The sequence below is a fragment of the Tasmannia lanceolata genome, unplaced genomic scaffold (assembly GCF_043159265.1).
Source record: "Tasmannia lanceolata isolate RefF3 unplaced genomic scaffold, GAP_Taslan_0.1 ptg000029l, whole genome shotgun sequence".
NCBI lineage: Eukaryota > Viridiplantae > Streptophyta > Magnoliopsida > Canellales > Winteraceae > Tasmannia > Tasmannia lanceolata.
The window spans coordinates 10,678,369-10,800,264 of record NW_027518706.1 but is presented as its reverse complement, the minus strand read 5'-3'; the positions used below and the strand labels follow the sequence as shown (position 1 = coordinate 10,800,264).

The following is a 121,896-nucleotide window of genomic DNA, read 5'->3' as shown; positions in this document are numbered from 1 at the left end:
TATTGAGACTAATCCCAGCCCTTTGCAAAAGAGAGAATGACTTATTCTGGGTGACAACACTGTCGCAACAGAGGTGAAAGTTGTCGGGGATTCTGATTTTCAAAACAAAGGAGTCTTGAACATGATTTTTTGAAAATAAAAAATTAGTATTTTTGAAAGATTTTTAAAAGGGCTTAGTAGAAGACTAAAAATTTGGTCCAATATTAGGAAGTTAGAAGAGTTGAAAGGGGTTGATGAATGATGAGTATCTATACACCGTCCACACATGCGCGCTGTGTGTGGGCAATGAGCTATAGGTTACTAGTGATATTTTTTCGGTGCACTTTGCATTTCACAGATACGCATCATCGCAATGAGCAATTGCGATATAGGCCACAGGATCACGCCTAGGTGTGTTCCCACATTCAAATTCGAAGAAGTGTGATACATATCGTAGGATTGTGTGGTAATGATTGAAAGTTGATTAAGTGTGATCTCTGGACTACGAGATTTCTACGAGTCACGTACCAACAATTGGAATCGATCGAGTGTGATCTGGACTGTAGGATTGCAAAAAATGATCGATTTTTTTTTTTTTTTTGAAAATTAACGAAGAATTTTATTAAATCAGAAGGAGGGACAAGATGTCCCACTACAAAAGCAAAAAAAAAGAGATCTGACAGTACAGTGCCTATAAAGACCCTAGATTTTCAATACAAATGACATTTGTTCCCATCACATATACCCCATCTTTGGCTAGAGTGTCCGCCATTGAATTGGCCGTCCTTCTCCTGTGAACAAGCTGTGGTCTTAGACATCTAACCAAATCTTGTATCTCGTCGATAATGTTCGGTAGTCTCCAAGGCCCTTCGCCTTGATTGGTAGCCCAAGCTATCACATTGGTGGAGTCCCCCTCCACAATCAGAGGGCCCAAATTGTTGGTAGAATACCACCGTAATCCAAATAGCAATTCCCTCGCCTCGGCTTCATTAGCTTCACATGTTCCAGTTGATCTGGAGTATGAAATTAAAGTTCTGCCGGTATGATCGCGAAGCAACCCACCAAAACCAGCAGGCCCTGGATTACTCAATGAACTGCTATCGAAGTTGAGTTTTAACCATCCCACCTCTGGAGCTCTCCATTGTGGCGATATTGAGGCCCGAGTCTTCCTTTCACGTAGCCATGGTTTTAAATTTCGGCCGAAACGTTTCGTTTCGGCCGAAATATTTCGGTTTCGGTGGAAAATGAAACGAAATTCACAGTGAGTCGGAAAAGTACCAAACTTCGCCGAAACGTTTAGGAAATTTCGGCCGAAACGTTTCGGTAAAATTTCGGTGAAACGTTTCGGAAATTTCGGTGAAACGTTTCGGTGAAGTACAAAATTTCACCCGAAATTTCGGTGAAACGTTTCGGAAATTTTCGAAATTTCACCGAAATTTCGTTGAAATTTTTACAAGATTTCGTACCGAAACCGAGATTTAAAACCTTGCACGTAGCACCACGTTCCATTTGCATAGGGCAACCCCAGTGGAGTAAGGGAGTTTCCTTTTTGCCCTTGCCCACGTGATCAGGGATAGCTTTATATCCAGAGCTATGTACCTCCAATTCTTAGCCTTCTCTGAAAATATTCTGTTATTCCATTCCTTCCAGATGTGCCAAATTATCGCAACCGGTAGGGGTTTCCACAAAGCCTCACCCAAACATTCATGGAATGCCGTGTTCCAGTTGAGTATAATGTTAGATATTTCTCCCTACATTACCCATTGTACCCCGAATGACCGAAACATGGCTTTCCATATACAGTTTGTAAACGAGCAATGTATGAATAAATGATCAATGGTCTCCTCCGCATCATGGCACAGGGAACACCTACTTGCCAGGTGAAAACTGCGCTGTTTTAAACGGTCAAGAGTGTTGATGCATTTGTGAGATACCGTCCAAGCGAAAGCAATAATCCGCGGCGGAATAGGTAGGCGACATATATTTTCCCATCGAGAGTCAGCAGCTTCTTCATTATTTAATTGCTTAAAGAATGAACGAACCGAGAAAACTCCATCTGATTCAGGTTGCCACAGGATACTATCTTCCACTTGAGATGATAGATAACAATCTCCCAATAGTTGGAGGAGGGCTGCAAAGTTAGTAATTTCGTCATCTTTTAGATTCCTTCTCAAATGGATATCCCAAACCATATTTCTAGCTCCAGCCCTTCGATTAATGTTAACAGCCACCGATGCTTGTTGGTTACGTGCCAATCGAAAAATATCCGGGAACCTCTCACTGAGTTTTTGTGGCCCTAGCTAGATATCCAACCAAAATCGGACATTCTCTCCCTTCCCGGCTTTAAATCGGACTTTAGGTAGGAACAATTCACGAACTAAACATATAGATTTCCAGGCCCCTGACCCTTTGCCGCAGGGTAGTTCCCGGCTTACCCAGTCTCCCCAACAACCCCCATATTTCCTCCCTATAATATTCCTCCACAGAGCATTCTTTTCTGACCCAAATCTCCATAGCCATTTTCCGAGGAGGGATTTATTTCTTAGCTTTAGCATACCTATCCCAATCACAATTTCTTTTTGACTTACATACCTTCTCCCATTTGAGCAAATGTTTCAATTTTTTACCGTCCTCCGTACCTTCCCATAAGAAGTTTCTTTGCAGCTTCTCTATCCTCTTCGCCTCCGCTACCGGTATTTTAAATAGTGACATGAAATAAACGGGCATATTTGCCAAGGCAGCTTTTATTAAAGTGATTCTTCCACCAAAAGATAAGTATTTTTTCTTCCACGAAGTCAGCTTCCTTTCAACTCTTTCACAACCGGATCCCATTGAGTTTTCGATGGTACCCCAAATCCCAGTGGAAGCCCGAGGTGTGAAATGGGAAGTGTAGTTGCCACGCACCCCATTACGTCAGCATGGCCCGAGAGGTGGTTAGGGTCCATGTTGATACCCGTAATCACACCTTTGAACATATTGATTTTTAAACCAGTACAAATTTCAAACCATTTGAAGAGGTTCTTTAGATTATATACCTGCTTGGCACAATTCTTCAGGAATACGAGGGTGTCATCGGCAAACTGCAGATGAGTGACAGCCGATGAATTCTTGGATACCCTCAGACCTTTGTTATACGCCAACTCAGCTTTTGAGAGCAAATTGCTCAGGACTTCGGCAACCAATATAAATAGGTACAGCGATAGGGGGTCCCCTTGACGAATTCCCCTCAATGGTCCCAAAAAACCTTCAGGTGAGCTGTTGATGAGGATGGAGAACGAAGCCGAAGAAATGCAAGCCATCATCCAACCTCTCCATTTGATTCCAAATCCCATACGGACCATGATATACTCGAGTACTTTCCAATCGACGTGGTCATACGCCTTCTAGATATCCACCTTGATGATGATCCCACTCCTCCCTCCACGCTTTGTAGAGTCCAAAATTTCATTGGCAATGAGTACCCCATCCAGAATTTGCCGATTATTGACAAAGGTCCCCTGAAAATTTGATACTACCTCTCCCATTACTGTTTTTAATCGATCAGCGAGACTTTTGCAAGAATCTTATAAACCCCGTGCACAAGACTTATTGGCCTGTAGTCGTTGATCTCCACCGCACCGTTTAGTTTCGGGATTAAGGAAATGAATGTTGCATTGATAGCTCTGTTGAGAATTCCCCTTTCATGGAACTCAAGGAAGAATGCAAGGGTATCTGTTTTGAGAGTTACCCAATGCAGATCATAGAATGCCATCGGGAAACAGTTGGGACCCGGTGCCTTATCCTTCCTTGAGGATTGGATGGCCGCTTCAATCTCCTCCAAAGTGAAAGGCCTTTCCAGCCACTTGGCTCGACCTTCGGATTTTTTTTGAAACCAAGGCCAGCAAATTTTGGTCGCCAATTGTGCTGAGCAGTATACAGCTTCTTGTAGCAACTCAGTATTTCATTCCGGATTGCCTCTCTCTCCTCTATTAAGCTCCCGCCCACCGATAAGCAGTTGATTGCATTGACCCTCCTTCGAGAATTAGCCATCCGATGGAAGAATCTTGTGTTCATATCCCCCTCTTTAAGCCATGTCACTCGAAACTTTTGCCTCCAACTGATTTCCTCCTTCCGGATAATATCCTCATACTCTGTAATCAACTCTACCCTCAATTGCCGGTCCGATTCCCCCAAAATTGCTTCAGTCTCTTGTTTCCAACACTCCCAGCTTCATCAAGACTTCATCCTTCCTGAAATCTTTAGCTGCTTTTGCTTGCTTTGCCCATTCTCTAATTTTCTGCTTTATGGACTTCAGCTTTCTACAGACCACAAAGCCTTTCCACCCCACCATCGATTCTGCATTCCACCATCCCTGTATTTTCGAGTTATGCTCCTCCACATTACACAAACCCATGTCAAATCTGAAAGGCCTTAGACCACCATTGAAATCAGACAGCAGGATCATCACAGGGTTGTGATCGGAAAGCGGCCTAGGTAGTGCGCGTTGACAAATCAATTGAAATGCCTCCTCCAATAATCCATGGCCCCTGCCAGTGCTCTCTAATTTTGGTCGCCAATTGTGTTTTTGAAATCCCCTCCAACTAATGATCGAATCTTGATCTGGAGTAGGGATGCAACTTGGGTTGGGTCGGATTGAGATTTTGCTAAAAAAATGAATTGGAATCAACCCAAACCCGACCTGATTTTAAGGTAATCTCAACCTGAATTCTGAAAAATTGACCCGAGTTGCACCCCAATCTGGAGTGATTCAGACCAAAGGTTGGCGATCAGTCACGTTCAAACAGTGTAGATGGAGTTTTACACTAGCCAACTGTCATGATTAAGAGTCAATTTGAATAGTAGAATCACAATCGAGCGTAATCTAACGGTCATATTAACAACCTGTATTGATCATATGCGATCAAGAAGTGCAATATAAAGTGAAAATGCACTAGAAGGTATTACTAATCAGTAAGTCTACTAATCAGTTATGGACTCACAATCAGTTCTCAGAATCCAAAACAAATTGGACCTAAATGTAATTTCAAAATTAAACCCAATTTTGAATCCAATAATCTATCTTTGGACTAAAAATCAATCCTCAAAATTTGAAATAAATAGGGCCTTATCTCCTCTTGTTGGAATATAAACAATGACTACTATATCAAATGCCTAGAAGGATTCGCCCTCATGGATTTGATCACGTAAGTTGGGACCCGAGTAGAATTCATCCTTAAAAGCTAGCCTTAAAGAAGTGGAGTGGGGTGGCTGCCCAAGCCCTTATAACCCGTCTACATCTTCTTACTTTTCCTTTAAGGGTAAGTTCTACCCGGGCCCCAACAAGTGGTAGCAGATAGGGGTGGCCAACCGGTTCGGTTCTCGGTTCTCGGTTCATTTTTTTTTTCGGTTCTCGGTTCTCGGTTCCATGAACTGTAAGAACCGAACCGAACCGTACTACACAGTAGGACCGAACCGAACATAATCGGTTCGGTCCGGTTCGGTTCTTCGGTTCTAATGGGTAATTATTAATTATTAATTATAATTTATAAAAACTTTTAATTAAAGTTATAATATAAGTTACTTTCTTATTATAAGAATAGTATTAACTATTACTTATTAATATTAAAAGTAATTTATATTATTAAGTATATGTATAATAGAAATATAAAAATATTATATATATATATATATATATATATATATATATATATATATATATATATATATATATATATATATATATATTCAAAGTTCGGTTCTTCGGTTCCGGAACCAAACCGAGAACAATAGACCCGGAACCGAACCGAAATTTTTCGGTTCTTCATCAGTGGAACCGAACCGGACCAAAAATATTTTTTTACAGTTCGGTTCCGGTTCGGTTCTGGCCACTCCTAGTAGCAGAGCCGGGGTGTGGCAACCGCAGCACGTGGAGGGGTGAGATTGTCCACACAAATTTTACATGGTGGGGGAGATTGTTGGGGGTTCCATGTAAAAGCAAAATATCCCACATTGGAAAAGGTAAGGAGATGTGGATGAGCTTATAATTATAGGGTTTTGTTAACGAAAAAGTAAGGAGGCTGTCTCTACATTTACCGGATCATATCGTCCTGCCTCCAGTCGCTTGGATGCGGACGACTTACTGAGAGTTGCCGCGAGGGAGTACATTTCACGAGTGATTGTTGGGGGCACTCGTTAACAAAAACCCATAATTATAATGGCTCGGGCACCCTCCCCTTGAAGGCTAGCTTTTAGAGATGAGTTCTAGGTCCCAACAATGGATAGTACACGTGCCATGTGGCATATGTGGGGCCCAAAAAGTGGTAGTTAGAAAAAAGCCCAACGGCCACCTTCTTACTCGCAGTTTCCCACTAAAAACAATGTAAAATGCATATATTCTACTAACCTGGTCGACCCACCGAGTCTCCCACCATGTTGACTCGACCCAGAGATAGAGAGAGAGAGACTCAAAAACTCAATTCTCACGTACCTGCTTGTGGCCTGCCACTTTTCCCCCAATCGCTAAATTCCAATCCAAGCCCTCCCCCAATTCCCTCCTAAGGGTTTTCCTGCTCTCATCTCTCTCAAAAACAAAACCCTAATAATCTCTGATCAAACCTCCCCTTTTACCTTCCTCTTTTCTCTCAATGAAGAACAAATCTCTGGAATTTCATGAGATTCACATACCCAACTCATGCCGGCAACCCAGAAGCCATGGGCCTCGACGCCGCACTGATTTCTCTGATTTCATCTCTTCTTCTCGTCAAGGTTAATCTTTTTCTCTTCCATTGCCTTTTTTTCATCTGAATTTTGTTTAATTTAGCTTCTCACATTGTAAATAATTTGGGTTTTATGTTAGGTTTGCGCTTATCATGTTGTTGGTAGATTTCTGTTAGATGTTTTCTGCAGCAATCTTTAAGTAATTGATTGGATTAAAGTCACACCAGAAACACAGAGTTTATATTTGTATGTTTGCACTTAATAAGACTACCCTATTTCTTCATCTTCTATGATGTTTGTTTAGGAATTCCTGCCTCTTTGTCATTAGACAATGTGGGTAATTCAATTGGTGCCCTTACTTGAAGATCAGATCAAACCGAACTCTTCTAAGACATTGTTTGCACTAGAAGGAAAAAAGAAAACTTTTTAGTTTATTAGTTGAGTGGATATAATTAGACAATTGTGGTACTTGTGGTTTGTGGGGGATGGCGTACCTATCTGGCACATAGCAAGCTCAAAACTTGACTAAAGATTACCAAGGTCCTTCCTTTGCAACTGGGGCTTTTTATTTGAAGAATGTCTGCTAAATCACTAATTATATTAGAATTCATCTATGTACATAAAGAAGCAACACTAACAGCATTCATCAATTAGACTAATTCTGTGGGCTCAATAAGAAACACAGGTTAACAGACCGGAGATCTACAACTAGTTATTGTAGTTGGCGGTAACATGATATCTTGGAGAAGTAAGAAGCAAGACATTGTGTTCAAATCCAGGGTAGAAGCAGAGTAGACCTGATTTGGTTACACTCCTTTCTCTCCAAGATTGGATTCTAATCTTCAGAGCTAGCACGGTTTTACTGTAATAACAAGTCTGCGATTCATATTGCTTGCAACCCTGTCTTTCATGAGCGAACCAAGCACATTGAGGTAGATTTTCATTTCATTCGTCAGAGAATTCAAACAGGCGACATATGCACTATGTTCACTCGATCAGCAGAACAACTTGCAGATGTGTTCACTAAACTATTAGGGCCAAGGTTACCTGGAACGCGGTTCGTCACGGTACGCGGTACGGGAACGGGGTACGATGGTAGCCCGGTACGCGGTACGAAGAGGGTAGGCTAAGTTGGTTCGCTATATGGGGTCGCGAGTCGATTTGGAGCCCTAATTCGGGTCATTTATCGCTCTGATGCTCTCTCTAGTTTAAATGTTACGCCAAGAGATGCTAATGCATTGTTAGGCCTTATCCTAAATATAATGGCCAAGCATTTCAACTGGTGATTGCTGACAATTTTTGGGAAAGATAATCATATTTTGACAGCTATTTAAAACAAAGAATAAAACGTGTAGTGCCAATATCAGTTTTTGGGAAAGGTAATAACATTTGAAAACTCTTTAAAAAAGAGGTTAAAACTTGTAGTACCAATATCAGTAGGCTTGTGGTTGAATTTTTTGTTTTTGGTTTTTAAGTGGCCGCATGCCTTCCACGGTTTCCATTTCCCCTCCTCTCCTATGCCATTTACAGTCCCCCCCCCCCCTCTTTCTCTCTCTCTCTGCTAAAGCAAGGAAGTAGGGAAAGGGGTTTTATAATACTGTACATGGATTGTATTACAATTGGCGATCTTCAGTGGAAGTTTATGTCGGAACAACATCTGTTTCAGCTTAGTCTCTTTACCTCTTCTTGGTTTCTTCTTCTTCTTTTTCTGCCTCCAATGAGGTATGATTAGATTAAAGCTGAAAATGAGAGGTTTTTTTTTTTTTTTTTGTTCTCTTCCCCTCTTCTTCCTTCTCTCTAAGCATCTCTCCCTTTTTCTGCGGATCGTCCGGATTGCCATGTTTGGTGATCCGGGTCGAAAACGATCCATGTTTGGGGTCTGCTACCCCGGATCGCAGGTCGGAGGGTGATCCCGGTAACATTGATTAGGGCCTGCCAGATTAAAGGATGCTTGTAAAAAGCTAGGAATATATGAGGGGGAGTGTTAAATGTATTGACGACACTTAAATGGCCATTTAGCCTTTTGTATTATATTAATATATAAGTGTGTGTGTGTATTGAATTGTGGGAGGTGCGTGCGCAAGTCAGTGTGCGCAACTCTCTCACGCATTCTCTTCTCTCACTTCTCTCTCTCTCTCTCTCTCTCTCTCTCTCTCTCTCTACACCATGTAGCCACATAGCAAGCACTCTTCCTGATTTTGACTGCCTCTCTAATTTACTTGAGAATAAGACTATAATTTGGGTAAATGAACAAACTTGAAGGTACTGTTTATCCAGAGCTTATTCCGTACTCAGTAGTTCTCTAGGCCTTATGACCATATACATCCAATAAAAGCGCCGTGTAATCCGTGTGGTTTGTTATCTTTGCCTAGTTCCCAGGCATGAATTATGTTTTTAGACTTGCCTCTTTGTGTATGCCCTGGTTTCATTTCCGGTTCTCATGTTAAAGTTCTGAAAATAGTCCCGAATGATTTTGTTCTCAATGAATTTACTTTTTGTCGGTGCTATGTTGAACCATGATATATTTTCATTTCATTCAGAAATTGTTCTTTATCATATATTTTTTCTTTCTAACCTTGGACATTCAAATCTTTGACGTGCTGACTACGTAGAACTGACAATTTTGCAACTCTCCATCATCTCCATTTATAGTTCCCGAGAATTGTAGTTTAACTAACCTTGTACACTTGAAGCTTTTCTTTTCTTTTACCTGTGAAATAGTTACTGAAAACACGGTGCATTTTGAGAAGGGAAATTTGTTAATATGTCACCAATATCTCCGATATTTTCAAAATATCTCGTTTTTATCCCAACATTTTGATAAAACAACAAAATCCCGAAATTCTAAAAATGTAGCGTTATTTTCACTTTGATCGTAAAATATCACGATATTATCCCGATATTTTTATTTTATAGATTTTCTTAAATTGTATATATTTATATTTTTTTTTAAATAATTTTTTTTAGCATTTTTCGGATATAAACCCGAAAGATAAAAAAAAAATATATCCTGAGATTTTCCCTTGCCGACCGATGCTGTATAAAACACATCTGGTTATTATATAAATTCTTGATGCTCTTTTGCATTCCTTCTCTGGCATAAAAATCATTCAGGAAACTAAAGGGTTTTATATTTTAAAACTCAATATAACAGGTTCTGTGATTGATTTCTCAAATTGCAAAGATGGTTCATCCGGCATTACAACTGCGAGTATGGATCAAGGTCACCATGCTCCTTTTTTTAGGCATAACAAAGAGAGGCCTAAGTTGCCACTGGTCAGGTGCATTATGTCTCAGGATGGAGGAAACAAAGCATTGTTCTTAAATTCTGTACAAGTACCACTTACTAAAGTTGAATTCATAGCCCAGAATGCATCTTTCGACACCTGCGATAATGGGTTTGTTTCATGCACCTCTAATCTCTTGTTGGGGTTACTTGTACTATATGCATCAATATCCCGTTTGTTCCTTTTAACACATTTTTTTGTATTCCTATAGTATTTGTACAACATTCTCAGTCATGTACGAGTATTACTTCACCTTTCTAATTAATAGTTTGGTATGCATCCTGAGTCGTGCACTGGGCCGCCCTTTTTATGCATCCTGAGTAATCATCATTTTGTTCATTTTCTACCTACTTGGAGCCTATGACTCTTTTGTTTCACATTCATTTGATATATTTTGCAATTTGTAGTTTGCTCAAACTGATTTGCACATATATTGTCTTAGTACTACAGAAGACTCCAAAATTCCTCTTCTTGATTGGCCATTCCTTTACAGAATTTGACAATTAGAATAACAGTTTCCACTGCAATTGAAGTGTTAGAACACCTTCAAGTGCGATTAGACATCCAGACACATGCTGTCAAGAATACAACTGTTTCTTATTAAGCAATGTATGCAAACAAGAAACATAAACTGAAAGCAGGCTTGGAAGATTGTATTTAGACCTCTGGAGAAAAATATAGTTAGCTGTGAGTGAGTTTACAAGCTCAAGCAAAAGGGGATGATATCATTGATAGGTACGAGATACATGTAGTGGCTAAAGGCCGTAATCAGCAACAAAGATTAGAACAGGAAAGATGCACTTAGTCTCTCTCTCTGAACAACATTTAGGCATTTAGTCTTGTTGTTAGAAATATCAGTTTTCGACTAATTATAGCTTTTGCTAATACTTTCAGGTTGTCCCTATCCTAGATGGACATAAAGATTTTTTTTTTTTTTTTTAACATGGTCATACAAGGCAATAAGTTTACATGGAACAGCCAAAAGAATATGAATCAGTAGACAATAGACTATTTGTGTACAAGCTAAAGAATTTCATATATGGATTGAAGAAAGCTCTCGGAACTTGGTTTGACAGACTATGATGCTCTAAGAAGACAAGTATCATTATTTGTGAGACACACTCGATCGGGTTTGGGTTCTCATTTTAGTCTATGCTGATGGCACAGTTATCAGTGAATTTGATGAAATAAGGAGATTGAAAGTGGGTCTTAAGCTTGACTTTGATATGAAGGATATTGGGGAATTAGACTACTTCCTAGGTATTGAAATTAAATGCACCACGGAGTGACTATGACCAAAAGAAAATAAATATGCTGTCAAAGTTTAAAAACAAAAGGGAAATAGGATATAATGAGAAAAAATAAAGGATCCTTCCATGTTTCTTCATAGTATGGTTGGAGCACTAAATACCTTACATTTACCAGACTTGAAATTACATATGTTGTAAATAAGTCCGCCATACATGATCCCATAGATGAACATTTATAGGCGTCTAAAAGAATTATGAGATTCATAAAGGGAACAATGGACTATGGGTTGTTCTATGAGAGACATCAAGGCCAATACATCACTGTGGAGGGGTATTCTGATGCAGATTAGGTCTTCACACTCTTTTTTGTGCTAATCAGATTTCCATTAAGATGTCACAAAATCTAGTTTTCCACGCAAAGACTAAGCATGTGGAAATCGAATTTCATTTCATTGGGTGATGAGCATTATTCCTGTACATGTTTCCAGTAGAGATCAGATTGCATATGTATTCACTGAGGGTCCATTTGGCTGCGCCAAAATGTGCAAAAATCATAGTTAAAAGATGGATTTTCCATTTCCTAGCATTGTTTGGTTGCCATTTACTATTGGTAGTCCTTGTGAGCTGTAAATTTTCCAAATGCAACCTGTTTTGCACTGTTGACTTCCCTCTAAAATCAGAAGAAAAAAGGAAAGTAAAGAAATGGGAATCTATATTCCTTTCCTTCTACTTGTATATCAAGTGCATCCAAACACAACCAAGGGTTTGACGAGAGAGCATCAGACACACTTGTTTAATGACCTGAATATGTGTGTCCATAGAAGCAGCCGGTTCAATTAAAAAAACATTTGTGCCAATTAGTTACGTCAAGGAAAACCTGTAATAGTGTAAGGGGGTAAATTTTGAATTGGAGTCTTCAACTTATTCTAAAGAACAAAAGAGAAAACAAAATACTACAAAAACACAACTATATCCCTGTCGGATTAAAAAAGTGACTGATTGAAACAATCCCCTTAAGATACACGAAGAAATAAAATCTAAAGGCTATTTTCTGGTATTTACCATATAATTGGCGCCAAAATTTAATTAAGAATCTCCATTAATCTTTCACATGACACCCCTATTATCCCAAGACATATTGCTGATATCGCAGCTGCCAATAGTGATGTCAGCAATATGACAACCCAGTAAAGCATTGCATCAATCAGTAGACTTTACTTATCTGAAGTTTCTTCCAAGGGATCTCGAATCTGTTAGTTTTAGATCCCCAATCATAGCCCTTGATCATTGGCTTTACTATGATAACTTGCAGAAAATATAAGAATTCATTACAACTTATTTTGATTCTATACACTGCACTAGATTTCCATTATGGCCCAAAATTGCGCATGTGGGTACTAATTACAAGAGTAATTATCCTAAAACTAGTTTTCGGTTATGTATAAATAATGAATAAACGACCTTATACTGAAGACACAAAACATGAAAACAATAAAAGAATAAAGGCAATATAACACAGTCTTGTACACATAACCAAAACAATATGGTGTAATAGGCAATTATGCCCGTGTAAGTTAGACGATGAACTCTTTCACGACCCTTTGGATTTTGAGGAACTCAGAGTATTATTTAAACAGTTGACTGAAAACTGACATGGTTGGGTGACTCAACTCGATACCTAGGCTATAAAATTATTTTGGATACTTAAATTGGCTCTTTTCAGTCTTTTCTTTTCTTGATTCATAACTGAAAACACTGTTATTGTCAAATGGCAACTTGTCATGCATATGTAGAACCATATTTGCTGCTCCTTCTCCTATGTATTGCTTGAAGACTAAATAAATCTCAACATTGTCATGCTGCAATAGACTCATTGGCCTTTGTGTTTCGTCGAGGTTGAATATTTATGATGATTATTTTGTCTTAGGGAGTTATTCTAGATTAGACTGAGTTGCATGTTTTTATGCAGGAATACTGGAGAACATAAAAATGATTGCGTTAGTACCCACTCTACTACTGAACCCCTGCCTTTTTCTCCAAATAAATCTACCTTTCAAGTTGCAGAAAATGGTGGTTCTTGGATAGCTCCAGGAAGTGTAGTATGGGCTAAAACTGATCACCGCGTGTGGTGGCCCGCAGAAGTGGGTTTTTGTTTACTTTCTCTTCGCATAGGCTTGTTCAACATGTTTTCTTCTGCATCTCCAGTTCTAATATTCCAAGCTATGTCACAAATATCATTCTTGGGAATTTCTCGGCAAGGGAAATTCTTGGGATATATTACTTTTAAAAAAAATATTTTTGGGTTTATATCAAGAAAAAAACGATTAAAATAAAATTATTTAAAAATATTTAAATATATGAAATTTAAGAAAAATATAAAATAAAAATATAGGGAAAATATCGTGATATTATCGCGATATTTTATGATAAAAATGAAAATATCACGATATTTTTTAAATCTCAGGATTTTGTCGTTTCATCAAAATGTTGCAATAAAACACGATATTTTGAAAATTTCTGAGATATTTGTGACATAGATTCCAAGCTGTTGAAGGTTCATAGTATTAGTTGTTTGATTTATCCTGCTAACTTATCATCTTTAGGTCATGGACGAAAGGGCAGCTCTATCTAGTACAAGTAGTCAAAGTGTTGATGGACTTGTTTTGGTGCAATTTTATGGGAACCACAAATAGTATGTCCCTGGTCATCTCCTTGTATCTTTGAATTCTCAAGTGCATAGATCTTTTTAGAGTCTGTGATCTTTTGTTGAAGAAGCTAAAGTTGTGGTGTTTGTTTTCAGCGCTTGGGTTGACCCAGTGGGAGATCTCTGTCATTTTGATGATGTGAGTATTAAGAGATCCATACAGTTTGTGGTTGAGTTACTTTTTAAATTTTATATTTCCGGCATTTTATAAACTCATATGATTTTCCGCTCACTATGTTTAAGCATGCATTTGGATTCCTTGAAGCTTGCAAGCCAGCATCATTGTCTATATTTTGTCAGACACGTGAAGGAGATGACAGAAAGACAGTGTATCACTGTTAATGGTGACAAATTGTTGACCATACATCTAAACACTTACAAGGGTGACAGGCTGGTCCCACCCATAATTAGCAAAACGCCATTTTAAACCGTGTTCTTTTTTAAAAGACTTGTTTTATTAGTGTGCCGTTTAATACTCCGTTAAAACTTTTACAGTGAAATGGAAATATTTCACATGCAATTCATATAAATATAAATACGTAACACATATTGTTATAGTATACCACTAAACGTACTTATGCTTTTGGTTTCGGTATACTTGTCGGTTTCAGTTTGGGAAATGGAAACATTTTGGTTGTTTTGGGTCAGTTTTCGGTTGAAATTTAAAACCATATGGTGAGTATAAAGTATTAAGACCCGCCAGAGTACTTCACAAATTGTCTCTGGGTGTCAAACGACTGTTTGATCAGGAACTTAATCGAAGATTATCATTTTTGGAAAATACATAACTTATGTCATCACTAAACAATTCGAATGGTTATTTGGATGCTATTGATATGTAGCCTAGTCACTTGCACATGGTGCCATGCAATCATCATCTGCTTGCAGAATTTATGCCTTTATACATATGAAAATCTAGACTTAATGCTTTTCTGTTGTGCAGTGCTTTGAAGAAAGGAGCTGTAATCGTATGAACGCGTTCCAAGATGCTCTGAAACAAGTATTTCTAATCTCCTTTCTGATCAAACAAATTGCTCTTTATAATCAATTTTGTTGTAATACTACGTAAACATGGATTCTGTTTTATTAATTTGATTCATTCCTCTGATTCCAGGCCTTACACAAAAAGGACCATATAAGTTCATGCAAAGAGTCGGATAAAAGCCCTGACTTGCTGAACAGCTCGTTTCCCCAATCACCTGGTATTTATTTTTTAACCATACCATATGGTTTTTTGGAACTTAACATCCAATCTAACTAATCTGGTCTTCTAATATCTATCTTCACTGAAAATTTCATGTTAGGTAGTGGGAGAATTGATTTGCATATGTAGTAATGGTTGCCTTTAATTTTATGGGACTCATTGAACCTCGATATTACTGCATCTCCACATCAAATTCCTTTTTTGCAGTCAAACTTCAATATTATATCTGATTTTTATTTTAGATAAATGTAATGCGTCAAGTTCAAGCAGAACAGAGGACGATTACCATGAGGAAGGTAGGGGCAAAAGGAAACGAACGCCAAAGGTTCATTTTGATGTGAGTTGTAATTTTCATTTCTGAATTCTGACTGCATCCTTTCATTTACCCTTTTTATATATTCTTTTTTGGTAGTTACCTTTTTTAAATACTCATTTCTCCTTTTGCAGGAGTTAACATTTCCGATGAAGTCAGTGAAAAAGGTGCGCCGATTGAGAATAATGCGTTACCTTGGCCTTAAAGCTCCTGCGGGGTCTCCCTTTTCTCTTTCTTCTCATGTAAGAACTGCTTACAAGTCCCGTATAGTTTTTCATGTCCAAGTTTCCCATCCATTTTTTGCCTTTCGTTCATTTTCATTCTATATGCCTATGACAAGATAACATGATTTGACAATGAGTTAATCTACAAGCAAGATGAATTATCCTGATGATGCCCAATAACATCTCCATCATGTAGGATTTAATCGGTTTCCTTCAGACCTAATACAGACTACCCATTTAGATGACCAACATATAGAATGAATGAAACCCAGTCTATGTTATATAGCTCCTTACGGTTGAAGTACCCGTGTTCAAGGATTTAAATTTCGGTTTTGTTTTAGGCATAGTTGTAAATTCCGTTTCGTTTCGTCCGGAATGGACGAAACGAACCGGTTTCGTTACAATTCCGGAACGAAATTCCAAAAATTTCGTTCCATTCCGGCCATTCCGGAAGAAATTTTCCGAAATCCGGAATTTCGTCCGGAATGGACGAAATTCTCCATTCCGGCCGGAATCGTGCATAACGGCTAGTTTGACTGGATTCCTGCTTAAGATTTACTACTATGCCTAAAACAAAACCGAAATACCCCCCTTTTGGATTTATTATTTTATTGTCCATTTACTTAAGATTTACATGTAAATAATGGAATACCCCCCTTTTGGATTTATTAAAAATAGTTTCAACACCCAAATCTAAAAGGAAAAAAAGTCAACTCTTCAGTTCTAGTACAAAATTCAAAGAAAAATGGTAGGGTCAAAATTTTAACTTTCTTAACTTCCAAACGGTGAGGTATTTTTCAAATTTTAAAAATTCATAAAATCTATTTTGTCCAAACATTATTAAATCCCAAAACTCTGGTAAAAAAAATCTCATAATTTGGTCTCTAAAAATTATTCATCTTGCAAGGCATTGGTCAACATATTGGTGACAGACTTTTTTTTCTAATGAATGATGTATTGATACCTCATGTTATGAAATATGGAACTTAATCACGTACCCACGTACCCGTGTCGTGTCGTACCCGCACCCTGACACATATTTTGGACTATTTATTAGTTTTTCATCTTTTTCTATTGACTTTTTATTTTTTTGGATTTTTCTCATATTTTTTAATATATTTTTGTGTAAACGAAAAGTTTCGACCGAAATGCACCGAAATGACCGAAATCCAACCGAAATTTCGTTTCGGTGGTCAAAACGAAATGGCGACCGAAATGGAATTTACAACTATGGTTTTAGGTTTCAATCCCCACGGAAACGGAAAGGTTTCGGTTTCGGTTGAAAATTTCATGAAAAACTTGTAAAATCACGGAAACATATGCAAATAATCGAATTTAAAGATGAAGCTTCAGGAAATGCTAGAAAAAGCACAATTGCACAGTTAGAAGCCATCACATAAGCAAGACAACATCCATAATGGGGCTTGAAAACATCGTGCACCTAGTGACATTTGCTGTTACATACCAAATTTCACGTGTAATTCATATAAATATTTTTACATAATACATGCATCACATTTCGCATGCAATTCATATAAATATGATTATGTAATACATACGAATATAGCATACACTATTACCCTTCCTATTTTGCTTGTTATGCAGTTCAGTCGTTTCGATTTCGGTTTTGACCGGGATGGAAACAGAAATATTTTGATCGTTTCGGGTCGGTTTTGGTGGAAATTCAAAACCATGCCCATGTTCGACACATGTCACATTGCGACACTCCATATATTCAAATGGATACCTTTAGATTTCTTTTATCTGCTTGTTCTAAAATCTATAAACACACATTTACATCTACAATAGGTTTTGAGTTTTCTCTATCCAGACAGTAATAAGATTTCAATATGAAAATAGAAAATTACATATACTATTAAAATTCCCAGTGTGTAAATTAACATCGTAATATGTTATTACTATATTATTACGGGAACTATATCTCCCCTTGTTTATTTTATTAATGCTACCGTATAATTTGTTAATCGCTTTTTTTTTATTGGCTATTGAATGCGTCTTGGGAATTGTAACAGCCTTTAAAAGCAAATTAGAAAAGTATAAAGTAAAGATTGCGGTGTCATTATTGAAACAAAGGAATGAAGTTATTAATTCTCAATTATTATGGAAAAGTATTAAATTATTAAATTCTCTATTATTATATAAGCACTAAATTCTTAAATTTAGTGCCATGATTGAAACAAGGGTTTGCAGTTCTATCTTCTTTCTAATGTAGTTTAGTCACAACTAGTAAAGAAGGGGTGACAGGTTGTAGATAGGGGGTTGATTTATGATCTCCCATTACATTAGTATAAAGTAAAGATTAGAATGCCATTATTCAAACAGGGGAGTACGCATATTGATTCCCTATTATTATGAAAAAAGTATTAAATAGATTCAATTCATTAGAATCTCTCTCTTTTGTTTTTGGAGGTTTGCCAAATTCGACTCTTAATTACCTGTTTTAGATTCCAACACTCAGCACCCATACCAATACAACATAGGAGCTAATGTATTGAATGAATTGTGGTGAACTTTCTAAATGAATGGTGGTGAAATTTCTATGTTGGGTTCCTTTGTAGTACACCATTTGATTCACATGTTGAATTTAAGCCTTTGATTCTTGCATCCTTGATGCTTGTGATGATGTGTGTGATTGAATGAATTGAACTTTTACTTGAAATCCCTTTTAAAATTCACTGCCTTTTTTATTCATAACAAAAAAACATATACATCATTAATTATTTTTTCACTCATTTGTCATTTAACCAGTCCCATTGCATGTGTTTACTCTTAAAGTCCTAATTCTTGAAATTTTAGTTCTTACCTTGCATCATCTTTATCTGCAGTAATTTATAGACGAAGCGCCTTCTTGTTGAGTAGCTTGCCCTGAATCTCTCCGGTGGCCTTGCCGGAGTCAGTCTCGGGAGATGAAGAGGATGAGAGCGGCGCCCTTGTCGGGCCTAAATAGCGGCTTCCTAATGGGCCTAGGCAGATGAAGGATTTGCGTCATCACTGTACAGGTGGCAATGCCTTTAATAAAGGGCCTGCTTGTATATAGATAAGATTATTTCGAATAAATTTTCTGTAATTTTTTTTTTCGAAAGGGGCTTTCTTAGACACTAAAAAAATTTCAGTAGTACTTATAGGCCTTGATTTGATTCTCCAATTAGCATCCGACCGTAGATGAATGGTTCTCATGGTGGCCCACAGGATGAATGGTTCCGATCACCCCAACACAAATGCAAAGTATATTGGCTGTCTCACTTCTTGGGATCATACTACTGAGACCAGTCTGGGCAACCTTTCACACCTTTGCTATTTTTCCCATGGTGATTTTGCAAAGGAAAATGATATAGTCGTCCCATTTTCTTACCCGGGCCACCCCCTCTAGTGTATTTATGGCTGCCCCTTTTAAACTACAAGGGGCGGAGAAGAAAAGGTGGTGAATATATCATTTCCCTTTTGAAAATCATAACTACCACCTCATATAAATCCTCCCTTGGTTTTATAAAAGGTTATAGCCCAAAAATCAAGAGGCAATATTTTCAAGTGAAATGATATTTACACCCTGAGTTTCTGTACCCGTTCTGTTGTCTTTTCCTGCAAATGACTACATTTCCTCCCCTTTTGTTTGGTAGGAAATGCCAAAACGGGTAGAAATCTATTTTTCCAAATAAACTACTTTTTGATCGATACACAATACCCGTGCTCTCTGTTTCGAATAATGATAATGGCACTCTGCTCTTTATTTTACATTTCTCTAATCAGCTGTTTAAGGTTGTTACAATTCCCCCTAAAGCTATCAGCAGCCAACAAATTGTTTAAAAAACTAAGGAGTGCTATTATAAAAATAAAAATAGAGGTATTCTAAACCGAAGGTCGCCCTCGCAGAGAATTGAAAAAAAAAAAAAAAAAAAAAAAAACCGAAGGGCGTCCTTCATATAACCATTATAAATGCCCTTTCACCCCATTTCTACAAGGTCGCCTTCAGTTTAGAAAACCTCTCTATAATTATTATCGGCATTGCTTTTGAACATTTTTATCTGCAGAGAATTGAAAAAAAGAAAAGAAAAGAATGGCATTCGCCAAATCAGACTGGTTCCGCGCATTCCGATTCTTGATTCCTAAAAAAATATCTTTTTTTTGCGTCCTATTAAGTTTAGTGCCATTTTTGAACCATTTCATCATCTCCATCCATACAGCCACAAGAAGCCCTCCCCAAGGGACGTGTTCCGCCCATAAAAACAAGTGTTTTTCACCCAAAACCCAGAATTTCATTCAATCCACTCTGAACAAGTGGGTCTCCCAGCTTTCAAAGGATAGCTTTGGAAGAGAATGCAGTGGGAATGGCGATGGCGGAAGATATGGACTTGAGAAGTAGGCTCACCACCATAGAAAAGCTTTTACCTGCTTGAGTCGATCCCAGAGAATGCATTTAGTTGAGAGCTTGGTGGAGGTTCCATTCCTTCACTATTGATGGCTTTTCGTTGGATCCATTAGCTGGGCCATTAGATACATTATTTCATTCGATCGAAAACCCACTAGTGCATCAGACCAACAAGCCCATTCATCCACTTCAATTAAAAGCTCCGCGGAAGGACATTTGCTAATGTTGCATAATATGGAAATCTGAAGCACTGATGACCAGTTATTTGCTTGATTTCCTGTGGAATGATGTAAATGGAACTACGCATCCAAGGTTGTGTGCTTAATTAATCTAGGCTTCCTTTTTAAGCCAGGGAAAAAAAACCTCTGAGAAATGTCCCCGGCACGACAATGAAATAATTCTGAACTTAAAGCATTTTATGACAAAAACAAAAAATAAAAAAAATCAAGAAAAGTTTATTTGAACTGAACTAAAAGCATCTGAAGATTTATCTCTTGGCACAAAATAAGTTAGAGAACATACAAGCACGCGGAGACAAAAAAGGAACAAAATGACAACAACAAGATGAAGAACATACAATGGCTAAGAAACTTTTGTTCATTGGAGACTCAGTAAACCAGCCTTAATCAACTCTATACTAATATAAAAGAGCCTCATTCCCTTTGTCATAAAACTACCTGCAAGACAACTCTTGACAAGCAACTCACCCTTCGGTCGAATGTAGCCTCCCTTTTTTTCCTTCTTGCTGCTACAATCTTCGACATTTCTGTAATTAATTTACTAGGAGATTTCTTAATGAACTCCTAAATTCATCAAATATGGAAAGCCCAGCATCCATAGAGAAATAGTAGTTGCGAGAAGGAAATGTTTACCAATCAAACATGTACTAAGTGTTCATCAAGTCTCAGAATTAAGAGAGACCTTGTGCAGAATCATAGCCTCTGCTGCATGGATTGCTGATTGTGAACCTGTGATCGTTACTTTCCTATGAAGTATTAAAAAACAAAAATTAGAAAATCCTCAGCCACTGAGCCAGACCAACTGTGGATTAGCATCTTTAAAAAAAATAAAAAAAATAAAAACTGTGGATTAGCATGTGGAAGAGCTTTTATACCTGTCAGATGTCCCCGACATGAAATCACCTCGATCTGATATCTTTATCCTGGCTCCACTAGCCTGCACAAAACAGTATTCTGGTAAGCACTTGGACAGAATGATTGAGAGAAAAAGGAAGATGAGGCAGTAGTTAATGAGAATTATTTAGGTGAAAGGTGGGTAGAGTCATAAGGAAGAAAGACGAGGGACGGTGTGTCTCTTCTGCATGACATGGGTTATATCCAAGGTTTTAGATTTTGGTTTGGTGTCAGGTTCGGCCACAATCGAAATTGAAATATTTTTTCGGTTTCGGAGGAAATTTTGGCCGACATCATGTAAAATTAGGTTAAAATTTCAGTATTTTTAAATTTGCGTGGAAATGTCTAAAATTTCGGGGGAAACTTCGGCAATTTTGGTGGACACTTGTAAATAAGGGTCAACGATATTTCGGTTGAAATTTCTGAGATAATCCTGTAAAATTCAGATTCAGGGTGTATTTCCTTTCGGCCTTTGCCGAAACCAAAATATTTTGGCAGAAATTTAGGAATTCGGCCGAAATGATAGTAGGAATAAGATTATTGATATGCAAACCTGACTAATTTCCATTATACTACTGTAAAATTCCGATTCATGGTGTATTTCCTTTCGGCCTTTGTTGAAACCAAAATATTTTGGCCGAAATTTAGGAATTTGGCCAAAATTTAAAATTATGGTTATATCGTCCCACATCTACAATTAGTAGGAGATTTCAGTTTTATAAAGCCTGTTAGTTTCAAAAAAGAAAAAAAGAAAAAGAACTATGGGGCAGGTGGATAGTAGGAATAAGATTATTGATATGCAAACCTGACTAATTTCCATTATACTCCTCCCACCACGACCGACAACAGCCCCGATATGCTCATCTGCAACACCAATTGTCATAGAATTTCCCCGATCTTCATGGGATTCACCAGACTGCCTTCTTGATGGCATCAGACCCTACACAGCGAAAAATAAGAAAATTGAATGCATATTACTTTCAACAGAACAGTATTTAAAAGAAGAGCAAAGTTGAGAATTTTTAGGTATCGCAACATCGTAGCTTCCTAACCAGCACAAACATTGATAAGATTCAGATGTGTTGAGTTCTGTCCAAAGATCACCCAATGAATTGCAGACTAACAAGAAAATAAAATAACACCGAAGATAAATGGGGTGCCTTTCTACACTCCAGGTCCGTCTTGTGAAAAATCGTAAAGTTCGTACTCTCATGATTAACAACTTTGGCCCAACCACCATACAACTGAACCAACCCACAGAACAGGTATACAGGTGAAATAATGTTCCCAGTTCTTTGTGCTGAACCCGATAAAGAGAAATAATCTAATATAAGGAGTTGAAAAGTTGGTTCATTTAATTATTCAATATACTTGTTCTTTTTTCTTTTCAAACAGATAATTGATTTGCAACTGAAAAATTCAGATTACAAAAGGACGGGTTGTCCTCCAGCAACAGTACGTTACACATGAAATTCGAAACAGAAAGACGAAGAAAACTACACTAGGATATACATTGCTGATAATAATGTCACTCTGTTCTGCACCTTGTTTAGCCAAATGGTGCAAACCTAGGGTTATCACATCGCCAAAACATCCGCCTCAAAGTTGGCTGACCTCCATTGATGTTGGAGATGCGGATTGATTAGTTTGCACAGATATGAAATTGCCAAGTTGATAGATGCAACTGGCCAGCAAACAGCCCCTAAAATGAGAAGACCAGCAAATAGCAATCTAGATTTCACCTCGTTTGAGTCGGTTACTCCGCATGGACCAAAGTAGCACTTAAAGAGTTTTTTCCTTCGTAATCCCTAAAGATTCCCCTCGGAAACCAGCTGGACAGGGATTCTCTTAACTCTTCATGATCCCTAAATATTCCCCCAAAACTCGCTGGAACAGGGTTCTCTTTAGAACTACCATCATAGTTTACTTTTATTACTTGGAGACGAGTACCATCTAGGGGAGATTTTTACTTCAATTTCTGTTATAGACCATTTTCCAGTTCTTAAAAGAAATGCTATAAGGAATTATACTATTGCCATCTTGTCGTTTGTCCATACAAGAAGGTCCGCTTCGTGATCATCTTACCAATAGATTTGCTTTTGCCTTCAAAAATATGTATGCTCCGTTCCGACTAAATATGTCACTGACCAAATATGCCACAACACCATGAATGGTACTAGTTGCCACAAGATTTTTCCATTACATCCAAATGGCCCGCTTTCCCATCCAAAGACGATTGCCTTAATGGAGTTTTGGAATGTCCAAGTCATAACAGAGAGAGAGAGAGAGAGAGAGAGAGAGAGAGAGAGAGAGAGAGAGAATTGCCACCCATATTTGAAAGGAAAATAGGCAATGGATGAAGAGATACCTGACAGACTCTTCAGCCTTTAAACAAAGTATTCATCTACTTACAAAATCAAAAGTACACCTATTGACTCGGTCACCAATATTAACTCTTCTTTTTACTGGTGTCCATATGAAGGGCAACTCTCCTAATGGGGCTCAAGATGACAAAATTTTGCACCAACCCATGGATCTAGAAGGGGTATCTAAAAAATACCCTCAGGGTCTGGAATCAAAATTCTTCTAACAGATTCTTGGTAAGGTAAATATACCTTCGCCACATTATGCCTAGATCTCGTGATCTTCTTGCATCAGGAGCCACCCAAACACAAATCCCTCCAGCCTTACGCAAGTGCGAGACAAGTCCACGCCCCACACAAATCCGCCAAAGTATCTCGACTCAGCTATTCATGACATAGACCCAAACTATGAACCAATATGCAGTACTAAAGGTCCATTAGTGCACCTAAAGCCAACAAAAGGTAAGGCCAGATCCAACCATGCTCTGCCCCACCATGTCCGATGACTCGAACACTCAAGGTACACAGCCGCACCACGAGCCAATGAGCAAGATTGCAGCATACACCTACACGTCCTGCTCGGATAATAAAAGCCCACCAAGGCATGAGGCACAGTTTGTACCATATCCCAATCCTCCTAGGCCTTTAGTTAGGTCATCCAAGGCGCAAAGGGTTGTCGAAGCTATCCTGGGATGCTCATGGTTAGTCGACTGACATAACCCACAAGATGTATCCAAGTGCCTATGGCCAATCCGGTGATTAGAGAGGAGACACCTGAAGGCAGACAACTGATCACCAAACACAAATTTAATAGAAGACAATGGAATCATTTCCCTTCTCAAAGAAAGGCTCACCACAGTGGCAGAGTTTAAGAGAGGAAGCAAAAGACTCCAATAGGAGTCAAAAGTGATATAAAAAAAAATCACTGAAGAAAGCTCAACCACCTGAATAAGAGAGGAGATTGTTCATCAGTATCCTCTAACAAACAAAGCCAAGATGCGAAACTTTGACCAGTGTCAAAATTAGAGGAAAATTTAAAAGATTTGGAGTTTTCCTTCACTCGGGGTCAGATTTTGGTTCCAAAAAAAGAAACATTATTTCACCATTGTTGTGGGAAAAGGTACAGATAAATGACCTAGTCATAGAAGGATCACCACTACATCTTTAGTGGATCGTTCTGAACATTCATCTCTCAAAGAGGGGAATGTGGCAATCTTTCGACATTTTAGTAATGAAGGGATTAATACAGCCATTACTCTTGGGAATGTCATTCCCATCATGATCTCTCCTTTTACTGTTGAAGATGATGTGTAACTGTGTTACATTGCTTCATGAGAAAAAAAAAGATATGCCTCAAGATTGTGATTCCTACAGAAAGCTCACGGATTAGCCCGCTGACCAAGATGGAGGAATCTGAAAGGGAGAGTATGGGAACTAATAGAATAATTCTGCAAATGAGACTTCATGAACAACTTATTAGCCCCAAATTAAGGCAAAGACCAAAGTTGATAAGGACTCTTTAGAGCTAACTGTCAGTTCCCCCAAACCAAAGGCATTTTGGGAAAGACACGTATCAGAAGTGGATCTCCCTTATCGACCCGACTTTTAAGGAAAGAGAAATCCCAACAAGATCAAAGACAATCCAATTGCCTGAACACCTGATAAAACTCAATCAAAAGGAGATTGAGGACTCCAATAAAAGCTAATCCAGTCTAGCAGGAGTCCCTAGTCATGCGCAGCTTTCTACATCAATAATCAAAACGAGGAAGAGTGAGGAACGCTACGACTTGTAGTCAATCATAAACCGCTAAGGACCTGTTCGGTTGGGATTGTGGATAATCGATTATGTTTCATAATCGATTCTACAATCGGTTATGCTTGAAAGGATGTTTGGTATGTTTATATAATAATCGCTCATTTTTCATAATCCGATTATTCGATTATAGTAAAATATAACTACAGTTATAATCACCCAATTTGGTGATTATAAACCAATTATGCATGATTTTCAAGCAGAGTTTTCTGAAATTTCGACATTTTCTTCAATAATGCCCTCACTTATTTTCAGAAATGATAACATTACCCATGATCAAAACATCCCCTTTCAAGAAAACATTCTCCCCTAATCTGTGAAACCCTCTCTCTCTCTCTCTCTCTCTCTCTCTCCAAACGCTAGACCTCACGAAACCCTAAGTCCATCATCCCTCTCTCCCTCTCCACAAACCCTACACCTCGCGGAACCCTAACTTCATCTCTTTGTCAACAAACCCTAACTCTATCTCTCTCTCAACTGTTGACGGTAAGATCCTAACATCACGCTCGTTGAGATTTTCTTCAAGTTTTTTGAGATTTTCTTCGAGTTTTTCTGAGAAATTGTACATCTTTCTAAAGCTTGTTATCCGAAACTTCTGATCTATGATTCTGAATTGATCTTTTTTTAATCAGAAACATTTAATAATCACTTATTAAATGTTACAGCAGAACATCATTTTTTCATAATAGATTATTTTTATAATAGGTAATTTTAATAATCAGTAGCTGCAATTGCAATTGCAATTGGTTGGTCCATAATCCCAACTGAATAGGACTTAAGTATGATGGAATAGGCCTCCCGTTTCTAACTGACAAACACTCCTTACAAAGATTGTTGGGTCAATTATCTATATTAAGTTTGAACTGAAGTTTGGATTCTGGCAAGCCCAAATTGGTGATGAGGATCAATACAAAATTAACTTCATTGAATCCATGGGGAGGTAGAGTATAGTGTTTTGCCACTTAGCTCGAAAAATGCACCTTTGGAGTTCAAAAGGATCATGGATCAGATCATCAGAAATTTGTTGGACTCTGCCATCAATTACAATGATGATGCCCTGATTTCATAACGGATCTCGACTATCATTTCAAGCACCCCCGAGGCATTCAGAAGAGCAATTGAAAGATATGGAATGGTACTATCAGCCAAAAAGATGCAACTTTGCCACAGGAAATTGAATTTATTGGACAATCCATTAAAGACGGCAAAAAACAAGTTCGTAATCACTCGATTGACTTTGCCAAGAATTTCCAGAACAAGATGACGGATTGAACTCAGTTACAGCGCTTTCTAAGCTGTCTAAACTACTTTTTTTTTTTTATTATTTTGAAATTAAGCTGTCTAAAATCTAAACTACCTGAAAGACTATTACAATTATCTGAACCCTGAATCAAAGACTTCTTTCAAATCGACTTTGGAAAAATTCTAAGAGTAGAGGTACAGGAACACTTATGCGGTCCAGCGAATAAAGTCAAAATAGTTCAGTTACCAATTGATGTAGAGCTAAGAGAGTGGGTTAGGTTTCTGTTGAAGTCCTTCCCTGAGAGATGGGGTGTTGAACGTGTCAACATCAGGAGCAGAAGAGATGGAAAGCCTTGTAGTAGGGTGGCCCTATTAAGGCAGAGGCCTAGAGGTGGCACTAGAGTATGCCTAATGATGAAAACCAGAGATGGAGGCATATTAGGTGGGCCAGATCTTGAAAGACAAAGCAGTGCACTGCCATATTGACACAGCACTCATGCCTAATTTTAACCAGTCCTCAACTCATGCAGAACAAGATTTAGATTGAGAAGAGAAGAGAAGAGATATTAGCACTGAATGCAAGTGATGTTTATTTTGGCGGTTTGCAGGATTGAATCTAATTTATAAATGGACAATCTACTGGTCAACAAATGAAGTCTGAATTGGATGACTATTTGGATGAACAATAAGAACACATATACTGCATGAACAATAAGAGCAAAAGTCAAATGGAATATTCTTATAGTAAAGCAATATAAAATGTACAAACGCAATATTTATGATGCATCTCTGCAGGGTCTGCATGCGATGGTAAATCCTGAAAAGTGTTCTGAATAACTGTTTAATAGTCATTGATCTAAAGCAATTTAAAATGTACAAATGCAATATTTATGATGCATCTCCGCAGGGCATGCATACGATGGCAAATCCAGAAAATCATTCTGAAATGGGTGCTTGACAGTCATTGATCTATATTAAATATTAAATATCATTAAAAAAACTAAGATATTAAATGCTAAAGACCATTAGCTTGCTAAAGATACAAAAGATAAATAATAGAACAAACCTTGTTATTCTGAAAATTTCCCCCTGTGCCATTTGGTCCGAAGTTTACCGCGTTGTATGCTACTGTTCCAACAGAAGGAAGCACATACCCAATTGGGATACCATGAAAACCGGAAAAATTAACACCTAAAAATTCAAATTGGTGGAAAATTACGAAGCATCGAACTTCACATTTATAATTTCCACATGAAACAATACCAGCAACCGTACAAAAGGATATGAAACATGAGGTTTCCATTTCCAAAGATCTACTGTCATGCCAAAATTTAGTAAAAAGAAATGTGGTGATGATTTACATTCCCAAACTTGTCTTTTCAAATTATCACCACTTCACCAATAGATTGGGACACTTCTACATGCAAATAATATGAGCAAAAGAATTGACGTAAAACCACCGAAGACAAACCTTGGGAAAGCCACCATTCGAGATGAAGCAAAGTATGAAGTGCCAAAATAATAAGGCACATATAACTTTCTCTTCTTCAATAAATGCCCAATGAGAAAATGACATGCAAACCACATCTAGTTAAAACAATGGATTCTGGCAAAAAAATATAACAGAAAAACCAATAAGCAAATTCAATAGCCAGACTTTCTCTTCGGACAAGAAAATTCAATAGCCAGACTTTTTCTTCAATAGCCAGGCTTTCTCTTTTCAATTTTTTTGGGAAAATTTTTTCTTCAGACAAGAAAATTCATTAACACTTTGGGGCTTTATGAATTTTCTGTTTTTATCTGTTGTATAAAGTTACTTTTACCAATCCAAAAAAAAAAATAGAAATTGAAAAATAAAAGTTAACCTTGATATGAAAGGAACAGCCAAAAAGTCCCCAACCATATGCCAAATGTGGTATGCCATATTATCATCAGCAGCTATTGGCCACCGGGAAGCTTCTCAGTTCAGCTCTAAGTAACTAAAGTGAAGAGAATTCACCAAAGAGAAAATGTGATGCTATGGATTCCAGCTTTTAGAAGAAACTTCAATATCTGGGAGCACGAGGACGTGGGTAGGCTATTGGATACTTTAGAAAGATGTTACATCAAATCATCGGATGCAGAAAAGAGAATTTGGATCTGGAACTCAGATGGGGAATACACATTCAAATCCTTCTACGACCAGCTAGCATCCTGTGGAATGGAGCATCCAAGCCCCACTTAGAGTCTAAGTGTGCTTTTTTGGTGGGCAGCGATCCTACAAAGAATTCAAACGATCGACTTCTTGAGAACCTGAGGCATATTGATAATGTATCATTGTGCCCTATGTGTAGAGGCGCGGGACTCAGTGAATCATATTCACAAGCATTGTAGAGTGGCCAGATAAGTATGGAATATAATTCTATCCAAGTTCGGAATAGTAGGGGTTTTCCTAGGGAATCTGCTAGATCTATTGGAGAGTTGTGCTTGGGCCCCATGGAAAAAAAAAGGTAAGATTTTGTGGAATGTCTTCCTTCTTGCAACTATCTGGGTGTGGTGGAAGGAGAGAAATGCTCGGGTACTTAGGATACTCAAAAAGGGCGCATTATCTTTTCAATAAGGTGATAGGCACTACTATTTCATGGGTAAGAATAATTCCATGTTTTAGATTTGTCTCTGCCTATGACTTACGGTATGGGTGGAAGGAGATAGTTTGTGCCTCGGATATCGGTCCTAAGACTATCCAAGCATAGGAACCTCCTGGTCAGGGTCTACTAAAGCTGAACTTTGATGGCTCCGGTGTGGGTAATCCAGGCCCTTCTGGGATTGGAGGAGTCCTAAGGGACTAATTTGGTCATGTTATATGGGCATTTGCAAGCCCGATCTGGGAGGCGGATGCTAATGAACCGGAAGTGCGTGCTATACACCAAGGAATCAAATTCTTAGCGCATGAAGACCTGGACAGAGTGGTGGTAGAAGGCGATTCACTAAATGTGATCAGGTGGCTCAAGGGTTCCCACCCTTATCCTTGGAGGTTTGCACCATATCTTGATAAGATACAGGACCTAATTGGGGATGCTCCAATCTTCTTCCAGCATGTGAGACGGTCAGCCAATGAAGTGGCTGATAAATTAGCAAGAGATGGGGTAGCCCAAGCAACCGTGGATTTATTCGACTTTCTTCCTCCATAATTCTCTCTCTTTGTTCTTGGTTTGGATCTTTTCTTCGCCCTCTCGAGCTGCTTCTTTTCTGTTTGATTGCATCTTGAGACCTCCTTGGTCTTCTCCTTCAATAAAAATTGCTTCCTATTCAAAAATAAATAAAAAATAGAAAAGAATTCACCCTCAGCAACAGCTGGAGCCAAAGAAACATAACCTTCACTAACAGAGGAGGCCCTGCATGAAGGTCAGCTTGATGAGCAAATCCATAATCCTTAAAGATCCCACATAAGCTGGAAGCACTTCAAGTCATCATGGAACACATTCCCACATCCACTATTGACTAGATACATAACCTATGATCAAATTTAGGATTTATGCATCCAGACTACAACAGCGCATCCAAACGAGAGAAATTTCAGAAGAAAAAAATGGAAGATCAAAGAAATACCAGGAAAAAAATGAATGATGCTCTTAGAAACATCCACGTATGAAAAGTGTCACCACTTCAGCAATTTCAGCTCATGTCCCTTCAAAATCCGGGAACTAAGCTCCAAGCAATTGTGAAATAAACACTAAGAAGTTAAGGGCCTTCAATGCGTCTTATAACTCTTGGTGCAATGAGAAAACCGCTCAAAAAACAATTGAGGCACCCAAGAATATTTTTCAAGCTTACCATTATGAAATTACTTTATAGCATACTTCGCCTCATACCAATAGGCAATTGCAGATCCCCTCACCACACAGAGGCAACCGCTTGCTTCACATACAGAGGCAACCGCTTCCTTTCCACATTGCCAAGATTTAACTCCTGGAATTTGTTTTAAAAATTCTCCCCCTTCATTCAATTTGCTTTGTTATGTAACCATATGCTATATAATTAGAACAATTATCACCATTCAAAAAATAATAATAATAGTCAGAACAATTATCAGCCGCAATTTCAAACACCTTTTTCATCCAATTTTGACAATGGTGGATGATATGAAATTTGCCACATAGTTGGCATCTTTCACCCTACCCATAGATTTTTTTTGTTTTTTGAATGGATTCCCATAGAAGATTGTGATTTTTAAGAGATAGTACCTTTTGAAGAAACAGCTAAAAGATTAATGAGTTCTAATACTTCCATTTTTCCAAATGTCTGACATAAATCTGAAACCATTCTTAGTCCACTGCATCAATATTTCTTCAACATACTCATCGCCGTGTTCCTTCAATGTTCCTAACAGTTATGCTCTTATTGTTACACTATTAGAAAGAATATAACAAAGATCAATGGATGAGCCTAGCCCTCCAACCTTTACAGGAACTGCAGATTTATGGAGATCTCTAAAGCTCGGAGGTTTGGGATCATCCTATAGAAATGATTTTGGGGGACCAACCTATTCACGTTGTGGGACAACAAATGGACAGTTTGTCGGTTTGGATCATCCTATGGTGTAAGCCACACAGTACTTTTTGAATAATATTGTACTTAGCAGGCTTACACCATATAAAATCCCTGATTTTTCAACCTTGGATTGTTGTTTTTGTTTCACCTTTCTCTTAATTTTTCTTCTCTCGTCTCCTTTTTTCTCTCTGTTTTTTTCTAATTCCTTTTCTTCTTCACTGCCTGTTATTTTTTCTCCTTTCCTCTCCACCTCTATTCCCTCTCTTTCAAGAATTGCATCAAATCTCCGTTTCGATTCTCACAGTTGTTATGTAGCCCCCATAACCATTCTTTCTCAAGATTCATGACTGTCATTCAGCCCCCAAAACCCCTTCTCTCACATTTTCCAACTTAAATGCAACCCCCAAACCTCTTCCTCATGAGTTGAATGCAGCCAATAGACCAAAAACCCATTTTCTCATGAATGTTCTGTTGCCCCAAAACAAAAACCCATATTCATAGTATGCTCAAGACGGTTATCCAACCCCCTTAAGGTTTGGTTTAAAAAAAAAAAACTTATATAATATAACGTAAGTAAAATTTATAACTTAATAACTATTCAAAAAAAATTAAAACATTATTAAATTACTTAAAAGTTATTAAACTAAAGCTATTATAAAGGTCATTATGTCGAATTTTAGTTCGACATAATGAGCTTCCTCCTTGATGGCTCCGCTTTGTTGTGTTTTAGTTATTTTATTTGGTCTTTTTTTCTCTCTCACCTTCCCTCTTTCTTTGATGTATTGACCATCTCGGTCGCTTTGCTTTTTCAATGAAATTTGGCTACCTTGATAAAAAAAACAATATACTTTATAAATCGCCGACATCAGCCTTGTTCAAAAAAATTATGTCGAATTTTACAAATATATGTAAATTAAGTACGTACCTGGCTGGTTGGATGTCAAGACTCGAGAGCAAAGGAGATTGGAACACGAGAATTGAGAGGCTAGTAGCAACGAGACGAGTCGAGTATGATAACATGGTTGTCGACAACTGTGGTGTTGTGTGGCGACGGCAGAGAGGTGGAAGGCGGGGGGGGGGGGGGGGATGGGATGGGGATGATGAAATGGTTGTAAACGAGTAGTGATGTTTATGATAACAATGTGAAGAAAACCATAGGGATAGAATAGTCAGAACGGAGGGCCGCAACCAAAAGTATCCACTGAAGGAGCCAATTTTTTATGAGAAAATCACTCTAGAGATATAGTAAATGGTGGAAGACGTTGATTACTCCATTCAAACAAAAGAATTCATCCTCAATCACAAAGTCATAACAGAAATTAAGATCCCTAGTTTACCATTCAAAAAAGACAAAAGAAAAAGAAATTAAAATCCCTAGTTCAAATGAAATTGCAAAGCCCAGTATCGATCACAACCCTACACAGTGTGGAACAAAAAACCTTTGTTGCAAAATATCTTTGCATCAGATTCATAATTAGAGTCTCTACCAACTAGTTCAACGTGAAACATTTTCCAATGCATCAATTCAAAGAGAATAGATCAACTGGACACTAAAGACAATTTCTACACAAATTTTTTTTGGAGCAATGGACACTATGGTCTGATCACTTCTGTGTTCAAAAATCACATTTTGTTGAGTGTAAGGACATGATCACACAATAATCTTCTTTCATGTCAATGTTAGTAGCTACATGAAAAACTTCCAGAAGCAACCAAAATGAAGTAGGATTCTAGATATATATCATGTGAATACTGAATAGCGAAAAACATATTGATCTCTAGGTCAGTATTCGGCAATTCTCACAGATTCAGCGAATAATATATGACTGCCTACGTTCACAGTGTTCGTTCGAAATTATATATTTTTTTTTGAACAGTTTCCCTAGAAATTATAAATACTTTATAAGTTTAAGATATGTACTGAAAACCATATTGAAATCCTAAAATCATGGCCAAGAATCCAAGGCGAAAGAAACATGCATCAATCAAAAGCTTTAGGAACATAAATGCAAAGGTCAAATATGAGGAATACAAAAATCAAGCCAACATAGAATGCTTAAATACATAGTGTGTACTCATGCATCTAGTAGCACCAACAAATGGATACATTCATGGGAGATACTGTATAAAGTCACACCTGAGTATGAAAATGGAGCATTTATTGATTGTGAGTAGTGAGTATCTTCTGTTAACTTTGACAAAATCAAAAAGATCGCTCGCATTTGTTCCTCTAAAGAACCTGTCAATGTCACAAGCCTATCATTCAAGCCAACATAATTATGATCCTGAGGGGATATCTTGATGCCAGCTTGAGAGTCCTCAATAAACGACCTGATCAAATGCATAACCTAGATATCATTAGTTGCCAAGAAAAAGCTCGATGTTATCACAAGCAAGGGAAAAAAAAAGAACTTCCAACTAGTCATTTATTAAAAAAAAAGTCATTTCTTATAAAGAAACAAGAAGTTCCAACTAGCCTGATCTTCCAAGAGTATAAATATCAAAATGGAAATCCATGCTAGATAAATTAATCTTTTTCTGGAATTCCTCACATGGAACGATAAACAGCGCAATCTTCTCACTGTTAAGGCCAATCATAATTTAAAATTGTGAATGTCATCATTGTGAAACTTTTGAAAATTGTGCAAATTGAAAGTTGCGGGTGCTAAAATAAGTCATATCTTGATAGACAAGATGCAGAAAGCTTATGCAAAATTGATGCTAAGATCAAATAACAGCTTTGTTCCGTATTTTTTATTTTATTTTTATAGGTAAAGATCTTTGTTGGTAAAGAAACAGAAGCAAGAACAAACAAAATAAAAGAGAGGCCAACAACTCTGTCCAAAACTAGAAAAAGGATACATCAAGGAGAAGGTTAGAACATTGGGATGGATGGTTGCATGATATTATTATAATATCATATAATAAGAAATTTTGCAATAAAAAACCAAGACGCCAATGTTTTACGATTTGCGTAGTTACATTTCAGGAATGGCAAAATCATTCACCGAAGTTACTATGCTCATACTGCTCTCGAGCCACTAGAAATGGCACGTGGTTGTGGTGACCAAGTGATAGAAATCAAAAGCTCCTAAAGGTGTACCAGAAAGGACACAGAGGACCCACCTCCAAAGCACCAATAATGATATGCTAGAGTACCGGGCAGTCAAATTTGCCAAGATGAAAATGGTTGGACATGCCAAGAAAATCAGCAACGCAAGGGAAACCACCCATTATTCACTGGGGCGAGATGAAGACATGCCTTGAAAGTAAGTACCTTCCACCAGATTTTTAAAATTAAATGTATGATCAAATGGTGACTTACAGACAAGGTAACATGTCAGTAGCTGAGTACATCCTCTGTTGTTAAAATCTTACGATTTACGATTTGAATCTTACGATTCAAATCGATTCGTGGGTTTTCGTGGGTTAAACGATTCAAATCGGACGAAGAATCTTTTTTCGTAAAAATCTTACGATTCAAGTACGATTCGACTTTGAATCGTGCGATTTTTACGATTTTTACGATTCTGTCTGTTTTGGATTTTGAGAACTGATTCAACTCAACAACTGAACTCAACAAAGCCTTTGTCCCAAGCTAGTTGGGGTCAGCTAAATGAAATAGAAGTGGCAAAGTTTTTCGGCCGGCTGCCAACATTTTGAGAACTGATTGTGATTTCAAAATGAAAATCATTTTAAAATGGTTTGTTTATGGCTGACATTTCTTTGTATGATGATTATTATAGATTTGAGTATGTGCTTTGTTTACTGTTGTGATTAATTATATAATGATTTATTATATAATGAATATAGTTTGTGCTTTGTTTAGTAATTTATTGTGAGATGAATATGATTTGTGCTTCGGACTACTTTTTTTCTTTTTTGGGAATTTTATATTTAATTTAATAGTTTCAAATGGAAAGATAGATAATTACTCATTTTATTCTTATTTTTTACCTTTTTATATTTTTTAATATTTTTTCTCATTTATACATATAAATCTGAAAAAATCTTACGATTTACGATCCGATTTATGATCCGATACGATTCGAACCTTGTTACGATTTACGATTCGATTTTGATTTTCAGAACCTTGAGTACATCCGCAAATTTGATGAATTAACCATTCGGTGCGAGACTTACGAAAATCCAGCGCAAGCCTTTCTTGCTACAAGATTGTATTGAGATCCAAGATTTAGAATCTACCATAATCAGATCCAACAAATGAAAGGAAAATGCAATAAGAATCTACCATAATCAGATCTAGTCATTCATTCATCTCCCTCCCTCCCTAGGTCGACTAAATCCCTAGGGAGGGAGACGGCTCTCTCTCTCTCTCTCTCTCGTCTTGCCCTCTCTCTCTGATCTCTCCCTCTCTCTAATCTCTCCCTCTCTCTATGGTCTCTCTCTGATCTCTCTCTCTCTCTCTCTCTCTCTCTTGATGGGCAAGGGAGAAGATGGTGGTCGGATGTTGCCCGGAAATGGTAGATCTCGCAAGAATTGCAGCAATGGTGGTTGGAGGGGCGGAATGGCCGGATCTGGGCTCGATAAGGCCGGATATAATGGTGAAAGTGCGTGGGGGAGTCGTCGGAGGTTGTGGAAGGGGCCGAAGTAAGGAAAAGGGTGGCCGGATTCAGGGGAAAAGGAGGAGGCGATGTGGAAGTGAGGGAGGTTGTGGACGGCGGCAATGAGACGCATTAGTAGCCATATAAGGTTAGGGTTTGGAGGAGGAGGGGAATATTATGGTTGTTAGGGTTAGGGTTGAAGGGGTATGGAGGAGGGGAGTATTATTGTCGTTAGGGTTACGGTTTGGAGATTAGGGTTTGAAGGGGGAAGGATGAGGGAGTATCATAGTCGTTAGGGTTAGGGTTTGGAGATTAGGGTTTGAAGGGGGAAGGATGGGATGAGTATTATAGTTGTTAGGGTTAGGGTTTGGAGATTAGAGTTTGAAGGAGGAAGGATGAGGGGAGTATTATAGTTGTTAGGGTTAGGGCTTGGAGTATACTTTCGAATGGGATCTGAATGAATTGATTCTAGTGGGGAGGAGGATTCTGATTTTTGGGTTAGTGGAAGTAGGTTTTGGAGAGGATGGTGGAAGGATTTGATATATTTTTAATGGGGAGCCGCCGGTGTTTGGTGGTGGTTCGAGGTGGAGGTCGCCGGAGATCGGATGATGATGTTGGGTGGTCAGCTATTGTGCATGGTTAGGTGCATGGTTAGGGGCGCACAATAGCTCTGGGCCTTCGAGCAGGATTTTTGAAAATCGAATTTGCTAGCTGGATTGCGGTGGAGAAATCGGTGTGACGCGGCGGGTCACGATCTTGACTTGGTGGGCCCCACAAATATGGCGCTTTTTGCTAGATTCGATTTAATTGAGGCTATTGGTATTGTAAGGGGTAATGGGTTTTTCTTTTGGGCCAAGGAGAATGCTCCTGGGCAATTCATACTATGTAAATCTGGTAGGACTATTGGTCCCCACTGTAAATTTTGCTGGTGTGAATATATTTGTCAATTTAAAAAAAAAATATTTCGAAACAAATGGCCACTCTGCGCGTTTACGATTTGGATGATGCTCTCCAAGTGGCTTTTTTTTTTTGAAAATCGAGAAATTTAGAGTCAGTCTACCATGAAAAGGTTCAACACTCGGGAAGAAACCACAACCAGAAAAGCCACAGATGTGGGGAGAACCCCCAAGCCACCATTCAATAATGCCTACAAATCCAAGTCTAATGGACCATGAACAGCGTTAGCAGCACAACCTACAGGAAAGGCATCGGTGAATGAAACAGCAAAGAAGAGCAGTGGTGAAAATAGCTGCTTTAAATGCATAGGCAAAGGCCATTGTGCCTTTTAATGCCCCTCAAAGAACTTGCATATTGATGTTGAAAAGGAAGTTGATGAGATAGTTGAAGAGGATCCTACTCTAAAGGCCGACGATTCATTGATGATGAAGAGCCTATGGACGATGCAGACGCTTCATTTGTGTGCATGGTAAGACGAATCTTGACTACAAGAAACTAAGGAGGATTGGCTTTGTATCACCATCTTTCATATTCTGATCAAGAGCACCATCTTTCACACTCTGATCAAGAGCATGGTTTAAAATTTTGGTTTCGGTACCAGTTTCGGACCCCTGAAATTTCAAAATTTCAACTGAAATTCTGAAATTTCAGTCGAAATTTGGTAACAATTAAAAAAGCTTATTTAATTCATTTCGAAATTTTGTAACATTTCTTTTTTTTTTAAAACGATTTCGGCCGAAATTTAAAACCATGATCAAGAGCAGGGATAACTTTCGCAAACTCGTCATCGATGGAGGCAGTAGCATGAATGTAAACTCAATGGCTACCATTGATCAAATGCTACTGATCGTGCAGCCTCATCTCCTTCCTTAAAAGATTGCATGGGGGTAATAAGAGACACCCACAATAACAAAAGAATACTTTAATTAATATTTCTTACGGCGCTTATAAGGATTCTGTTTGGTGTAATGTGATTCCTCCTTGGATGGCACTGGACATATGACCAAAATGTGTACTATTGTGGGAAAACAAACATTTTTATACACAAAGGAAAATGGGTTGTTTTGAGACCTATGTCAACCGAGGTTGTTAAGAACCATAGCAAAGACAAGTCTAAAGCTCCAACGCCAAGCAAGAATGCCTTGAACTTGCTCAATGAGACAGACAAGTCAACTCCAATGCCAACCAAGAATGTCTTGAACTTGCTCAATGAGACACCGTTCGAGGTTGAAAAGAAACAATGACACATCATCTATGTGGTGGAGACAAAAGAAGCCACAACACGAGCTAACTGCCACAAGAAATACTTAATGAAGCCAAGGAGCTATTGTCCAACTTCTAAGATGTATACCCGAAGGAACTTGCATATGAGTTACCTCCTATGATTCGTGTCGACATGCACTTGGACATGTTTCCTTCTTAGTTACACAACTGTGCATAAAGGGCAAAAGTTACCAAAAACTTGTCGCTTTCCCTTTTGTACTGTTTTGTTATAGAAAGAACACCAACACAGCACGTTTCTATCTCTAGCTTTCTTCCTTGGCTACGAAAGAATGTTTTTTTTTTTTTTGTTTAATTAAAGTCACATAGGGGACAGTTTCAATCGCAGACTGGGTTTCTTTTCCTTTTGACTGTTGTTACAGAAGCAGAATATACAAAGTAAGTTTCTAGCTTTTTTCCTCTTTTTCCTTTTGAGGTATTCCTCTTTTTCATATTTAAAGTTACAAAGCAGCCTAAAACAGTTAATTGTGACTTGTCCCTGGAGGGTTGCTTTGAGATTTGTCCTGCAACTGCAACTTCTGGAGGGACTGACGCCTGCAACTTTGACGGTTTGTAATATGCTCTACATCTTATGGTAATGTGCTTCCTCTTTCTTTCATCAATCTACTCCACTTTCTCTCTCCTCTTTTTCTTCTCATTCTCTTCTTTTTATTGTTGGCAACTTTTAATCTCATCCACACATGATGCAAAAAAGTAGATCAGACGCACAGAATTTTTCCATGTGGCCATTCTTGTGTCTGCTGGTGTGGACAGATATGTAGGCATGCAATGTGGCACTGTTGCAGGTTGCCTATGTTTTTAACTCTGAACAAACACATGCTCACACAAGAAACAGAGAGAAGCAGATGAACAAGTTAGTAGTCCACCGTGGTTAATCTACAAGTTTGCAGTGAAACTACAAACTGGTATAATTGGATAAGCACGGTGCCTATCCAATAATAGTGAAACCAATGTTCCACAATTAATGTTTTATAGGTATGTTCCCAGTAATAGACTAATGGAACGGCAATGGGTATTGTGCCGTCCAACATGAGTCAGCTCAACAAATTTGTAGTTTTAAGGGATTTTATGGAGAAAATAACTATTTATTAAGCCCACATTTTTTATTTTTTTTTGAAAGATGACAATTTTATTGAAACTATGGAAAATACATTAGGGACCCCAACTTGCAATACATAGAATCAATTAAGGATGGCCAGGAGCATACTCCTAGACCAGTTAAAAGCAACGAAGAAAATCTACTAATTCATCCACTACAGTGACTTTCCCCTGTCCAGGCACTACCTGCCTGCCAGATAACTATTTTACCTCCCTACTATCTAGAATCATAGACTTCACCACTCCCCCCAAACTCCAAAGCACTATCCCAACGCCCCCAACAGATCGAATCCAACAAAAAGTGTCATATTTGGGAGCCTCTCATGCAAGGCTTTCCTCAAAACAGATTTGTCATCACCATCTAGATAGTCATTTAGGATCTAGGTAAACCAACAAAACCGGAGGAGACTTGAACATGCCATGCTGAGTCAAAAACTGTAGCAGATATACAACCCCAGAGAATGGGATCAGGACTTCCTGAGGGTCACTGATCGCCAAAACTTCCTCCACTATTCGACAACCCACCGTCTTAAAGTGGAATAACTTTTATCTCCATAGAGAACAAGGTCCGGTCCTCGAATTCTTGGTGAAGTCCAAGAATGAGATAGAGAGGGAGAGCTGACAACTTGGGGAAGCTGGTCTTCCCGGATCCTCAAGGGAGGCCATTCCTACTTTGTTAAGGATCCTGCCTTCAAACTTAGATGGAGAGAGCCTTTTAATAGCAAAACCAAGGGCTGTAGAGCCATGAACCTTCCATTCCTAGGAAGGAGTGCTATGATTCTGACAATATGCCTCCCTAGCTATCTATGAAAATACAAAAAAAAGCCATCCGGCTACTTTTAATTGTCACAGTGTTTTTCATCCCCGGGAACCCCAGCTATAAGTCTAGTTATAGATGGGGCCAAACCTAGGAGGCCTGGATTTTAAGAGTCTAATCAATCTGCTAAGTTTCTTTTTTGCCCCCCAGTTTGGAACCCAAGATAGTGCTTATCTTATTCATGAAGAAATTATCTTGGGACCTTAAACCCCTGACTGGGAAGGTCAAATCTTTGTAAAAGGCGCCTTGGGCGCGATTGACGATGCTCTTCCTGACATATGAAACCCGCTTTCGTCTGGTGTAAGGGGTAGGTTTCTTGGGACTTACCAATGAACCCAAAAAGTCTTCCTTTCTCGGTTCAGGACCCATCAAACTTTGTTCTGGAATAGCCAACGGCTCTTTAGGCCTCCCAGCAAGGAATTTTGAATTTGAATTTGAAATCCCAAAAGGGCCCAACGGTTCACCTGACAATGGCTTTGAGGATGTCGTTGGCCGGTCCGCCGCTAAGGGTAAACCGGAATCCTGAATGGGAGATTCAGAGGATTCCTTTGAGAGTTCAACCCCAATGGGATAGAACTGATCAAGGATTTTCAATCTTACACCAGAATAAGGGAAAAGCCATCGAGGGGATAAAATCTTAGCTGAAACAAAGCTCATATAATTCTGATGGCTGCCCTCCATCTTGATTTCTACAACCTTGCCAAAGCGCCCCCATAAAGCCTCCACCATAGAGACAGCCTAGATATGCAAAGGGATGCCATAAAAACGAACCCAAAGCGCCTCCTCTCTTTGAATAAAATCTTTTTTTCATGGCGAGAGGGAGAGTAGGTGGTTGTCCAAGGCCGCAGATTCCTTAGCAATAATCTGTGAAGCCTGCAATTCTGAATCAAACATAAAAAGAAATCCATCATTTGCCAGAGAAGAGGGGCAAGGTACCGATGGGAGCTCCCAGGACACTCGTGCCCAATTCCACAGCTCCTGCAAAGACTCATTGTGGTGTTTCTTTTTCCCGATCAAGCAGGACCTGAGAGAACCTGATCGCACATCCACTTCCTGCCCTGAAATAGATAAGGTTGGAGGCGCGTAGTTTCTATTGCAACAAATTTTACCCGAGTTAGGCCAAAGGTTATCTTCAACATCCTTAGGTTTCACCCTGGGGGATCGAGGAATCCATTTTAATGATGTTCTAGTCGAATGACACTAGCGACATTCGACCCGCCATTTAAAGTTTAGGTATTAGCAAGGAGAACAAAACCATGCCCCAATCCTTTAATCTTGGACATGTTTGGACCTCCCTAGAGATACTCCTTCGCCACCCCCAGAAGGAAGAGTGGAGGGAATCAGTCTAGCCTGTGGGCATCTTCTACATCTAAACCGCCATCCAAAGTTACGATAGTGACATTCATGGCATTGCTAATCCTCTTCCCTAGGCATCCTTTGTCCTTTCAAATCATCTACTTTTGAATCTATTTATTAAACCTACATTGTATAACCCTTTAGTTCATCTGTTTATAACTAAAAGTAACAGTCCACAATAAGAACTGCATATAGATCACGAGATGTCCCCATTAAGTACCATTATATTCTATTGTATGAAACTCATATTAAATTTGCATACATCGTCTATGATATAGTTTATGACCCTCGTTCTTTCATTATGTGATTGCAAAGTCGGTTTTGTGATTGCAAAATCTATGATATAGTTGAATACTTTAATTATAAATCTTCTCTTCTAATTTATGAATTGATGGTTTACAGATAAATGATGCATTGTCTATTGACTTACTAGTTCTTATTGCACTGCTTTTCTTTTATATATTTATATATATGATATTCAACTGCAGCTTCATGGCATCTTCTAGAATTAATAAATTATACCAAGACAATCAAGATGAAGATTGGGAAACTCCATTATGGAAATTTGTTGAAAGATTAGAGATATTGAAAGGAGGTGGTGGTAACTGGAGATTTAGATGCGGTTTTTGCAAAGATACTATTAACGGTTTGCATACTAGAGTGAGAGCACATTTGCTTCAAATTCCTAGAGAAGCTATTCAAAAGTGCAATGCTATCAATGACAATGATACAAATGCCAATAAGGAGTTGCTGGATCAGGTAGAAAGTAGGAAAAAGTGTTACAGTGATCTAGTAGTATGACTCATATTCCCTTGCCTACATATAATATTGGACTAAAAAAGGAAGAAAAGAGGATAGAAAGATAAATCGATATTTTAATATTGTTGCACGTGATGAGTTAGATCATTTGCTTGCTTGATACTTCTATTAAGCTAGAATACCATTATCATGACTTATGAATCCGGTTGTTAGGCAAATGATGAAGCATGCATGTGAGCATAATTTGCAGGGCTACACGGTTTCTAGTTATGATAAAATTATGACTACTTTGATAACTCAAGAAAAGGCCAACATTGAGCAAATTATGAATTCAAATAAAGATAGTTGGCCTCGACGTAGTGTTTCTATCATTAGTGCAGGTGGACACACAATAATAGCCGTCCTTTGATAAAAAAATTTAGCTCCATCTTCTAATGAGCCTGTTTTTCTAAAAGCGATTGATGCTTCTAGAATTTACAAAGATAGAGTTTATAGGGCAAAAATTTTTATTGATGTGATTATTGAAGTAGGTCCACCAAATGTTGTGCAAGTTACCACAGATTATGCATCAGTATGTAAAAATACTGCAAATCAGGTTCAAGTGATGTGCCCACATATCTTTTGGACACCATGTGTTGTACACACTCTTAATTTGGCACTAAAAAAAAATTTGTGAACCCAATGAAAAAGAAAAGAGCCAAATTTCAACAACTTATTTGGATTACTTCTTTAATAGATGAAATAAAAATGTTATTTCATCTGCAACCATTCTCAAGCACGCACCATATTCAACAAATACTCACATTCGGCTTCCTAATGTAGAATAAACCTATTTTGCTTCAAGCATCATCATTTTATATCGAGTCAAAGAGGTTCGGCAGTATATCTCAGAGATGGTTTTCGATGAAGATTGAAAATTCCTTAGAGAGCAAGATATTGAGAAAGCACAATTGATCAAGAATGTCTGTTGATGATAGTTGGTGGGATAGATTACTTGTTATTTTTTATTGCACCTATTCTTGAGATTATGAAGATTGCGGATTCAAATAAATCATGTTTGTAGTTAATATATGATATGTAGGATAATATGATCGAAAGTACATGCAATTTTTACTCACGAAAAAAAAAATCCTCTTACAGAATTGATTTTTACACAGAGGTGCATGACATTTTAGTCAAACGTTGGAATAAAAGTAGCAACCCCCTTTATTGTTTGGCGCATTCTCTAGTGCATCAATTTTATAGTGATAAGTGGCTGGAGGAGGAAACTTCAGGCTTTAAGCGTGTACCTCCTAATCCTGATAAAGAAATTTCTAAATGTCGTAATAAGTGTTATGCCCGGTTATTTCCTTATAAAGAAATAAAGACAAAAGTTCATGAAGCGTATGGACAGTTTGCAAGATGTAGAGGCTCATTTTCTAGATGAGAATCTATGCGCGATAGATATTTTTCTAATTCGCGAACGTGATGGGCTAATTTTGGAGTAGGTACACCTATGCTTGCAACACTAGCTAACAAATCTAATAAATGAATTAATTATCTTTATTTAAAACATTACAAATGTAAATTATTTATTAATTTTATTTTCTCATGTTTGTAGGTTACTCAATCAACCAGCTTTGTCCTCTTGTTGCGAGAGAAATTAGAGTACATTTTCCTATATCTTAAATGTGAAACGCACCCAGTTGAAAGTGCATCATGCTGAAGATCTTGTGTATATTCACAATAACCAGAGGTTCCAGTCGAGAAGATTAGAGAGCTATAAAGAAGAGCCTTCTAAATGTTAGGATGTTACTGAGCGCTCAGACTTAGAATTACTTATAGATCTGGATATGAAAAATCTTTCTCTGAGTGGTCCAGTGCTTGAGCTAGACTAGGTGCCATAGGATGAAAATTTAGAAGTCAATAATGATGATTATATTGATTAGAAATTTGATTTGATTTTTCTAGCTTTTATTCCGTCGATATATTAGTTTTTAGCAGTTCTTATAATTAGATTACCTTCTATTTTGGATTTAGAAGTAAGGCCATATGTCCCCCTCTTGTATTTTTTTCATATATGAATAAAATTTAAGGTGCCTGCCCGAGTTCCTAGATAAATTTCCAGCCAAAAAATGCCTTTTTTTCAGATTACACGTGCATTTCATATTTTTTTGAATGACATGTGCATTGCATATTTAAAAGTTTAAATTCATAATATTCTAGTTGTTACGAATTTCTATTGTCTGCATATGTAGCCGTGTCCCCTTCTATTCTTCTTTTCCCCATTGGTAGTTGTGTCCCCGTTTTTACATTTTGGGAGGTCGCTGTGTCTGACACTCCATGTCCGTGTCCACCAATCACAAGTTACCTCCCATGAGAGAGGTCCAGGACACAATTGACTTTGTTCCAGGGTCGCAATTGCCAAAGCTCTCTGTTTATCGCATGAACCCAACAGATGATGATAAACTGAGGCGACAAGTGGATGAATAGCTCATTTCAACAAGGAGTTTGTCATCAAAAGTTCCTTGTCAAATGGAAAGATCGCCCATTATCATATTGCACTTGGATCAAGGCGAAAGAATTTCAACATCTCAACCCCAATCTCTATGACGAGTACCATACCTTTAACTCATTAGAGTCGAGTTCTTTTAATGACAAGAATAAAAAGCCCCTGAAGGTGAACCACATAGGACATAGAGGACCCCACCTCCAAAGCTTCAATACAAATGTCATAGGATGGAGGGCACACATGAGAGATTCCCTAGCCAATAGGGAATTGTCTTTCCTTTGTACGGGAAAATCACTCCTTACGATTTATTCCATTTAAGTCATTACAATAGGCAACAGGGACACGGCTACCTCCCAAAATGTAGAAACGGGGACACGGCTACCAATAGAGACAAGGCGAATAGAAGGGTACACGGCTACATATGCAGACATAATAAAAATCCGTAACAACATGAAGATTATGAATTTAAACTTTTAAATATGCGATGCACATGCCATTCAAAACAATATGAAATCTGCATGTGTAATACAATCTAATTATATTAATTGCTAGAAAAGTAATACATCCAAATCCAAAATAGAAGACAATATAATTATAAAAATCGCTAGAAAAGTAATCCATCGATAAAATAGAAGATAGAAAAAATCAAATCAAATTTCTAATCAAGACAATCATTATCGAATTCTAAATATTCATCTTGTGACACTAAGTCTTGATCAAGCACTGGATCATTGAGAGGAAGATTTTTCGGATCCATATCTATAAGTATTCCAAGTCTGAGTGCTCAGCAACAACCCAACCTTTAGAAGGCCCTGCTTTTTAGCTCTCTTCTTTTTTCAATAGTAGCCTCAGGTTACTATGAATATACACAAGATCTTCAGCGTAATGCGCTTTCAACCGATTGCATTTCACATTTAATATATAGGAAAATGTGCTCCAATTTCTCTTGCAACAAGAGGACGAAGCTGTTTTATTAAGTAACCAACAAACATGAGAAAATAAATTAATAAATAATTTAAATTTGCAATGTTCTAAATAAAAGAAGATAATTAATTCAATCAATTGTTTATTATACCAATCAGCTAATGCTGCAAGCATAGGTGCACATGCTCCAAAATCAGCCCACCACAATAACGGATCAAAAATATATGTATCGCGCATAGATTCCCATAAAAATATGAGCAACTACATCCTACACACTCTCAATAGTCTCCACGAACACTTGTTTTTATTTCGTAAGGAAATAACAGGTCAAAAAACTTATTACGGCCATTAGAAATTTCTTCAACACGATTAGAAAGTGCATGCTTCAAACCTGAATTTCCCTCTGCCAACCACTTATCACTATAAATCGAAGGACTATAGAATGCAAAGAATAATGCGCGTATGCGAAAACAGGGGTGTTATTTTTATTCCAACATTTGATTAAAATGTCATGCACCTTTATGTAAAAATCACTTGTATATGTAAGAAGATTCTTTTTATTAGTAAAAATTGCATATTGCACTTTTTTTATCATATTATCCCACATATCATATATTAAGTGCAAACATAGTTCATCAGAATCCGCAATCCTTATAATCTGAAGAATAGGTACAGCAACAATATCAGTTGTGCCTTCTCAATATCTTGTTCAGTAAGGAATTTCCAATCTTCATAAAAAACCATCTTTAAGAGATATTGTCTAAAGCTCTTTAACCCAGCCTAACATGATGATGCTTGAAGCAAAATGGGTTTCTTCTGCATTAAGAAGCCGAATGTGGGACGAGTATTTGTTGAATATGGTGGACACTTGAGAATGGTTGTAGATGAAAATTCGAAATATTTTTACTTCATCAATAAGAGAAATAATACAAATAAGTTGTTGAAATTGGCTTCTATCTTTTTCATCGGGTCCACAAATATTTTTCAGTGCCAAATTAAGTGTATACAACACATGGTTTCAGAAAGATATGTGCAAGCATCGCTTCAACTTGATGTCTAACATTTATACATCCTGGTGCATTATCTGTGATAACTTGCACAACATTTAATGGACCTACTTCAATAATCACATTAAGAAGAAGTTTTGCCATATAAACATTGTCTTTGTAAATTCTAGAAGCATCAATCGTTTACAGAAAAATAGGCCCACTAGAAAATAAAGCTAAAAAATTATCAAATAACAGCAATTATTCTCTGTCCACATGTCGCTAATGATAGAAACACCACGTTGAGGCCAATTATCCTTATTTAAACACATAATTTGCTCAATGTTAGCATTTTCCTAAGTCATCAAAACAAAACATGAGGTAAGCCAGCCCAAGGCACTGGTCTATTGGCGTTGAGTTGGCAGATACCTAAAAACTGGATTCATAACTCCTTATAATACAATTCCAGTTGAATAGAAGTATCGAGCAATCAAAGTATCTAACTCATCACATGCAGCAATAATAAAATATTGATTAATCTTTCTATCCCTTTTTCTTTTATTTTTAGTTCAATATCAGATGTAGGCAAGGGAATACGAGTCATACTGCCCGATGAGTAACAATTTTTTCATATTTCCTACCCAATCCATCAACTCATTAATGAAACTTATACCATCGTCATTGATAGCGTTGTACTTTCTAATTCTTTCTTTAAGAATTTAAAGTAAGTGTTTTAACTCGAGTATGCGAACCGTTAAAAGTATCATTGCAAAAACTGCATTTTAAACCCATACTCACACACCTAAACCGAAAGAGGCCGAACACTAGTCTTTATCTTTAACAAGTGTTCAGTTGCTAATGGGGGCATTATGTGGAGAGAGAGAGAGAGGTGTTTGGTAAAAAAAAAATTATGTGGAGAGAGAGAGGTGTTTGGTAAAAAAAATGCAGCTCAAAATTTCATTCTAGAAGCATATTTAGGTGATTTTTTTGGTAGGTAATATGGGATTGAACCCCCAACCTCTAGGTTAAGACCAATGTCTCGACCATTAAGCTAGAGGCTCAATACTCAACTCAACTAAGCCTTTGTCCCAAACTAGTTGGGGTCTGCTCCTTTAGAAAATTTTCATGAAGAAGCTAGAGGCTCAATCCCAAGATTCTCAATCATAGCCATTTTGTGTGGGAGAACCATCCATCCTGCATACCACAATTTCAAGATCTATGGCCACTAAAACATGAAGATTAGAGGAAGTCTAAACTGAAGGGTGCCCTCGCAAAAAAGAGTTGAAAGGGAGCCCTCATTGGCTGCACATCACCGTCACGTTTGACTTTTCAGCTATAATTAACACACGATGGTGATGTTCAGCCAATGGGGGAGTGATGATGCCGCAATCTGGCTGCACGATGTAGGGTGGCAGAGCTCCAATATGTATGAGATCTGCGCTCACAGAAAAAGCGTTAGGGGCCCCGGAGTTGTGGTTCCGAGGGACCACTCCAACGCTCAAGTCAGAAATCGGCAAACTAGAGGGAAATAGAAAGGCTAGAGGTAAAAGATGAGCGTTACCAGCTTGGTGTGCCATCGAGTGTGGGGGTTCTCTCATAGAGGAGTCCACAACTAGGTAGGAAACTTGCCTTCATAGGAGTCCTTCCTCATTGGGCGATTTCCTTAGAGATAAACACTGACTTCCCTTACAAGGAGTCGTTTTCAACTTTCTACCGTGGACAGATGACCTTTATGGAAGGTTTCCCTCCTCGAGTAGGACTCTCGGTGTGACTAACTTTCTTGTTCGGGGGTCGTTACCAATTTCCTGGGATGGGAGAATCCCTCTGGATCTTTCCTTCCGGCGGCTAGTTTGGTTTCTAATCCGAGAGGTGTGCCTAGTGTCAAGCATCAGAGGGGAGAGCGGATTTTATCCCTAACATATTGCCCACCACTTCCTCGAGCTGTCTTCGGGTCAGGGAAGTAGCTTTAGGCTTTGGGGTCTCTTAAGATCCCTTGGAACCTTTGATGAGGTGACTTTCGTATATCCCGTCGAGCTTACTGAAGTTCTTGGAAATACGGAGTATGTTCTTAGCGTACACGAATTTCTTGAAGGGATCGTCGTCTCTCGATGCAATGCAGACTCTAGGAGTCGAACGACACTTTTTAGGGTCTAGAGGATTGGCACGGACCTTTGCACTCTCTTGTCATGTTCTTCTGGGAATGATCGCGCCTTTCTCGAGAGCTATAGCGGTTGTTCGTGAATCGAGGCATTGTTTCTCATTAAACATGAAAATAAAAATTTCATCTCATTCTCGGCATTATTAGGGAGACACGTCTTGCAATCAAATTCAGTTGCATTGTTAAGAAGAATCCAGGTCATGTTATCAAATTTAGTTCCAAATGATGAAGTAACGATTTAGGAATTAGTGTTTCGTTTTTACCTCGACTCTTGGTGCGCTTGCGTTTCTTAGGATTAGAGCGCGGGTTTGTAACGTGTGAGCCGACTTCGATTTCCTCAGTGAACATTCTCAAAAACGCGTACAAATTTTCTAGGAAAGCGAGATTTGATGCAGCAAGAGAGAGCTCTGTCCTAGGGCTGGACATAAAACCTCTCTAAACCCTGTTAAAAATTTCGTCTGAGCAAACCGTAACACTAATTTATAGTTGAAATATGGCAATATATTCGTTATTATCTATAGGGATCGTTAATCTTGCGGCCCACTCTGATAATTTTCATGCATTTGTCAAATCAGAATAACAGATATCCTAAATCCATTGTTTTGATAATGGCACCTCTCTTCTCGTTTTACCCTTTCTTGATGAGACAGAACTAGTACGTGATCATGTAGACACCCCATTTTGATCGGACTAAAAAAATCCCAAAATCGATTAAAAACCAAATCCCGAAATCGAATAAAGTTCCCAACATTCGAGTCCTGGAATCGAATTCAGAATCTCCCAAAATCAAGTTTCAAGTTCCTGAAACTGATTCCCAAGTGTCCAAAAGAACTCGAAATTTCCAAAAACCGAACTTCAATTGCAAAGAGAACCGATTCGAGGCGAAAATTCCCTCATTGGCAAAACATTTTTGAAAATCCAGATAGCCCAGATGATCCCCCAGACCTCATTTGTACCCCTTATTTGAAAGCCCCAATCTCCCCTTGCATTTTCCCAAAATTTAGAAAATTTATGAAAATGCCCCTCGCATTTTGATATTTGCAACCCCCCCTATTTGAATCCCCAAATTCAATAATACTCGACCCCAACCTTATTTTGGTGTTTTCGCTAACCCATCTTGTCCGTTTGTGCGCAAAATGCTACCAAAAGGTAATTACCATCCCCAACAATGTTTGTGCAAAATTACACTGGAAACGGGTGAAAAGGGGAAGATAAGACGAGCTGAGTTTGTGCCATTGTCAAATCTGCGTATATTGATATCAGTCCTCAGATGCAAAGGAATAAAAGAAGATAAGACGATGAATTAGTGCAACTATCAGAAAATAGTTGAATTAATATCATTCCTCTTTGTTTGAAGTGAATTGGGGGGAATTAAGTGATTGGGGGGTGCCCAATGGAAAAACATGAGAAAAAATCATCACCACAATCTATAAATGGAGGTATGAGCTGGGGAGATGAGGGTTTTCTCCATTTTAGTGTTTTCTCCATTTAAGGAAAAACTAGAGATAGAGAGAGGGATTCTGGTTGCCTTCTCCGCCAACCTCGCCGGGATCCAACCACTCACTCCTCCATTGCCAACCCCTACAACCCCTAACATTCTTCATTAAACCCATTTTGCTCACCCATCATCTTCTCAAACCTCAAATCACCTCCCTGACTGAACCCATTTTCATCAAGCCATCTTCTCCGGCCAAACTTTCCCTACCGCCGAGGTCCTCCGATCACTTCCATTGCTCCGGCTGCCGATCTCCTCCATTCGGCAATCACCAGTGCACATCGCCTTCCTCTCTCTCACTCAGTTAGTGCTTTACAAAGAAAATACAGAGAAGGAGAAGCTTGGAGAAGAAGATCGGAGTTCTAACCATATTCCGGCGGTTTTCTCCGGCAAGCTCACCATTCTCTGAGCACCCCGTGCGGATCCGGCCATTCCCCCTTCTTATGACCACCATTTCCATCACTAGCCCATTGCTCCGCTTCCTTTTATTCCTTTTCCGGTCACTATCTCCGATCTCCGGCAAGCCTTTGCCATTTTCTTCGACCACCACCAACCCTAAGATCCCATTCTAGTTTCTTCTTCCCCAACCCATCAAACCCTCGGCCCTGCAAACTCGCCTTCTCCGCTACCATTTCCGGCAATACTCTTCAATTTCCAGCAATCCTGACGTTCTCCGATCTAAACTCTCCATCACCACCGCCATGAGACCCTTCACTCTCCCCCTAAGCCAACACCATCATTGATTCCATCCCTATCCCCATCCCTCCCTGATCTGACCATGTCTCTCTCAATTCTAGAGCAGAAACAAAAAAGGGGGCTGAGTATTTCATTTTGGGGCTAGAGTTTCAAGCTAGAAAGAAAGAAGAAAAAAGCCCACGAGCTGGTCCATTCGTTTGTGTTTGTCGTCGACGAAACCACGGCCGACTTTCCGATGACGAAAAATGCAAACTCCAATATTGCCTCGATCGACGTCACGCACCGCTTTGTCTCATCCTTCACCGACGGCTGCTAGCACACTGAGATCGTATTTGCCATCACCGGCTCTAGACCGTCGGTGGCTAACATTTTGACCAGCTCCGGCAACCCGAATTGGAGCTTGTCCGCGAGAATCCTTGGAAGGAAAGATCGCTCTGGCAACTTGTCCCTTATATCCGGCATCAGGATTCATTTTCCCTCCACAAGATTCCCCTGCCGGAAGAACGTCCCGACCTCCACCTGAAAGTGATTATGCCTGAATCCGGTAATATTTAACAGATTGCATCTCTTCCTGTAAAGATATGCGAACGCACCAATCTTGTTGTTTCAGAAATCTCTCATTCGCTGTCATTTCTACCAATCAATCAACTCATATTGCAGTCCATTTCCGTGTTTGATAATGTGGCGAGTGATGTTAGTAGGGGATTTGAGGGCGCAGAAAAGTTTTTCAGAGGAGCTGGAGTGGATGTGGGAAGAGAGGGTGTGGGAGTCTATGTAATGGGAGAAGAGGGCCAGTTGCGTGGCATTTAATGGCGAGGATTTGGCGAGGAGAATGTCGGGGATTTGATTGGAGGGGAAGAGACGGGCCTAGTGGTGGAGGGATGCTTTTGCGGGAGAAAGGGTTGAGGAAGGAGGAGGCGGAGGCGGAAGAGAAAGAAGCGGAGAAGAGACTCCATTTTTATTTTGCCACAAACTGTGGAATTTAGGGGCCTTAAATAGAAGCCCACAAGAGTCTGTTTCTACCATTCCTATCTTTTAGGCTCACCAAATTATCATTACCGCCTTTCTGCCCGTTTCTTTAGGCGTTAATGAGAAGTCATGCAGAACAAGCCCCGAGTTGGTTGAAGAGAAAAAGGAATGTCATGTGGGGCCCGCAACATACATTTCTCTCTTCAACCAACTCAGTGCGTGTTCGACATGACTTCTCATTAACATCACTAGCCACGTCATCAAATGCGGGAACGGACTGCAAGATGAGTTGACCGGTAGAAATGATAGTGAATGAGTGGATTTCATAAACAACAAGATTGGTGTGTTCGCATATCTTTACGGGAAGAGATCCAATCTATGAAGCATGGGTACGGGTACGGGGTGCGGGTACGACACGACACGGGTACGTGGGTACGTGATTTGCCAAAAAAACTGGGTGCGGGTACGTTCAAGTACGCCGAATATAATAATATATTTTAATATTTTATTATATATTTATAAAAATAAAAAAAAATAAAATTGTAGAGCAATCAAATAACAATAACATCACCAAAATGGAAAATTCTAATATTGCTCTTGATTTCATAAGTGATTAAGTTCCATATTTCAGAACATGAGGCATCAATACATCATTCATTAGAAAAAAAAGTCTGTCACCAGTGTGTTGACCAGTGCCTGACAAGATGAATAATTTTTAGAGACCAAATTATGAGATTATTTTTACCGGACTTTTGGGATTTAATAATGTTTGGACACGATAGATTTTATGAATTTTTAAAATTTGAAAAATACCCCACCGTTTGGAAGTTAAGAAAGTTAAAATTTTGACCCGACCCTTTTTCTTTGAATTTTGTACTAGAACTGGAGAGTTGACTTTTTTTCCTTTTAGATTTGGGTGTTGAAACTATTTTTAATAAATCCAAAAAGGGGTATTCCGTTATTTACATGTAAATCTTAAGTAAATGGATACCGAGTACAGGAAAGTAGAGAGAAGTACAGGAGAGGAAAGAGAAGCAACAGGAAGAAGCAGGACCTGTCGGGTACGCGTGGTGCGCACCCGACACGCACCCAACCACCAAAACTATTTCTTTTCTTTTTTTTTAAATGGGGTACGTACCCCGGACGTACCCGGGGCGTACCCGGACATACCCGCACCCCATACGTGTCGGGTGCGGGAGCCCCGAGAGAGTACCCGTGCTTCCTAGGATCCAATCCATTAAATATTACCGGATTCAGGCATAGTCACTTTGAGGTGGAGGCCGGGACGTTCTTCCAGCAGGGGGATCATGTAGAGGGAAAACGAATCCCAACACCGGATATAAGGGGGACAAGTTGCCGTAAGGATTCTTCCTTCTGAGGATTCTCGCGAACCAGCTCCAATTCATGTTGCCGGAGCTGGTCAAAATATTAGCCGCCAACGATTTAGAGTCGGTGATGGCGAATACGATCTCGGTGTGCGAGCAGCCGCCGGTGAAGGACGAGACGAAGCGGTGCGTGACGTCGATCGAGGCAATGTCGAAGTTTGCATTTTCCGTCATCGGAAAGTCGGCGACCACAAACGGATGGGGTCAGACTCTGGTCATCGGAAAAGGGGTGGCGAGGAATGTGACAAGATCGGTGGTGTCATGTCATGAGAGCTTCTTTCCGTATTTGGTATATTATTGTCATGAGTGATGGTGTATGACGTAGAATTATTGGAGGAGGAGAGCGAAAAGAAGGTGAACGACGAGGTGGGGATTTGTCATTTGGAAACGACCCAGTGGAGTGCCACGCACGCTGCTTTCATGGCATTGGGATCGGGGCCTTGAGATATCGAGGTCTACCACTGGATATTTGGGAATGATTTAATTTGGGTTGAAAGTCGGTAGGTTGTGGGCACGCTATTATTATGAATAAATGCAAGCTATTATTATGGATAAATGCAATCGATTTTTACGGGTTTGATCTAGCATTTATGATTAGGCTCTTTTTTAATCATGGATTTGCTAAGAAATTTCATAAAAAAGCATTTCGCATTGCACCACAAAAGTCACAAAGCCTCATTTTAAACAGAGTTGTCTTTTTAATTTAATTCTGGTGAGATGGTTGTCCTCTTCACATGCAAATGTATGTCCCGAAACACCTTTTATCGAAGTGGGGCCAACGTACTTACCTTTTCTTTTAAAGCTTTATTTGTTTCCATAAAGGTTGGACTGTTAATGGCGATTTTGTTTGTGAAATAGTCTCTGCAATTGATGAAACTTCTCTATGTGGTTTCTGTATTGTGGTTTGGCTATAAATGTGGTTTCTCTTAGCAAGCTGATATAAACCGAGAGCTCATGAGCATAATGAGTTGAACTATATTCACTCTTTTAAATTCGATGGTGGCTTATGTTTCATGAGTTGTTCTGAGATAACATAGGTTTACCTCCACTCCAACCATACTCTCCTACGTGTCTACTTAATTCTTACTTAGAAGACTTCCACAACCAGTCATAAGCTGAATGTTTTAAGATTTAATTCTCGACCCCGGTTGCCAATGGCTCACTTTAAGTGAATTGAGTGAGGACCATAAATGAGTTCTGAACAGTCTCCATGCAACTCCAAGCTGAAGAATATCTCTGAGTATAGTGTAAGGGCTCGTTTAAGAGACTTCCAATATGGGGCAAGTTTATCTTTCTGTTTGTTTGCTTTTATTGTTTGTTTCTCTCATGTACAGTTGGGAATGACCCCCTTGGTCATCTTTTATGAATGAAATCTGCTACCATTAAAAAAAAAGACTTCCAAATTGGTTAAAATTCAGAATTAGTAAGCATTTTCCACTGTCCCGTATTTGGCATATAATTGTGGCTCTCCATAGAAGTTACCTAGGGCGAATTTCTAGAGTTTCATTGCTTTTAGCCTTCAAATACTCGACCCATCTTCTTTGAATGGCTTACCAATATCATTCCAATTTACCAAGTGATATTTTCTACACTCTTTTTTCGTTCTATAAGAGGTTTCTTTAGAGCTGCTTGATTTATTTATTTATTTGAATGGCTACTTGATTTTGTTTAATAAAAACACTAGATGAAGGAAAAGCGATATATGATCATGGTTTTAAATTCATGCCAAAACGAAACGAAGCAGCCGAAAAATTTCGATTTCGGCTGCCACCGAAACGAAATCTTCTTGGATTCAGAAAATTACAACATTTTCGCATAAAATTTCAGGAGGAATTTTGCCTGAAATTTTGATACTTCGTTAATGTTTCGATCGAAATATGCGAAACATGCAACTTTTCATATATATGGGGGGGGGGAGCAAAGTTTATGTCGAAATGGCAACATTTCGACAAAAAACCTGACAGAAATCAACTCCACTGGTAGAGAAGAGAAGAAAAACAAGATACCTTTAAGATATTTCTAAAAAACAATAAAAAAAAACCAGTGGCAAAGAATCTTACTTGGATTTTGGCCATGATTTTATACCGAAATGTTTCCGTAATTTTACAAGATTTAGGCCAAATTTTAGTACTGAAACTAAAACCGAAATTTAAAACCTTGGTCCTATTATGCCTTAGTGGCTAACTGTCCCTCTTCCGGTCTTCCCCTTGTTTCTCAGTTATTTGGAAATACAACGTATCTGTGCACGCTATTGCTTTTCTTTAGTGCATGATGCATGATGAATGATACAATTCTTACCAGAAACCAGTTAGCCAAAAGGAATATTTGTGGCCAACTGGATTGTTACTTCTGCAACAATCCTGGAGAAACCCCCCGACCACATCGTAATTCATTGCCAAGTGGATTGTCACACATCTATAGATGCGGCATATCGAGGATATGTATCAGTTTTTCAAGTATCTAACATGATTTCCCTGGATACAATACCATGCAACAACCTCATCACCAGTAGGCAGTAAGAAACTTTGGCAATCAACAACCTAAGATATTATATATTCAACAATTGATTTAGTCTATCTTCCAAAGTGAAATACCATTCTTTGTAGTTGCACGTGTGTTCTCCTCACCAAAGCAAAGGGGTTTTAGGGTTTCAACTTTCAAGCATACAAAATCAGTTCCATATAACAGAAAACACGTGTTGGATGTTTTTCTTTTTCTTTTTCTTTTTTTTAATGGTAACACTTGTTGGTTGTTTATCCACCTTGCAATTAAAATTTAGCCTCTAAATCATTCACGAATCCCAATGGAACGATAAATAAGATAAAAACTATTCAGAGGATGACCAACAATGGAATTGGAATTTAGAACTCGCACAAACAATACCATGCAAGTTTTTAAAAGAGGATATCATTGGGCATTACTTAAAATGCCTAAAAGCAAATTTAATTCAAAAAATAATCCTAATGAAATCAGCATACCACCTCACCAAAATAAAACAATTGACACACCTATGGACTTTTAAAAACTCAATAATCCTATTGAAATGTCTAAATATATTTGCACCAGAACAGAAAGACCTGAAAAGTACAAAAACCAAAAGCTTTTGTATAATCAAAATAGTGTCAAGTCGGGATGGAAAAAAATGTACACCCTTCTAAATGTTTAAAAAATAAATGCAGTAAACAAACTTTAATTATATCATTCAAAAAAAAAAATTAAATTACTTTATGGTAGATCCTCCCTTCCCAATTATGCCTCCACAAGAGCTATTTGGAACAATGAGCCTCACTTTTGATGTAGCGTCAATATCATCACCATCTTCAACATGCACCTGCCAAATACAACAAATCAGCAGGGAATCTCATGCATATGGAAAAATAAAATATTCAGACAAAATAAAGAAATAAAGGCAAAATACAAAAACTACCTCACTAAACAATTTTTCAAGGATAATTTCGGTTGCCTTAATTATTTCATCGAATGCTCCAGTGATCATGATTATCCTATCAGATGTTCCTGGGAAAAATTCATGATTGCGTGACAATTGAATGCGAGCTCCAGAGCGCGACTGAAATTCAGTAATTGTCGAGCCACCTTTTCCAATGACAGACCCAGCTGCTGCATTTGATACAAGGAACCTAATGTACATAGACTTCTCCTTATCATCTGAATGAGCAGCCATAGATAAACTAGATTTAGCAAGAGAAAAACCAGCTGGCCTATATATTATACATATATATACATCTAGATATGTATACATATAGACATATATACATATACATACAGAGAGAAAGATTCGACAAAATATCAGGTGAGAATGGAATTGTTGGAGCAGCTCAAGAAAAGGAAAAAATCAAAAAGAGAAGGGCAATATGATTCAACGAGTACACCCACTTCAACAAATTACATATTAAACCAAGTCAATCTACCATATGAGAGAATTAAGGTTGACTGGTATAAAAATTTTGAATATCAAAACTAACTACTATTCAAAAGATTTAGACTAGTAGAGGCATTAAAACAACATATACATAATCCAGATATACTCAACTCAACTCAACTACGCCTTTGTCCCAAACTAGTTGGGGTCGGCTAATGAATCCTTTAGAAATTTTTCATGAAGAAGGTGAAAGGATCTACCCGGCTCAAAATGACTAAGTCTAATCCTGACACTAGTTGGGTTCGCCTACATGGATCATTTTCTTCCATTCAATCCTATCCAAGGTCATATTCTCTGTTATGTTCCTAGCCCTCAAGTCTTTCCTCACTGTTTCTACCCAAGTTGTTTTCGGTCTGCCCCTACCTCTTTTTACTCCATCAACTTGGCACGAGTCACTTCTTCTCACCGGAGCATCCAAAGGCCTACATTGGATATGCCCAAACCATCTTAAGCGGTGCTCTCTCATCTTCTTCTCAATTGGTGCCACCCCCACCCTTTTACGAATGTCTACATTTTTAATTCGATCTAACCTTGTGTGGCCGCACGTCGATCTAAGCATTCGCATTTCCGCTATACTCATCTTATGCACATGATGCTTCTTGGTGGCCCAACATTCTGAGCCGTACAGCATGGCTGGCCTCACAGCAATCTTATAAAACTTTCCCTTCAAGTTGGTAGGTGTTTTACGATCGCACAGAGCTCCTGAAGCATGCTTCCACTTCAACCAACTTGCTCTTATTCAATGGTTAACATCCTCTTCAATCTCTCCTTCCTTACGTAAGATTGAACCAAGATAGCAAAAGATATCCCTCTTAGATACCTCTTGTCGAGACATATTTACTACATCCTCACCCCTTCTCCTTACATTACTAAAGTTGCACTCCATATACTCTGACATAATCTAGATATAAAAAGGATAAATTATTAGTTCATCAAAACTAACTACTATCCAAAAGATTTAGGCTAGTAGGGGCATTAAAACAACATATACACAATCCAGATATAAAAAGGATAAATTATTAGTTCTATAAAATTATTTGCATTCTGCAAGAATGAGGGTGAACCAGCAGCTCAATGGAAGGTACTAAACACCGGAACAAGACACCAGAACATTGCCCAGCTTACTTGTGAAAATTAAAGTTACCAATAGAAACGCTCAACACAATGTACTCATTAAAAGAATTAAACTACAACAAATGTGGCTAGTATATTGGCCATTAAAGGAAGGAGGCCTACTCAAATTTTAGGTTTCCATAAAGGATTGGCGATGTGGGCAGTATCATATTGTGGTGGGACCTCAGGTGCCAAGAACAAATATTTACCTATGTTATCGATGTAGTGTAAAGAGGACACGCACAAAATGCGGAAGAAATGTCATTACCTATCACCAACTAAAATCTATCTTTATACACAAGTACTGTCATGCACCCAAAACCTATCTAGGGAACTACCTATAATCCCACCCACGGCCAACCCAACCCATATCTGTTACTACAAATTTTGCAGCAAAGGCATCACTTGAATATGAATGTAAGTTAACCCGAAGACTAGCGGGAGTAGCTACAATGAGGGTTATCCTCCCACCAAACGATTTAATAGCTCTTCGTCCACAAAGATAATCCCATTTTAAACTAAGTCACCAACCAAACTGAAGGCACTTTTGAAGGGATACCAATGGTTTTTGACATATAGCCTGATCTATCACAATGTATAATGAGAGGGGACTAATAATAGCACTCTTCTTCTTATTTTACACATTCTTTATTAGATGTTAAAGGCTATTAAAAATACTGGAAAGCTATCATCAGCCTGTAAGAAAAAATTGCAAACTCAAGAACCCTCTCCCCTTGCCTCCCTTATCTTCATTTCATGGGTTGGGTTGAGTTTGCTGGCTAATTGGTCTGTCAATTTTACATTGGGCTGGGTTTGGGAAGAGTTTCTTGAGCCCACCTTGTGTTGTGTTGGTTTCGGACCTTTGAGTTTAAATTTTTAGACTCGAGTACTCACGACCTGAGAAAACCCAGCCCAACTATCACCCTTTAATCCTTTATCACAAAAGGGGGTGATGGTATCATCTCCCATGGAGATAAGGCATTAATTTGATAAAAACGTCATTTATAGGCTTACTTATCACCAATATATTGTGATCTCTAGAATTTTCATGTCGTTTGATCAGTGAGATATTACCAATTTCAATATAAATTTATTTTACTTACAATTATTAATATATTATTAAGTTACTGGGATTTGCTAGGGAATTTCACAGAAAGGCATTTTGCGGCTAACTTTTGCATGAGAGAACAGCCACCTCATACGAATTAAAAGAATAAGACAAAATCTGCTGAAAGTGAGCCTGTGTGGCTGTTCTCTCATGCAAAAGTCAGCCTTGAAATGCCTTTCCGCAGAATTCCCTAGCAAATCGCTAAGTTAATATATTTATAAGTTTTAAGATATTGATTGCGGATATATTGGCAATATATGGATGATAAATCAACATATAGAGATACTATATGTAATTGATAAATTTATAATAAATTTTTGTGTGACTATGATGCCTACGACAAGAGGGAACCCATAGTATGTGATTGGGAGATGATCACCACCAGAAAAAAACTTCAAGTCTCATTTGCTACATTAACAACCACCGACAAACCTTTATCCAGGCTCCTTCTTAAACAAGAACCACTTCAAACCACCTTAAAATTGTTCACAAATCATGTTTATGCATTCCACTTCCGTTACCCCCCAGAAAAATCCATTAATTGCAAAAGAAAAAAAAACAATTGAAACCACCTTAAAATAACTAACAGATCTTGAATATGCTCTCCACTCTCGTTACCAAAAAATCATCCATTAATCGAAGATGAAAAAATATTAGGAACGGGACTATTCTCTTTGAACCCTTCAACTAAGCCCTTTTATTCCCAAGTAGGCAAGAAACCTAAATGTCTTAAACAACTAGAGCAAATAGAAAAAGAGAAAGAGGAAGCCCTCTCCTAATTCCCCTTGAACAATAGATGACACCCGACACAAGCTAATATCCACTTTCAACATCTTATACAAAAAAGCATATCATCATTCATCATAATATAGCCTGAATAAGGATACCTTGTCTAACTAATCGGATTATAGAACCAAGGTTTTAAATTTTGGCTTCGTTTTTTGTTTCGGTAGGAATGGAAATGGAAACAATTCGGTTTCGGTTAAAATGTCGGTGGAAAACTTGTAAAATTATGGAAACATATGCAAGTGATGGACATTTCATATAGAACTTCAGGAAGTGATAGCATGAGCACAAATACATACTCCAAAATCATCACATGAGCCAAAAAATCACCCATAATGTTTTAACAACAACAAAAAAAAAATCACCATCTTCATGAAGTTTTTCTAAAGGATTCATTTAGCCGGCCCCAACTAGTTTGGGACAAAGGCTTTGTTGAGTTGAGTTGAGTTGAGTTGAGTTGAGTTGAATTATCGTATGTCTGATGATTAAGCACATATCATGTTTCATATATAATTCATATAAATATATGTGCATAATAAATAAACCGCATATCAGATGCAACTTATAGAAATATAATTATGTAAATATAATTATATCCGACTTTCTCCCACCATGAGGGGGTCTTTGGGGAGTTCGCTGCTGTGGGGTACTCTTTGAGGGTCTTTGTCTTTGTATCTTTCTATTTTTGCTTCTTGAGTGATCTCGTTGTATGCCGCCTAGTGACCAACTCGGTCATCAAGCTTTTCATTAATAAAATCACTGTCCAAAAAAATTATGTACCACATATCGATATAGTCTACCACTAATACGTTTACGGTTTTGGTTTCAGTATGCACTTTGGTTTCAGTATGTGTTTCAATGGTGATGGAAACATAAAATATTCCAGTTGTTTCACGTCGATTTTGGTGGATAGTTAAAACTATTTCTAGAACCAATCCCCCCAACAGACACATACACACACAAATAAAATAAAATAAACAATGAAGGAAATTCATGCTATAGGATCTATAAAGTTCCAAAAAGTCACTTCAACCACATAAGCATCACAAGAAACTTGTCTCACTGTACCTGCATTCACTCGCTATATCACATGAATCAATATACATAAACAACGACATTCGTACACATGCCAGCAAAGTTGATCACTTACAGCAAGTGAATAAAAAAGTAAAGTAACATACCCACAGATACCCGTCTAAGCATGGCCTTAGCAACACAAAGCACAAGCCAACTTTTTTTTGCATCATGCTATAAAAATCTAAAGAGACCACACTACAAATTCACACAACTCCTTGACCATAGCCTCTGTTAGGTTGCCAGATGCCTGGCATCCTCAAGGATTTCTCAAGCAGAAAAAAATGCTCTTTTCTTCTACTTTATGGCATTTGGTTGCCAATTTAGCATCGAAATCCTTTGAGACTACCAAACAAGTTTCAGAAGTAATAATTGCATGTCCGGTGACGTGGCATCAATGTCCTCTCCTTATACTTTCCAAGCCACATTTTTCAAAAAAGGAATTTGGCTTGGAAAATTTTGTTTTTTCTATTTCTCTCTCTTCTCTTTCTATATTGGTAATGACACCCCCTCCCTCTACGAGGCTGGCAACCAAACACTACTTATCACTATTCTACAAGGTAAATTCTATAACTACTTATACCACTAATGTACAAGGTAACTACTTGTATCCAAACAGACCCTAAGCTAATCTCAGTTTGCCCTTTCTTGAAATTAAAACCCTAAATTTCCAATCCTTCATCCAAATCCCAGCAAATTTCAATAAATCAGATCAATAAACTAATGACTGAATTTTCTACAACTGTTACAAACCCAAATCGGTTTGCAACACGATTGATGACCCACTTTGAGGGAAGGGTCGTTCCTCCTTTCTGTGCAAAAAACACTATTTTGGGGTAAATTCTCATTGAACAAAGAAAGGATGCGTACAAGTTATTTATTAAAAATCCCTAATCTAGATAAGCCTTATCTCTAAGACTCCTAACTAACTAAATAACTACAAAGCAAATCTCAAAATAACAAATATCTCAACCAATTTATTTCAGCCAACGTGGGACCCAAATAAGCACGTAACAACAACCAAATCTCCAGATCAAGCGCTCCTATTCGCGAAAAATCAGAACAATTAAACAAGGTTTCTAGATACCAAATCAAAAGTAGGAGGATTGAGAAAACTATTTACAAACATTTGGTCAAAACAGAGAATAAAATAGTTAATTAGTGATTTGTGTTTAGGGCAAGATCTGAGTTTTTGATTTGTTCAAACCTGAGGTTGGAGATTTAGGGTTGCGCAGAGATGTTGATGAAGATCTCTTCGGAGCCATCTCCGGAGAAGACATGTATGACGAATCCGGCGATTCCATCTCTCTCTCTCTCTCTCTCTCTCTCTCTCTTAGGGCTTGCCGGGAAACGGCTTGTTTTGCGCTTTTATTCCTTTCTTATTTCTCATTTATTGGATATTAAGATTTGCACTACCATGTTTTGATAATGACACGAACTTACCTCGTCTTTTATTGTTTAAGCATCTATCAACAGATCTCAGCAGCCAATTAAAGAAGAAAAGACAAGGTGAGTTTGTGTCACTGGCAATATGGTAGTGCAAATATCAGTAGCCTATATCCCCACTGAAACAAAATAAATAGGATATGTGCACTACCATGTTTTGATAATGACACGAACTCACCATGTCTTTTCCTAGTTAATTGGTTGCAGTTGTAATAGCTTCTGATAGATGCTTAAATAATAAAAGACCAGTTGAGTTCGTTTCATTATCAAAACATGGTAGTGCAAATATCAGTACGCGGGAATGCGGGATATATAGTCCAAAGGGGATACGAGGATTGATGGTAGCTATCGGTATATACTCCGGATCGTCTAGTGGGTCCCACTATTTTCATGAGTCCCACGCTATGTAATGTAGGGAAATAGTATATTCACTCCCTTTTCTTCCCCGGCCACCCCTAGGAAAAAATATATCCACCACCTTTTCTTCCCTCACCACCCCTTGTTATGCAAAAAGAGTTAACATTATGTCAGTTTAAATCAACCTTTTTTTTTAGGTTTTTTGCAAAAGAAGTCCTCTACTTTGTTTTATTTACAAAAAGGGGGGAGTGATAGATCGACTCCCCATGTGTCTTTCTCTCTCCTCTGGGTTGGAGAGAGAAAGAGGAGAGAGATAGACACAGGGGGAGTCGATTTATCATTTTGGGGGGTCGATTTATCACTGCCCTTACAAAAAGAGTCTTCTTGTTTGACAATTTGCAAATAGAGTCGTAACGTTTGAGTGAATTTTGCAAATCAAGTCATGTCATTGGTTTGTGACCAAAATGCCCATGGTATATTTCTTTACTCATAAAAAGACCAAAATGCCCTTGTATTTAAAAAGACAAACTACCTTATAAAATGACCTAAATTCCTTCTGTATATGCTAGCATTCTTATTAGACCAGGCAAACGGGTGGGTCGGGCCGGGTCAACCCGCAGGTGATGCGGGTGCGGGTCACACAGGTCGGGTCAGGAGATGACCCGCATTTTTGCGGGTCAGAATTTTGGTGACCCGTGGGTCACCCGCAAATTCAAACAGTTGTTTATTTTGAAAAATGTTATCACTGGATTTTGATGAGGGGGGCATGGCCGGCACCGTGGGATGATCGAAACCGTCCATTAGATGGCCCACAGCCTAAATAGGTTGTGCCCAAAAAATCATTTCAATAGGTTGATCCTAACCCTCCGATCTATAGAGGGTTAGGATCAAGTGATCAACCCTCTAACATTCAAATCGGAGGGTTGGGATCAACCTATGGTGCTAGCCACAACCTATTTATATTCTATGGTGCCAGCCATAACCTATTTAAGCATCAAATCCTTAAAAAATAGATTAGCATGACAAAATCACCATCCTTTGCATTAGAAAAAAAAGTCATCTAACTAGATTAGCATAACAAAATCACCACCCTTAAAAAAGCCAAGTGACTTGCGGGTGCCCGCGGGTTGACCCGACCCGACCCGTGTTTTTGTGGGTTGGGTCACCTGCGGGTTAGTTTTGACGGGTCACTAAAACTCAGACCCGTGCCCGCAAATTTGCGGGTGGGTCGGGTCGACCCGCAGGCACGGGTCGCTTTTGCCGGGTCTAATTCTTATACATGAAAAGACAAAAATTATAGGGCCTACTCTATACATGGGCTCGTGTGGAGATTGTGGGACCTACCCAATCATAGCATTTTTTGCCTATGCTATGGACAAGTGTAAAAAAAATGAGCCCACCCTATCACAACATAATCTGTAAAATTGTGAACCCTACCCTATACATGGGCTCTACGCCTCTACCCCATTAAAACATAAGTCAACTTGGTGGGCCCGACCTGATGCATGGGCTTGACTTGACTTGGTGTGACCGGCATGCCCTATCAAAACATATCCGTGACCATAATGGGTATTTTGGTCTTTTTCAAAATATAAATTTCATCTTTTCATATGCAAAGACATTTTGGGCTTGCTAAGAATATAAAAAAAATTCCACGGTGGGTATTTTGGTCATAAACTGATGGCATGATCTGATTTGCAAAATCGACCCAAAAGTGATGACTCTATTTGCAAATTGTGGAGCTAGAAGACTCTTTTTGCAAATAAAGCAAAGTAGAAGACTTCATTTGCAAAAACAACCTTCTTTTTTTTGTGAAAAAGCCCATTTTATTGGTTCGACGTTTAATGCTCGTTTAAAACTTTTACAATTGAAGTGATATTTAAGCCCCTTCTCATCACCAGTGCCAGTGTACGTGGCAATCAAGGCCACTGGATTTTTCTAAAGTCAAGTACATTAGGCTCCCTTTAGTCATTGATACACTGGAGCTAGGTGTCCCTGGTGATGAAAATGGGCGTAAATATCACTTCCCTGTTTTTTAGGAAAATGTTATAAGCACTACTATATTTTGATGAGGCACTCCTCACTTTATTAAAAGTACAGTATGCACCATAGGATGATCCAAACCGTCAATTAGATGGGCCACAGCCTAAATTGGTTTGTGCCCCAAAAATTATTTCCATAGGTTGATCCTAACCCTCCGATCTATTGAGGGTTAGGATCAACCATCTAACGTTCAGATCGGAGGGTCAGGATCAACCTATGAAAATGATTTTTGAGGCGCGACCTATTTAGATGTTGGCCCATCTAATGGACGGTTTGGATCATCCTATGGTGCGGGTCATACCATACTTTTAATAAAGTGAGGAGTGCCCACATCAAAATACAGCAGTGCTGATAACATTTCCCTAAAAAAGGAGAGTGATAAATCGACTCCCTATGTGTCTTTCTCTCTAAATCGACTCAGAGGAGAGCGAAAGACACACGGGGTCGATTTATCATTGCCCTTAAAAAAAGGGAAATGAAATCAGCACTCCAATGCTTTCATATCCACGCTCAAGTTGCTTGTCTTTTAGTATTTAAAGGGTTACAATTCCCAAAAAAACCACACACCCTTTAAATACTAAAAGACAAGAAACTTGAGCTTCAATATAAATGCATTGGAGCGCTGATACCATTTCCCTGGAAAATAGGGCGACGACTTTTTCACCCTCAGTAAGATAATGTGCCCCTCACAGTTCACGTTAAAAGGGAGGCGCATTATCCTAGGGGCGAAAAAATCATCTCCCTAAAAAAATTGGAAGTAAAACGTTTAAAATGCCTTTAAAACTTGCTTAAAGCATTTTTGGCCAACTTTCTCCGTTTACCCTGCTATATTTCGTAAACTAGTGGGTAAGGGGAGGAAATGGAGTAATAGTTATAGATGAGAGTTAGAGAGGAAGGGATATAAAAAATGATCGAATAAGAAAGACTGAGAAATATAAAGTTGACTAATGTTAAGAATCATTAAAATGGTAGCAAGAGTAGAGAGTACATAGACTAAGAGGATGTTATGACAACACCAAACATTTGATAGTATAAACATCCATATTCCACATTCCATTGTCCTACACATTCATAAGCCAACTTTAATTACATTTTTCTGTTTAATGTCTATGAGAAAATGTACTATAGATGAGGCATTCATATTTAAATCTATCGCTAAAAGAGGAAAGTAACACTCTGGTCTATTTTCTTTACTTAATTTCCCATTTAGACACCATCAATTATAAAGTTAGGAATAAATACAACCAAGTTAGGATAAACATCAGTTATTTATCCAAGATTGCCTGACATTTCAACTTTTGCCTCTACAAATTATGTGTTCCTGTGATTTTGTTTTGAGTATTTTGTTTTGAGTTGGAAGGTTTAGAACTTCCTGCAATTCAAGGGCATTACACTGAAAAAAAGCCCGGAAAACGGCCATGATCCAATGCACTCATGGCACATTTTCTTGGTTATCAGTACTATTAGGACTGCTAATGTCTTGGCTGATTTGTTAGCCAAGAAGTTGTTTGTTTTTTTGTTTTTGGTTTGGGGCAATGTAGTTGGTTTTTTATCTTTAAGAAAGATTAACAGTAAGAAAAAAAAATATCACTAATAAGAAAATACATGTCATAGGGGACTATCAACATAGGAAACCAATGGCAAGTCGTTCCAAAGGAATAAAACTACCAACTGCAAAAACATAAGTTCATGTTCACACTGAAAAATTGGCAATAATTCATAATGTATATGGGATTGAAGACTCAAAAGCCAAGATTGGTCATAAATTCTTGTGATGCAACAGGGATAAATCTAAAAGCAAATAACAATACTAGTACAGAATAAACAAAAAGAAAATCTTAAAAAAGGATAAATCTCACCGTGTTGCTGCTTCATCGGAATGTCAAAAGATACTACTGCAAAGAGAATGATGATGAAAACCTAACAAAAGAGAGAAAGATGTACTGGAAGCATCGTATATAGAAGAGCAGAGATTGAAATCATGCTGCTAAGATAAGCCACAGAACAAATCCACCTCCTGATCTTTGAACAGGTGATGATCCTCACATGTGTCTCAATATCTTTTCCTTTGTACTTCTACCTATCACAACGCTGGCTGTGTCTCCCTAAGTATATTTAAGCAAATCAATACGCGTTTTAAGTGATAAGTTTGAAACAGTTTGCTAATTCCCAAAACTCTAAGGTTTGCTGATTTTTTGGGATTTCTTGCTGGTTTTTTTGAAACAATAATACGGGTTTTGCATTTTTAATGGACTATTATGCCACTGTCCACGTGAGCGTGAACAGTGAAACCCCCATCCTGCTATATTATTTATAATCATGGTTTGAAATTTCGACTAAAATCTGAATTTCGGATCTCGGTCAACACCGGTTTGGCAGGGCTAAACAATAATATCGGTTTAGCCCTAACAATCGGCGGTCGCAATAAGAAACGAACAGGGCATAAATTTGAGTCCAATAATCGGTTTGGCAGTCATAATCGGCTGTAATAATCCTAAACGAACAGGGCCTACAGGGCCTTATGATTTTGAGAACTGATTGTGACTCCCATAATCAATTTTAGACTCGCAATTAGATCTCAAAAATCAAGACAACTGGGCTTAAACGTAATTTTGAGTCCAATAATTAGTTTTGGACTCACACCCGGTTCTTAGGATCCCAAACAAATTGGGCTTAAGCATCGGTCAAGTGAATTGTTAAGCCTTATTTATTTTGCACTTTGAGGGTCGATTCTGAGTTTAAAACTGATTATTGAACTAAGAATTCAACGCAAATTTGTGCTCAATAATTAGTTTTGGGCTCAAAATCAGTTTCCAAAATCCAAAACTGCTCTTTTTTTATTCATCTCCTGCTGGATCATTGATTATGTGATTATATGGACCCTGATACTGACAAAATTCAAGCGCATTGAATGTCAATTATATGATAAAGAATTAGAGATTAGCGCTGTTTATTGACGCGAGGGACACTCTAATAAGGTGTGACCTCATTGAATGATTGATCACCGTTTAGGGGAGAAAATTCCCCATAGTGTGCGGGGTGGGGTTGGGGATTAGATTTCCCCCGCGGGAACGGGACAGGAATTCCCCGCCATCCCCGGAGTGGGGAAGGGGAATTTTTCTTGAGGCGGGGACGGGGAGTGCAACATCCAGCCCCGCTCCGCCCCGTTGCCACCACTATTGATAGGCAATTTGGCAGAAAGCCATTTCGGGGTTAGCTTTTGCATGTGAGAACAACCATACAGGTTGACTTTTTAACATTGTCTTATTCATTTAATTCATCTGAGGTGGCTATTCTCTCATTGAGAAGCCAGCTGTGAAATGGCTTTCCACGAAATTGCCTACCAACTTCCATGTTATATTTATTTATTATGTTTAAGATGTTATAATAAAATATCAGCTAAAGGTTTCTGAGCGATAGGGTAGGCAGCTATGTTGTTTGGGTTATGTTACATATTGATTCTATAGGACCTAATATAGATAGGGTGTTCCTAGCTAAGAAATGATCTCCATAGGATCATGGTAAGCGTTGATTTGTGGAGGTTTAAAATGAATGGCTAGAAAATGGGTCCATTTTCTGCTTCTACAGATCAAATGGTTAGGATGATTGTATGGAGATGGTTTGTTAGGAACACCCTATCTATGTGAAGTTCTATGGAATGAACGGGTTGGATGATTCAAACAACATGGGAGATGGTGTCTTTATAGCATGGTTTGAAATTTCGCCAAAATTCCAAAATTTCGGACCGAAATCGACCGAAACCAAAATTTGGCGAAATTTAATTTGGCGAAATTTCAAATTTATCGTATGCGGTGACTATTATGTTTCTTTAACTTTTATGATGGCATTTATTGACTACTGATCTCTCTTTATATTTATATTTATATTTATATTTATATTTATATTTATATTGAGGGATTTGCTAGGCAATTTTGTGGCTAGCTTTTGCAGGAGAAAACAACCACCACAGATGAATTAAATGAATTATATTTATATTTAGAGACTTGTTAGGCGATTTCGCGGCTCGTTTTTTAACAGATTTATTCTTACTCATTAAATTTAGGGTGATGATATTTTCATCCCCCCTGCAGTACTTGCACACCCCCCCTGATAACATGATTTGACATGAAGTGAGCCATGAAATTGCTTCCTATCAAATCCCCCTATATATGTAGGGTGATGATATTGTCACCCCCTGCAGTACGCATTCGCCCCCCTTTTAATGTGATTTGACGTCAAAAAGCGTCAAAAGTTGCCCACAGATCACGTTATAAGTGGGCAAATACGTACTGCAGGGGGTGAAAATATCATCTCCCTATATATATATATATATATATATATATATATATATATAATGTGTGTTTTTTAGACAAGTAATCCGATTGGACATCACTAATTGCATAGGTACCTGTAGCCCGAGAGCCCAATGGTTGGAGATTAATTCATGTTCGCGATCCATGAACCAAAGTTAAATCTTTCAAGAGTTGGTGGGGTCACAAGCACAAACCAAGCTAAGGTGTTCACAAGCATAAGTCAATATTCAAGAGAAGACAATCGAGGCCAAAGCAATCAGCGGAATATAGTGTTTTTACATTCTTAGATTGTATTCGACATCTTTCTTTTCAAAGAGTTTGCACATTTTAAATAATTTTGCACATTACAAATGGTTTTGCATTTCTCAGAGGAGTTTCAATTACACTTTTTCAAAACCATTTTGAAATCAATATGCTTTCAAATATTGGCAAAATAGGTCCCACAACATGTTTTAATTACCCAATTCCCACTCTTGGTTTGCCTTTGGGATTTCAAACTACCACTCATCAGCCTCTTTCACCACCTCTATTCAACCCAAATTTGTCTCATCCGATCACCAATCCTTTGCACCCATACGATTCCTTCTATTCTTGATCTACCCAAAAATCACACCTTCATCACCTATATTTCAGCCCTTCCAATCACCTATATTTCAGCCCTTCCAACCACCTAATTAGAAGCCCTTTAATCCTCCTAAATCATCACTTTTCTTCCTTACAAAACCACCCAATTTCTTTCTTTAAACTCAGCCCTCAGAGCCTTTGATTCTTTTAGCCAGTTAACACTCATTCTTAACCCAACAGAATTCCATTGTTTTAACCACCCACTTAACCTTCTCACCCCTCCCAAAAGAGCCACCAGTTTTCTTTTATTTCAGTCAACTAACAGGAAGAACTAAATTCATGTTTTGTCCTCCTTTCCTAATCCTCATCCCATCTACTAACTACCATATTTCACTTCTTTAAATTCTTTTCACCGCTATTTACCACAATTGACCACTTATTTTTCATTAATCTCCCAAAGAACAACCTAGTCACCCAAAACTTATAATCCACCATTCTTACTACTTACCTAACCAAGATTCTCCATCATTCTTTAAAACCAACAACCTTCTAATTTCCCTTTTAGCTTCCGCACCTCTATTCCGTTGTCGTTATACGCCCCCGCATCAATAAGGCACTCAAATGAGACACACATCTCGGAACTTTGAAGGAAAAGAAGATCACCTTCGTTACATGCATTGGGACGTAAAGACTTCGCCCTACACCTTTTGTTTCACTTTGTTTATTTCTCTCAATTTTTTTCCGATAATGGTAGCCAATTTTATTGGAAAAAAACTGTGGGCCCCGATCCGAAGAAGTAGTAGAGGTGAGGGAACTAGTCCCTACACCATCCTCTGGATCATCCATGTGAATGAAAGCTCTGCCAAGGAACTCTCGAAACGGATGCCACCCTCATAGCATAGCACGAGTGGCGATATAAAAAGAAAGAGATATGTCTTGATCCGGAACCGAGGTTCAAAACCGAGACATACCTAAAATAAACTCAGAGTCGCCATCCATGGATATGCCATGGAACCCTAAAATCAAATCCTCTGTGCAATGGATAACCAGAAATACGAATGGGGAATGTCTGAAGAGCACCCCCAATTCGTCCGAGTGCAAGCACTTGGTCTCTTATGCCATTTTTATTAACTCCAAAGAAGTTTGGGTAAAAATCATGTGAAATGGGAACAACCCTCAGGAATCGTCTACCTAAGCATGCATTTCCTGAAGATAGAGAAATAAGCATACATAAAATGAAATGAAAGATGTGTTATCTAAGCAAAGCTAGGATATAAGTGACATGCCTAATGGGTATCTAAGTTTCTGGTGGACACGGACATGCAAGCTACAGCTAAGGTATAGTATCAGTACAAGAAAGTAAGAAAACACATCAAAACACAAATCAATTCTATATATGATTGAACAAGACAAATCCTAAAACTCTAATGCAGGACTGGACTCGGACCAGAATGACCATCCACTCTAGCTGCGCTACGTATCCCGGCCTCGGGAAGAATCGGAGTCCACGTAGTTCGATGCCCTATTCTAAACTACGATGCCTAACCATCTAGAACCGCTATCCTAGACTCGATCCACTAGACTCGACTGATTTTTAAGAGCTTTTTGTATAATTGTTTAAATTCATGTGAATTGTAATTTTTAGAACTCTCTATATGCCCTAACTAATGCAAGTTGATTAGCCTTAAGCTAATGCAGGTGGATCCTACATCCTATGTGTAACTAGGCTGTGCAACCTAACGAAAACCATGGGCTGACTATATGCATAGTCTAGCCATCGGATCGACTAAATGTCTAACCGATCGACTCGAGGCCTTCTAACTCTATGGACACTCACACGACAGGACATACCATATCAATACAAATCAAGACAAACTCCTAACTCTAGAACATATCAAACAGCTAGGACAAACTCCTAACTCTAGAGGAAGATCTTTTTGAAAAGGTTTTGAAGAAATTTTATATTTTTTTGGAAGGTTTGAAATGTTTATTTTTAAAGGTTTGGCTGGACTTGGGATATGAATCCCAAGCTGCACTACGTACCTCATGAGAGAGGATCAAGCCAACGTAGTTCGGAACGAACTCTCTTAACTAAAACCTAACACTTCAAATGATTTAACGGTTTTAATGCTTTTCAAATATTTTTGATATTTTTGAGTTTCAAATTTCTAATGTTTTTGAGTTTCAAATGTATTCAATGTTTTTGAATTTTAAAACTAACTTTTTCCAATGTTTTTGAAGTTTAAAGAGTTTTCACCCTTTTGGTCAAAGACCGAAGGGAATACACAAAGCAACACTCTAGGGCCAAACCCTAGGGTCAACATAGGAGAAACTCCTAAACCAGGTAAACTAATGCCAAAGAAGAGGAAACGATCTAAGATCACAAATAAGAAAAAACTCTAATGACTGTGCTAGTCTCTAACAAAGAAGAACGACAACAACACTAAAGAGAAAATCCCAACTAAAAACACTGCCAAAAGCGAAGGTAAATGAGTCAAAGACTCTCGAATAACACTCCTAAAAGGACAAATGAGTCAATGACTCTCTAATAACACCACTAAAAAAGACAAATGAGCCAAAGGCTCTCTAATACTACAACTTAAAGGAGAAATGAGTCAAAGACTCTTTAAAAGGAGCCGCTCTAATATAAGGCTGGGTAAGCCTTCTAAAAAATGGAAACCCTCTAAATGAGACAAAGCTTGTCTCCAAATAGGGGCTCTACAAATGAGGCAAGGCATGCCTCCTACGAGAAAACTCCCTACCAAACTAAAGCGACCTCCCTAAGGGTAGGTCCAAAATGAGGCTTGTCTCCAAAAGAGAATTACCTCAATGAGACAGAGTGTGTCTCCTAGCATAACTCACTAATGAGACCACAATGGTCTCCTAGAGGAGGGGAGCTCTACTTGGACTGAGCAAGTCCCCTAAGGATGGGCTTTTCTAACGAGACATGGCTTGTCTCCAAAAGGGGAAAATCACTAACACTCGTGAGACAAAGTATGTCTCCTAGAAGAAGGGGAGACAAAGGGATGCTTGTGAGACTGGGCAAGTTTACTAAAAGAAGGGACATTTATGACCAATGAGAATTAAACGTTCAGATTGAAAGGGGAAATAACTACCAAACACTGACATTTATATATATATATATATATATATATATATATATATATATATATATATATATATATATATATATATATAGCATAATCCACCCTATACCTCAGCATCAACACAACTGTCTTGAACAAGATCTTTTATTTGCTCATGCATGAAATCATATTTCCTTCATCCCATAACACTCAGTGAGATCAAATAAAACTTGAAACCAAAAAATTATATACATATGCGACCACAAATTGCCTAACTTTCATATGGATAAGCTCTCTAAAAAAAAAACACCGACTGTAATCTAGAAGAGATCAACATGCTATGAGTTAGAACTTGATATAGTCATTGACTAATTTGGATAACTCATCAAACAAGATATTCTATCTGTAAAATCACATCAAAATCACATCATATGAATTATGCAGGAAATGGGGGCAATAAAACTACGACTACTAAAACATAATAATATCAGCATTAATGTCCACCAGTAAAAGATGATTGTTCATTTATGAGTCAACTTTATGATCAGAACATAATAACTTCTCAAAACTTAACAGGTTCAGTTGCCTTTGAACACCAAGGTAAGAGATGCTATGAACAATGGACAGTGAGCTACTTTCTTATTCTCAAATCCTACTAATAAAAAAAATAAAATAAAAAATGACTCCAGGCAAACACAATTAAGACTCAAAACTTCTCAATGATCCCCATCTTCATTAACCTATTGCAACTATTGCCTAACACAAATTAAGCACTCTACGTAGTATGCACCAAAGCCAACACCACAAAGAATCCCTGTACAAACTGCTGCCCATACCATGGATCATATGACAAAATTACTCATTTATACAAGGTAGGATTATATATATCATGTAAGGTTATATTTCCACCGAAACTCAACTACAACAGAAATATCCCAATCACCTTCCCTTATTTTCTCTGATGAAGCACGTACCCTACAACCGACCACTGCAATTTATTTTGAAATAACTGAAGCACAAACTCCCGCCCCTTAACCATTTGGGCAAAAGAAATGACTTAAGACCAAGAATTCCGCACAAAATTCAGATGCGCTCATTCACATCTTAGAGGTTTACATTCAAGCAAAACCTTTATTCGAAACACATCATAAACTAGTAAAACTTTTGAAGTGATCAGAGAAAATCACACAGATTCAACTTAGGAAATGTAAAACAACAAGTTCATCATTCAATTCAAAATAAATAAATAAAAAAAGTACTTACCTGAGGTACTGAAGAATGGAATTGCTAAATTTGCATCCTCTAGCAAGAATAAAAAAAAATCCAATTCACTACTTCCAGTTGATTGAATGCCACCGCCTTTGCTCGAATTTTCAAAAAGTCCGATCGGAGCGAAGAATGTGAGGATTAAGACTGTGATTGATCCTTCTCTTGTGGCTGGATTTACGATCAGGTATGGGGGTTCTGGATCGAAATTGATTGATATGAGTGTTAAGAAGCAGCTTGATGAGATCGCTGGACGGTTGGATTTTAGTGCTGTTTCCCTTGCTGTTTGAGATCTGTCCGGATCGAACGGTGAGGATTTCTTCGCTCTTTATCTCTGTAATTGTTCGAGGTTTTGTCAAATGGTAAGGGTTTGGAATGGAAGGGTGGGAAACTGAAACAAAAGCTCAAAAGAGATAGAAAAGAACAGATCTGAGTGGAGAAGAAGGATCGTTCGGAATTTTTTTGGCCGGAATCTCACCGGAAAAAATGGCGGAAAGGGCGTATCTGCTCGGGGTTAAGGTTTTGAACAGTTAACCGGAGTGGATGAGCAGATTTCGGCAAAAATTGTCGGAATCAAAGAGGATTTGGGACGGATCTGAGGAGAAAAGGGGTAGATCTAGAGTATCAAAAATAGATTGAAGCTCTTATGGCCGAAACTAGGGTTTGAGGAGAAAATAAGGTTGAAAACTGGGTAAAGGGAGGGGGTTATAGCTTCAACAGCTGCTGATTGGAAGCCATGGTCAAATTCCGGCCCGATTCCGACGGAACCTTGCCGGAGAAGATGGCCGGGGATAGGAATCTCTCTCTCTCTCTCTCTCTCTCTCTCTCTCTCTGTGGAATTCCTCGCGAGATTCCACCGGAATATGATCGGAACTTTGGGGAAGACGATCGGAAAATGAGGAATAAGGGTAAGGTTTTGAGATCTGGGTTTTTCCCTCCTCTCCTTCTCTCTGCGAAAAAAATCCAGAATCCCCTTTTTCTTTCGATTTTTTTTATATATACACATATGGAGGCAATTGATATTGGCACCCTTCTTTTTGATAGGCGCACGGAAAATGATGGGCGCGCCAATTGGGCTCAAGCTCGAACGGGATTATGCAACCCCCTTTTTACCTTATAACTATTTCTTACATGAATTTTGACCCCCCCCCATCTCAACTGGACAGCCACCTATTAGAATGTTCATGGTTAATTTCAAATCTACAAAGTGGTGGCCTCGAGTAGAAAACGGATATGGATATTACCCTCATTACAATCAGACATGGAATTGGTAATGACACACCTTTATTGCGATAACTCACTCTCCTTTCCAGATTTGAACTACACTTCTATCACAGCATTGCTCACTACCCAAACTAGCTCAAATTTTGACGAAATTTTAAGGGGAACCTTGTGGGACCCTAACCCATCTTAGGGTAGAATTTGGGATCTTAACTCATTGGTTGGATATGGTTTCGCTCAAACACCACGAACTTGGGTCCAGTCAAAATGGGGTGTCTACAAAAACAGACTGAGGTGGTCAAGATACAAAGCAGATAAGAATAAACAAAAATTAAAAACAAGAGAAAAAGAGAGCGCTAAGGGGGGAGTGAATCAAAAAGTGCTAGCTCATCCTTGGACACTCCACTTGGATAGCGGAGCGTCGAATTTGATGAAAGGACCAAGAAGATCTATCCATCCAATCAAACATCTTGTCGAAAAGGTGGTCAAAACGCCATGGAGGAGTTTGAGATTTCTTGAGCCACCTTATAACATTCAAAGAGTCTCCTTCGACATGTACATTATGCACTTGGTCTCTAGCTAACAACTTCAGCTCTTGATGAACCGTTTTCACTTCAGCCTCAGTGCCATCGGCAACTTCAATAGGTCCAGCAAAATACAACAATACCTCTTGATGGGGTGTAAAAAGAACCCTCCAATCGCCGATCGACATGTGGCATCGAGGCAAAGTGAAATTACACACTAAAACCAGGGGTAAACATGTAACAATACGCCCAAAGGAAAGCCTTAAAGTAATCTCTACCCAATCACAGGTTGACACCTGTCCAAGGGTGAAAAGGTAATCTAACACCTAGGCTCCCACTATAAATAGCCCTCATAAATCCAAAGATAGGGTTCCGAATCCCAAAATTTACTATTCATAGCTCTGCTTTCGTTATCTAATATGTCATACTGACTTAAGTATCAGAGGGCCTATCTAGAGCTACCACTCCGGGTTGGTCATTTGACCGGGCGCTACCTTATGCAAGTCACAGCCCAGAACTGAACTGACCTCCACATCCCTTCAGACCAACTTGCACACGTTCCTACGTAAGCCGGACCAGTTCATCCCTGACTACCACATCGTGCTACAAATTTTGACAGTAACACCTCTCCTCCACTGTCCCTTACCCCTCCTGTTCCGGCTAGGCCCGGGTTACCCAAACTCGATCCATCAAAGTTAAATTTCACAAAGTCCGGTGCCGAGGGAACCCGTTCTTGGATCGATTTTTGGATTAAGATCGCCGATCCACACATTATTCTCCATCCAGCCCATAGGTCATACGTAGAGACAAATCTGAAGGATGGGAGAATCTTCACCAAGGAGATCGCGAGGGCTAAGACCCTTATGAAAAGAGACTCCAAGTTTCGAGAAACACCTTTGAATACTCTTGCATTTCTTTCCTTCCATAGCACCCAGAAAAAGTAGGAACATGATAAATAAAGAGAAATGTTATCAGCACTATTGATGATCACACTCCTCACTTTATTAAAAGTAAAAGTACGGTATGGCCCGCACCATAGGATGATCTAAACCGTCCATTTGATGGCTGTAGACACCCCATTTTGACCGTGCCCTGCACCTCCATGTTTTGTGCTTAACTTTTTCAAATCAGTGTGTTAGGATCCCAAATCGCACATCTCCGGCCAGCCGCCCCTTTCAAACCCTTGAAGCCCTCTTCTCCATCCACCACCCACAGGCTGGCGACTTTGCTGGGGAGTTCTTGAAACATTGCCTAACTCTTTAAAAATGCCATTTTCACTAACTTTGGAGGAATTTGGGTTAAAATCATTTTAAATGGGAACCTTTTCGCTTAGAATCCAGGGGCACCAGATAGGTGCGTAATTAAAACAAAGGATTCACACACTGCACATCATGCATTGTCGTATTTTTTATTTCTTTCGTTGTTTTTCATTGTTTTTCATTATTGGCTCCACGGGATACATTCAATGCGTGCCTGACTGGGATGTTATTACATCCTGATGGTACTGTTGAATCTATTTCCAAGCTATGCGCCGGTGCTGCAGCCGTAAACACTAGGTGTACTTGTGTTTACAGCAGCCGATGAGCAATGAAGCATACTATGTATAACAATAGGTGTACTTGTGTTATACATATTAGGTATGTTTCATACGCATAGTACCCGATAGATTGAGTCCGGAGCCCTACTTTGTTTTATATATTATGTATATACGTTCTGACTTAGTGAAATCCAACTAGGGAGTACCCGTGTTTATATATGTATATTTTGCATTCATATGGGGTCGAACATGTGTTGCTCACACATGTGGAGCCTAGAGTTAGGAGCCTTGTCCCATTTGTAGATTTGGGTAGCTCACCTTGCGTGGCTACAGCGCGGTCATAGCACACTCATCAGTCTGTCTTGAGTCGAGACTTCCTTGACTCCGCTAGATTAGAATTAGGGCTGGTGCCTCTGGTTAGGATATATGTGTATGTATATATACTTATATATACTGATTATGTATATTAGGGTTCTCCTCTTAGTTAGAGTTCCTTATTCATTTCAATTGGTTATATTCATTTTATGTTCAGATCTAGATCTAGTCAGTGGCTTTGCTTGCCATTTCCTTGGCTGGGTTTTGTCCTTTGATCTGTTGATTATAGGATTTGACCCGTTGTCATATTTGTTCTCACCTTTGGTCGGTCCTTTATTTGGTCACCTTTCTCTGGTAACCATATTTTGAGCTTGTCTTACCACTATTATTCGTATATCTTTGATTGAGCCATGGGGATCCCTTTTATAGCTGTTATGCTGCTGGATTTTATCTAGAATATGTTGAGCATAACCGCTATTTCTTAGAGTTAGAAAAACCGTGAGTTTACCTTGGACTTTCTTGTCTAGCGTTGTTATGCTGCCGGATTTTATCCAGAATATTTTTGAGCATGACCGCTATCATTTAGAGTTAGTTAAACCATGAGTTTGCCTTACCTCGATCTTCTTGTATAGCCGTTATGCTGCCGGATTTTACCTGAAATATTTTGAGCATAACTGCTGTCCTTCAAAGTCAGGGATAGACCATGAGTTTGTTGTATCGTGATCTTTTTGTTTATTCCTATTTATCCATTTGTGGATTATCATCAGATTCTTGACTTTTGTCATAATCTTTTTTTTTTGATCTTTTGTGCATATAATTGATTCATATTTTTCGTCATGGATTTACCCTTCTTATACCATGATCGTTGATGGATTAGCTAAATCTTGCCTATCTGTCGCAAGTGCATGATTATTGCTGAGGTCTAAACTCATTTAGATTAGGGGTGTTTATCATTCTTAACTTTTTCATACCTCAAAAGAGAGCAGCCATATCTCAAAAAGACTTAAAGGGATAAATTGAAGATTCCTTAAGATCCTGTTGGTGTAGGTCATGTTATCAGTGCCTACCTTTCTTTGACCTTCATAGATTGACTTAGCTGTTCTGTAATTCAAACATGTTCAGGATTATTCTTGTCTCTATTTGTAGAGGATAGTTTATCCCCATTATCTTTCATTTAACCTAGTATTTTAACCTCAATTTCAGGATTCTTAAGGTGAGCAATTGTCGCTATCACCCTCAAAAGAGATAACTAATTGAAACCTGCTTGGTCTAGATCATCTTCGATATCTAGACTCAGTTGATCCTCCCATTACATCGAGAATACCTTTACTCTCTTTGTCTGAGCTGTCTGAATTACCAGAGGTTCATCCAATGGCTGACCCAGTTGATCCGATGATAGCCATTCAAGAGATGCTGAAAAATCTTACTCGCGACATGGCGAGCATGAAGGAGGAGATTACCTGTAACGCCCCGGATTTTTTTTGAAATACCAACTCGGTGCGTAGAAGAATATTACATCATCTTTTTCAAAAACTTTCATTATTCCCAAGATCTCAAATACAACAACTACGTTTAGAGGGTTTACAGAAATTAGGTATAACTTATTACATCTTAATTCAAGACATAGTTGATACATATTTAAAACATATTTGTCCTTTAGAACAGTTCTGGATTCAACTCTAGCATTCCTCATCTTTCATCTATACTTCACCTGGGGGTTGGAACAATAAGACAAGGAAAAAGGGGTGAGCTCAAATAGCCCAGTAGGGTATAAACAACAAGTGATGTAGAATTGTCAAGCTCATAAGAACATGATATTTTGCAGATAGGACATAAACATGGAAAGAAAGAATAAGCACAACATACTTTCCAAACGTATAGAGAAAACTTACAGAACTTGATATATATAGAATTATATATATAGACTTCATTAAGCATAGATGCTTTCATTCATAGCCATATCTCGGCCCATTCATAGCCATACCTCGGCTCATAATCCTCTAGATTTACACTCTCTAGAGTCGTCTTTACCCACGTGCACATGGAGGACTATAACGCGTCCACCCGTCATCATATCATAACTCAGTCCATATTCAGAATTAGGGTATCACAAGATAAACCCTAAATATAAACACATCTCACGGAAACAAGTTTCGAGGATACAAAATAGAATTATAGCTTTATCAGTAAAATCATTTATCTGAAAGGAATGAGGTCTAAAAGAAAGGATCCCCCTTGGATTCTCATCAGTTGTGGATCTCAGAATGATAGAAACTCTTATGGCAATTGCGTATAAAGAGAATCAAAGAATAGAAAATACTTTCATCCAGTATAGTAAAAGAGAATCAAAGGAAGAAACTCTTACATATAGCAAAAGAAAATCAATGGACGAAAACCCTTACATTTAGCTTTCTGATCACAGGTTTGTTTGAGCTTACACCTTGGAGTGGATAACCTGTAAATATATTCTAATTTTATCAAATTCATGTTTTAAGGCAGTGTCCTTTCTGTCCAGGTAATGTCCATCTATGTCCAAAATAATGTTCCCTGTGTTCAGTGTTCTTTCTATTAAATTTTTAAAATCATGGGGCCCAGCATGCACTATTCATATGGACCCCACATGTTACTATTCATGTGGACCCCATATGTTACTATTCATGTGGACCCCATAGGTTACTATTCATGTGGACCCCACAGGTTACTATGCTCAGCAGTTCACCATTCTTTGATTTAGTTTATTTCTTGGCTACTATGCTCAGCAGTTCGCCTTTCTTTGATTAAAGTTTACTTTACGGTTACTATGCTAACATTTCACCGTTCAAATAAGATGGGCTACTATGCTCAGCAGTTCGCCTTTCTTTGATTAAAGTTTACTTTACGGTTACTATGCTAGCATTTCACCGTTCAAATAAGATGATAAAACTTGCATAATCTATAGCGAGTTATCGCCTCTTATGCATGCTTTATCCTATTATTTACATAGGTGGTAGAACCAACCATATTAAATACTTTAACTATCTATATGAAAGACTTACAGAACCAACCATATTAAATACTTTAACTATCTATATGAAAGACTTACAGAACCAACCATATTAAATACTTTAACTATCTATATGAAAGACTTACCTTGGTAGTGATGAAGTGGATTTCCTTTTTCTTCTCCTCTCTCTCTTACTCTTTCTTCTTTCTCGTTCTCTTTTCTCTCTCTCTTTCCTTTTATTTTTCTTCTTCTTCTCTTCCTCTATTTATAGGTATTTTTTTCAACTACCGTCTTAAATTCACAATTACTCATTAATGATAGTGGTTGTGGAGTGACTCGCTTAATTAATGAGTTAATGAAAGTGGTTGCGGTGTGTCCTTCTGGTAGTGGTTCCCACTAGTGATGGGTCCCGCTGGCGTTGGGTCCCGCTATTTGTGGGCCCGCTGATGTGGGACCCGCTTGTGTGGGGCCCGCTGATGTGGGACCCGCTTGTGTGGGGCCCGCTGATGTGGGACCCGCTGTTGGTGGGACCCGCTTGTGAATAGTACTCGGTGGGTCCTACTGTGAATAGTAATTTTGAATAGTTTATCTCAATAGTGAACTTGCATAGTATTTCTGCATAGTAATCTTACGTAGTATTTCTGCATAGTAATCTTGCATAATGACTATTATGAATAGTAATTATGAATAGTGACTATTGGTAATTTTTTTATATGTGTAAGTATCTACTCATTTTTAGTTGACATCTGGGACGGTGGTTTAGTGGTAGGAAGCCGTTCAATCCTCGCTCAGCGTTGGGTTCGAATCGCGTACGCCCCATTATGCCAGATGTCCTCATGCCCGATTAACTCGGGGAAAAATGAGTAATGGCCAATGATTACCCACCTATGAGGCCATTTTTATTTATTTGTATATATATATATATATTTTTACCGGTTATTACATTCTACCCCCCTTAAAAAAATTTCGTCCTCGAAATTTTACGTACCTTAAGAAGTAAATAGATGAGGGTACTTTTGTTTCATCTCCTCCTCTGGTTCCCATGTTGCTTCCTCGGTGGCTTGGCTCCTCCACAGAATCTTCACCAGTGATATTCTCTTTGTCCGAAGAATTTGTTCCTTTCGATCAAGGATTTGTACTGGTTGCTCTTCATAAGACAAATCTTGTTCCAACTGCATTGGTTCTGTTTGCAGTACATGTGATGGGTCCGCCAAGTATTTCCTTAAAAGTGAGACGTGAAACACATTGTGAAAATGTGACAAGGCTGGTGGCAAAGCTACACGGTATGCTACTGGTCCAATTCGTTCAAGTATTTCGTATGGTCCAATATATCTGGGACTGAGCTTCCCTTTCTTTCCGAACCTTATCACACCCTTCCAAGGTGATACTTTTAAGAATACACGGTCACCCACTGCAAACTCCAGGTCTCGACGTCGATGATCGGCGTAGCTCTTCTGTCTGCTTTGAGCCGTCCTCATATGTTGTTGGATCATACGTACTTTGTCAGTAGTTTCTTGTACTAACTCTGGGCCTAGAAGTTTTCTTTCTCCGACCTCATCCCAACACGTCGGTGTTCTACACCTCTTACCATAGAGAGCTTCATAGGGTGCACTCTCTATACTAGAGTGATAACTGTTATTATAAGAAAATTCAACAAATGGTAAGTGTTGGTCCCAATTACCTTGGAAGTCTATTATACAAGCTCTAAGCATATCCTCCAGTGTCTGAATTGTCCGTTCGGATTGACCATCTGTTTGAGGATGAAAGGCAGTGCTGAAGTTCAACTTTGTCCCCCAATGCTTTTGTATACTCCTCCAAAAATTAGATGTGAAGCGCGGGTCACGATCAGACACAATGGATGCTGGTATGCCGTGTAACCTGACTACTTCTTTGATGTAGAGCTTCGCCAATTGATCTAAGGAAAAATTTTCTCGTATTGGGATAAAATGAGCTACTTTCGTCAGTCGATCAATGATGACCCATATTGCGTCATTTCCTTTCGTAGTCCTCGGTAGTCCCGTAACGAAATCCATTGCTATCATATCCCACTTCCATATAGGCACCTCTAGTGGTTGTAAGGCTCCCTTTGGGAGCTGTCGTTCTGCTTTAACTTGTTGGCAAACCAAGCATGTAGACACGAACTCAGCAATCTCTCTCTTCATATTATTCCACCAATAATGGGTTCGAAGATCTCGATACATCTTCGTACTCCCTGGGTGTATGGAGAATGCTGAACTATGTGCCTCAGTTAGCAACTTCCTTCTTAATTCTGGATCGGAGGGCACACACAGTCTTGTGTTGAATCTTAAGATGTCATCTTTATCAACATTGAATTCGGAAAGTTTACCTTTCCGAACTGCTTCGATCTTTCCTTGTAATTCAGGATCGTCGACTTGAGTGGCCTTGATTTTCTCCAATAGTGATGGTTGAGCAACCATCTGTGCTATGTAGCCCTTGGTTTGCGGTTCTACTATTTCCATATCCAGTTTTCTCAGATCTTGGAGTAAATGCTTTTGAGTGGTTAGCATTCTTGCCAAGGTTCCAGAAGTTTTTCTACTCAATGCATCTGCCACTACATTCGCCTTTCCAGGATGATAATGAATGGTGCAGTCATAATCCTTTAGTAACTCGAGCCACCTTCTTTGTCTCATATTCAGCTCCTTCTGGGAAAATATGTATTTGAGACTCTTGTGATCAGTATAAATTTCACACTTTTCCCCGTACAGATAATGTCGCCAGATCTTCAGTGCAAAGATTACTGCCGCCAATTCCATATCATGCGTGGGGTAGTTTTGCTCGTGGCATTTTAGTTGGCGTGATGCATAAGCTATAACTTTATCATTTTGCATTAATACGCAGCCGAGCCCTTCCTTTGATGCGTCACTGTAGATCACAAATCCTCCGGTTGGTGTTGGTAATGCTAGCACAGGTGCGCTGACGAGTCTCTTCTTTAACGTTTGGAAGCTTTCCTCGCATTCTTTGGTCCAGATAAACTTCGCGCCTTTCCGAGTTAATTTCGTTAATGGATTTGCTAATCGAGCGAAGTTTTCCACGAACCTTCTATAATAGCCGGCAAGTCCCAAGAAACTCCAAATTTCTGTTGCTGTTGTGGGTCTTTGCCATTCTTCAACGGCTTTAGTCTTTGCTGGATCCACAGAAATTCCTTCTCGGGTGACTATGTGACCCAAGAACGCCACTTGCTGCAACCAGAATTCACATTTACTGAATTTGGCATACAGCTTCTTCTGTCGAAGTGTTTGTAAAATAATCTCCAGATGTTCCTCATGTTCTTCGCGACTCTTAGAATAGACAAGAATGTCGTCGATAAACACCACGACAAACTTGTCAAGATAATCGTGAAATACTCTGTTCATTAGATCCATGAATACGGCTGGGGCATTCGTTAGTCCGAATGGCATGACAATGAACTCATAATGTCCGTATCGCGTGCGGAACGCCGTCTTTGGAACGTCTTCCTTCTTTACTTTCAGTTGGTGGTAACCAGATCTGAGATCGATCTTGGAGAAGTACATGGCACCTTGAAGTTGGTCGAACAAGTCGTCGATTCTGGGCAACGGGTACTTGTTCTTTATTGTGACATTGTTCAGTTCTCGATAATCAATGCACAACCTCATTGATCCATCTTTCTTCTTTACGAACAGGACGGGAGCTCCCCAGGGTGATACACTGGGCCGGATGAATCCTTTGTCTAATAGTTCTTGCAGTTGCTTCTTTAGTTCCTCCAATTCTATCGGCGCCATTCGATACGGTCTTTTAGATATTGGATTTGCTCCCGGTACTAGCTCGATAGAGAACTCCAGTTCTCGATTCGGTGGGGCTCCTGGTAGATCGTCAGGGAATACATCCACGTATTTTTGCACAATGGGCACGTCCTCCAATTTCGTCTTCTTTTTACTCGTGTCCACAACTTGAACTTGAGCGAGATATCCTTCACAGCCCTGTTTTAATAATCGTCTTGCCTGCAACGATGATATTAGTGCTGGAGTTTTGTTTCTGTCAAGGCTTTTATATACAAGTTGGGGTTGATCAGGAATAGTAAACCTGACTTCTTTCCTGTAACAGTCTATGTTAGCATGGTTTAAAGTCAACCAATCCATTCCTAATATAACATCGAATTCTAAAATAGGTAAGGAGATAAGATCTACCGATAAGTTTCTACCACAAATATCAACAGAGCATGCTCGATAAACTCCTGATGTAACTAGAGAATTTCCACCAGGCGTTTTAACAGAAAGTTCAAGATCTAACTTCTGAAGTGGTATGCTCAAATGCTTGGCAAACTTTGGTGAAACGAAAGAATGCGTAGAGCCAGAATCAAATAATATATGTGCATTCTTCGAACTTACAGACAAAGTACCTGTCACCACATCATTCGTTGCTTCCACTTCAGCAGTTGCGATAGCAAAAGTACGGGCCTGTCCCCTTGGCTGTTGTTGTTGTTGTCGACCTCCTCCTACTGCTCTAGGCTTAGTGCATTGATTTGAATAGTGTCCCATTTCGTTACAATTGAAACACTTGATGTCTGGGTGAGCATTCAGAGTCTGCTTGAGGGTTGGCTGACTGTTCCGAGTCAAAGTTGGATTTTGTTCCCGTTTTGGGACCGTCTTGCAGTCCTTTGCCACATGTCCTTCCATTCCGCATTGGAAGCATTTTCGTGTCCCCATGTAACAGACACCTCCATGTCTCTTTCCACATTTTGAGCAATGTTGCTGGTCTCCTGCTTCCTTGACATTAGGTCTCTTCGTTCCAGATCCTCCTGATTGGCTTTCATTCGTTCTCTTTACGCCAGTCAACTTGTTTTTGGACTGCTGAAAGTCCAAATGTTCAATTTCCACTTTCAAAGCACATCTCACCACGGCTTCGTAGCTTTGAAAATCTAAAGCTGCTAATGCTCGCCTGACACTAGGCTTTAATCCGTATTGGAATTTGTCCACCTTACTTTGAACGTCAGTCACTAGGTGGGTTGCATATCGAGCCAGTCTTGTGAATTTTGCTTCATATTGGGAGACTGTCTCTCCCTCTTCTTGCTTTAATGAAATAAATTCTCTCACTAGCTGAGCTTTTAGTGGTTGTGGGAAGTATTTTTCGAGGAAGATTCTTTTGAATTCATTCCAACACATTGCGTTCATTTCTTCTTCGGTTTTTGTATTTCGGATTAAATTCCACCACTGATCCGCGTCACCGTCCAATCTATACGTCGCCAATCTTACACGTTGTTGGCTGGTGCAGTCAATCACCGAAAAGATCTTTTCGATGGAGTGAATCCATCTTTCAGCTTCTAAGGGATCTGTAGTTCCCGAGAAGGCAGCAGGATGTTGCCTTATAAACTGTTCCAGTATAGCTCCTTCGTTTTGAAGTGGAGCAGATGGGGCTCGTTGTTGGTTCATGTTTGCTGTCATTGCTTGGGCTAGCTGTGCCAATGCAGTGGCAATGGCATCATTTCCTGCGTTGTTGTTTCTAGCGTTGGCTGTAGGTTGTTCGTTTCTTGCTTGCCTTTCTCTGCGTGGCCTGCCACGTCCCCTCCTTGTCTCAGCCTCGATTGCAATAATCTGTTCCTGATTCTCCGCCATCTTCATATCATAGTATCACGTTAGTAATCTAAATTATAACTCATATTTAAAAGCATTTATAGAAGTATCACAGAAGTTATAAATAGCACATAAGTTCTATATTAACCAACTACTAGCGGTATAGTTAACATATTCTAACTTAAGATAGGGTAAATTCTAATCCTATCTTTTTGAATCCTAATTTCCAAAACTGACTAAACTTCGCTTTGATACCAAATGTAACGCCCCGGATTTTTTTTGAAATACCAACTCGGTGCGTAGAAGAATATTACATCATCTTTTTCAAAAACTTTCATTATTCCCAAGATCTCAAATACAACAACTACGTTTAGAGGGTTTACAGAAATTAGGTATAACTTATTACATCTTAATTCAAGACATAGTTGATACATATTTAAAACATATTTGTCCTTTAGAACAGTTCTGGATTCAACTCTAGCATTCCTCATCTTTCATCTATACTTCACCTGGGGGTTGGAACAATAAGACAAGGAAAAAGGGGTGAGCTCAAATAGCCCAGTAGGGTATAAACAACAAGTGATGTAGAATTGTCAAGCTCATAAGAACATGATATTTTGCAGATAGGACATAAACATGGAAAGAAAGAATAAGCACAACATACTTTCCAAACGTATAGAGAAAACTTACAGAACTTGATATATATAGAATTATATATATAGACTTCATTAAGCATAGATGCTTTCATTCATAGCCATATCTCGGCCCATTCATAGCCATACCTCGGCTCATAATCCTCTAGATTTACACTCTCTAGAGTCGTCTTTACCCACGTGCACATGGAGGACTATAACGCGTCCACCCGTCATCATATCATAACTCAGTCCATATTCAGAATTAGGGTATCACAAGATAAACCCTAAACATAAACACATCTCACGGAAACAAGTTTCGAGGATACAAAATAGAATTATAGCTTTATCAGTAAAATCATTTATCTGAAAGGAATGGGGTCTAAAAGAAAGGATCCCCCTTGGATTCTCATCAGTTGTGGATCTCAGAATGATAGAAACTCTTATGGCAATTGCGTATAAAGAGAATCAAAGAATAGAAAATACTTTCATCCAGTATAGTAAAAGAGAATCAAAGGAAGAAAACTCTTACATATAGCAAAAGAAAATCAATGGACGAAAACCCTTACATTTAGCTTTCTGATCACAGGTTTGTTTGAGCTTACACCTTGGAGTGGATAACCTGTAAATATATTCTAATTTTATCAAATTCATGTTTTAAGGCAGTGTCCTTTCTGTCCAGGTAATGTCCATCTATGTCCAAAATAATGTTCCCTGTGTTCAGTGTTCTTTCTATTAAATTTTTAAAATCATGGGGCCCAGCATGCACTATTCATATGGACCCCACATGTTACTATTCATGTGGACCCCATATGTTACTATTCATGTGGACCCCATAGGTTACTATTCATGTGGACCCCACAGGTTACTATGCTCAGCAGTTCACCATTCTTTGATTTAGTTTATTTCTTGGCTACTATGCTCAGCAGTTCGCCTTTCTTTGATTAAAGTTTACTTTACGGTTACTATGCTAACATTTCACCGTTCAAATAAGATGGGCTACTATGCTCAGCAGTTCGCCTTTCTTTGATTAAAGTTTACTTTACGGTTACTATGCTAGCATTTCACCGTTCAAATAAGATGATAAAACTTGCATAATCTATAGCGAGTTATCGCCTCTTATGCATGCTTTATCCTATTATTTACATAGGTGGTAGAACCAACCATATTAAATACTTTAACTATCTATATGAAAGACTTACAGAACCAACCATATTAAATACTTTAACTATCTATATGAAAGACTTACAGAACCAACCATATTAAATACTTTAACTATCTATATGAAAGACTTACCTTGGTAGTGATGAAGTGGATTTCCTTTTTCTTCTCCTCTCTCTCTTACTCTTTCTTCTTTCTCGTTCTCTTTTCTCTCTCTCTTTCCTTTTATTTTTCTTCTTCTTCTCTTCCTCTATTTATAGGTATTTTTTTCAACTACCGTCTTAAATTCACAATTACTCATTAATGATAGTGGTTGTGGAGTGACCCGCTTAATTAATGAGTTAATGAAAGTGGTTGCGGTGTGTCCTTCTGGTAGTGGTTCCCACTAGTGATGGGTCCCGCTGGCGTTGGGTCCCGCTATTTGTGGGCCCGCTGATGTGGGACCCGCTTGTGTGGGGCCCGCTGATGTGGGACCCGCTGTTGGTGGGACCCGCTTGTGAATAGTACTCGGTGGGTCCTACTGTGAATAGTAATTTTGAATAGTTTATCTCAATAGTGAACTTGCATAGTATTTCTGCATAGTAATCTTACGTAGTATTTCTGCATAGTAATCTTGCATAGTGACTATTATGAATAGTAATTATGAATAGTGACTATTGGTAATTTTTTTATATGTGTAAGTATCTACTCATTTTTAGTTGACATCTGGGACGGTGGTTTAGTGGTAGGAAGCCGTTCAATCCTCGCTCAGCGTTGGGTTCGAATCGCGTACGCCCCATTATGCCAGATGTCCTCATGCCCGATTAACTCGGGGAAAAATGAGTAATGGCCAATGATTACCCACCTATGAGGCCATTTTTATTTATTTGTATATATATATATATATATATATATTTTTTACCGGTTATTACATTACCTATATGAAAATTCAGAATACTGACAAGGCCCCCAATTCTAGAGAGCCAATACCCTAATCTCCTCGAGTTGCGTCTCCAAATTCGAACAGACCAACTGTTTCGCCATTTGAAGTCAATTTAGAAGATGAGCAATATGCTGAAGAATATTGTGTACCTGTGGCCAGTAAAGAGAAAGAGATGTATGACAAGTTAGAGAAGGAGATGTACAACAAGTTCATAAAGTTGGCTCAAGATGTAGAGAATATGAAATCTCAGGGACAAAAGAAGTTCGATATTTCTGAGTTTATGATTCCTCCTGAGGCTATTCTGCCACCAAAATTCAAAACCCCTGACTATGATAAATATGATGGGACTGGGTGTCCTTGGGGTCATGTAGGATGGTTCATAAAGCTTTCCCAACAACATGGACTCAACCCCGAGCAGATGGCACAATTATTCCCTGTGTCCCTTGTGGGAGTTGCAAAACAGTGGTTCTTGCGCTTGAAACCCGAAGAAATCAGGACTATGGAGGCTATAGCAAACAAACTTGTCGAGCAATTTTCGATGGAGGACGGAATAGAGGTTACGAAGAGGGATTTGAAGCAGTTGAAACAAGGGCCGCAGGAGACCTTTACCTCTTTTATCCGGCGATGGAAAAGAATGTTAGCACAATTGAGTCAGACACTCTCAGAGGCAGATCAAATCAAGCTGGTAGTAAAGTGCCTATCCTCCGAATATTTTCATTTCATGGCACCTCAGCACTACCCAAGTTTTGGCCATCTGATAAAGACGGGAACTCAAATTGAAGATGCTTTGGTAAAAGGCCTGAGGTTCAAGACTTTATCTGATATCAAAGAAGGGAAAGGACCTATGGTCGAGCCAAATGAGGTACATAATGTCAATTCTGTTAGGACTCCAGTCAAAACAGTATTGGAAGGGGAACAGACAGCAGAAAAGAAAACAAGAAAATTTACTCCGCTCCCTTGCTCGTTATCCTACATTCTCAGGAGATTGATCAAGGACAACAAGATCGAATTGCCTAAACAAAGGGTCCTCCCTAATCCTCTGTCTAAGAATTGGAGAAAGGATTTATTTTGTGCATATCATCGTGGTTCGGGTCATACGACTGATAAATGTTATACTCTGAAGCATAAAGTGCAAGATATGATCGATGAAGATGAGCTCGCTATTGAAGAATCTGGTGATCCTCAAAAGCCTTTCGATACTCATGCTGTCCTGCCACCAGCTTCGATAAATGTCATTTCTACTGAAGGAGCAATCTTGGATCCTGCATCTCTCATACACCCTATTTCTGAGACCCAACTTGTCCCATCAAGCACCCGATCTGTAGAAGAATCTGTTGAGAAGACTACACTTGTCAGAATGGAAAACTGGATGGTCAAACTCTTTGGTCAGATGGCTATGCTAACTGAGGAAGTAAGAGAGATGAAAATTCAGATGCAGCACTTCTCCATTAAATGTGACTCTGTTCCAAAACAGCTTGTTGATATGGGTACTATGACAGAAGAGGCCTCTGTTCAGAGTTTAATCCTTGATAGATATGTTGATTTGCATAATGGAAAAAAGCCTTGCATTGCTCCAAGGGAAGTTAAAAGTGTTGGACCTTCTCGCCAACATCTTAAAAAGCCTCTCATTGCTCCAAGAGAGGTTAAGAATGTTGGACCTTCTCGCCAACCTTTAAAGAAGCCAGTGGTAGAGGAAGAAAAGATGGGTCAGAAATGGGAAAGAGAATTCACTCAAATGCCTTGTTCTCTTGTAGCCATCATGAAGAAATGGGTCAGTGAAGGTTGTTTGAGACTTCCAGATATTAAACCTGTGCCTGAACCATTCCCCAACAATTGGAGGATGGATCAATACTGTGAGTATCATAGAGGCCCGGGTCACCTGACGGAGAATTGTTTAGCTTTGAAGCATGCAATCCAGAACCGGATCGAGAAAGACTCTTTTGCTCTCGCTGAAATCTATGCTTCTGCGAACCAGGCACTTGAAAGAACCATTCAACCTCGCAGAGATCCCGTCACTTATGTCACTCCAGAGCCAGAGAATAAGTTGAAGGGAAAAGAAAAAATGTCAGAGTTTGAAAATCTTGAGAATGTTCAGGCAGAGAAGGTGATGTCACCAGCCAGTTTTCAAAGACAATTTGGGCCAAGTCAACAGGACTTCAGAGGACCACCCTTTCCAAGGTTTCTGAACCAGGGTCGAACTCCTTAGCCAGCATTATCATGGAAGAAGGCGTGCTATTTGTGAACTTCAATGCCAATTCCTTGCCCCTGTTCAAGTGTTATGTTTCAAGAGTCATATGTCAAGTATCTTGTTTCAAGATTCGTCATTTGTGAAGTTTATACCAACTCCTAGATTGAAAGTTGGTGAGTCTTGTAGTGTCAATGTCAAAAAGAAAAAAAAAGTGTGTCGTGTTTGTTAAGTCTTTAGTATTCAGAGTCAGTGTTTTATTTTCTGTCAAATCAAATGTAAAGCCCATAGAGGCGTGTCTGTGAGTCATCTTGTACTTCAAAGTTTTCAATCCAATTAAGCATTTGGTTTCGTATCTTCAAATTTTTATGATTCACTCTTGGATTTAATGTTTAAGACAACTAAAGACCCCCTTCTCGGATGAGAATGCAGACGAAATTCACCTCGAGATTTGAAATATGGTTAAACGAGAGGAAGAGCGTCAAGCATAGCCACTTGAAGAAGAAATCGAAGCCATTGATAGTGGTATCGAAATTCAAAACTCGAGAAAGATGGAGTGGCAAAACTTATCTCCCGAGGAGCGCAAATAATTGATAAACCTATTTAGAGGGGTTTGAGGTAGTCTTGCTTGATCCCATAAGGATAAACCAGGGGAATGCCCTGTCGTTGAGCAAAGCAAGACTTCATCGTCTTTAGACATCCGGTTGAAAAGTAAAGATTTGAAAGAGTGAAACATCAGACATCCTGTGGAGCTGATGGAATATTGAGAGAAGACTTTCAGGCAAGGAAGTTGCATTATAAATTTGAGCCATTGAAAAAAAAGAAAAAAGACAAGGAGTTGTCGAACCTTGAGCATAAATTTAAGATCTTCGAGATAAGAGATGGAGCATTATGGTTGAAGTCTTGTCTGAAAAACCGCCAGACTCTTCGAAAAATTTTCATAGTCTTTGAACCTTAGCATGTAAGAGCTTGCAAGTTAAAACACCAGGAGGCCATCCTTGGACGTTTGAGCCTTTATAGCCAAAATCCTAATGTTTTAAAATCCATTTGTAAACCCTTTGGGCCAAAAAGTCAAATCAAATTATATTTTTTTCTAACCACATTATAAACCCGGGGCATTTATGCACCCGAACTACGTCGGACCTGATCCCCAACTCTTCAGGGGTACGTAGGCAACTTGATTAATTCAGGTTCGGTCAAACCTTGGGATAAAATCCCTTTCAAAATTTTGAAGCTAAATGCTAAACCATTCTTTGAAAAACCCCAAAGCGAACTACGCGGATCTAATCCTCCATTTTTGGGGTACGTAGGTAGTCTGGCTAGACCAGATTCGGTCCAAATCGTTTGAACTTTAAATATCCCACCCTTTTGATCCCAAGATCTCCTAGAAAGTCCTTCTAGTGCAAGCGAAAGTTGAGACAAGTGGTCTTTTAGACTGAAAACTTGGAAAGCAAAAATTGTGACTTCTTTTGAAGAGGGAAATCAAGGAGATGTAGAAGTAGTCTTCAAACAGGACAAGATCCTGGAATCCGAGTAGTGTCGACAAGACTTACTTTAATATCCTTTTAAACTAGGGGCATTAAGACTGAGCAATCCGAAGGGGGTAATAACCATGACGGATGTCCCGATGGAGGAAACTAGAGCCTCTTGACATGATTTTCGAGAGTACTCTAAGAGTGGCTAGCCTTACCACAATAAAATAACACATTTTATCTAAGGGTGAATCAAAAGTGAGTCAAGTCTCTTGAGTAATTTGAGTCTTCTTTGATTGAGTCATTGGAAGTCTTTTTCTTATTTTTATCACTTTTTCTCTCAATGTCCGAAGTGTTTGGCACTGGCAGAGTGAGAGTATACCTTTTGAAATGTAAAGAGAATTCAAAGCTGGTTTAGAAATCAAGGAAAGGGTAAGAGACATTCTGTTCAAACTTGCCAGAGACATCAAAGCCTTAAGTAGTGAGCAATGAAAAAAATAATTCTCAGACTCATCACTTGTGGATATCCTTTTACCCATATACCAAAGAAAGAACCCATGCAAGCTTAAACTTTCTGGCCTATCCTGGTTTTGCTCTCTTATGAATCCTGTCATGGAAGTACATCATACTAGGGGCATCTTTTATGACTTGCGTCATAAAATATATCAAATACAAGATAATTGAGATAAATATTTTCGGCAAATACAAGCAAAAGAAGCTTGAATGCTCTCTTGAATCAAATTCATCAATTGAACTCATTCTTTGAAAGAGTCAATGTTCCAAAAAATCTAGTACCCAACGGAGTCTAGAATTCCTGATTTTGCAGTTTTCAAATCTTAGCAGAATGCTTTTCCTCTTTTTAAAAGAGTCAATATCCAAAAATCCCATCAAGTTTTTCGAGTCTAGTTTTCAGCAATGATCATGCACTCCCATTTATTCTCGGCAGGAGATAGCTATGCTATCAATGAACTCGATATAAGATCGATAAACCCATCAATCATGTTTGCAAGCCGTTTGGGCCCAAAAAAATCCTTTTCTTTGTTAAACCCTAACAAGGGGCTTTTTTTTTAAGAAAGGAAAAAATCTTTCGATTGTTAATCAGTGAGGTGCCAAGTAGTGGCCTGTTTATTTGTTGCTTTGTGAAAAGTAGTTTCGCCTTGGTATTGAATGTTTGGGCGAGAAGTAGTTTCCCCGTTGTTTGGAAGATCGGGCGAGAAGTAGTTTCCCCGTTGATTGAAAAATCGGGCGAGAAGTAGTTTCCCCGTTATTTGGAAGATCGGGCGAGAAGTAGTTTCCCCGTTGTTTGGAAGATCGGGCGAGAAGTAGTTTCCCCGTGGATTTGAAAGGTCGGGCGAGAAGTAGTTTCCCCGTGGATTTGAAAGGTCGGGCGAGAAGTAGTTTCCCCTTTGATTTGAAAGTTCGGGCGAGAAGTAGTTTCCCCATTATTTGAAAGTTCGGGCGAGAAGTAGTTTCCCCTTTATTTGAAAGTTTGGGCGAAAAGTAGTTTCCCCTTTGATTTGAAAGATCGGGCGAGAAGTAGTTTCCCCGTTGTTTGAAAGATCGGACGAGAAGTAGTTTCCCCGTTGTTTGAAAGATCGGGCGAGAAGTAGTTTCCCCGTTGTTTGGAAGATCGGGCAAGAAGTAGTTTCCCCGTGATTTGAAAATCGGGCGAGAAGTAGTTTCCCCGTTGTTTGGCAGATTGGGCGAGAAGTAGTTTCCCCGTGATTGAAAAATCGAGCGAGAAGTAGTTTCCCCTTTGTTTGAAAGATTGGGCGAAAAGTAGTTTCCCCTTTTGAATTGATAGAGTTTTGAAAAGAAAAGTAGTTTCTCAGAGATAGTTTTTTTTAGAGAAAAATAGTTTCTCGTGTGTATGATTTGTTTGTCGGAAAAGTAGTTTCCTTTTAGTTTTGATTGTTTGAGGTGGAAAGTAGTTTCACCAATATGATAATGTTTTGTCGAGTTAAGACTTTCAAGAGAGGCCATCTCATTGAGATGTACCAATTGCAGAGTTAGCGGTCAGAGAGATATTATCTCCCTATTGCTTGCAGTTTTAGAGTTCTGAAAGGTCTCTTTGCCAGTTTACCTTTGTTTTCAAAGTAAAAATAAAAATAAAAATAAATTTTTTTGCTTTGCTTTGTTTTCGGGTCGATCAAAATGTGTTGTCTGTTCAGCTTTGCCATTCGCGTGTTGTACACGCTCTGCCAAAGAGGGGCATCTGTAGACACCCCATTTTGACCGTGCCCTGCACCTCCATGTTTTGTGCTTAACTTTTTCAAATCAGTGTGTTAGGATCCCAAATCGCAGCCTAGGCTAGCTCAGGGTCCCACCAAGGTCTCTGCAAAATTTCGTCAGGATCCGAGCACGTTTGCCTAGCGAACGAGCTAAGATAGTGTCGTGGTGTAAGTTCAGAGGGGGGGTGAAATATGTCATTTCCCGCGTAAAAGAGGGCACTTTTGGCAATTTTATGTTGCTTCCTTTGCAAGCAATTGTTATGGGCCATTGGATCTAATCATAGGGTTAGGAGCATGTAGAGAGAAAATAATTTTATGCCCATGTCTTACCCGAGGCACTCCCCCTACTGGTATAAAAAAGTTTTAAAAATACACTCGAAGGGGCTGTCCATGAAAAGGAGGGGGGGGGGTCAAATAATTATCTCTTTCTTCAAAACCCATACGAATTAGGGTTTTCGAGGGGAGGAGGAAGAAGGATTTTCGTTGAAAATCTTGGGAGAGGGTGAGAAAGAAAAAAATTGCAGAAAGGAAGGGAAGGGAGCCGCGGCCACCTTCTTCCCCGGCATCACCTCCGGCCAGAGCTCCGCTCGGCCACCACCTCATCTCTGCCTCCATCCCATTTCTGCAACCCAACTCCACCATCTTCATCTTCCCTGTTATTTCTTTCACCACAAAACCCATTTCATTTTTTCATCCAAACCCATTCCATCTTCTACCTCCAGCCGCATCCCCCATTTCTCTGCAACTCCGACCACCATCCCCATCTCCGGCCAGCCGCCCCTTTCAAACCCTTGAAGCCCTCTTCTCCATCCACCACCCACAATGGCCCACACCCTAAATAGGTTGTGCCCCAAAAAAACATTTCCATAGGTTGATCCTAATCCTCCAATCTATAGAGGGCTAGGACCATTCAGTCCCGCTACAGATTGGAGGTTAGGATCAACCTATGGAAATGATTTTTGGGGCGCAACCTATTTAGGGTATGGCCCATCTAATGGACGGCTTGGATCATCCTATCGTGATGGTCATACCGTACTTTTAATAAAGTGAGGGGTGCAATCATAAAAAAAAGTAGTGCTGATAACATTTGCCACACACTGAATCATAAGAGAACGAAACAGTATGTCGGGTCATATCAATTGACAGAATAAAGCAAGGGCAGTGATATTTCCCCCCTCCGATAAAATCCTCTCACCACCCTACAGCCGATACAACCACTCCTTGGTGGGCCCAACAATTAATTTGTTGAAATCTTAGGATGATCCTAGCCCTCCGATCCAAACCGGTCTCTGTAGACACCCCATTTTGACCGTGCCCTAAGCACTCCAATTTTGTGTAAAACCTCATCAAATGATTGAGTTAGGGTCCTAAATTTCACCCTAAGCTAGCTTAGAGTCCCAGCTAGCTCCCTGCAAAATTTCGTCGAATTTCGAGCGCGTTTGCCCAGCGAACGAGATGGGAGAATGTCCTTAGTGTAAACCAAAAGGGAGGTGGATTATCCTAGATGGGGCTGTCCAAAGTTTATAGAAGAGGTGCAAATTTGGCATTTTCCTATATAAAGCATGTTTTTCGTTACAGAGAGGGGGATTCTTTTTTTTAAGAAAATCGGAGAGAGAGAAAACAGAGAACCTTAGTTGAAACCCTTTCTTCCCCTTCTTCTCCGGTAAGTCTCCGGTCGACCTCCGACCGAGCTCCGGCCCATCTCTAATCTTCTTCGAAAGTTGATTCCTTCCTTGATAGACACTAGATCCGTTTGTTTTCACTTTTTCTCATCTTTTAAACCCTAGTTCTACCATTTTTCTCCTTGAAACCCTAACTGCAGATCTAACTAGAGAGGGAGATAAATCTATAGATTTCAGAGAAAAGCTAAGTAGAAAGGGAAAATTGGCAGAGAGAGAGAGAGGTAGAGAGAGAGAGATTCCCAAATCTACCTTCTCCGACGGGATCTCCGGCGAGCTCCGATTTCTCAGATCTCCTATTTTTTCCAACAGATCTTCATTTTCTAATCCGATTAGAGGCTTTTCTCTCAGTTCTTCTGCATTTTCCAACAGATTTTCTGATTTTTCCAACATATATTCATTTTCTAATCCGATCGGAGGTTTTTTCTCTTAGATCTGAGATATTAGAGGAATTTCGAGAGATAGAAAGAGCAGAAAGTTTAGAGGGAGAGAGAGTTTTCTTCCCCAATTTTTCCCCAAATTTCCCGATTCTATTTCCGATCTTCTCCGGTTAAATTTCCGGTAGATTTCTTGCCGGAGCTCTTATCTCTGCAACTTGATAACCTCTTCTTTCATCAAATTTGTTTTAGATTTCACTTGTCTTTTGCCAGAACTCGATCTTCATCTTCACAAACCTTAGTTTCCAGTCATCTTCTTCGTTAGATCTCGTCGGATCTCCGATTGAAATTCCGACAATCTTCTTCCTTCAATGTCTGTTTTTCTTTTACCAGATCTATTGCTATAACTATCATCTGCTATCACTTGAAGTTTAGATCTCTAAATTTCGAACCGTAGATTTAGAACCCTAAATTTCAGATATGTTCTGCTTTAGCGATTTCTCTGGATTCTGATCATCATCTTTATCTCTTTTAGTGCTTCAATCAGACTAAAGCAATTTTTAAAGGTCTGTTATACTCTAGCAAAGATTCTAAGATACGTGAAAGAGAGGAGAGGAGAAATTGTTAAAATTAGGGGAATCATCCGATCCAGATCTAAATTCCGATCAAGATTTGAATTCTGTCTCAGCCTCTCCTCAGAGATCTAGGGTTCGTAAATTCCAAGGCGGAGGAGAATCGAGAAGGATTTCGGTGGAATCACAGACAAAGGGAAAAGAAGGTTCGGATCAAGGTGGAGGTAAGGTGATAATTTATTTTTGATTTAAAAATCAAATTATAACTTCTAAAGTATTTTATTTAAACTTATTCATGATTCTACTAATTATAGCTATGATTCATAATTGTGTGAGTGTTATTTTCAATTGAATAACAAATTCCTTAAATTCATCTATGATAATTAGTAGAATTTTTCATTTAATTGTGTTAGAAATTTTAAAGAGAAATTACCTTGTTAATATGAAAATTTGAATTTCACATCACTTAGAAATGGATTGCTCTGTTTCTGAATTTTTTTTAGTCACTGGTGATGTTGAAATATTGTCGTTATGATATACGTTTTAGGCCTTCTTAATTCATGCTTCATGTGAAATTATATATGTAAAAGTATAAGACTCTAGAATTTTGTAATCGTTGCAGAAGTTCCGTGGCTTCAGAAATCAGCCTGTTAAATAGTTGTATCATTAGCTGAGAAATTTTTATGTTTATTAGGTTGTATTTTGAAGCCTGGATCTTTAATAAGCATGACTGATTTATATATATAACTATTCCATTGATCTTATGTCTTGAAAATGTTAATTTTCATAATAATACTACATTTATTCTTAATGTCTATCATTTGATTTCGTTTTTCTTACTTTACAATGGAATGCAAATATTAACGTTTGAAGGTTTTTGATACTCTGTTTTCCTTGTATTCAATCCCATTTTATTTTTTATTTTTTTAGTTGTTATATATACTCTGGAATAATGTATTTTCTACCTAAATTCTAATGAATATTATCTCTGAGATGTTTGGGTAATGACGTTGATATCGGCATAGATATGATGGGATGATAGCATTGTATTGGGGTTCTTAACTTGTGCCATCAAATTATGTGGCTGTTTTAAACGTGAGTGTAATTAAATTTAGTAGTGCTGCTGCCTAGCTGTTTTAATATATGCCTCAAACCCCATCATCAATGCAATCACTCAAGTCAAGTAATCTGAAATCAGTTGGGAATGAAACCTGAAATTAGTTAGCCTCAAAACCAGAAAACAGTTAGCATATAATCGTGGAGGCAGTTTTCATATAACCTGAGAAGAGCTAATGACCTTAATCTCTCTTGTGCTCATCATCTTACCCTATGTTGGAGCAGATTTATATGCACACTGTCTGTATGTCATTGAAATGATCATTTTTTTTATACTATGATCAAATTCCTTTCAAGTTTTAGTTTCCATTTGAAGGTCTGCCATATTCAGGTTCATGAGTATTTACAAATTTCCTTGTAGCTTGTTATCTTTATTAAAATCTCAATTTTATTTTCTACGCCCGAAATTTAAGATTGTTTTCATTATTTTAAATTGGATTTACTAATGGTTATATAAGATAATGATTCCTTGAAAATTATATTAATAATTTTTTTTCAAATATAGAAACACACAGGTTAGCTGTTGGATTTGTCTTTCATCCTTTTGAAATGTACTTTCTTGTTACAAATAAAGTGAGTGGATATAAGAACAAGGTTTTATCCATAGGATGATAACATTACTAATGTGTTATGTTATATATTATTTAATGCATGAGATTGTAATTTAGTGAATTCTGGATGTCACGAGATGTTATTCTTAAAACAGAACCCATTCCTTTGTGTGCTTTGAGTATATAAAGCTTAGTTCGCTATCCTTTATTTCACATAGCTGCTGCCTTTGTAAGTGGCTATATTCTTAGATGATATCATGCTAATATTTTTTTTTAGCTATGAACATTTGCAGTGTTTGATTTTGGACAATAGTAAAGGCATGAATATATCCAATATTATGTCCCTGTTTTGTTCAGATTATCCAATAATATGAAATTGCTATGTACCCTAAATATTATTCACAACTGTGTGAATTTATTTGTGTCTTCATAATTGGGTTCATTAATTAACTAGTATAATAGTTTTTGGAAAGCCCTAAATGTGGAAAATAGCTTACCCATAAGAGGTTATTGCTGATGAATTCTGTTAATGAATTTGTTTCAAATTTGTGAAATCTGTTGCTTTGTCTGCAAGTAGAATGTACCCAAGGTGTAAATAATAAGGATTCATAATTGTTTAAAGCTTCATTTTGTCGACATGCTTTGAGAAGTTCTCATAAATAGATTAAATTTTTCTTTAGTCAAGGCATTGTGGTTTTATTATTCCATTTTGTTAGCAGCCTTTTCCACTTTGTTGATTGTAGCCCATTCCACTTTGATTGAAGTTGCCTTTATCTTATTTTAATAATGGCAGCCCTCACACCCTTTCATAATGACATCCTTCACTTACTTTGATATATTTGCTGCCCATTTGGTTTTATTCGCAAGCACATAACTGTTGTCCTGTATTACGTATATCTGCTACCCATTGGTTCTGTTCACAAGTACATAACAGCTGTCCATTGTTGCTCAAAATTTGACAAAAGCAATGTGAGAAAAGGAGTTTTATTTTGGCTTGTATCCTTCCAGTTGCAGAAATAATTTTGTCATTCAAATGGTTGTTTCATTTATTAAAAGGGTCATAGAATGTTTTGTTAAAGAAGGAGATCAGATGACTACTCTATTCGATATTATCGACATGAGTACTGTCTGATCTCAAGGCGGGATATAGAAATATTATCATGTGTATTTGATATCAGATGATTACTTTGGCATCATCTGATTTCATTGGAGTCCCCGTATTGGGGTTTGTGGTTGGTTTTGAAGTGTTTGATATTGTTTTACTTTATTAGGCTATCCAGCGGCTGGTCTGGACTAATTAATGTTATTTATCATTTTGTGATTGTTATTAAATTGTATATTCTTCTTTGCTTAGCACTTGATTTATTTTTAGGATAAAATTTGCGATTATCTGGTAGCATTTTTTTTCTCTTTTTGATAGACTAACACAGTCTTTTAGATTTTGTTAAATTCTTTAGATATTAGAATTCCCTCTCGAACCAGGGCGATGAAGGCGCTAGCCTAAGCCCATCCTTAGGGGACTCGCTTAGTCCAAGTAGCACTCCTCTCATTTATTTAAAGACTTGTCCAAGTCTTTATGATGTGTATCCCCTAGAAATTAGAAATCCATTCATTGCAAGGGCAATGAAAGAGTTCCCTAGAGCCCTCTCAGGGAGACAGGCTATGTCTCAGATAGAGAAAGTTGTATCCTTTAGAGACAAGCTTTGTCTCATTAGTGAGTCCATCCTTAGGAGACATGCCATGTCTCGTCAGCACCTCTCTTGGAGCTCATCTTTGTGTTTAGGAGTCTCACCCAATCTCATTCTCTTGCTAAACCTCCTCTTTGTGCATCTTTTGGTTTTGGGAGAACACCTTACTCGGCTTGGCATCATACCCCGACCCTTATGGGTATTGGGTTGCACATTTGTTGCACCCTAGGGCTAGGTAGCTGTCCGGTCCGGCTGGGTGTTTTACATTTGCCAAATATGCACAAGGTCTCTTTTTCCTTGTTCACATTTTTCTCTATCCTACCTATATGTCCAAAAGACTTGCCCAGTCTCATTCTATTAGCATCCTCCTCTTTGTGCATCATTTGGTTTTGGGAGAACATCCTACCCGGCTTGGCATCATACCCCTTACCCTTATGGGTATTGGGTTGCACATTTGTTGCACCCTAGGGCTAGGTAGCTGTCCGGCCCGGCTGGGTGTTTTACCTTTGCTAAATATGCACAAGGTCTTTCCTTATTACTTGTTGAGCTTTATCTTAGTTTGATTAGTCCACTAGCACAGGAATCCGTCCTTAGTCTAGAGAGTCAATCCTCTTGTTCAGGAATCAAATTCTATCATCATAGGGGTTAGGATTCTATTCTACCTCTCATCGTATCATGTTTTTATCCACTCTTGCAAGGTATAGGATGCTGTCCAACCCTTGCAGAGCTGTGTTTCTGTTCTTTCCCCCCGCAAAGCATAAGATGCTGTCCAACCTTTGCGGGATATCAGGAGTCTGTCCTCCCCTTATGATGATAGGATTTGTCCCCCTTGAGTCAAAAATACTTAAAAACAACAAAAACATCTAAAAAACCAAAAATCTCAAAAATCTTGAGTCATTAGGAGTAGTTAGGAAATCTGTTCCGAACTACGTTGGCTTGATCCCTTTCAACAGGGTACGTAGTGCAGCTTGGGATCCACATCCCAAGACCAGCCAAACCTTTAAAAATAAGCATTTTAAATCTTTCAAAATATTGTTTTTTCGAAAGGATCTTCCTCTAGAGTTAGAAGGTTGTCCTAGTTAGAGAGTTTTTGAGTCGGGAGTTGCTCCCTCGTTCGTTGTTTGTTTGTTGTGTGTTTTATTTGTTTGTGTTAGAGTTAGGAGTGAGTCCTAGCTAGGAGTTTTACGCCTCCGTCCGGTCAGTTGGCGATCCACATCGCCAATTGATGACTAGGTCTAAGATGCGATAGATCCTACTGTTTTTCTTAGGATATACAGCCTAGCTACACATAGATTATAGGAACTACCTGCATTAGCTTAGGGCTAACCTGCATTTAGTTAGGGCATATAGGGTGTCCTAAAATCTACAATCCATTGGAATTTAAATAATCATACAAGAAGCTTTAAGAACTAGTCCGGTCTTTTAGATCGAGACTAGGATAGAGGTCTAGATGTCTTAGGCATCATAGCTTAGAATAGGTGCGAAGAACTACGTTGCCTTGATTCTCGTGGAGGCGGGGATACGTAGGCTTCTTTGGATGAACATCAGATCATCTAAAGACTCGGGCCTAAGTATAGATTAGAGTTTTAGGGTTGTATGGTATCGAGTCATTTTCTATGTTTTGCAGTGTTTTCTTACTTTATTGCGCAAACCTTATACTTTTTTGGTGTGTCATGCATGTGTTTGTTCATCAGAACTTAGACACCCATTAGGCATGTCACTTATAACCTAGCTATGCTTAGGTGACACATGTTTCTTTTATTTTATCTTGTGTGCCTTTGATTTCATCTCCGAGACATGCATGATTAGATAGACGTCTTCTCGGAGATATTCATTCCCATTTCATATGATTTTCGCCCAAAACTCTTCAAAATTATTAAGTAAATGGCATAAGAGACCAGGTGTTTGCACTTGGGCGGATGAGGTGCTCTTTAGACCTTCTGAATTCGTAACCAGGCACGAACCTTATTTTATATCTCTGGTTATCCGTTGCAACAGAGCATAGTATGGGATCCAGGGCCCATTTGCCTTTTTTCCTTGGATGGCGACTCTTCTTTGTTTAAGGTACGCCTCGAATCTGGGCTAGTCCCCGAATCGAGAGGTATCTCCCTTTGTATCGCCACTCATACTGTGAGGGGCACTTCTTTCGAGAGTTCCTTGGTAGAGCTCTCCATTCACGTGGATGATCCTGAGACTGTAGCGTGGGGCCCGCCGCCTCTCTCTCGGATCGGGGTCCACAGTCTCTCTCTCCATAGGATGAACCTAGCCCTCCGTTCTAAAGAGAAACTGCATATTATGGAAACCTCTTTAGAGTGTAGGGTTTCGAACATCCCTTGGAAATAATTTTTGGGGCATGGCCTATTTACATCCTTGGAATTAATTTTTGGGGCACGGCCTATTTACATTGTGGCCCATCAAATGGATGGTTTGGATCATCCTATGGTGCAGGCCGTACAGTAACATTAGGGCCCAGTTGTAGGCCTCACCCATATTTATAAAAAATGAAGCGTACGGTCTACACAATAGGATGATCCAAGCCGTCCATTTGATGTGCCGCAACGTAAATAGGTTGTGCCTTCAAAATCATTTCCACTACCTATTTACATTGTTGGTTGCTATAAGTGAGAGGGAGATGAAAAATAGTAATGGAAAATGTGAAACATTGTCAAAGAAGGTAAAGTGGGCAAATAAGTGATTTGCCTTGTATGTGGGGTCTTCCCTATCAATTATTTATGGTCCATTTGTATGATGTTGACTCTTTCCTAACAATAATCTGTGGCATATTTATGTCTTTCTTCTAAGACCATCATAGAAGGGAGATTTTATATGGTGCGCTATTCAGCCCGGTAGATTTTTTCACCTTCTTCATGAAAATTTTCTAAAGGATTTATTAGCCTCCCCCGAACTACTTTGGGACAAAGGCTTAGTTGAGTTGAATTGAGTTGGGGGTCGTTTTATCACTCCTCTTTATAAAAATAGGTGGATATCTCTATGTCTTGAGAAAGAGAGAGAGAGAGAGAGAGAGAGAGAGAGAGAGAGAGAGATTTCATGTCTTGACAGATAGAGATGACAAATACATGCAGTGTGGGGGTAAGGGGTGATTAGAAAGATTAGAAGGGTAAATTTGTGGTAGGACTTTGGTCCGATATTATACGGGAGATGATAAATACACCCCCTTCTTTGGATAAATGTGTCCTCTTTTCACTGAAAATGTTAAGGGCCGTTTGGATACGGGGATTTTAGAATCCAGGATTTCTTCAAAATTGTAGATGAGAGACAAAAGAAGAAGTGGACCGGCCGTCGTTTTCTGGTTTCTCGCACTTCTTTTTGTCCGCAAGAGCGTAGCAGATCATCCCATGTTTCCTGGTTATAGAAATCTTAGGATGCAGTAGAGACTTCTAAAAACTGGATTTCTTACTTAAAATCCAAGAAACACTGTCAGGACAACATACAACAGCCTGATCATGAACCCTCTTTTACACTGTTTTCAAACTAAGACATGGATTCTAAAATCCGTGTATCCAAACGGCCCCTAAGAGTTTCGGTGAAAAGAGGTTACCCGGTAACCTGCTTTTTAAGGAAAACTCACATTATCGCGCATTTATCTAAAGAGGGGGCACATTTATCATCTCCCTATTAAAAAAGTAAGATTATAAAGTTGTGAACAGAGCAAAGTAAACGTATTTAAAAGCAAATGAAAAAAGAAAAGGGGAGAGAACCGAGAGAAACAAACTCTAGCTCTTTTACTTGGGGTTGCAACAGGTAAAAAAAAGGGCTAACATATCATTTCTCTAAACTAGGGTGTTAGAGAATCAATTTGGCTTCATGTCCGGATGATTGATTATGGAAGATATCTTCTTGATTAGTCGTTTAATGGAAAGATTTAGAGAAAATAAAAAAGGACCATCATGTGGTTTTCATTAATTTAGAGAAAGCGTATGATAGGTATCCCATGAGTGTTATGTCGTGGGTTTTTGAAAGGAAAAAGGTGCTTACTAAATATGTTGATATAATTAAGGATATGTATTATGGAGCAATAACTGGTGTCAGAATTACGGATGTCACGTCTAGTGAGTTTCCAATTGCAATAGGACTGCACCAAGGATCAGCTCTAAGCCCATATATTTTTACGCTAGTTATAGATGAACTTACGTAGGGCATCCAGGATGAGGTACTGTGGTGTATGTTATTCGCAGATGACATACTACCAATACCACAGCGGAAGTTAATTGTTAACTTAAAGTTATGGAGAACTACTTTGGAATCCAAAGGTTTCAGACTGAGTAAAACTAAAACAGAGTATATGGAGTGCAACTTTAGCAATATAAGGAGGCGGGGCGAGGATGTAGTAAATATGACTAGACGGGAGGTACCTGAGAGGGATATCTTTCGCTATCTTGGTTCAATCCTACACAGAAAAATGAGAGATTGAAGAGGATGTTAACCATAAAATAAGAGTAGGTTGGTTGAAGTGGAAGCATACTTCAGGAGTTCTGTGCGACCGTAAAATACCTACCAAGTTGAAGAGAAAGTTTTATACGACAGTTGTGAGGCTAGCCATACTGTACGGCTCAGAATGTTGGGCATGTGCATAAGGTGAGTGTAGCGGAGATGCAAATGCTTAGATGGATGCGCGACCACACAAGGTTAGATAGAATTAAAAATGAAGGCATTTGTGGGGGTGGCACCAATTGAGGAGAAGATGAGAGAACACCACTTAAGATGGTTTGGGCATATCTAAAATAGGCCTTTGGATGGTCCAGTGAGAAGTAGTGACTCGTGCCAAGTTGATGGAGTAAAAAGAGGTATGGGCAGACCGAAAACAACCTGGGTAGAAAAAGTGAGAAAAGACTCGATGGCTAGGAACATAACAGAGAACATGACATTGGATAGGAGAGAATGGAAGAAAATGATCCGTATAGAGGAACCCAACTTGTGTCAGGATTAGACTTAGTCAATTTGAGCCGGATAGATCCTTTCACCTTCTTCGTGAAAATTTTCTAAAGGATTCATTAGCCGACCCCAGCTAGCTTGGGACAAAGGCTTAGTTGAATTGAGTTGAGTTGTTGTATTTTCCTATAACCAAAGTCTGGTATATTTATGTCTTTCTTCTGACAAATTGAGACCATGGGAGATTTTATATTGGTGCCCGACAGTTACCGCCCTTGATATTTAAGTGTCGATGTAAAGTTCTGATAAGCTCTTCTAATAAAAATCTATTTCAGCACAATCAAATTCTTACCTTGAAAAAGGGGTCATTTCATAAATGAAGCGTCTACATTTTATAAAATGATAAGGGATTTGCTAGGGACCATCGCAGAAGGCATTTTATGGACCCGCTGTTGCATGAGAGAGCAGCCAACTTAGATGAATTAATTGGATAACACAAAGTCGGAGCCTATGTGGCTGCTGTCTCATGCAATGGCTAGTCTGCGAAATGCCTTCTGCAATGATCCCTAGCAATTCCCAAATAATAATTATATATAAAAAATTGGCACCTGCGACGACCATGAATTCGATTGTGCTGAAATAGATTTTTATTAGAAGAGCTTATCTTCAGTACTTTACATCTACACCTAAATTTTCTAAAAGACAAAATTACCCTTCTTGAATCTAACTATCAATGGTGGTACCCCCACATGGGACCTGACCAATAATGACAGATGTGCTCATGGGTAGTGGGATGGACTTTTTGGACCCCGAACAATTATTGATGGGGAGATGATATAAAGGTCCTTTTATTAATTCTGAGGACATATCTTCTAAGACCTTCACACCTACTGAAGTAGGTAAGTCACCTGTTTTAAGACCTCACCAACTGAAGTAGGTAGCCATTTAAATCAAGTTAGAACTTTGCTAAATGACCAAGGAGATTGGTGGGAAAATAAAAGTCTTAAGAAGTATCCCGGTAAAATAATGTTTGGTTGACCGGACTATGGTGAGAAAAAAAATAATCCCGGGGGCTTTGTTTGGTTGCTTGAACTGTTAGGTAGGGGGGTAAACGGATCGAATTCGAAGCGGATATGGCTATATCCAAATTCGATTACAGTATACACTATCCGAATTCGGATTCGGATTTGAATTCGACGGATATTTAATATCTATTACGGAATTCGATTCCAGCAGATATTGTTCGAATTTGGATATTATCTGTATCGGTTTATCCGGTAAATTCGAAAATTTATTGCAGCACTTTATCTTTCTTCTCCTTGCTCCTCGAATGAAATTTCCAAACCCTAAAACCAGACCACTACCTTCTCTTCTCAAAATTAACTCTCAAATCCTAAAATATATGAGATCTTCTTCTTCCTTTTAGGCTTTCTTACATAACCCTAAATTGGAAAATTGATATGAGCCGTCCATTTACCATCAATGACCTAGATGGCCCTTTTGCTTTAGAATTCTCTAGAAGCCATGCCATCTTCTTTCAGTCGGTATCATTTATTGTCTCTTTCATCCTACAGCCCACATTTGTTGCTTCATAAAGAAGCCATGTCAAACTCCAAGAATGCCCTTAAAATGAAATTACTCCATTTCCCACCCAAAACACTTTTTGTTTTTGTTTATTTTCTAAAAAGAACATTCTAAACAAAGTTCTCTTTTCTTTTAGAAATAAAAGATTGTGTGTCATTACTAAAAATAAATACTACTGATATTATTAATAATAAATAAAAAGGATGTAGGATGTTAAACGGATCAGATATAGTATTTACCAGATTCGCATCCGCTAAGAGCCGGATATCTCATAAACGGATTCGTATAATATTCGCTTCAAACGGATTCGGATAATATTCACTCGAAACGGATTCTAATGCAGACGGTAATCGAATTTTCGAATATCCATCTACACACCTACTGTTGGGAAGAAAAAAGTTCTTCATTTGGTTATTTTGGTTCCTCGGATTTCATGAGGGATTATTTTGGTTCCTGGTATTTTTTTTTCCAGCTTTGGGTTTCGTGCTGGGTTATTTTGGTTGGTGGGATTCTTTTGGGCCCATTATGTAACTAGCAACCAAACGTGCCACAAAAGTCCCAAGAACCAAAAAGAATTCCGGCATTCAAAATCGAAGTTGTCGGTTGTGCAAAGTTGACGATTTGACCGGACTATGGTGTTAGACATGTCACGTGAAAGGGGTATCTCTATGTCTTGTGAGAGACATAGAGATGATGGGTCTATTCATTTCTTGTCAGAGAGATGATAAATACATGCAGTGTGGGGTAAGGGGTAATGGGTAAGATAAGAAGGGGAAGTTTGTTATAGGAGTTTGGTGTGATGTTATATATGAGAAATTATACGGTGTAAGCCCTGGATGGTCCCCGTATTTTTCTGAAATTACTGTTTGGCCTGCACCATAGGATGATCAAACCGTCCATTTGATGGGCCTCAATGTAAATCGGTTGTGCCCAAAAAATTATTTCCATCGTAGCCCTTCGATCTATAGAGGAAACCTCTGTAGATGGGAGGGTTTAAATCATCATGAGTAAATAATTTTTTGGAAGCAACCTATTTATGTCATGGCTCATCAAACGGACGGTTTGGATCATCCTATGGTCCAGGCCTTAAAGCAAAGCTGTGAACTAGTGAAGCAAACTAGGGCTGGCAACAACGCGGGTCGGGGCCGGATGTTGGGGTCCCCTACCCCTTCCCCTATGCGGGGAATTTCCCCCCTCCCCTTCCCCTCTCCTCTACGGGGATGGTGGGGAATCCCCCTCCCCTCCCCGCGGGGAATATCTAATCCCCTTCCCCTCCCCGCATCCTTCGGGGACAAAATCCCCGCCCCGCCCCGCCCCGTTGATGAACCCAACCAAACCAGCAAACAGAAGATGTGCAAATAATGGGACATTATAAGCATGCCATCTAGACAATGCAATTATGTCACGCTACGATTCTACGAATGTATTTCCTTCTAATCCAGTTCTCTCCTTTGACAGAGAAGCTTATTGGAAGGAAAATAGAGAATTAGCAGGAGTGATTCGAGTGAATCTGAACTGAAATGACGTGTGCCTTCTTCTTCAATGTAGACCTTGAAAATTTTTATCCAGAAAATTTCTGCCCCTTCTGATATTTCTTGAAGTTCTTGAACAATTGTGTTCAAACTTGCAAAGGCCTTCTGAAGAGCTCCAAAGCTATATATGTGTTCACAACAGTTTCAAGGAATAGAACCATAAAACACATCTGCTCCCTTCTCATTTGAATTTAAGTCCAGTAACCATGGCCAATAGCATATCTCATTCCAAAGAGAGAACATTTCCTACACACTTGTGTAGGTAAGTTACCTACGCACTACCTTAAAATACAGTAAGGGCCCACATTGTTTGGGTGATCCAAACAATTCATTTGAATGGTCCTCACATAGATAGGGTGTCCACAAAAAATCAGATCCATAAGATCATCCTAACCATTCAAACTATGGAAGCAAAAAATGGACTAATTTGTGAAGGTTTATACACGTCCATTTTACCTCCACAAATCGTAGGGTTGGGATGATCCTATGGATCTGATTTTTTGTGGACACCCTATCTATGTGAGGACCATTCAAATGAATTGTTTGGATCACCCAAACAATGTGGGCCCCCACTGTATTTTAAGGTAGTGCGTAGGTAACTTACCACACAAGTGTGTAGGAAATGTTCTCTCTATTCCAAAAGAATGTAAATGAAGTCTCAACTCCCATTCAGTTTTTGCTCATCCCAACCATGCAAAATTCCAAATAAGCTTCACAAGACTTTCTACAAGCAGTGATAAGGATCCACTTGCTAATCCTTGTGGTCGATTCTTCAATATCAAGTTCATGGAGGACAGTTTCAACAACACAGAATTCAATCACCATGCAACACTAGGAAACTTTAGATCTAAGGAATTGCATTCAACGACTTGATTCTTTCATGTGAAATCAAGAGAAATCGAACAAAAGGCTCACGAAAATTCTCATTTCAGCAACATACAGAGTTCCAAACTAATCAAGAGGAGAAATTAGCTCACAACAATTTGTTTTCTAGCCAAAGGTCTTACCTAAATTGCAACCAGCAATAGAATTCCCACTTAGATGGAAACTCGGTTACAAATAAGTCATAAAAACTCAGGACCCAGCGTTTGGAAGGAATTAAGGATAGCGTTGTTGCCGGAGAGGAGAGGCCGACGGAGGGCTCAAGCTCGACGGAGGTCTCTTCTGCGACTGCGAGAGCGAGAGAGGAGGTCGAAAAAAAGAGGTGACGATATTAGAGTTTCTTTCGTGGGAAGGAATTAAGGAAATCCTAAGTCCCTAACCAAAATAAAAATGCAATTTATTATTTTATTTTGGCCACCGGTGTTGGCACTACGATTTTTTGATAATTGCATACACTTAGCTTGTCTTTATTATTTCAACATCTGTCAAAAGGTTATTATAGTTCCCAAAATGCTCTCAGAAGCTAATTAAAAGGAAAAGACAAGCTAAGTTTATGTTTGGGGAAATCTTGTAGCCGATCCACGGAGTTTCTAGTAGTTTTCCTAAAAAAAAACACTTAAAAATATACAAAAAATGACATTGATTAACGGGGCGGGGCGGGGACAACTCCATCCCCTTCCCCTTCCCCTCTCAAATCGGGGAATCCCCGCCCCAAACGGGGCGGCGCGGGGCGGATCCCCGTTTTTTCGGGTGAAATTGCCAGCCCTAAAGCAATACCTAATAGCAAATGGAAAGAAGAGAAAGGAAGTAGGAACGTAATAAAGCAAAGGTATGCAAAAGAAATAGAAAGTCAGGTTATAAAATAAAGCAAATGTATCTATAAATTAGAGAACAAAATAGAAAGTCATTGTTAGTAACTTACCCGGAAATTTCGGGCGGTCCGGGTCAATTATTGCCAGGTCTAGGCACATGGGGTGTGGGTCCTACTACCATAAATAAACAATAATACAAGATGCGCCCTTGCGTAGTGGGGTTGGACTTTTTGTACCTCTTATTTGTCGCTTGCGCAAAAATTAATTGGGATTTGCTAAAGTCTTTTCACAAGCTGCTTCGAGGCTGCTTCGTGGTGTGGAAAATGATCGTTGCCGAGAGAAATTGAAAATAAAAAAGTAATAGTAAAAAGTTGAAGAGTCTATATAACAAACCATCTTACAGGAAGAAGCTTGCAACATATCCTTCCCTTGTGATTCTACTTGCTCTTTGCTCTAGAATTTATTTATTTTTCTGTTACCAAGGAAATATGGGGGAGGCTATTGTTAGTATACTGCTTAAGAATTTGAACACTCTAATCCAAAACGAGGTTAAGTTACTCAGGGGTGTTAAGGCTGATCTGGAAGGGCTTCAGAGAAATTTATCAATGATTCGTGCTATACTCCCAAACGCAGAGGCGATGGCAGTCAAGAATGAGCAGCTGAAGGTTTGGCTCTCAAATCTTATGGATGCGGCCTATGATGCTGATGACATCTTATCAGACTGGACTGTGGAAGCTCAGGGATTACAGTCAATTGGGTTTGGCAACATCCAGGTAAGGAATTCCTTCTTACCTAGTTTTCAATTCCGACGCCATAGGATAGCAACTAGGACAAAAAAGAACCTCACGACAATACAAAAAATTGTAAAAGCGAGGGAGGAGTTCAAATTGGATGAAAATGAAGTCCCGGTTATTGCCCATCCAGTGTCCGATGTGCGTGAAACTGTGTCCGATGTAAATGAATTAGAAGTTTATGGGAGAGATGAGCATAAAGAAGAGATTGTGCGGCTATTGCAAGCCGATGTTAATAATAATGAAAATGAAGTCCCAGTTATTGCCCTAGTTGGCATGGGGGGTCTGGGGAAAACCACACTAGCTAAATTGGCCTTCAATCATGAGATTGTAATAGGCCATTTTCAGCTAAGCATGTGGATTTATGTGTCTCAAGATTTTGATGTTACTGGAATTGTAAAAAAAATTTTAGAATCTGCAACTGGAACTAAAACAGATGTGACACAGTTAGAGGTGATGGGAAAAAAACTACAAAATATAATATGTGAGAAGAGATTTTTGCTTGTACTTGATGACGTATGGAACGAAGATGGAGGAAAGTGGGATAATCTGAAGCAAATCTTAAAATGTAAAGTCAAAGGGAGCAAAATCATTGTGACTACTCGTAACAAAACGGTTGCATCGATGATGGGTGCGCTTGATGACTCCCTCCTCCACTTGACTGGTTTATCATTCAGTGATTGTTTGTCTCTGTTTGAACGTCAAGCATTTGGATCAGGGAGAAGTGAAAAGCCTAAAAATTTGGTTCCAATTGGTGAAGAGATTGTCAAAAAATGTGGGGGTGTGCCATTAGCAGCAAAGGCATTAGGAAGACTCCTGTGTCTCGAAAGGGAGGAAGCTTCATGGTTGTCTGTAAGAGACAGCCAGATATGGAAACTAGAAGAAAATGAAATTTTGCCGGCTCTAATATTGAGCTATATTAATTTGCCATCTCATCTAAGGCAATGCTTTTCATTTTGCTCTGTATTCCCTAAAGGCTTTACCATTCGGAAAGAAGAACTTATTCTTTTGTGGATGGCTAATGGCTTTGTTACCCCTAACGAAACTATGGAGTTGGAAGACATTGGAAATAAGATTTTCAATGATTTATTATGGAGGTCTTTCTTCCAAGACATAGAAAAAGACGACTCTGGAAATATAACAAGTTGCAAAATGCATGATTTGGTTCACGATCTTGCACAGTCTGTTATTGGGAACAAGTGTCATATAGTGGATCGGGAAAAAATTGTAGATATTCCTACATCGACCCGATATGTCTATTCTCATTTGCCTTCACTATTAAAAGAGCAGAGGTTATACAAGGCCAAAACCATACGAACAATACTATGGGACGATGTTTATTCTGTCCCTAGCAACATCAAGAAACTTAGATACTTGCGATGCCTAGATCTTAGTGACATTGGTGTTAGAGAGATCCCACATTCAATATGCAATTTGAAACAGCTAAGATACATCGACCTCTCCCGTAATTTTGACATTGAAACATTACCTGAATCGATTACCAACCTACAAAATTTGCAAACATTGAAACTGAGATTTTGTATTAGCCTCCGTAATTTGCCTAGGGACATGAGAAAAATGAGTAGCCTCAGACATATAGATACTTATGGATGTTCGTCATTAACTTGTGTGCCCATTGGGATTGGGAAGCTGACCTGCCTCCAGACGCTATCCATTTTCATTGCGGGTGACGAGGATGGACGCCGCTTCAGTGAGTTGAGCAATTTAAAGCTTAGAGGAGAACTCTCAATAAAACAACTTAACCTTGTGAGAAACGCAGGTGATGCGAAAGAAGCCAACTTGAAAGTCAAGAAAAATCTCAGAAAATTGCAGTTATCATGGGGGGATGATCGTGGTGATGTTGAGATGCAGGAAAAAGTGTTAGAAGGCCTTGAACCACACTGTGATTTGAAAGATTTGCGGATAACAGACTATGAGGGTATTCGATTTCCAGAATGGATACAGAAGTCATGGCTCACAAATCTAGTTAATGTTTCTCTTTCAAATTGCATGAGATGTGAAAATCTCCCACCACTTGGCCAACTTCGCTTGCTCAAGGATCTTGTGATATCTGGAATGTCTGCATTGAAGCAGATCAACAATGAGTTTTATGGTAATAGCACATTGAATGGATTTTCCTTTCCATCTTTGAAAAGCCTTTCGCTATGTGAAATGGAAAATTTAGAGATGTGGGCATCAGTGGAGAAAGGAGAAGCTTTTCCTTGCCTCAATGAATTGAAGATTGAAGACTGTTCAAAGTTGATCACCCTGCCATGTTTTCAGCATCTTACCTCCCTTGATATTGATCATCTTGTTGAGATGTCTTCCTTTCCAGAAAGCTTTCTTCGAGACGGCAATGCACTCCAACGTTTAGAAATTTCAGATTGCTCCAAGTTGAGTAGTCTTCCTAGGGAGCTCGACAATTTCGTTGCTCTCAAGTCATTGATCATTCGAGATTGTAAGGAGCTGGTGTCTTTGCCGGAGGGATTGCGAAACCTCACATCTCTCGAAGAGTTAGAGATTAGAGACTGTGAAAACCTGGCATCATTACCCGAGGAGGAAGGGGTAGTAAGGGGCTTGAAATCTCTTCGATCATTGGTTATTGACGGCTGTAAAAAGATGGTTTCTTTGCCGGATGACTTGCGGTACCTTACTGCCCTAAAAAAACTGAAAATTCGTGATTGTGATGAGTTGGCATCATTGCCGGATGGGATGCGTTTGAAATCTCTTGAGTCATTGGAGATTGTTGGCTGTAAAAAGATGGTTTCTTTGCCGGATGACTTGCGGTACCTTACTGCCCTAAAAAGACTGAAAATTTGTGGTTGTGATGAGTTGGCATCATTGCCGGATGTGATGCGTTTGAAATCTCTTGAGTCATTGGAGATTGATCGCTGTAAAAAGATGGTTTCTTTGCCGGATGACTTGCGGTACCTCACTGCCCTAAAAACACTGAAAATTTGTGGTTGTGATGAGTTGGCATCATTACCGGATGGGATGCGTTTGAAATCTCTTGAGTCATTGGAGATTGATGGCTGTAAAAAGATGGTTTCTTTGACGGATGACTTGCGGTACCTCACTGCCCTAAAAAAACTGAAAATTTGTTGTTGTGATGAGTTGGCATCATTGCCGGATGGGATACGTTTGAAATCTCTTGAGTCATTGGAGATTATTTTATGTAAAAAGATGGTTTCTTTGCCGGATGACTTGCGGTACCTTACTGCCCTAAAAGAACTGAAAATTAGTGGTTGTGATGAGTTGGCATCATTGGAAGAGTGGGTCGAAAAGCTCACATCACTTCAATTTTTGTCTATCTATAATTGTGGTAAAATGACTTCATTGCCCGCCGGACTACAACGCCTCACCGCACTCCAATCACTGGAAATTTACAATTGTCCAAATTTGGGGAGACGATGCGAAAGGGAGAGAGGAGAGGATTGGCACAAGATAGCCCATGTACCCGATATCTACATTTCGCCACGTCCAGCAATGGAGAAGAAAACCAGATGCATCAGTACCCTACTCCCCTGCTACCGTGGCCACTGAAACGGTGATTTTATCTCTCAACCATACCCTTCTCCGACTCACTCTACCATCCCAGGTTGGTTATTTCAGAATCCCCTCTTTAGCTTTTAATTATATAACGTACTTTCTTTCTTTAATTTTCCTTCATCTATCTAACCAATTTTTACCAAATTTGGAGGATTTTCTGCAGATTTGTGGCTGAGTTTGGGGGTAGAATTCTCTGTTCGGGATTTGCTCTTTTCTATGGTGGTTTTTGTATGTTTCTTGAGGTTGTGGTCTGCACTTAAGGCAGGGGATTGCTATTTGGTTTTTGCTTCTATTTTCAGTTATATGTACTCAGCCTCTGTTGTGGTAGTTTTAATAAGGGTTGCCTCTGTTGTGGTAGTCCTCCTCCTCTTGGATTTTTCAATAGATTTCAGATGTGGATTCTAGTGTGGAGATTGTGGTTTATGAAGGCTTTCTTCATCAAAATTTAGTGAAATGTATTTCTGATAAACATTATCTCTGTTTCAAATTATCACTAAATTATCTACTCTGCCGATTATTATCACTAAATTGTGTTGGATCCTTTTATTGCTTTACCTAATTAACATTTGTAATGTGTCGGAACTTTTAGTGTAGTTTTAGGCACTGTTTGGATTGCATGAATTGTTTGGAAAAGAAAAGATTTTCCAAAATTTCTTGTTTTTTAAATCATTTGATTAAAAATAAAAACAATAACTTGAGCCACCGCAGTTCAATACATAGAGGGATGTTCAATTTATAGTGATATCCTTTTAAATAAGCCGTAATCATATGATTTCCCTATGAATTCGGGAAATGGAAAAAAAAATGAGGAAAAGAAATCCCATGAGAAATGTTTTTCCTGCAATCCAATCAGGTTGATTTAATTCATTCTAATCAGATTTTATTTTAGGAGGAATGCTAGACTCACAGGAGTCCGGCAAAAAAACAGGGAAAGGGCGCCCTCATTGGTCAAAACCAATTTAGGATGCGCAGAAAATCAGTCATAACTGCCATAAAGCAGTTTTTTTTCCAATGAGGACCAATTGTGACTCTAGCATTCTTCTTATTTTAGTTATCTACTTATCTTCTTTTATTATTTAGACAGCTGTCAAAGGTTATTACAGTTCCCAAAACGCTCTCAAAACCAATTAAAACAGAAAAGACTAATCTAAGTTTGTGCAATATTACTAAAACATGGTAATGCCAATACCAGTGGCCTAAACAAAACATCTTGCTCTTATTATTCAATAGAAGGTACAAAAAATTAAGAAGACATAAGAATGTAAGTCTCCCATCAACAACAAAACAAACACACTATAATCAATAGTTTCCTCTTTGGCTAGGCAATTCAGTGGTATCAGGTTCATCACAAATTGGAGATGCGAAGTAGAAGGGCCCAAGTGTATACTTGATCTGATCTCTATAAACATGAGAGGGCCGACTGAGCTTCACCCCGTGTATAAGAAGGTCCCTGTCCTCAATAGGGACCTTCTCTATAATCAATAGTTTCCTCTTTGGCTAGGCTGAGGTACTATAAAGTATTTGGTCTATTTAACATGTTCCTTGAAGCATATGGTATAATCTTGATAGATATGGTCATTGACAATAAGGATTCTTCATGGTCCATTAAATATTATTGGGATGAGCTTAAATCTTTGGTTTTAGAGTTTAAAGCCGGAGTGTCGCATGAATTCAAAGAAGCTAACGAGGATGGTGACTCTTTGGCTAATTTTGCCTATAAACGAAAAGTGAATCATACATATTGGTAGTGAATCATACATATTGGTAGGACTAGGGGCACTTTAAGATGTGACTCTTTGGGCATCCCTCGTATTCCTTGTAAGTAATTTTTCTTATTTTTAGTTTTGAGGTAAGGTGGTATGAGCCCTCATGTAATTCTTTTATTCATCAATAAAATTTGAAGTGTGCAGGGTCCTATATAAATTCTGGGCATAAAAAATGACGAAAAAGAAAGAAAGAAGAAGAACAGAGAGTACCCTGGATAGGCCGGGTCCCATGGGCCCACTCGTTCCAGCTTTGGGTGCAGTCTTGGCACATCACCTTTCCTCCCACAAGGATAACTTTTGTCTCATCTTTCCAAGCTTCCATGACTTTGCACCCCATCAAAAGAAATACAACAATAACAGGCAGAAATGAGCTTCCCATCTCTCTCTCTCTCTCTAGTGAGAAACTGCACATCTTATATAGGGAAATGGTATCTGCACTCCCTTCTCTTGATAATGGCACTCCCTCACTTCATTGAATACTTTTCAGATTGGCTGTTGATATGCAACCATGTTTTGATACTTGCATTAACTCATCTTGCCTTTTCTGTTTTAATTGGCTTATGAGTGCTTTTTGGGAATTGAAATAACCATTGGCAGCTGTTTAAATACCAAAAGACAAGATGAGTTAGTGCAATTATCAAAATATGGTAGTGCCAACATCAGTTGCCTGCATAAATTTATGTAGGTAGAAGTGGGTTTAGAATCAAAGGGGACAACGTGAAGAGGACTACTTTATGACGTGCAGTCCATTTCAAACACTACTTTCATAATCTCATGTGCCTTACAATATGTATTGGTTCACATTGTGGGTTCCACCTTATATATCAAATGGTTCAAAGAACAGCATTTTAATCCAATTCTCTTAACTGGAATGCAGAACTCTACACCAAAGTTTTGGTGTAAATTAACTTATCTCAATCCTATCCAAAGTACAGAAACCTAGCGAGTTGACTCAGTTAACTAGGGGTCATCAACTTGACCTGAAACTCTGCTGAGTTGACTCAAATGGACCAAGAACTCCAGTTTTTTCTTTGAGTCACTCAGTCAGTCACTTTGATTAGGCCCATTTTTGAGTTGAGTGATGCTTTCAAGTTTCCAAACAATAGTACTGCACAATGATAGGTATGTGAGAATTGCATCCATAATTACAAATAGGGAAATGATATCTGCGCCAAGGTGTTTCGATAAACAAGCGCTCCACTTGTTTGTCGTGTAGTATTTAAAGGGATTTCATAGGATTTTACGGTTCTCAAAAAGCTCTTTAAACCCTTTAAATACTACACGACAAACAAGTGGAGCGCTTGTTTATCGAAACACTTGGTGCAGATACCATTTCCCTACAACTATTCCCAACTTTTTCAAAATATCGCAACAAATATACGATATTATTTATTTTCCTTCCATTATATATTTTCAGATATTTTTAAATAGTCCATTCTTTCCCACTATAAACACAAAAGTAACAAAAAAAATCAAAATCTACACCTGAGAAATTCCTGAGGCAAATATTTGTGACCATGATTGCATTTGCATCAAATCAGGTTGAGAACTGGAATAACCCGAAGGAAGCTTACAAGTATAAAATGCCAAGGTCATGTCATTCTTTTATTACTGAATTCTGAATTCTGATACTTGTTGTTCTAATTCACCTATAATTAATATTGCATCCACCCATGAATGGTAGCATACAATGAAACTCTACACTTGATCATCCACATATGCTTCCAAACATTGTCTGATCTTTAACCTTTCTTCGTTCGTGAGATCAGCACCATCATCCATCAAACGGTTCCTAGCCTCCTTATTTAGATCACTAGAATCATTGCTATTAACCTGCAAAAAGCTAAAAACAACGGCTTCCAAATCCGGCTCATCGAGTGAAAGGCTAGCAACTTCATGCACCCCAACATCCTCAAAAGAGTCAAATGAATCTCCACCTATGTCCCACATCCTCGTCTCTCTCCCTGTGCATACTGTGGAGATTGTCTTGATAGAAGACGAAGATTACTATGAACAAAAACCAAGTCCTGAATCCGTTGTGGAGTTATCTTGTTCCTTCTCAAAGAATGCACAAAGGAGTAAGTGCTCCAATTCCTCTCGGCACAAGATGAAGACGAAGGCTGCATAAGAAGCTTCAAAGCTTAGCTTTGAAGCATAGGAGCACACGTACCGTGGACAGCCCACCAATCATGAGGCTCTAAAGTAGCTCGGTCATTGATGGAATCAACGTCATTGAATAATCCAGACTTCATAGAGAAGTGGGCAAACTCCACATTCGCCTTCGTGCAATCTGCTGAATTGGGAAAGTACCTTTTGAGGCACTTTACCCTCTCTGCATAAATCTCTGTATCCTTATGTGGAGGAACACGATTTGAACCGGCACTAAGCCATTCTTCGTTGTAATACCTTCAAGAATAGAAAAAATAATTTAGTTTCATGTTAAAAGTAAGAAATAAAGTTCACAATGAACATAACTATTAATCTAAATAAAATTTGAAGTCACCTAACCTTGGATTCAATGAATGAGCCAAGCAATGAAGCGAAGTGTTGCTCTTGTTCCAACGATCAAAAAGAATTTCTTGCACCACTTCATAAAAGCTAGACTCTTCTTCTTTTCTCTTTGCTTCCTTCCTATAGATTGCCGTCTTCACTTTCTCAACCATCGTGTCCCACATATCATAAACTAAATGAAGACAAGGCTTATCAGTGTCACACTCTCTTAGCATGTCATACATAGGAGATGTAAAAGAGAGTATGTAATCGATAGAATCCCACCAAATGTCATCCAACACCTTCTCTTTCACAAACTTTGCTTTTCCTACATCATCATCTCGATAGCAATTCCATTTGTCACTGTAGACACCCCATTTTGACTGTACCTTGACCCTCCAATGTTTGAACAAAATCCCAACCCGTGTCTCGAGCTCGAACCGGGCGTAGTTAAAGAAATGTAAAAGGGAGTATGAATTAGCAGGGCATGGGTGTGCCAATACTGGCTTATCATAGGCCAATCAAAAAAAAAAGAAAAAAAAAAGATTTTTATTCCGCCCCCTGTTTCTACCCGAGCCACCCCCTGTAAAGATAGAGTAGCTAAAATACACTAGATGGGGCTGTCTAGAGCAAAAAAGGGGGGGCCAAGCATGTCATTCTCCAAAATAGGGGTTTGGGCAAAGGGGAAATCAACCCATCTTTGAGGGTATTCTTGGATGTTCACATTGCTTGCTTGAGAAGCAATGAGTCTAAGCCATAGGATCAACAAGGAAAAAGGTGTGGATAGGATGAGGTGAGAAAGAGATTTTCTAGGGTTTGTGAAGGCAAAGGAGTAGATCAAGGGTGGGGATCACCCAAGGAAGGGAAGATACCACATAGATGGCTAGGATTAGACTTAGGGTTTTAACCCTAAGTATATAGCAAAGGGGAGTTCTTGCATGAAAGAGGAGGAGCTCATCCATTTTCAAGAAAAGAAAAAAAAGAAAGAAAAAAAAAAACCACAGCCGCCGCCTTCTCCGGCGAGCTTGCCGGAATCCGGCAAGTCCACAACCTCTCCATCTTCCTCCTCCACCATTTCCTCCTCCACCCGCACCACCATTGCTAGCCACCTCCACCTCTGCAAACTCGAACCCTAGCCTCCATCAGCAAAACCCATTTCAAAAAAAAAAAAAAAAAAAAAGAAGTCACCACCATCTTCTCCGGCGAGCTTGCCGGAATCCGGCAAGCCTATCTTGAGCCACCACCACCGGCCACCTTTCAATCTCCACCTCCATCTTCCCCTTTCACCCACAATCCCCACCTCCATCTCCCTCCCTACAAAACCCTCTACCGAAACCCATTATTTTTCCACCACCACCGACCACCTCCTTCGTCTTATTTCTGTTTTTCTCTCCACCAGCCACCACCACCTCCAGCCACCACCACCCACCACTTCGAAAATCCTCCTCCATCTCCACCCTCACCTCCCTCCAAACCCAAAACCCAAACCACCATCCTCCACAGCCACCACATCAAAACCCATTTTTTTTCCACCACCACCGACCACCTCCTTCGTCTTATTTATTTTTTTCTCTCCACCAGCCACCACCACCTCCAGCCACCACCACCCACCACTTCGAAAATCCTCCTCCATCTCCACCCTCACCTCCCTCCAAACCCAAAACCCAAACCACCCTCCTCCACAGCCACCACATCAAAACCCATAAAAAAAAAAAACAAAAAAAAAACACCACCGAACCATCACCCTCTCCAAACCCATTTCGCCAACACCTCTGCAATTCCACCTCCACCATCATCCACCTCCACAGCCGCCCATCCTCCTCCACCGAGCTGCCACCCCCATCTTCACCCTCTCCACCACCACGGCCAGCCGGAATCCGGCGAGGCCAAACCCACTCCCGGCCACCAACCCACCGAAATCCAAGCCACCATCTCCCCCTATTCTATCCCCTCTATCTTCCACCATCCAAACCCCCATCACCACCCCCCATCTCCGACAGCCACTCCCAAACCCACCTCCATTTTTCAGAAACCCCCATGTCAGCCCCACTGCTGCCCCTGTTTCAACACCGATTCTGTCCCCATTTCAGCCCCATTGCTGCCCCGGTTTCAGGTATGTTTCTGTCCATGGTCCACTCCTCATTGCTGCCCCTGTTTCAGGTACGTTTCTGTCCATGGTCCAGTCCTTGTTGCTGCCCCAGTTTTAGCACAAATCTGTCCCTATATTCAGCCATGTTTAGCACAAAAATCTGTTCACAATTCACCCCTGTTTTAGCACAAATTCTGTCCCCAGTTCAGTCCATGTTGCTGCCCCTGTTTTGGCATAAATTCATTCCATGTTTCAATCCCAGTTTTGGCACGAATCTGTCCCATAGTTCAGCCTCGGTTTTATGCACATTCCTAAGCACATTTCAGTCACATTTTTAAGCACATTTCAGCCCCTGTCTTAACATGTTATGGCTCGTCTTCATTATGCTTCATCTTCATTATCTTAAACTGACAAGTATTGTATCTCCTTTCCATTGTGCTTGAACTGAAAATCAAAATCAAGGTTGGTCCATCTAGAAAATTATATTGTGCTTGTCCTTGAGTGATTCACTTTGTGATTTCCACGGTGTTGTCAAATGAGTTTCGGGTCTCATGCTTTGCCTTTAATTGAGAATTGTGGAATGGTTTTGCATGCATTTAGCAATTCGTTTTTCTCAGTGGCTGATGTATGTATGTCTG

General features: G+C 39.0%; 3 protein-coding genes across 6 annotated transcripts; 2 read left to right on the top strand and 1 right to left on the bottom strand.

The window, feature by feature from the left end:
• The first annotated feature begins 6,418 nt into the window (after nt 1-6,418).
• On the top strand, nt 6,419-42,777 carry LOC143859347 (uncharacterized). 2 transcript variants are annotated; one of them, XR_013239241.1, is made up of 11 exons: nt 6,419-6,723; nt 9,830-10,073; nt 13,182-13,353; nt 13,816-13,904; nt 14,013-14,055; nt 14,860-14,916; nt 15,031-15,118; nt 15,363-15,457; nt 15,568-15,675; nt 18,504-18,617; nt 42,766-42,777. XR_013239241.1 is itself a non-coding variant. In XM_077370071.1 (10 exons), the coding sequence occupies exons 1-10, from the start codon at nt 6,603-6,605 to the stop codon at nt 18,504-18,506; spliced, it is 1,020 nt and encodes a 339-aa protein (XP_077226186.1). In that variant the 5' UTR covers nt 6,419-6,602; the 3' UTR covers nt 18,507-18,823. The 2 variants fall into 2 exon arrangements, 1 of the variants encoding a protein (XP_077226186.1); XM_077370071.1 differs by lacking the exon at nt 42,766-42,777 and having other exon boundaries at nt 18,504-18,823.
• Nucleotides 20,480-62,450, bottom strand: LOC143859346 (protein BTR1-like). 3 transcript variants are annotated; one of them, XM_077370069.1, is made up of 9 exons: nt 62,291-62,450; nt 56,490-56,728; nt 56,287-56,393; nt 33,263-33,456; nt 27,662-27,786; nt 21,983-22,117; nt 21,159-21,220; nt 20,917-21,029; nt 20,480-20,810 (listed from the first exon to the last, which is right to left on the bottom strand). In XM_077370069.1, exons 1-8 carry the CDS (start codon nt 62,385-62,387, stop codon nt 20,942-20,944), a joined length of 1,047 nt encoding a protein of 348 aa, XP_077226184.1. In that variant the 5' UTR covers nt 62,388-62,450; the 3' UTR covers nt 20,480-20,810; nt 20,917-20,941. The 3 variants fall into 3 exon arrangements, with proteins under 3 accessions (XP_077226184.1, XP_077226183.1, XP_077226185.1); XM_077370068.1 differs by having other exon boundaries at nt 20,480-21,029; XM_077370070.1 differs by having other exon boundaries at nt 20,480-21,029; nt 27,662-27,723.
• A 48,469-nt stretch (nt 62,451-110,919) lies between these two features.
• On the top strand, nt 110,920-115,418 carry LOC143859469 (putative disease resistance protein RGA1). Its single transcript, XM_077370168.1, has 2 exons — nt 110,920-114,962; nt 115,077-115,418. Exon 1 carries the CDS (start codon nt 111,062-111,064, stop codon nt 114,905-114,907), a length of 3,846 nt encoding a protein of 1,281 aa, XP_077226283.1. The 5' UTR covers nt 110,920-111,061; the 3' UTR covers nt 114,908-114,962; nt 115,077-115,418.
• Nucleotides 115,419-121,896: the final 6,478 nt, after the last annotated feature.

What these genes read in the sequence shown, in the direction of transcription:
- LOC143859346 (XM_077370068.1), bottom strand. Translation starts at nt 62,387, where the DNA reads ATGGAATCGCCGGATTCGTCATACATGTCTTCTCCGGAGATGGCTCCG. An exon ending in TTGAAAAATTGTTTAGTGAG is followed by an intron (nt 56,394 to 56,489) that starts GTAGTTTTTGTA and finishes TGTATTTGGCAG; the next exon opens with GTGCATGTTGAAGATGGTGA. An exon ending in GAAATTTTCAGAATAACAAG is followed by an intron (nt 22,118 to 27,661) that starts GTTTGTTCTATT and finishes TTCGCTGTGTAG; the next exon opens with GGTCTGATGCCATCAAGAAG.
- LOC143859347 (XM_077370071.1), top strand. Translation starts at nt 6,603, where the DNA reads ATGAAGAACAAATCTCTGGAATTTCATGAGATTCACATACCCAACTCA. An exon ending in TCCAAGATGCTCTGAAACAA is followed by an intron (nt 14,917 to 15,030) that starts GTATTTCTAATC and finishes CTCTGATTCCAG; the next exon opens with GCCTTACACAAAAAGGACCA. An exon ending in CGCCAAAGGTTCATTTTGAT is followed by an intron (nt 15,458 to 15,567) that starts GTGAGTTGTAAT and finishes CTCCTTTTGCAG; the next exon opens with GAGTTAACATTTCCGATGAA.
- LOC143859469 (XM_077370168.1), top strand. Translation starts at nt 111,062, where the DNA reads ATGGGGGAGGCTATTGTTAGTATACTGCTTAAGAATTTGAACACTCTA.